Consider the following 144,179-nt stretch of genomic DNA (forward strand, 5'->3'; position numbering starts at 1 on the left):
CCTGAATGAATATTTCGATGATCGTGTGATTGCTTTGGGCTATCCGAAACATACAGGAGGCGGCGTGGATTGGCCTCCCTATTCGCCAGACATGAACCCCTGTGACTTCTTTCTGTGGGGACACTTGAAAGACCAGGTGTACCGCCAGAATCCAGAAACAATTGAACAGCTGAAGCAGTACATCTCATCTGCATGTGAAGCCATTCCGCTAGACACGTTGTCAAAGGTTTCGGGTAATTTCATTCAGAGACTACGCCATATTATTGCTACGCATGGTGGATATGTGGAAAATATCGTACTATAGACTTTCCCAGACCGCAGCGCCATCTGTTGTTGAAAATTGTAACTACTGTAATTTCGAAAGTTTGTCTGCCTGAAAATGTACTGTTGTCCCAAGCATATTGCAACAAACGGTGTATTTCTATCGCTGCTCGTTTAGTTTTTATTGCCGTTTCAAATATACCGGTCATTTTTGAAACACCCTGTATATTGCACCTCGAAAGGGAAAAAGATGTTCTACTACGCAACACGTGATGTATAGTCTTGTATCAGAAGTTCGTTTGGATTTTTGCGGCGACGAACTCGTTTCTTCAGTTTCCTCAAGGTAGTACATCTGTGTGTGGTCGGCCAGCCGTAGGTCGGAGAAGTTTGCGCAACCGTGTTGCGATAATGGCCTAACGACTCATTCTGCTTTTCTTCACTGCTAGGTCTTCGTAGACATTCTACAAGCGCCTATGAATATCTACGATGTTCTGCTTGGAACGTAGCTCATTTACAGTCGCCACTTTGAATGCTAAGAAACATCGTGAAACTGTAGACACTAAAGTTCAAATATTCCAGTATGTCTACAACAAATTCTGCTCCCCCTTTTTCCAATGGAATTTGGCTGAGAAAAAAGTGTGCAAAAAAGTCCCTCGTAATACATATACTATTGAATACACTACTGGCCATTAAAATTGCTACATCAAGAAGAAATGCAGATGATAAACGGATATTCATTGGACAAATATGTTATACTAGAACTGACATGTGATTACATTTTCACGCAATTTGGGTGCATAAAGCCTGAGAAATCAGTACCCTGAACAACCACCTCTGGCCATAATAACGGCCTTCATACGCCTAGGCATTGAGTCACAGAGAGCTTGGATGGCGTGTACAGGTACAGCTGCCCATGCAGCTTCAACACGATACCACAGATCATAAGAGTAGTGACTGGCGTATTTTGACGAACCTGTTGCTCGGCCACCATTGACAAGAGGTTTTCAACTGGTGAATTATCTGGAGAATGTACTGGCCAGGGTAGCAGTCGAACATTTTCTGTATCCAGAAACGCCCTACGGGACCTGCAACATGCGGTCGTGCATTATCCTGCTGAAATATAGGGTTTCGCAGCTATTGAATGAAGGGTAGAGCCACGGGTCGTAACACATCTGAAATGTAACGTCCTCTGTTCAAAGTGCAGTCAATGCGAACAAGAGGTGACAGAGACGTGTAAACAACGGCACCCCATACCATCAGGCCGCGTGATACCCCAGTATGGCGATGACAAATACACGCTTCCAATGTGCGTTCACCGCAATTTTGCCAAACATGGCTGCGACCATCATGATGCTGTAAACAGAACCTGGATTCATCCGAAAAAATGACGTTTTGCCATTCGTGCACCCAGCATCCTCGTTGAGTACATCATCGCAGGCGCTCCAGTCTGTGATGCAGCGTCAAGGGTAACCGCAGCCATGGTCTCCGAGCTGATAGTCCATGCTGCTGCAAACGTCGTCGAACTGTTCGTGCATATGGTTGTTGTCTTGCATACGTCCCCACCTGTTGACTCAGGGATCGAGACGTGGCTGCACGATCCGTTATAGCCATGCGGATAAGATGCCTGTCATCTCGACTGCTAGTGATACGAGGCCGTTGGGATCCAGCACGGCGTTCCATGTTACCCTCCTGAACCCACCGATTCCATATTCTGCTAACAGTCGTTGGATCTCGACCAACGTGAGCAGCAATGTCGGTATACGATAAACCGCAATCGCCATAGACTACAGTCCGACCTTTATCAAAGTCGGAAACGTGATGGTACGCATTTCTCCTCCTTAACCGAGGCTTCACAACAACGTTTCACCAGGCAACGCCGGTCAACTGCTGTTTGTGTATGAGAAATCAGCTGGAAACTTTCCTCATCACACCACGTTGTAGGTGTCGCCACCGGCGCCAACCTTGTGTGAATGCTCTGAAAAGCTAATCATTTGCATGTCACAGCATCTTCTTCCTGTCGGTTAAATTTCGCGTCTGTAGCACGTCATCTTCGTCGTGTAGCAATTTTAATGGCCAGTAGTGTACATAATTGGCAAGAGTTTATGGATTGCAGCTCCTTTATATTTGAACATAATACTTGTTCCAAAGATCATGACCTTGTTCACATTTAGAACTTTACTTTCCCCGGGAGAGTATCGTAAATTCCGAAAAGGCTGCAGCACACGTAAGTGTCTTTTCAAAATGGAATAACAAAATTTACTAAACATCTCGTACAGGGCTCGCAGGGGCTGAAAGCCTCTAGAGTGTTCCAATGTACTACAGACTCCAATAAACCAAGAAAGGTCACACAAGTGATTGTATGGGAACATAAAGAAAACAAAAGACTAATCCGCAAAAGACGTGTAAGATTTTACGCTCATCTCAAAAGCGTCGGTCTTCCTCTGTAGCTGAGTGGTCAGCCTGTCTCACTGCCTTATGGACCATCGGGATTCGATTCCAGGTACTGTTAGGGATTTTTCCTTGGTGGGAGAAATGGAATAGTGTGCATTCAGCGTCACGATGCCAGCTAGGGAGCTTCTTGAGTCACAAATAGCGGCTCCAAGATCCACATAACCAACAACTACAGGGAGAGCGATGTACTGACTTCACACCGCTCCATATCACTTCCACATGACGCCATTGGCCGAGGATGATATGGCGGCCGGTCGGTTGCCATCTGCCCGAGCGAAACCACGGCAGCGGAGCTTTCAGCTTTCCAAAAGAATTAACGAGAATAAGTTTTCCAAGAAGCTCTCTCACTTTTTTCATTCAAACAGCAAAGTCATTATGCCCTGGTTTAGAAATACCAAATAAGATCTCCAGTCCTTACAAATCAAAGCCGAAGACACTTGTCTCAGTGATCTCTTCCGCAAGGAGACAGAAGGTATTGAGAAATGGGCTTCACCGATATATGGTACTCCCTGGATGCAGGAGCGTAGAAGGGCCCCACTGACAAAGAACGAAAGGAATCTGCGATTCAGAGAAATCAGAGTTTACTGCCAAAAGCAACAAGACTTAACTTGGATCTAGTTGGATCCGACGAAAATAATAATAATAATATCAATAAAAATTTTAAAAATTCTGTCGCGAAGTCTACTAGTGTGCTCTTCTTAATACGAAGGGTATCCTGTTAAAATCTGAGACATCATTTAGTTGCAATACGATGAACCCAGACGAATTATAGACAAAGTTGAGCTGAAACATCCAGGAAGTATTCAGACTGACTGTAAATCACTATCTGGAGAAGCATGTGGGCAGTAAGTGGATTGAGGACGGAAAAGACTCACTGTGTTTAAGAACGAAATTCGAAAAATGCTAAGGAAGCAAATACTGTTGCACTCTCGATTAAAAAAAAAAGTAGAATGTAGACAGGCAAAAGGTAGTAGAAATTCGTGTCTCTATCAAAATATCGATACGTGAATCATACAAAAACTTCCACCGCCGTACGTTAACAAAATATCTTTCCGACAACCCGAAAAAATTCTGGTTCTAAGTGAAATCGCTAAGCGAGCCGAAGGCCTCTATTTAATCATTCGTCGACCAACGTGATGTGACATTAAAAGACAGCAAAAGGAAAGATGAAGTTTTAAATTTCGCGTTTGAGAAATCATTCAAGCAGGGGAGCCCGTTCAGACATACCGTCGCTTGAGCATCGCACAGAATCCTTTACGGAGACAGTAATAGGCATTGCTGGTGTAGACAGACAACTGAAAGATTTAAAACAAATAAGCGCAGGTGATTTCTTTATACAAGACGGGTAAAAGAACCAGCACGCTAAATTACAGACCTTTACCCTTGATTTACAACTGAATTCTTGAGCGTAATGTATGTTCGAAAATAAATTTCCCTGAGACCGAAAAGCTCCAGTCCACAAATCAGTACGGGTTTAGGAAAGACCGCTTGCGTGAAACTCAGCTTGCTTTCTCTGACACAATGTTCTGCAAACGATGGATGAAGGGGAACAGGCATATTTCATACTTCAAGATTTCCCGAAAGCGTTTGACGCGATACTACACTGCTGAGTGTTAACGAAGATCTGTGGTTATGGATCAGACTGTTGGTGCCACGAGGGCTTCTGAAGATCCCAATATTTATCCTCAACGGCGTGTCGATCAAAGATATCGTCAATGGTGCTCCATTTAGGACCGCTCGTGTTCTCCACACACATAAAAGACCTGACGGATAGGGTGAGCAACAGTTTGCGACTGTCTGGTGAACGATGGTTTTGACAACTTAATACTTCATAATACGTACATTGCCGGTCGGAGTGGCCATGCGGTTCTAGGCGCTACAGTCTGGAGCCGGGCAACCGCTACGGTCGCAGGTTCGAATCCTGCCTCGGGCATGGATGTGTGTGATGTCCTTAGGTTGGTTAGGTTTAATTAGTTCTAAGTTCTAGGCGACTGATGACCTTCAGAAGTTAAGTCGAATAGTGCTCAGAGCCATTTGAACCAATACGTACATTCTTATTGAAATACCCTGTATGTCCGAACAACCGAGGATTGTTTTTTCTTGTTCATCTACATTAAAGCACATTTTTCTACGTTTAGAGGAAAGATGCCACTCGTCACACCAAATATACCGAGGAGTCCAGAAGAATGTAGCCACTCTTTGACAGTCAATATTAAGGAACAAAATGACACATCGTTATGATTCTTGCAGAGGGGCAGTTTATTTTACGTGTTCGAAGTGACCCCCATTAGCACCCAAACAACGTCGATGCCGCTGAACTGTTGACCGAACCACGACTGTGTTGCCGGTGTGATAGCTGCGCCTCGATGGTTTCTCGTAGTTTGTTCAGTGTAGCTGGCTTCTGTTGATAAATTTCATTTTGCAAGGTGACCCACAGGTAGAAGACAAGAGGTATAAGGTCTGGAGATGGTAGTAGGTAGTCAACAGCTCCTCTTCAACCTATCAATCGTCCAGGTAGATTTTCATCCAGGTAAGCCCTGACGTCTCTGTGGTAGAAAGTCGGAATGCATCTTGTTGCATGTAGAATCTCTCATTTCCAGACATCTCTCGGATGGCAGGTAAAACCGATGTTGGCGATGTACGAAAATATATCTCACCAGTTACTGTACCTTCAAAGAAGAGTGAGCCAATCAAACCACGTGATGTGTAAGTAGGCTGTTTATGTTTTCTAATTGGCAACGTTACGTAGCGCTCTGTATGAAAATCACTGGCTGTGCTGTGTGCAGTCTGTGGCTAGTTTGCATTGTTGTCTGCCATTGTAGTGTTGGGCAGCTAGATGCGAACAGCGCGTAGTGTTGCGCAGTTGGAGGTGAGCCGCCAGCAGTGGTGGATGTGGGGAGAGAGATGGCGGAGTTTTGAAATTTGTAAGACTGGATGTAATGAACTGCTATATATATTATGATATTGTTTGTTCTCTATTAAAATCTTTCATTTGCTAACTATGCCTATCAGTAGTTAGCGCCTTCCGTAGTTTGAATCTTTTATTTAGCTGGCAGTAGTGGCGTTCGCTGTATTGCAGTAGTTCGAGTAACGAAGATTTTTGTGAGGTAAGTGATTTGTGAAAGGTATAGGTTAATGTTAGTCAGGGCCATTCTTTTCTAGGGATTATTGAAAGTCAGATTGCGTTGCGCTAAAAAATATTGTGTGTCAGTAATTTTTCAAAGGGGACGTTTCGGATGATAGACCACAACACAGATCAACATTCGGTAGATTAACACGTTTGTCCACGTGAACGTATTTTCAGGAGTCCAGTAAAAGCAGTTTTGGTGGTTTACAGTACCGTTCAGTGTGAAACGCGCGTCTTCAGACCGGGTAACCACTCCTGCAAACAGTTCATCCTCTCGAAGCATGCCTTCAAACCACTCGCAGTACTCCATCCTTCGATCCGGACCGTCCTCGTTCATAGGGTGCAGCGTTCTTGGAATGTACACTTTCCACCTTGCAACTTTCAGAATTCGACATATGCTTCATCGGCCTACCCGACTGTCAACGTGCACCCTTTGCACCCTGCTTCACAGATTTTTTGGGTGACCTAGTTGAATCTTGCAACAAAGCAGCACTGGAAGCTCGACTTGTTGATGTTTTTGGCCGGCCAGACCTTTCCTTATGCGCATCCTCAACAGTCTCGACTGCCAGCGCCTTGGCTGCCAGCTGTGAAAGCTTTGCAGGACAGCTCGCGCAGAGCAACAGGCGCGCGGTAGGATACAGCGGCGGAGGGCACACAGAGTGCTTCAAATGGTTCAAATGGCTCTGAGCACTATGGGACTTAACATCTGTGGTCATTAGTCCCCTAGAACTTAGAACTACTTAAACCTAACTAACCTAAGGACATCACACACATCCATGCCCGAGGCAGAATTCGAACCTGCGACCGGAGCGGTGACGCGGTTCCAGACTGAAGCGCCTAGAACCGCTCGGCCACAGCGGCCGGCACACAGAGTGCTGACTCGCCCTAGTCGATACCACGCACTTAGTAAACAACGCTTCGCTGCAGTCGCCACTCAGTTTCCTATTCGTCGATTTCCGCCAATGGCAAGCAATAAAGGGAACTCCAGTGGAAAACGCTTATTTCCACAAATGACAGCACGCAATGCAAAGACCAATAAAAAGACACCTAATACCCTTCCTCCTCACCCTCATATCCAATGACAGCACTCCTCCACAGCTTATAAATAACCAAACTACTGCTCATTCAACAGTTAGTGTTAATCCCTGAGGAAGACGTCTTGCAATAGTCGCCGAAACGCCGGAATTTTATAGTTGACAATGCGACCTCAAACACAAAAGAATTTTATTGCCTGTGACAACGACCGCGGAAGCCTACGTTTACATTTAACGGACTGCTGATCTGCGTAGGCCGTGATGGCGCCCGGTAGCAATCCAGATGGGTTCGAAAGGATATCAGGCAAATTTTGCCGCAGAGACATCGGCGTGAATTCACTATAATGCTCCTCAAACCACCGTAGCATTGGTAACGCCACGTAGCGCACTGTATGAAAATCATTGGCTGTGCTGTGTGCAGTCTGTGGCTGGGTGGCATTGCTGTAATATTCGCTATTGCAGTGTTGGGCTGTTGGCTGTTAACAGCGCGTAGCGTTGGGCAGTTGGAGGTGAGCCACCAGCAGTGGTGGATGTGAGGAGAGAGATGGCGGAATTTTGAGAGCGGACGATCTGGACGTGTGTCCATCAGAAAGAGTAAATTTGTAATATTGGATATCATGGACTGTGTATATATATTATGACTTTTGAACACTATTAAGGTAAATACATTGTTTGTTCTCTATCAAAATCTTTCATTTGCTAACTATGCCTATCAGTAGTTAGTGCCTTCAGTAGTTTGAATCTTTAACTGGCAGTAGTGGCGCTCGCTGTATTGCAGTAGTTCGAGTAACGAAGATTTTTTGTGAGGCAAGTGATTTGTGAAACGTATAGCTTAATGTTAGTCAGGGCCATTCTTTTGTAGGCGTTTTTGAAAGTCAGATTGTGTTGCGCTAAAAATATTGTGTGCCCCTTTAGTGAATTCAGTTTTGCTCAGCAGTTTGAAAATCAAATAACGTAAGATGTTTTTCTAAGGGGACGTTTCACATTGATCGACGGTCGAATCCGGATGGTCCTGTGCCCACTGCAAAAGTAATTGGCGATGTCGTTGGGTCAACATGTGGGCACACAGGGGTGGTCTGCTGCGGAACTCCTTGTTCAACAATGTACGATGAACAGTGTGCTCCGAAACACCAGCATTCTGCTCTTTCGACAGAGATGCCACAGACCTCCATCTATCCTACTTCACAGAGCAGACAAACCTCCAAACCCCAGGTTCTGTGGAGATTCGTGGACGTCCAACCATTTAGCGCCTAGTGGTAGTTTCACTGCTTTTTCCATTAGATGCTCACGACAGTAGCACGTGAACATTCGACCAGCTTCGCTGGTTTAGAGACACTCGTTCACAGGCTCTGCGTAATAATAATCTGCCCTTTGTCAGAGTCACTTATCTAGATGATTTCCTCATTTGCAGCCCATATCTTCGCTAGGGTGATCCCACGTCCGTGTCTGCTTCGTGTAGATACTTTTGTGACCTCGTCACGTGCCCGCAACGCCACTAGACGTCACACGCGGCGCCGGAGACCGCACAGTTTAAATCAGTGAGGGCCAGCTTGTTACGCTTGAAACAGTATACTTCGATGTTTGCAGTCATGTTATATTTTAAATTTCAGATGTATCAGTTGCTAGTTCCGAGTAAAGCCTCCGGACTCATACATTCTACACACCAACGTGAATAGTCCTTTCGCTACCACTTCCCCCAATGGTTATAGAAATTCCGATGGAATATTATCTATACCTTCTGCCTTATTTGTTCTTAAGACAAAATGGCAGATATCGAAATAGACGACAGAGGGATAGAGAAACAATTAAAATCGCTCAAAAGAGGAAAGGCCACTGGACCTGATCGCATACCAGTTCGATTTTACGCAGAGTACGCGAAGGAACTTGCCCCCCTTCTTGCAGCGGTGTACCGTAGGTCTCTAGAAGAGCACAGCGTTCCAAAGGATCGGAAAAGGGCACAGGTCATCCCCGTTTTCAAGAAGGGACGTCGAACAGATGTCCAGAACTATCGACCTATATCTCTAACGTCTATCAGTTGTAGAATTTTGGAACACGCATTATGTTCGAGTATAATGATTTTTCTGGAGTCTTGAAATCTACTCTGCAGGAATCAGCATGGGTTTCGAAAAAGACGATCGTGTGAAACCCAGCACGCGCTATTCGTCCACGGGACTCAGAGGGCCATAGACACGGGTTCCCAGGTAGATGCCGTGTTTCTTGACATATGGACTTATCAGACCAATTGTGTGATTGGATTGAAGAGTTCCTAGATAACAGAACGCAGCATGTCATTCTTAATGGAGAGAACTCTTCCGAAGAAAGAGTGATTTTAGGTGTGCCGCAGGGGAGTGTCGTAGGGCCGTTGCTATTCACAATATACATAAATGACCTTGTGGATGCCATCGGAAGTTCACTGAGGATTTTGCGGATAATGCTGTGCTATATCGAGAGGTTGTAACAATGGAAAATTGTACTGAAATGCAGGAGGATCTGCAGCGAATTGACGCATTGTGCAGGGAATAGCAGTTGAATCTCAATGTGCTGCGAATACATAGAAAGAAAGATCCCTTATCATTTAGCTACAATATAGCAGGTCAGCAATTGGAAGCAGTTAATTCTATAAATTATCTGGGAGTACGCATTAGGAGTGATTTAAAATGGAATGATCATATAATGTTGATCGTCGGTAAAGCAGATGCCAGACTGAGATTCATTGGAAGAATCCTAAGGAAATCAATCCGAAAACAAAGGAAGTAGGATACAGTACGCTTGTTCGCCCACTGCTTGAATACTGGGTGGGATCCGTACCAGATAGGGTTGATAGAAGAGATAGAGAAGATCCAACGGAGAGCAGCGCGCTTCGTTACAGGATCGTTTAGTAATCGCGAAAGCGTTACGGAGATGATAGATAAACTCCAGTGGAAGACTCTGCAAGAGAGACGCTCAGTAGCTCGGTACGGGCTTTTGTTGAAGTTTCGAGAACATGCCTTCACCGAGGAGTCAAGCAGTATATTGCTCCCTCCTACGTATATGTCGCGAAGAGACCATGAGGATAAAATCAGAGAGATTAGAGCCCACACAGAGGCATACCGACAATCCTTCTTTCCACGAACAATAAGAGACTGGAATAGAAGGGAGAACCGATAGAGGTACTCAAGATACCCTCCGCCACACACCGTCAGGTGGCTTGCGGAGTATGGATGTAGATGTAGAAGTCCTCCAAAGCTCTTTTAAATTCTGATTCTATTACTGGATCTCCTATCTCTTCTAAAATGACTCCTGTTTCTTCTTCTATCACATCAGACAAATCTTCCCCCTCATGGAGACTTTCAATGTATTCCTTCCACCCATCCTCTCTCTCCTCTGCATTTAACAATGGAATTCCGGTTGCACTCTTAATGTTACCACCCTTGCTTTTAATTTCACCGATGGTCCTATACGCTGAGTCAGTCCTTAAGACGATCATTGCTTTTTCGATTACTTCACATTTCTCATGCAGCCAGTTTGTCTTAGCTTCCCTGCACTTCCTATTTATTTCACTCCTCAGTGACTTGGATTCCTGTATTTCTGAGTTTCCCGGTACACTTTTGTACATCCTCCTTTCACCGATCAACTGAAGTAGTTCTTCTGTTGATCATGGTTTCTTCGCAGATACCTTCTTTGTGCCTACGTTTGTCTTTCCAACTTTTGTGATGGCCCTTTGTAGAGATGTCCATTCTTCTTCAACTATACTGCCTACTGAGTTATTCGTTATTGTCGTATATATTTCCTTAGCGAACTTCAAGCGTACCTCGTCATTCCTCAGAACATCCGTATCCCACTTCTTTGCGTATTGATTCTTCCTCATTAATGTCTTAAAGTTCGGTCTTCATCACTACTGCATTGTGATATGAGTCTACATCTGCTCCTGGCTAAGCCTTCAATCCAATACCTGATTTCGGAATCTCTGTCTGACCATGATGTAATCTAACTGAATTCTTCCCGTATCACGCGGCCTTTGCCAAGTATATCTCCTCCTCTTGTGATTCTTGAACAGAGTATTTGCGATTACTAGCTGAAACGTGTTACAGAACTCAATTAGTCTTTCTCCTCTCTCATTCCTTGTGCCAAGCCGATATTCTCCTGTAACCTTTTCCTCTTCCCCTACAACAGCATTCCAGTCCCCCATAACTATTAGATTTTCATCCCCCTTTGCATACTGTATTACCCTTTCAATACCCTCGTATACCTCATCATCTTCAGCTTCCGACGTCGGCGTTTATACATGAACTGTAGTTGTCGGTGTTGGTTTGCTGTCGATTCTCATAAGAAAAGACCTTTCACTCAACTGTCCACAGTAACACACTTTCTGCCCTACCTTCCTATTCATAACGAATCCTACTCCAGTTATACCACTTTCTGCTGCTATTGATATTACCCTATGCTCATGTGACCAGAAATCCTTGTCTTCTTTCCACTTCACTTCACTGACCCCTACTATATCTAGATTGATTCTTTACATTACCCTTTTCAGATTTTCTAGTTTCCCTACCACGTTCAAGCTTCTGACATTTCACGCCCCGACTAGTAGAACGTTATCGTTTCGTTGATTATTCAATCTTTTTCTCATGGTAACCTCCCCCTTGGCAAACCCCTCCTGGAGATGCGAATGGGGGACCATTCCGGAATCTTTTTGCCAGTGGCGAGATATCATGACACTTCATCAATTGCAAGCCACATGTCCTGTGGATAAACGTTGCGTGTGTTTAATGCAGTGGCTACCATTAGCTTCTGCACCCTCCTGCCGTTGATCATTGCTGATTCTTCCGCCTTTAGGGGCAATTTCCCACCCCTAGGACAAGGGAGTGCCCTGAACATCTATCCGCTCCTCCGCCCTCTTTGACAAGGCCGTTGGCAGAATGAGGCTGACTTCTTACGCCGGAAGTCTTCGGCCTCCAGTGATGATTATTAGCCAAAATTTAAGCAGCGGCGGGATTCTAACCCGGGACTGAATACGCTCAAATGGTTCAAATGACTCTGAGCACTACGCGACTTAACTTCTGAGGTCATCAGTTGCCTAGAACTTACAACTAACCTAACTAACCTAAGGACATCACACACATCCATTCCCCAGGCAGGATTTGAACCTGTGACTGAATAGTTTTTGATTAATAATCAGAGACGCTGCCCCTAGACTCCTAAGAGTGTGAGATAGTGGATGAAAAGCTTTTAGAAAGTATGTTGCTATTAAGGAAATTCTGCCGCTAGAACTACGAAAACTGGTATTTGGTTTCTCAGTCAGAAAACAAAAAATATGTGTAACACCATTTCTGGAAATTCAACCGCTAAGGGGGAAAAAGTGGGCGATAAACAAGTACTAAACGACTACTAAACGATTTTTAAAGCTACATGAGAACTGGGATTTGACTTCTGAATTAGAAATTTCAAAAAAAATCGTGCTTCAACGTTTTTGTATATTTAATCATTAAGGGGCTGCAGTAGAGGATGAAAATTCTTAAGAAAATATTTCGTTTTATTAACAGAAGTTTTAAAGCTAAATTTATGAAAGTTGATATTTCACTTCTCGGTTAGATGTAAAGAAATATTTGTTAGGGGTTGAAAACTGCTATGAAATCATCTCCATGAGAATGCAAAAGGCATGATTAACGAAAACCTTGGACCCCAGCTACCAGAAATGCTTTTTGATCAGAAGTACATTCGGAAAAGAGCAATCTTATATGGCGTAATTGCCATGAAAAGCTTAGCAGGTACTGCAGTTTGTGAACAACATAAAAATTCGATTAAATAAAAACAGAGAAACAAAAAAGTCTCTGCAGGCCGTACAGTCAACGCGAGGGGAGCAACGGGTGGTAAGCTAGTGTAGGGATAAACGTTCTGTAACTCTTCCGTGTCTACTTTCCCAATCATCCGTTCAGCCTAATGGCGAAAGCTACAGTACTCGTACATGTACTTCGTAACACGTTAAACGTCGTACAGATGAGAATTTCACCTTTCCTGCTTATTAATACCATGGACAATTAGCAGTAATACATTGCGCGAGAAAGTTACTCGTATTTACCATAGAATCCACCAGCTAAATATGTAGATCGTATAAATTCGAGCAATGTAAAAACTTGTACAGTAATTCTTTACAAGAGGAAAACGCTAATGGTAGAAGCTTTTATAAGCTCATAAGACGATTCCATTTATCGGGTCCACTTAAAATATTCTGACGGCGGCACCCAGCTGAAAAATAAAAGTAAGGCCATTGTTACTGACTAAATGTCTCTAAATGCATAATTAATATAGCTTGATACAGCTTTCTTTAGTGAGAGACCAAGCGGGAAGAGGTAATGGCACCAGTTTGATGTCCTCAACAGATTTTTTCTTGATTTCGTGCAATAAATTATCTGAATACCGTGGTCGAGAATTATTCCATCAAAGTGCTCCTTTGTCTTAAAAATGTCTCCACACAAAAAACACAACATCAGAATTAATAACGTCAGATTTCAGAAGCTTATCCTCAGAGATTTTGTAAGTGTCGACTTGCAATAAAAAATTTAGAATGCTGACTGTAAAAATGTACAAGTCTTCAGTCATAACTTACGGTAAAGAAATTATCAATGAGAAATTTGCAATTTTACCACTCTATAACATACCATTGTCGGAGCTCCCAGTTATGGACTCGACAGAACACATCACACCTCTTCAAATATTTCTAACTATTGCTCCGAGGTCAAAAGTATTTCTTGTCAAACTCCAAGCTATCGTCCTTGTCGGTGGAGGAAATCTTCATAGTGGTTATGGCTTCCACACAAGTGCGACAAATCTCGTACCCTGGCTCGTCAGCAGTGGTGACCAGTAGTATGTATTGAACCTTCTTAGAAGCTACGTACTTTTCCTAAGGCCTGGTCTATTACTCGTGAAAGGAGAAGAAATGGGAGTCGGTGTGGAAGACATATGGTGCCCAGTGCTAGCGACCTCCAAAGCGACCAGTTAAGGCGGAAATGATAGATGATACTCTTTCGGAATTTCTGAAACGATCCGGGGAAATGCCAGCCAAACGACTAAATAAGTTAGTTTGTAGGATTTGTAAGTCTGGACGTATGCTATCAGACTTTTGGAAAAATACTATCCGCAGAATTCCAAAGATAGCGAGATCAGATAAGTGCGAGAATTATAGCACAGTTAGCTTATCAGCCACTGAACCTAATTTGCTGACAAGAAAATACGACGATCAGTTTGGATTTCGGAAAGATAAAGGGTACAGAAACATATCTTACGTTGTGCTTGAGAATGGAAGCAAGACCAAGAAAAATCGACACTCATTCGTGGCATTTGTTGACCTACAAAAAGCTTTCAACAATGTATAATCATGCAAGATGTTCGAAATTCTCAGATAATAGATGTAAATTAGAGGGAAAGATGGGCAGTACAATATTTGTTAAAAAAATGATTAAATGTCTGTGAAATCGTATGGGACTTAACTGCTGAGGTCATCAGTCCCTAAGCTTACACACGACTTAACCTAAATTATCCGTAGGACAGACACACACACCCATGCCCCAGGGAGGACTCGAACCTCCGCTGGAACCAGCCGCACAGTCCATGACTGCAGCGCCTAAGACCGCTCGGCTAATCCCGCGCGGCAGTACACTATTTGTATAAGAACCCATATAAAATAATAAGAATAGACACCATGAAAGAAGTGCTCGGATTACATAGAGTAGAATACCAGGGGGTATTCTTTCGCCCCTATTGTTAAATGCCGCCGTCGAAGAAGCACTGACGAAAATAAAAGAAAGGTTCAGGAATGAGGTTAAAATTGAAGGAGACAGGACATCAGTCATAAGATTCGCTAATGAGGTTGTGAAATTGAGAAGGAACTGCATTACCTGTTAAACTAAGTGAGGTAACTAAGTGAGGAAAATGAAGGCAATTGGAAATTTTGGAAATTTATGGTAAGGTCTTATGGACCAAACTGCTTAGGTCATCGGTCCCTAAGCTTACACACTAGTTACTCTAACTTAAACTAACTTACGCTGAGAACAACGCACACACCCATGGCCGAGGGAGGACTCGAACCACCGACTGGGGGAGCCGCGCGGACCGCGACAGTGCGCCTCATACCGCGCGGCGACCCCGCGCGGCTATGAAGGCACTCTAAGCACTGAGAGTAAACCGAGGAAAGACGAAAGCATAGCAGATAAGCTTAACATCAAAAACGGGGACCACAAAGTAGATGAAGTTAGGAATTTTACTGTCTTGGAAGGAGAAGAAGTATCTGACATTGTGTCTTTGGTCTACAGCATTGTATCAAACTTAATGACGGACTGCGAGAAAACTGGAAAAAGAGAGAAATGTGGTGCAGAGGAAAGATGTTGAAAATTAGGTGGACTGATAAGATTGGAATCAAGGAGATTCTTCACAGTATCATCAAGGAGAGGAATACGTGGAAAACATTCACAAGGATAAGAGACAGAACGATAGGACACGGGCCAAGACAGCAAGCAGTAACTTCCTTGGTACTTGATGAAGCTGTAGAGAGTAAAAGCTGTAGGGAAAGCCAGAGACTGGAATATATCCAACAAATAATTGATGACGTTGGGTGTAAGTGCTTCACAGAGATGAAGAGGTTGGCGCACTAGAGGAATTCGTGGCGGGCTGCATCAAATCAGTCAGAAGACATATGACCCAAGAATGGGTGTGTGTTGTCTCCAAGGAGTCCATTACGGCGTCTTTCAACAAGATAACGCAAGACCACATGTTGCCTGTGACCACCAGTTGGCCCTCCTTCAGAGTACGCTGTGGTCACGTCCGAATTTCAAGATGACAACAGTTCCATGCATCTGATGTTAATCCCATAATTTTTTTTTCACGTCAAGTTCCGTAGGACCAAATTGAGGAGCAAATCACCAAGGTCATGGAACGTCTCAGTACATGAAATTACAACATAAAAGTAATAACAGATAAAAATAAATGTTTATGAACCCGAAAAAAGTCAGTCCATAAGTTTAAGTAAACGCAATCAACAATACAATAACAATCACCTTCATTTTTCAAGGAACTCCTCGACAGAATAGAAGGAGTGACCCACGAGGAAACTCTTCAGTTTCTATTTGAAAGCGCGTGGATTACTGCTAAGATTTTTGAATTCGAATGGCAGCTTATTGAAAATGGTTACAGCAGTATACTGCACACGTTTTGGCGCAAGAGTTAGGGAAGTCCGATCCAAGTGCAGGTATGATTTCTGCTGAGTATTAACCGAGTGGTAGCTGCTTATTCTTGGGAATAAGTTAATATTGTTAACAAGAAATGACAGTAAGTAATATATATATTGAGAGGCCAATGTCAAAATACCTAGACACGTGAACAGGGGTCGACAAGAGGTTGGTGAACTCACACCACTTATTGCCCGATCCGCCCGCTTCTAAGCCAAAAATATCCTTTTACAATTGGAAAAGTTACCCCAAAATATAGTACCATACGACATAAGCGAATGAAAATAAGCAAAATAGACTAATTTTCGTGTCGAACGCTCACTCACTTCTGATACCGTTCGAATAGTGAAAATGGCAGTATTAAGTCTTTGAACAAGATCCTGAACGTCGGCTTTCCACGGCAGCTTACTATCTGTCTAAACACCTAGAAATTTGAACTGTTCAGTTTCACTAACCATATAACCGTTCTGTGAAATTAAAACTTCAGGTTTTGTTGAATTGTGTGTTAGGAACTGTAAAAACTGAGTCTTACTGTGATTAGCGTTAGTTTATTTTCTACAAGCCATGAACATAGGTCACGAACTGCACTATTTTAAACTCAGCCAATGTTGCACACAACATGCTTCACTACAAAGCTAGTGTTATCAGCAAACAGAAATATTTTAGAGTTATTTGTAATACTACAGGGCATGTCATTTATATAAATAAGCAACAGGAGTGGCCCCAACACTGGCCTTGGGGCACCCCCACTTGACACTACCCCACTCAGACCCACATCAACGATATCAACATTGTGAATAATGACCTTTTGCTGCCTGTTGCTAAAGTAAGAGGTGAACCAATTGTGAGCTACTCCCCGTATTCCGTAATGGTCCAACTTCTGGACCATTATTTTGTGAACAACACAAGCAAATGCCTTAGTTAAATCATAATATACGCCAAGCGTTCGAAACCTTTTGCTTAACCCGTCCAGTACCTCACAGAGAAAAGAGAATATAGCATTTTCAGCTGTTAAACGACTTCTAAATCCGAACTGTACGTTTGATAGCAAATCGAATGATATAAAATCCTTACATACACATCCTTTTAAATAACTTTTGCAAATACTGATGGCACAGAAATAAGTCTAAAATTATCTACTTTATCCCTTTCTCCCTTTTTTTATAAAGCGGCTTTACTACTAAGTACTTCAATCGCTAAGGAAACTGACCATTCCTGAAGTAAAAATTACAAATATGGCTAAATACAGGGCTAACATGTGCAGCACAGTACTTTAATATTCTGCAAGACACTCCATCATAACCATGAGAGTCATTAGTCTTCAGTGATTTAATTACTGACTCAATCTCCTTCTTGTCTGTTATCACGAGTATTTCAGACATCAATCTCGAAAAGGCATTTGCCAAGAAAGTTATACGATTTCCTGTAGAAATTAAATTTTTGTTTAATTCACCAGCAATGCTCAGAAAATGATTGTTAAATACTGTACATCTGGGACAATTTGGGACAGTGGTAGACAGGCAGCAATTAAGCTCTCGAAACTTTGTAAGTCCGCAGGTTATGGCACGGCGGAATAAATTCTCTTCCTAGCCGAACTGGTCTTCTGTAGCTAAGAGACACTGCTACACCTTACCAGTGCGGTGCCTCCTAGGGGAAACTAATTTCGGCGTCCGGTGAGCCAGTGTTGTGTGAGGCGACGAGAGAGAACAGCTCTGCTGTGTTTCGTAATCATAGTTAAGTCCAGTCCCGGGACGAGAGCGGCGGCCTCATGACACACTGGTTGCAGTAATTGAGGACGCAGCCGCTGTGTCGTGCTATTAGACCTGAATTAAGCAGCGGCCATCAGCGTTCTGTCGCTCATTAAAAGTCCACCCGCCTTCGGCCGTGGAAGATTGATTACAGGGAAAACGATTACTGAGTATACTCATGTAGTCGCAGCGCGTCTGTCATGCCACTACACGGGATCGGTTATTTTTCTCTTCGTTGTTTTAGCCATGATAAAGCTTTGCACTGTATATATTGTTTTTTTCCACACTTTTACTAGAGCCACCTTTGCTGGTAATTCCACATTCGCGGGCTGTATATTCAAATGTAGCACTTCGTGAAAAACAACAAAATCTGTTCGACCTGATGAAATGGTTGGCGCAGCAGAGGAATTCGTGGCGGGCCGCATCAAATCAGTAGGAAGACAGATGACCCAAGAATTGCTATGCGCTGTCTCCAAGGAGTCCATTATGGCGTCTTTCAACAAGATAACGGAAGACCACATGTTGGCTGTGACCACCAGCTGGCCGTTCTTCTACACTTTGATGGAGAGTACGATGAACCACGCAGGAATTATCCCAATAAGACGCAAATCGGCAGATGTGACGTGCATGTACAGACAAACGATTACAATTTAAGAAAAACTGCGTTATTTAATCAAGAGAATTGGCTTCACAAAATGTGCAAGTCAATAACGAGTTGGGCCACCTCTGGCCCTTATGAAAGCAATTATTTGGCTTGGCATTAACTGACAGAGTTGTTGAATACCGTCCTGAGGGATACAGTAGTAAATTCTGTCCAATTGGCGCTTCAGACCGTCAAATTCCCGAGCTGGTCGGAGGACCCTGCATAAAATTGTTCAGATGGTTCAAATGACTCTGAGCACTATGCGACTTAACTTATGAGGTCATCAGTCTGCAAATAATGCTCAAGTGTTCCCAATTGGGGAGGGGTCTGACGACCTTGCTGGCCAATGTAGGGTTTGACAAACACGAAGACAACTCTCACCGTGTGCGTGCGGGCGTTATCTTGCTGAAATCTAAGCCCAGGATGGTTTGCCCTGTAGGACAACAAAACAGGACGTAGAATGCGTCGGCTTGTCGCTGTGCTGTCAGGGTGCCGTGGACGACAATGAAAGGAGTGCTGCTATGACACCGCAGACAATCACTCCAGGTTGCTGGGTTGAGTGGCGAGTGACAGCCAGGTAGGTACGGCACCGCTGTTCGGGAATGCTTCTGTCTTCGCTGGTTCAAAATGGTTCAAATGGCTCTGAGCACTACGGGACTTAACTTCTGAGGTCATCAGTCCCCTAGAACTTAGAACTACTTAAACCTAAAATAACCTAAGGACATCACACACGTCCATGCCCGAGGCAGGATTCGAACCTACGACCGCAGCGGTCGCCTGGTGCCAAACTGAAGCGCTTATAACGGCTCGGCCACAACGGCTGGCCTCTTCGCTGGTGATAGGGGCTCAATTCTAAGTGGGATTCACCACACGAGACAATTCTACTCCACTTATTGAGATTCCAGGCCGAAATGTGTGTACGGTGCTGGCAAAATCACTGAAACCTGGTAGTCAAGGAAGGCAGAATTCGGTTACGATTGTGGATGGGGCCGTAATCGGTTACTATTGGTTCCCTTTTGCAATTACACACATTTATTTTGAAACGGTATATCCAGACTCAGCAATAAATAAAGATATCACACGTTATTGATGAATGAATAAACAACTGTGTAATAAATAGTGCTTTCAGTGCATTACAATTTACCAAATGAGCATAAAATACAGACACAGCTAATAATATCTTCAAAACAAGCCAATGTGATCCTAATTAGTAGCCGGCCGTGGTGACCGTGCGGTTCTAGGCGCTTCAGTCAGGAACCACGTGGCTGCTACGGTCGCAGGTTCGAATCCTGCCTCGGACATGGATGTGTGTGATGTCCTTAGGTTAGTTAGGTTTAAGTTGTTCTAAGTCTAGGGGACTGATGACCTCAGATGTTAAGCCCCACAGTGCTCAGAGCCATTTGAACCATTTGATCCCAATTAGAATTTTTTAAGCCAAGTAACTACAGTCACGGGTGAATGCCTTTAATACCAAGAATGTCAATTATAAAAACGTTTAAGAAACATACTGTAAAACAGCAATGCAACAGCAAAAATCAATTTAAAAAGACAGGCAACTGTTAACCAACAGGTGAGACAAAATGATGGTAAATTTGGTATCGCAACCATTTATACCTGCTGTAACGCCAAGAATGGCAATTATATAAAAATTTTTAGAAACTCGAGGTATTGCAATAAATAATACAATGATAAAACACACGGGCGAGTCACAGACGGTACTCCCAGAATCGACTTCTGAGTAGGTGCGGCAATACACTTTCGCGAGCGATGAGATAGGCAGCCAAGAGTTGCATTCACTTCACAAGATGATAACTCAGACTAGTGGCAGTCTAACGAATGTCTCATGATTACCTTTCTGAGGCTACCTGACGTCCAGTAAAACGAATGCAAAGATGTAAAAACACACCAAAGCCAGAACTGGCGGCCTGGGCTTCGTCTGTAGAATACTGTGCTTAGAGCGCCCGGAACGAGAAAGGAATCACTACCGCCAGAGTAGAAGAGTCACCAACCAACCTAAATTAAGAAAGCTGTCAAAACTACACGCCTCACCGGACAGCAGCGGCATGGCGAGGAAACGTACACTGTCGTTACATACACTAAACCCCAGGGTAGGTAACTGGGTCGTTAGCGGCCATGAGGCATGAAAATTACCGCTGGTTGAACTTGATAAATAGTAACAAACTGATCGCAATAAATAATAATTAGAAGTCCGGGAAAGCTAATCAGATCCGCCTTCCCCAAACACACCACTCGCTGCTCTTCGCCACGGAGACACTACGAGCAGCAACACGAACCCGAGTCACTGGAGAATCGCGAGATGTCACAATGGTGGAGGTTCCTCTACTTGAATCCAAATGCGCTCATCTTAAAGCGACGAGGTCGTGCATCCTCGTGACCATAGGCCTTCGATATGGCACTCCATGCGCGCCGCCAGCAGTCCCAGCATGTTCCCGCACTGCACGGACCTGGCTCCTTCTGAGTCCCAAACTGAACTGGCCCACTTACATGACCCGGAAAAACGACGACGTCGCCCCAAAGATAGGGCCACAGTTACTACATATCGATAACCTCCGCTGCTGCCACTAGTGGACAGGTACCACTTGCGAAATCGAGTGGCGCCAGTCAACACGAGAAGAAGACAACAACAGCAACCATGTAAACTAAACGATACCGTCTGGCCTCCAACAGAGCACAGAAACCTACAAATAGCACCAACGTGAACTGCAGCATGGTTCAATTACCTTTGACTCAAAAAGATAATGTAAACGTCGAAACGGAGTAGAGTTGTTCAGTTATGCATGGTTATGGGGAAGACAGAGGGAAAATTAAAGAAAGCTTTCGAGAAAATAGAAGTAACTGAATGAACATCAAAGTCTTAGACGACAAGCCAATACTATGAAAGGAAAAGAGCTCTGGAAGGTGGGAGGAATTTATACAATGACTGTACAAAGTAAACGAACTTTAATATAATATCACAGGAAGGGAAGTAATGATCATGAGATGGGACATGCAACACTGGAAAATATTTTGAACAATTTCTAAGGAACATATTAAAGAATCATAACTTAAAATCAAGTCACTCTACTCCACAGTGTTAAATTCTTTCAGTATCTGTGATATTGTTTTCTATTTTCTTGTTTACAGTAAAGATTGCATCTGAATTTCCTCCTGTTAATATAACTGCATAGGTTTCTGCGGCCAGAGTCAGTTTCCACAAAAGTTTCCTCATTACGGTACCGCGTCATAATGTAAAGAAGTTTACTGGAGAAACCAACGTGCTTCTGGGTTTTCTGGGTCTACTGACCCAAAAGGAGATCACTGTAATCGTTGCTAAAACTTTGGTTTGTCCAGTATAGTTATGAGTCGGTACCATATTTAGAAAAATTTCGTTAACTTCCTCGAGTTAAGACGACTAGATCTCCATAAAATATTAGTTTCTACGGAAAAGGAATATAGACGGCGAAAGAATTACGCTCCAGTCTAGTTGACATCTTGAGAAGACGTGAAAGTGTTTTGGGAAGCCTCTGCTACAAGGCAGCTCGTCTCTAAGAGAACGAGGCAGTCGTTTTTATGAGCTCGGCATCTCTCATGGTGCGTGGTAATTACAGACATACGACGCGTCGTGTTATCCATCATCTTGTACCTAAGAAACGGGGACAGTTGCACTTATAAATCACTCGCTCCGAAGGTAATTAATCGCTAATTACACCTTAATGACGGGTTGTGTGTGACTTTCTTGTCTGGCAGCAAGCGTGAGGAATTGTAAACAGGCTGTCGTCAGTTGAAGCTGTAAGGAAATCTGGTTGTGCGCTCCGATTGTGCTAACTGCTGCTAGGGCAGTTCAAATGCATGCGTTACGTCCAAATTCACTACGGGATAAGGACATGGAGTGAAAACATAGAGGCATTTATCACATTAGGTCCCTGGTGGAATCGCTCAGGGTAGCCCCACAGAAGACAAGATTCGACTTTAATGCTAGGTCTACATGCTTTTGCTAGTGCTGGGTGTTGTGTACACAGCGCGGAGACGCAGCTCGCCGGCACTGTCCAAGGTGGGCCAGATCTCAAATAGTGGCGCTCTGTGCGTTTAGATCTCTAGTGTAGACCTCTCAAGAACTGCTCGCTATAACTCTCAAACAAGAGAAACTATACCTCCCAAAATCTTAAACACGGCTGCGAAACAGCAACTGTGTAAATCTGAACCGGCCGATGTGGCCGTGCGGTTCTAGGTGCTTCAGTCTGGAACCGCGCTGCTGCTACGGTCGCAGGTTCGAATCCTGCCTCGGGCATGGATGTATGTGATGTCCTTAGGTTAATCATATTTAAGTAGCTCTAAGTCTAGGGGACTGATAGACCTCAGAAGCTAAGTCCCACAGTGCTCAGAGCCATTTGAACCATTTTTGTAAATCTGAAGAGGTTGAGAAAATCAGCCAGCCAGCTACACCAACACAGGTTTATTAACCCTTGACCTAGGTTTCGATATTTCTGAAAATATCTTCTTCAGAAGGAGTGAGCCTTGTTACATCACATGATGGTACATCAGATTAGGTGACAAAAGCCGCTGGCATCAGCTAATCTAATGTACCATCATGTGATGTAACAAGGCCCATTCCTTCTGAAGAAGATATTTTCAGATATATCGAAACCTAGGTTAAGGGCCTGTAAACCTTTGTTTTGGAGTTAGCTGGCTGATATTTTCGAACTCTTCAACTACACCTTTATATTCGGGGAAGCTGAGAGTACACGGTGAGTGCCGATCAGTCAAATTCCGTCTAGGATTTGTGCAGTATTTCACAGTTTTCACACTACCACATTTTGGTAATATAGTTTGCCGTACCTATGCACACATGAAATGAACGTACTGGTGAAACAGCGTGTTTCGAACCATAATTTGTGGTCGTGGCATGTTTGGGAGCAAAGAAATCACCAGTTTTACCTCCTTTGTAAACAGCAGGAGCATTAGCCTATTTCGAAAGTTCTAGACTTAAAAAAGCAACGCAGCAAAGAACTTATGAAAACGTTATAGATCAATTACATAGAACTAATCTACGTCTACATCTACATCCATACTCCGCAAGCCACCTGACGGTGTGTGGCGGAGGGTACCTTGAGTACCTCTATCGGTTCTCCCTTCTATTCCAGTCTCGTATTGTTCGTGGAAAGAAGGATTGTCGGTATGCCTCTGTGTGGGCTCTAATCTCTCTGATTTTATCCTCATGGTCTCTTCGCGACATTTACGTAGGAGGGAGCAATATACTGCTTGACTCTTCGGTGAAGGCATGTTCTCGAAACTTCAACAAAAGCCCGTACCGAGTTAATGAGCGTTTCTCTTGCAGAGTCTTCCACTGGAGTTTATCTATCATCTCCGTAACGCTTTCGCGATTACTAAATGATCCTGTAACGAAGCGCGCTGCTCTCCGTTGGATCTTCTCTATCTTTTCTATCAACCCTATCTGGTACGGATCCCACACTGGTGAGCAGTATTCAAGCAGTGGGCGAACAAGTGTACTGTAACGTACTTCCTTTGTTTTCGGATTGCATTTTCTTAGGATTCTTTCAATGAATCTCAACGATCAACTTTATATGATCATTCCATTTTAAATCACTCCTAATGGGTACTCCCAGAAAATTTATGGAATTAACTGCTTCCAATTGCTGACCTGCAATATTGTAGCTAAATGATAAAGGATTTTTCTTTCTATGTATTCGCAGTACATGACACTTGTCTACATTGAGATTCAATTGCCATTTACTGCACCATGCGTCAATTCGCTGCAGATCCTCCTGCATTTCAGTACAATTTTCCATTGTTACAACTTCTCGATATACCACATCATCATCCGCAAAAAACCTCAGTGAACTTCCGATGTCATCCACAAGTAAAGTAAAAAGAAGTGTTCGCACTGACGAATCTCGACCCCATGTTAATATAAATGAGAGAATTACTATGAATGAGAGAATACGTTGTCCCACATTTTTTGGCTCTCTTACCGTCCATTTTAACTCTTCCATTCGCTCTCCTTAGTTGACTTTTCCGTCTAACTTCCGTGCCTTCTGTTGTCTTCGATTAAAGATAATACTTCTCCTGAATGAGGAAAAAAATCAATTGACGTAACTATTTCGTCTCAAGATGCAGCTTCTTTTTCCTTGTTTTTTATTTACATGAAATTTTTTTGTCAATTGTAAATCTAAAAAAAATTCATTCCGGTAAAGTAAAAAAAGTAGTACGGTCCCCTTTCAATTTTTCCTTCTGTTATCCGTTATGTCTCTCTTTATTCGAAAACTGAAATTTAAGCTTCTTTTGAGTTGATGGAGGGTGATACACACTGAAAAAAATCACTTTTTCGAAACCGCTTAATTGTCTCACATTACGAGGCGTAAGTTTGAATTTTAGGTCAAACATGCCTAAAATCTTCCTTTTCAACGGAGTAAAAGTGTGGCGACCTGCTATGTCGCCCTCGAATGTCAAACAGCGAGGTGCCGACACACGTGGAAAAAATGGCAGAGCTCAGAAGTTCACGTGAGGTTTAAGGAGGGTTAATGACGTCACACTGGTACCAAATTGCACCACACTTCTGCCCAACGCCATAGTGGACGTGTCACACGATGAGAAGGTCGTCATACCCTCCCTTACCCAACTTTCACCCCTTCTTTTGACACCTTTACGATGGAGATCATATCCGCAACACACACCGCTGAAAAAAGGGGTTTTCTTACTGGCGACCGAGGAAAACATTTCAGACACACCGCAGCTCGGAAATGACTCAAAATGCTCTCACGAGGTGACTTAAGGGGAGTCCTACCAACCAAAATGACTGAATTTGACTTTTTACTTTCACGCATATTCTGAAAATACGGACATTTGTGCTTAATTTGCTATTTGTTTTACTGAACTATTCGGATATTTACTGTTTTCATAAACGTTTGAAAATAATCCCGCACTGACATTTCTGAGATCGGAGAATTTTGTTCTGCCTCGTTGGTGGAAAGTAAATCCATTGTAACTTGTCAGTTGCAAAACCAGAGTCTATTAATCATCTGCAGAAGAGGATGGGCATGAGACTGCGTAGACTAAAACAGCAATTGGGAAGTACTAAGTTATCAGTCTAAGTTATCAGTCTAAGAATAAGGCGTCGACTGACTGATAAACAAATTGATGAGATTAGACAGTATTATAGCACGGCTACTGGATGTAACAGGAATAATTTAGAAAGTATGAAGAGAGCTGTTCCATTGAGTGGTGTAAATACCTGAATGAAAAATGGGGAGATATATTAGACACTTTCTCACACATCACCATAACAAATGCTGTTGTACTTGCATGAAACCTGTGTTTCAGGTTCTTGCCACGCCAGAGCTGTTGAAGAAATGTCTGAAAGGCAAAACACAAAATGCCAACGAATGTTTTGACAATGTTGTATGATCAAGGACACCAATAAACGATTGAAAGTCACTCTTCGAACGGAGTGTTTTTGACGATGCTCCTACTTTTAATGATGGCTGTTCTGGGAGACTACAGGTTTTGGTGCATCTTGGAATTCAAAAAGATTACAATACCACTAAAGGTGTGACGGACTTGGACCAACTCTGGTCACTCATACTTGTAACTACTATTGTTTGTTGTTGTGGTCTTCAGTCCTGAGACTGGTTTGATGCAGCTCTCCATGCTACTCTATCCTGTGCAAGCTTCTTCATCTCCCAGTACCTACTGCAACCTACATCCTTCTGAATCTGCTTAGTGTACTCATCTCCTGGTCTCCCTCTACGATTTTTGCCCTCCACGCTGCCCTCCAATACCAAATTGGTGATCCCTTGATGCCTCAGGTACTAACCAACGTAAAAACATATGATTTATTACAGGTATAATTATTACTATGCAAATGCTGTAAATACTGTTATAATACTGTTCAGTACTCCGCCAGCAATAGAATTATCTGCACTTACAGTATACCCATTACACCATGTAAAATGCGTATGGTACGTTCTGTCTTATCTACTGTGTACTCCATAATCGTAGAGTGATTCAGGTGGGTCAGATCCCCATAGCTTGTGGACTGGGGGACCATCAGTGTGCTTCGCGGATTCGTTTCCAGACCACTGGTGTTTTCGACTTCGGCAAATGGACTATATCGGAACTCGCTGCAGTCTCAATTTCGACTTGGTCACGGTCATTACCGATGCAATCACACTGAAGCGCCAAAGAAACTGGTATAGAAATGCGTATTCAAATACAGAGATATGTAAACAGGCCGAATACGGCGCTGCGGTCGGCAACACCCGTATAAGACAACAAATGGCTGGCACAGTTGTTACATCGGTTACTGCTGATGCAATGGCAGCTTATCGAGATTTAAGTAAGTTTCAACGTGATGTTACAGTCGGCACACGAACGATGGGACACAGCATCTCCGAGGTGCGACGAAGTGGGGATTTTCCCGTACATCCATTTCACTAGTGTACCGTGAATATCAGGATTTCGGAAAAACATCAAATCTCCGACACCGCTGCTGGAGGAAAAAGATCCTAGAAGAACGGGACCAATGACAACTGAAGAGAATCGTTCAACGTGACAGAAGTGCAACCCTTCCGCAGATTGCTGCACCATCCACAAGTGTCAGCGTGCGAACCATTCTACGAAACAACATCGATCTGGGCTTTCGGAGCCGCTCGCGTATCCTTCATGACTGCACGACACAAAATTTTATGGCTCACCTGTACCCGTCAGCACCGACATTTGACTGTTGATGACTCCACACATGATGACTGGTCGAATGAGTCTCGTTTCAAGTCGTATCGAGCGGACGGACGTGTACGGGTACTGAAATAACCTCATGAATCCATGCATAGCAGAGGACTGTTCAAGCTGGTGGACGCTCTGTAATGGTGTGGGGCGTGTGCAGTTGGAGTGATATGGGATCCCTGATACGTCTAGATACGATTCTGTCAGGTGACACATACGTAAACATCCTGTCTTACCACCTGCACTCGTTCATGTCCATTGTGCATTCCGACGAACGTGGGCAATTCCAGCAGGACAATGCGACGCACCACACGTCCATAAGTGCTGCAGAGTGACTTCAGGAACACTCTTATGAGTTTAAATACTTCTGCTGAGCACCATACTGACCAGACATGAACATTATTGAGCATCTATGAATGCATGGTTTGGTGGCGATTTGAATTAATAAAATTTTCTCGGGCTTCAAGCCGCGTCAGGTGGTTAAAATCCCACGAGCTTTCGACCGAGCTCTCCTCAATCACTGTCAAGCGGTAAGACAGACTTACCTCTTGACAATAACTGAGGAGAGGTCGGTCGAAAGCTCGTGGGATTTTAACCACCAGACGCGAGAGAATTTTAACGCGGCTGGAAGCCGGTGAAAATTTTATTATTATTGAGCATATCTCGCATGCCTGGCAATGTGCTGTTCGGAAGAGCTCTCCATCCCTTACGAATCTATGGGCAGCCCTGCAGGATACATGGTATCAGTTCCCTCCAGTACTACTTCAGACATAAGTCGGGACCATGCCACGTCGTGTTGCGGCACTCCTGCGTGCTCGCGGTGGCCCTACACGATGTTAGGCAGGTGTAAATGTGTCTTTGCTTCTTCAGTCTAAGTTGGAACCGGGGTGAGTGCTAACAAAACTTGTTGCTACTGTGAGTGCTGTGCACGAATGGTACATGGGGCCCATTTGGAAAGTGGTCTATTGGACAAATACACTCCTGGAAATGGAAAAAAGAACACATTGACACCGGTGTGTCAGACCCACCATACTTGCTCCGGACACTGCGAGAGGGCTGTTCAAGCAATGATCACACGCACGGCACAGCGGACACACCAGGAACCGCGGTGATGACCGTCGAATGGCGCTAGCTGCGCAGCATTTGTGCACCGCCGCCGTCAGTGTCAGCCAGTTTGCCGTGGCATACGGAGCTCCATCGCAGTCTTTAACACTGGTAGCATGCCGCGACAACGTGGACGTGAACCGTATGTGCAGTTGACGAACTTTGAGCGAGGGCGTATAGTGGGCATGCGGGAGGCTGGGTGGACGTACCGCCGAATTGCTCAACACGTGGGGCGTGAGGTCTCCACAGTACATCGATGTTGTCGCCAGTGGTCGGCGGAACGTGCACGTGCCCGTCGACCTGGGACCGGACCGCAGCGACGCACGGATGCCCGCCAAGACCGTAGGATCCTACGCAGTGCCGTAGGGGACCGCACCGCCACTTCCCAGCAAATTAGGGACACTGTTGCTCCTGGGGTATCGGCGAGGACCATTCGTAACCGTCACCATGAAGCTGGGCTACAGTCCCGCACACCGTTAGGCCGTCTTCCGCTCACGCCCCAACATCGTGCAGCCCGCCTCCAGTGGTGTCGCGACAGGCGTGAATGGAGGGACGAATGGAGACGTGTCGTCTTCAGCGATGAGAGTCGCTTCTGCCTTGGTGCCAATGATGGTCGTATGCGTGTTTGGCGCCGTGCAGGTGAGCGCCACAATCAGGACTGCATACGACCGAGGCACACAGGGCCAACACCCGGCATCATGGTGTGGGGAGCGATCTCCTACACTGGCCGTACACCACTGGTGATCGTTGAGGGGACACTGAATAGTGCACGGTACATCCAAACCGTCATCGAACCCATCGTTCTACCATTCCTAGACCGGCAAGGGAACGTGCTGTTCCAACAGGACAATGCACGTCCGCATGTATCCCGTGCCACCCAACGTGCTCTAGAAGGTGTAAGTCAACTACCCTGGCCAGCAAGATCTCCGGATCTGTCTCCCATTGAGCATGTTTGGGACTGGATGAAGCGTCGTCTCACGCGGTCTGCACGTCCAGCACGAACGCTGGTCCAACTGAGGCGCCAGGTGGAAATGGCATGGCAAGCCGTTCCACAGGACTACATCCAGCATCTCTACGATCGTCTCCATGGGAGAATAGCAGCCTGCATTGCTGCGAAAGGTGGATATACACTGTACTAGTGCCGACATTGTGCATGCTCTGTTGCCTGTGTCTATGTGCCTGTGGTTCTGTCAGTGTGATCATGTGATGTATCTGACCCCAGGAATGTGTCAATAAAGATTCCCCTTCCTGGGACAATGAATTCACGGTGTTCTTATTTCAATTTCCAGGAGTGTATTTAACTTGGTGCTTGTTATATTAAACTTCTCTAAAATCGTTAAATCACGGGAATTGGTCTTGTAACAGCGTACACAATGGTAAGGAGAGGCGGGCTACAGAGTGGGGCAGTAACTGTCGTCGTAGGGAAGCTGGACAGGAACAGAAGTCATCACCAGTAAACACTTCCGGGCTAAGTTGCCGTGGTCGATCTGTAGAACTTCTTCTCCCTGACGTTTCGTTCTCAACTATGGAGAACATCTTCCGTAGAAGAAGTTCTACAGATCGACCACGGCAACTTAGCCCGGAAGTGTTTACTGATGAAGACGCCGGCCGTGAAAGCCTACATGGAATGAAGGAACAGAAGTGATTGGCGAACACGTAAATACCATAAACAGAAGTTTTATAAAACTTGTAGCTTTCTCCTTGTGTTATAAAGAAACTTTACTAAAGAACAAAGACTAGTAAAGTCCAGCTATTACAAGAAGCAAACATTTGAGTGTCATACTGTGTTAGGCTCCTGCTACTAATGCACGAGCGAACTGTCAAACGCTGGCTGAGACTGACAACTGTGTGAGACTGCGATTGAGACAGCCATGTAGCTGTCGCTAGCCATCCTGTATCGTGGCAGCAGAGGATGCCTGTAATCCCAACTGCTGAAGGTGTGGCTCAGCAGGCAGGCTTCACTGGATCCGCTAGGTCCCTGCACGGCGCTATAGGCATCTGAGAGGAACGTGCATCTATGTTGCCACCTGTGAGATGCTGGTGAGGGCGCTACCGACCTACGATACCACAGAACTGAAAGGAAGTGTTCATATAAGTTTCTAGCCTCTAATTTTAGCAGGTACTAGTATAAGTGGAGCTCCACATGCTTGTTATTGTGCGAAGCATTATCAAAATTATTTTAACAAGCCAGTTAAACTTTTAAACTCTGAGCTAGGTGAGTGTTGTTGTAAGCTGTGGTCTCCTGCACATCATAATCATTAGATGAAGAATTTTTGGTTTGTTCACTAGCGTGCCACCCTTTTTCTAAATTCTGAACCTAGAGCGTGTTGTTAGGATATGAACTGATTTAATTATGTGTATAGGAGGAACTGAAGAACATACACGGAAAAACGGATTACCTCCAAATGTAAGAACTTAGAGATAAGTGCTGCCAACTGTTGTTGGGTACTGGAATTATCAAAATTAACGTTGGTATCACCCCTCAATCTCACTAACCCCTCGTGAGGCAAACTGAGGAAATACATGATTGAGAAGTAGCGGCTCGGGTCTCATAAACTAACGTACTCCTCCCCACCCACCATATTCGCATCCACTGACGCCTGTGGGCTATCGATGACACGGCTGCCGGTCGGTACTGTTAGGCCTTCATGGCCTATTCGGGCGGAGCTATAGTTACCACCCCTAAATGTCACATTAGTATGTAATGGAACACAGAGAATTTCTTGTGTTTCGCTAGGTATATTTCTGTAATGACATAAAAGGGCTAAGCTTCCGCTATCTCCGGTTTCCTTCCAGCGGTAAGAAGTTGAATAGCTTAGTAGCAGGATACCCAGTACCGTGCCATATGATAAACAGACAACAGATAATTAACCGTAACTGGAAAAGATTTGGTGGCTCAGGTGGATTATATTGGAGTTAATAGAAGTGTAAACACGAAATATAATCCTGTGTAACATGAAATATTAATGGCTTTATGAACCTAGTTCAGTATGTTTGAAGTGTTGACTTGACACATTAGCACAGAATACAAATAGTGGATGTTCAGGCGTAACCACAAGTGCCGGAACGAAGAAGAGGAACGCAAGACCAGAGAAGGCGGTGAAACAACGTTGGCCAATGGTGCGCTGATTAGGACCGAACCACGACAGCGGCGCCCCCAAGCTGAAGTGAACATAAGCACCACTCCTGCCTGCCTCGGCCGGACATTTACCCTCAGATCGGCTCAGTAGGCTATACGGACATTAGCGCACAGGTTTGTTGAACCTTGTGTTTAGCCAAGAATATTGTTGAAACTTCCCGGCAGATTAAAACTGTGTGCTGGACCGAGACTCGAACTCGGGACCTTTGCCTTTCGTATCAGCGCACGGTCCGCTCCAGAGTGAAAGTCTCATTCTGGAAACATCCCCCATGTAGAGTCAGTGCACTGAACTGTCCCAAATTTACTGGCGGTGTCGTGGACTGACCTCTGCATTTATCAAATCTGACTCCTGTTCACAGCTATTTGTGGGGGACATTGGAAGACAGTGTCTACCTTGAGGCGTTACCTATAACTGGATGTCTAAAATTCACAGCTACCGTAAATTAAGTCACGAATCCATATTACGGATTTCATCGATGACAACGATGAATTGGAAATGGAAATGCCGTGTGGCTATGGCCTCCCGTCGGGTAGACCGTTCGCCTGGTGCAAGTCTTTCGAGCTGACGCCACTTCGGCGACTTGCGTGTCGATAGCGATGAAATGATGGTGACAACACAACACTCAGCCCCTGAGCGGAGAGAATCTCCGACCCAGTCGGCAATCGAACCCGGGCCGTTAGATATGACATTCCGTCCCGCTGACCACTCAGCTACCAGGGGCGGACAACGACGAATTAAACTGGTGCAAGTCTTTCGAGCTGACGCCACTTCGGCGACTTGCGTGTCGATAGCGATGAAATGATGGTGACAACATGTAACACTACCGCCCTGCTCGGACGTAGGTTAGCTATATAAAGCCTGTACTGTAATAAGTTCACGGGCTTCACCTTATAAACAAGGATTTTAGTACATTAGTTGACCGCGTGTACCTAATAGAAGCAAGATCGGACTTATATTCAGTCAATAACTACAGTGATGCATCAAGTAAATGTAGAGTATAACTGCTCTTTCGCATGGACAAGAAGTACACACAGTAGGTGCTACCTATAATTAACAATTCGGTCGCCAGCCTACTTAGGCAATTAGTGAGTTTTTCCTTGTACAAGTGGGTGCATGTACAAGCATAGTAACACGTAGTAATGATGCGTTATATGGCAAAGTTTGGAACTCGAAAAATCCACTGAACTAAAGTTTTCTCTTTTTGTACTAATTTGGACGAGCTACTTTTACACAACACCACACAGTAATGATTACTACGAACTACATTTTGTATGTTGAGCAGACTGAAATCGGGCATAGATTGCCCTAGCGTCGACAATCTTAAAAGTACACACACAATATCACTATGAATAATGGAAAAACTCTAATACATTTAGGATTAATATAGAATTTAGCTTTGCTAGTCAAATTTGATCAGTACACATCAAGGTTTGAACGAATGAACAAGAGAAGGGGGGGGGCCCTGAAACTGTTATGGTCGTTATACTGAAACTGCTAAGTACTGAAGGCAAATTAACACACAAAATTATCAATCTATGGATAACTACTCTTTTGACTTACTTCTGAATAATTTAACTGTCATTCTTTCTGGCTCAAATTAATTAAATAACATCGCTAACTCAATTCAAAAAAAACTCTTTTGTTCTTTACCAACATTTGCAACAACACACAGAACTTCAGATCCCTTTTATGGCATAGATTAATCGGCTGATAATTTTCATTAACACTAACATTAAACTTTCAGTTTAGGATACTCGGATTGCACAATACGAGGTAAGGATCCTGTCTAGGTCAGTGATCAGGATAAGTCATGGCTAAAGCAATTTTGGTAAAAGTCACATTATTATTGAACCATTAGAAACAGTCTCGACACTGGTCCACACAGATACACTTCTAAAGATGAAATAAATGTTTGACCTGTGCAAGTCGGTGCGGCGGAAGGCGGGCAGCGAGATAGCGGGCAGCACGGCACACATACAAGCACGGCTAAAGCTCACACAACATCGGCACTTTCCATCTTCTTAGCGTCGTAATTTTTCCAATTTTGTGCCTCAGAATATAGCCATGCCAAGTAGTCGTCGGAATCGGTCCATCCGAGGCTCAATGGAATCCACTTTTCCTGGGTAGCCTCCTCGGTACAGTACGTGTACTTCCGACTGTTGCTCGCCTCCGACTGTGTTACTGAGCCCGTTGTGTCGAACCGCGCCAGTGTGCGTTTTCCCGCCTCGCCTGCCTCCACCTTTTCCCGCTCCCCTACAGGTAGGGTATTCACCACAGGTTTTCTACTACACATATCCTAATGCATTACCTACGTATGGACCAAGTGTATAAATTACAATTTCCACATCTTACAATAGTTTTAACATTAAATACACTTTCCTTTGATTACCACATTATTTGAAATCTAACATAAATAATAATATTCGTTTCAAAAGTTGCTCACAGTTTCTTTAACATGACACGAAAAGAATCGAAAAAGAAATTCAACACATTGCTATTATTAATTTATCTAAATTCATAAAGAAAAAAATTATTATACGTATAATTGTCGTTACAAACACAACACTCAGCCCCTGAGCGGAGAGAATCTCCGACCCAGCCGGGAATCGAACCCGGGCCGTTAGATATGACATTCCGTCCCACTGACCACTCAGCTACCAGGGGCGGACAACGACGAATTAAACTGGTGCAAGTCTTTCGAGCTGACGCCACTTCGGCGACTTGCGTGTCGATAGCGATGAAATGATGGTGACAACACAACACTCAGCCCCTGAGCGGAGAGAATCTCCGACCCAGCCGGGAATCGAACCCGGGCCGTTAGATATGACATTCCGTCCCGCTGACCACTCAGCTTCCAGGGGCGGACAGCGACGAATTAAACTGCTTGCAGTCCATTCCAGGGGGCTGGTCCCAGAATTCATACTTGCTAAATGCGCTGCACTGTATGTGTAACGTTATGCGTATGTAGGCTCGTTAATGGGCCAATTAGTGTTAGTACGAGATGAGGTGAATTTACTTGTTCAGCTAAACGCTAGCTGGAGGCTCCAGGGCCGAGGACGCGCCACGGCCAGTCCAGCTGAGCAACCGGTAGGAACCAGCCAAGCACAAAGACGAGTAGCGTGACTGGAAACTGAGAAAATCCCAGGAGACGGGAGCTGGACAGTGGGCGCTCGCTCAGAAGAATCCAGAATGCACCAGAAATGAGGGACTTTGAGACAATCTGAAAGATACCTAGGTTACAACTCTCACAAATTCGACAATTAATCACAGTTGCATATGAAAGGCAATTTCAATAGATCGGCGATCTCATGTAAATGAGGGTCACCCAAAGGCGCAACAGTAATTTCGATACCTTTAAAACTACAGAAGTTAATATTTCACAGCGACTAAGTAATCTCAGCATGAGCCTTTGAATTAATAATTTTTGAATGCTTCATGCGATTTCAACAAACGATAACTAACACTATATAATTGCACTATAGCTATGCTTTGCAACTTGAATACCTCATAGAGTCCATGCAGGATATTTTGGCCAATGCACAGTGACCAGTTTTCGTCCAAAGCGCTGGGAGAGTTCATTCGTTTGTTCAGTAGGGGAGGCCGACATCGTTTGCCACCTCTCGGCCAGTCGACGATGAGAGAATCGAACCATACGCCTGTCCCAAACGATTTTACAGGAACTATTCGGTTCGGTTAAAAAATCTTTTTTGCCCTACTTACATCTTTATATGTCAGGTTCATGATGATGTGCCCATTATTTCGTTAATGGTCATAGTTACTGTGACAGTTAGAGGAAAGTAAGACACTGCGCGAAATCCGAAATGCCGGCGTTGTGGCCGAGCGGTTCTAGGCGCTTCAGTATGGAACCGCGCAACCGCTACGGTCGCAGGTTCGAATCCTGCCTCAGACATGGGTGTGTGTGATGTTCCTACGTTTGTTAGGTTTAAGTAGTTCTAAGCTCTAGGGGAGTGATGACCTCAGATGTTAAGTCCCATAGTGTTCAGAGCCATTTGAACCATTTGAGAACCGAAAAAGTTTGCAATGAGAAATATTGTTCGCTATCATTTTGCATGTATTAGAGAATATTTTGCTGCGTATGAGATTTAGTCAACATATTGAATCTTTCTTTAGACTAGGGTAGAGATCTCTATCCGTCACCAGTCTCGAGAAAATTAAGCGGTGAAGCTAGAGTGAAATACCCACAACATCCCTCATATTACATAACCAGTTTGAGATATCGATATGGGATATTAGCAAATGATATCACACAAAGAGGAGAGTATTTTGTCGTTTGGTTACTATGCGAAACTTCATTATCTACCGTGTTATTCCACTAACTACAGACTTTTTCACTGAAAGGATATAATTTTTAAGAGTCATCGATAGCTGATGAAACGAGAAATGCTATAGGTTTTGGAACAACGTAACTGAAGACATTAAGCGTTTATTTTTGTACCGAGGATATGCTTTTTCATAAGCTACTGACCTAACTTTCCCTCAGTTCCTCACTTAATAAACTTAATAAACCACTGTTTCAGAATTCTCTCGCAGTTGTTTCTGCACAACATGTTAGTGATGTGCGACTGTGTAAGAGACTGTATATTGACAGAAGAGGCTAATTTTAACATGGTATCAAGAGAAGTATGTTGATTTTACTCAAAATTCGCCACTCATGACGCTTTTCTGAAAGTTATAAACTGATACAAGGCAGGTGGAAATAAATCGCTGCAGTTTCAGCAGAATTCCTTTCAGGTACTAATCAAAGCAGTTCTTTCCGAGTGGTCAATATGCAAGTTTGGGAGAGGGGACACGTCACTTAGTATTTATAAAAAATTAGAGTGTTGGCATTTCCCGCTCTCCCCATGTCTGCCTGCCGACCGCACATCTACTGGCCACGTTATTCTGTGCGGACTTTACCTTGTAATACTTGTGTATTTATTTAATGAATACATTTCTATTTCTTCCATATATTTTTAACTATTTATTACAGCTACTAATACAGAATCATTGTGATCTGAGAAGAGGTCAGTCACATGCGTTAGCAGATACCACTACTGTAGGGAGTGCCAAGAGATGATTCTAACGAGCAAACATAAATAATCGCGTAAACAATCTTTAACGACAATTTGTTGCCATTTAATGTGAGTGCAGCTTATTTATTTATAAACAAATTATTATTTATATTTACTGTAAATGATCTGAATGTGGCCAAATGTGTCTTCCTTTTCTTATATTTAAATATTATTGCATTATATTTGCTTAGTTTGGAAAGTGGCCAAGTTGAGTCAAATCATGTCTGTAGAGCTTATGAACGGTGTAGTTTGGCGGGGATGGCCCTCAGGCAATGGAAAGGCAGGCAGTGGCGGGACACAACTGGAATCAAGTGGCTCGGAGACTTTTGGGAGTGAGCCTCTCAGGGGTGCGATTAAGGGCACTTTATGTCCAATTCCTGAAGAACGCAGAGCTTCCGGTGATGTAGTGCGTTTTCCGGACGTATGGGTGATTTATTGTGGGTGGCGGATCGGCGCTTCGATACTGTAACGTTTGAGTGTACTTTTACGTTAGATCTCGACTGAGGAGGACACTTTTACGTTTGTTTTCGAAGAAGGCAGCCATGCCTGAGGTGACGTGAGTTACTCAGTCGAGTAGGTGGTTGATTCTGGGCGGTGAATGGCCGCCACAACACTTAAACTTTCTCCGACTGCATTAAGAAATTGAGAATAGACGTAGTATGAGTTCTTCTCGTTTTGTTGGGGATGTGTTGAATCCTGATCTGTTTTAAACTGACGAATATTTCTTATCTGTGGCTACAATATGGGCTTAGTTATTCGTACATCTTGGATGACAATTTAGATCCAGGATTCTGCTAAAATTTCTCCTAATGCCCTCAACGCAACTTTGCTGCCTTTGGTGAAGTTATTTTCTCTCTGTATTTTAACTGGATATCGTAGGACCACTTTCCGCTTATTTGAGATGTATTTTCTTGAATAAACATTGATCAACATAACTCTCTGTCGTCTACATCAATTACATATGTTAGAGTAGAACCCGTTTTATTAGTTATTCATTTAACTTTTTTTTTAAGTAGCTGCTTACTTCATTAATTCGCAGTTCTATCCAATGCATAGACTATTTGACTGCAGGATCACAGCCACAGATTATTATTAGCAGTGAGGTAGCTGTGCGGCTCGACCCCATGACTACATACAGCCACTCTTTTTAAACAGAGCCGTGCATAACCCAGTTACCTAAGGTGCGAACAGCGTCAAGTAGACTCTCAACTGGTTAGCTCCTTTGGACTGCTGTTTGTAGAGCAATTACTCAGCAGCAGAATAAATCTAGGTAACGTCACACACGTATCAAAACATTCATTCATAGTCTGTAGTTTATTAGAAAATTCACTTCATAGAAACTTCCTGGCAGATTAAAACTGCGTGCTGGACCGAGACTCGAACTCGGGACATTTGCTTTTCGCCGGCAAGTGCTCTACCAACTGAGCTACCCAAGCACACTCCGCTGTAGAGGGAAAATTTCATTCTGGAAACATCCCCCAGGCTGTGGCTAAGCCATGTCTCCACAATATCCTCTCTTACAGGAGTGCTAGTTCTTCAAGGTTCGCAGGAGAGCTCCTGTGAAGTTTGGAAGGTAGGAGACGAGGTACTGGCGGAATTAAAGCTGTGAGGACGGGTCCTGAGTCGTGCTTGGCTAGCTCAGTTGGTAGAGCACTTGCCCGCGAAAGACAAAGGTCCCGAGTTCGAGTCTCGGTCCGGCACACAGTTTTAATCTGACAGGAAGTTTCATATCATCTCACACTCCGCTGTAGAGTGAAAATTTCATTCACAATAACAAGCACCAGCCTTGTTTTTTCACTGTTGTCAACTTAATTTTGTACGCCTTCAGAAAAATAAACTACGTGAACGTCACTTCAGAAATGCCTGTGGCTTCCCTTAAAAATGAATATAGACATTATTCTTCACCCCCTCTTGAGGGATATGAGGTCACAAACCCCAGGTATTTCATACTAGAATACTAATCTGCCTGGCGGCAAGTACCAATTTCATTGTAATAATTTTAACATAAAAGAGGTTGCCATTTTTGTATCAAATCATTGGGAATGTATACAAATGTGGTTCAAATGGCTCTGAGCACTATGGGACTTAACATCTGAGGTCATCAGTCCCCTAGAACTTAGAACTACTTAAACCTAACTAACCTAAGGACATCACACACATCCACGCCCGAGGCAGGATTCGAACCTGGGACCGTAGCGGTCGCGCGGTTCCAGACTGAAGCGCCTAGAACCGCTCGGCCACGGCGGCCGGCTATACAAATGTGTTCTCAACAATATTTCAGTGCTGTTGTTTCTCCTATTCGGTCTGTCACCTTAACAAAATACAACAAGACCAGGAATTTAATCCAGGAAACATTAAGAAATACAAATTCCAAAGTGAAATTCGTGGGAGAGATCTCAGAACCGTTCGAAATCAAGGCAGGAGTGAGACAGCGAGATGGCCTGCCACCCATTTTATTTAACACAGTTTTAAGAAAATAATGCGGACATGGGACAAAGGAGTCAATGTGGTAAAGATGGGGAAACACGAAAATAGAACCATCAACATAAAATGTCCGGACTTTGCCGGTGATATAGCCATCATAACAAATAACAAAAAAAAAACAAAGAAGCCCTAGAGACTCTACATGACATCGCAGCCACAGCAGGACTACAAATTTCGTATGATAAAAACCAGTACATGGACACAAAATCCACAGACAGAAACCCATTGGTAAGAAAGTATGGAAAGACAGCACAAGTAGGAAGTTTCAAACACCTGGGAGAGATTATAAAGAAAACAGGACTAAACTCGACACCCAATGAAGAAAGAGTTGCAAAGCTACAAAAAGCTTACAGACTTACATGGAACCATTAAAACAAAAGAAGTGTTTCCGTTAATGCCGAATTAAGACATTACAAAACAGTAGTCTTACGAGGAGCCTTGTAGGCCTCAGAAACGACAGCAATCAGGGGATGAACGAAAATCAAGGAAATGGAAAAGCAAGAGAGTAAAATTCTGAGATAGGTCTATGGGCCAGTTCAGAGACAGGGGACCTGGATAAAAAGACCGATAAAGAACTGTACAAACAGACAGAGACAGACAACATCAGAAAAATAAGGGCTAAATTCTATGGACACATTTATAGGATGAACGAAAATAGGCTGATCAAGAAGATTTTTAACATAGTGATGAGTAATGCGATGAAAAAAAGGAAATCATGGAAGACCTCAAGAAACTAAATATTTCCACAGAAGAGATAACGAACGGGGAGAAATACAGAGAAAAAAAAGGAAACAGATATTCGTGGAAACATCAAAAGAGAAGAAACCAGGAAAGAAGTGGACAGAAGAGAGGAAGATCAAACACAGCGAATATATGAGAGATTTTTGGGAACAGAAAAGAAAGAGACAAAGAAAAGTGCCATGAAAATTGATTGTGTTTTAACGCTCTCCTAAACAGGGAATTAACGATAATAATGATAATAATAATTATTATTATTATAAATGTAGGTTTTACGAGCTTTACAATGAGTGGAAAATGATGGATAAAGTGTCTCGTCTTAAAGGAACTGTTGTGTTCATTCCGAAATTGTCTTATATTTTTCGAAAGAGCCATCTTTCCAGAGTAATGGAGATTTTAATATTGAGATTAATTCACCTGATCTGTTTCGATTCCAGTTGTATGTCCAAAACATTATCTTTCGTCCTCTGACTTTATTCGAACGAACTTTACTTTTGAAAACTTGGTTTAATTGAATTTTTATATTGCATGACAGATCCTTTTGTCAATGCGTAACACAATGTTGTAACCAAACAAAAGATCAGGTTCTCGAGAAAACTGTCGTGATTTTTAGTTGTTATATATACTCAGTTCATGGTAGCAATATCGGTGGCACAAATGAACAATGAAATTTCTTACAGGAATATTACAGGAATTGAAAAAACGATTTCAGAAGCATTACATTGTATCTTCGAAATCAGCAAGCAATCAGCAACTTTGCGCTAATATTAAAAACATATCTTATGAATATAACAAAATGTAATTTATGAAATAACAGTTTAGATTGGGATCGAAGAGTCTGTTACAATGTGCGTGATCGACTGTGGTTCGGTAATTGATAATCAATTACTTATATTATATCATAACGTGAACTTTGCCACCGCAGTGGGCGAGCTCGAATCGTTGTTCTGTGCGACAATTGAATCCATTTCCGTTGAGGCTCTACAAGGTGCGATTGTAAATTTCATTGTTCATTTGTGCCACTTCCGTACAGCGAGCGATGCACATTTTCAAAAGACTGTGGTGAGTAACTGCAAAGAGTGATTGCTGCTACGAGATGTCAATCGTACAGCATAGTTTGTTAGTAGCTTTTGCAGCTACTATTTCGAAACTTCTGTATAACATTGTTTCAGCTTTCCCAGTAATAACATTGTTTGTTGTATTCTCCTATCGTTCTTTATTTCCTTGTTATGTAATTTTAAAACCAGGGAGCCCTTTGTGTGCCACTGTGTACAAAGCGTGGTTAAAAGCAGTTCTCCAGTAGACACATTGTCCTGGGAATGCGGTTCACAACTTTAACCGCTACGCTAATGTCGTCCCTTTTGTTGTGTACAGCAACCCATAACACTAAATACCCTTCCCTTTTTTCTGGTACCTGTTGAATCATAAATGTGAAACCACCATAACTGCCTCTCCCAAGTGAACAGCATTATATGGACGCGCGATTTCTGATTTTTTTCTCACCCCCGCTACTTACGGCATGACTCATTTATAATTAAACGAGATGTGAAATCTTGCGTCATCCGTAATATCGTAATCACTCGAGAAAGTTGGAGCCATTAAACTTCTGTGCCGGACGAAGGCGGCTTGGGGCTGGAGGTAACAAGTACTTGTTATTCCGGCGGTAAAAGCTTAATTGCTGCTTAGCGAGACCTGCCGCTGCTTTCTTGTACAATCGCAAATGAACGTACCAGGAATTACAATTAGTTCAACGCCTTAATGCGCAAAAGGCTATAAATTTTTTATCGGGAAGCGGCTAATTTATGGTGCTTTACTATGACAGAATCTTCGATTGTAATTTTAATAGAGTGCACAGGGCCTTCATTCGTTAATTTGTTCCCACAGGACAAACGTGTTCCAAGTGGAAGCAGTAAAAAGCGACAAAATTTTGGAGGCTGTCCAGGGATATTTTCTATCTATTTTACTGAAGGCCTAAAACTGTCACGTCATCCCATTTACAGGCGGCCTATTTAACAGCACCCAGCGACAGTAAAAATTTGATTTGCATTATTTCTTATAGCTATTGACTTAATTTAAAATTTTAGATGATGAGGCAATGTACTGAAGTGGATGGGTGCCAGGGGGTGCCAGATGTAGTGGGTGGAGGTCAGGATGGTGCTGTATTAAAACTCGTCCGAGCTCTCCAAATGATTTGTTTGTTTCCACTACAGTGCCGCGTTCACCTCGGTATACATCACAGGGTCCCACAATGCTGAGGCCACCGCCACAGCGACCCAGTGCAACGCACTGCTGTGTGTCGGGCTTGTAGGACCACATCGTCAGGTCTGCACCGCAGCCGGCTCAGTCGTCTTCTTCCCCGTTGACTCAGCACTGCTCCACTGGGAGTCACTGAGCAGATCACTGCGACCTTCCCCACTGGCGTGGCTGAAATCACAGTGACCACATCCATCACCTGAATCTGCGGCCCTCGCTTCGGGGTGCCTCCAGCATGTGTTGGAAGCCAAGACGACTGCCCGCAGTAGCGAGCCATGGAGCGGCCTATTGCTGGCTGGCTGGCTGTGGACCCCACGTTGGTCTCAGGGGGTCGAACCAATGACCTGCCATGGACGGACTGTATAATACAGGAGTGAGGACACTGCTGCTGTGTGTAGCTGGTGGTGTGACACGCCCTGCCGGCCAGGAGAGCTGCCACACTTGAATGCCTTATTAGAAACGTGGTACCTATTTATACTCGGCTGTGCGCCTCTCTTCTGCTAATGCACAACTCCAAGTCATGTATGCACAACATCTGGGTTGTGCCAGTGGGCCCCTTCTGCCTGTAACTTGCGACATGCAAACCATTTTCTTTAGTCTTTTCAGAGGTTCGACAGCCCTGTGGCCTCCATTCTACTTCGCAACTGCTGGTCAGCTTAACTTATTGTCAACAGGACCAAGACAGGCTGTAACTTGTGTGCTCAGGAATGTTGCACCTAATCTAACATTCCTATCATAAACTGTGGTGCCGCTACAGTACTCATTACAAACTATGTGGTTCAGTCACATTAATGTGACCAGCACCTGCGTTCAATGTCAGTATGCAATAACTGCTTAGGGACGGCAGGAGGCAGCACTAGCAGTGGAGGGTACATAAAACGTGTCGGTGGTGGGAGGGTGCGGGATGTGGGAAACGGTGCACTCATGATGCAGAAACCGAGGGATTTATCTGATGTCAAAAGAGGCATGATCACTCGATTTCCAGCCTAGGGTGGAAGAATTTTCGAAACAACTAAATTTATAAACTATTTGCATGCCACAGTTACTTAAGTATACCACGCATGGTAAAATGGCACTCTCCAAAAACAGCGCCTAGGCAACTGTGATGCACCACGGACCGTATAATACAGGAGCGAAGACAGTTACCGAGATGTGAACGGGCGAATAGACGTGCAATCATTGAGCAACTGATCGCCCAGGTGAACCACAGGGCTACCAAAGGTGTCTCCTCAACACTATTCAGCGGACATTGTTGTGCACGGCCTCTGCAGCAGGTGCCTGGTTCACACACCCATGCTGACTGCTGCTCTCTGGCGACTGGAATTTGCACGACAGAATCACAACTGAACGTCCACTGAGAGGCGACAGGTGGCCTTTTCAGATTAATCATGTTTTATGCTCCATTGGGCAGATAGCTGTTGTCGTGAACGGCCCTGTAACGAGCATCAGAAGGGTCCAGGATACAGGAGGGAATGGTTTTGTGGCATTCTCTGGGTGATCTCGTCATTCTGAAAGGCATAGTGGATCAACACAAGTAAACATTTGCCATTGGCGACCGTGTCCACCCCTACATTTAACTTGTTACTTCCTCATCAACATGGCACCTGCCAACAGGATAATGCAGAATGTTACACACCTCATAGCGCTCGTGTGTAGTTCACCTGCTAGGGTGGCCAAAGCGCTAACCCTCTGCTTCCTGGACTCGGGTAGGCGCGCCGGCCCCGGATCAAATCCGCCCGGTGGACTAATGACAGGGGCCAGTGTGCCGGCCAGCCTGAATGTGGTTTTTAGGCGGTTTCCGCATCCCTCTTGGTGAATACCGGGCTGGTCCCCACGTTCCGACTTATTTACATGACTCACAGACCTTTGAAAACGTCCGTACTCTTTCATGGCTTACACTAGATGCCGATAGATGGGGTCCATTTATTACATCCCGGGGGGTACGGGATGGCGACAGGAAGGCCATCTGCCCACCCCTTAACAAACCATAACAGCCAACCCTGCATCGTTGGGATTAATTCTTGTAAAGAGAGAGCGCTCGTGTGTAGTTCGAAGAACCCCAGGATTAGTTTACCGTACTCCCCTGGGCACCAAACTCCCTCAGATTTAAATCTAACCCAGAATTTGTGATAGCATCTCGATTGGGCTGTTCGCGCCATGGATTCTCAATCAAGAAACCTAGCGCCGCTGGCTACGCAACTGGAGTCGCCACAGCTCCACGTCCCTGTCGGTACCTTCCAGAACATAACCGACACTCTTACTATACGTCTTCATCGCAAAAGATGGTTATTCCGTTTTTTTTCTAGGTGGTCACATTAATATCGTGGTCACATTAATATCATTACCTTAAAAGTTTTTAGTCAGAAACCCTGTATATATCTTAAGGCAGGATAACTCATGGGGTGAAAATTACCCAGAATGTGTTCTTCCTGTGTTTGAGAATAACTTAGCGGCTTCCACGAAAATTGATACCTAATTTCGAACATTTCTGAAGACTTTTCTGGTTTACACTCCCCTCTCACCACCTCTTCTCCCCCCCCCCCCCCCCCCTTGTACGCACCACACAAAATTATGGGACGGGAAACGATAATCGCTCACACACTTCCGCTTTTCAGGCATAAAAACTTGAGCATCGGGCATGACGTTTCAATTTATTACTTGTTTACTACTGACTCTATCCACAACAAATTTTGCAAACAATATCAACATATACCTTTTAATGTACCTGTGAAATAATTTCATTTTATGACAGATACTACAGGAGATATAAAGTTAAAAATATTTCTTAATTTACTTATTTAGATCAAAAGTACTTCGGGTGCATTTTCATTTTGCAACATACCCATCACGTCAATTGCAAAATTGGTGCCGTAATATATGCGCGAAGTTAAATTGCAATTTAATGATCTTGCTTTTATAATTTACTTTTCCGTGAACGAGGCTAAAATAAATGGCTTGACAATACGCACTATTTTAGAGAAAGGTCTTACATGAACTTATAAAGGAGTTCTCACTCGTCTGGTTTACAAGTTTTCGTTTTGTGTCTTTAAAAAGGTATGTGAGCGAATAAGCTAAAGCTAATAGAACACCAAAATTAGGATTTGGGTCTTCAGCCACACAGGTTTTAAACGCGCGACGTCAGGTTAACTGATTTGCAAAGTAATCTGGCGTTTGAAGCGGCCTTGTACATGGGATTTTGATCCTTTGGAGAATACTGAGTTAAAAGGCTGAGGGAGTCGCGACGTTACTGGTTTTATTATGAAGGGCCTGCAGTTTCCAGTTGCTCGTTTCATAGTAATTGTGTTTTGTTTGAATTGTTACTCCTCATTTAACTCTGCATCCATGTTTTGTTGTTGTTGTCTTCAGTTCTGAGACTGGTTTAAAGCAGCTCTCCATGCTACTTTATCCTGTGCAAGCTTCTTCTTCTCCCAGTACCCACTGTAACCTACATCCCTGTTTATTGCATTCATCTCTCGGTCTCCCTCTACGATTATTACCCTACACGCTGCCCTCCAATACTAAATTGGTGATCCCTTGATGCCTCAGAATATGCCCTGCCAACCGATCCGTTCTTCTAGTCAAGTTGTGCCACAAATTTATCTTCCCTCCAATTCTATTCAATACCTCCTCATTAGTTACGTGATCTACCCATCTAATCTTCAGCATTCTTCTGTAGCACCACATTTCGAAAGCTTCTATTCTTGTCTAAACTATTTATCGTCCACGTTTCACTTCCATACATGGCTACACTCCACACAAATACTTTCAGAAAAGTCTTTTCAGAAACGTCTTCCTGACACTTAAATCTATGCTCTATGTTTATAAATTTTTCTTTAGAAACGCTTTCCTAGTCATTACCAGTCTACATTTCATATCCTCTCTACTTCGACCATCATCAGTTATTTTGCGCCCCAAATAACAAAACCCATTTATTGCTTTAAGCATCTCATTTCCTAATCTAATTCCCCCAGCATCACCCGATTTAATTTGACTACACTCCATTATCCTCGTTTTGCTTTTGTTGATGTTCATCTATGTCCTCCTTTCAAGACACTGTCCATTCCGTTCAACTGCTCTTCCAGGTCCTTTGCTGTCTCTGACAGAATAACAATGTCATCGGCGAACCTTAAAGGCGGTTAAAGGCGCTACAGTCTAGAACCGCGTGGCCGCTACGGTCGCAGGTTCGAATCCTATCTCGGGCATGGATGTGTGTGATGTCCTTAGGTTAGTTAGGTTTAAGTAGTTCTAAGTTCTAGGGGACTGATGACCTTAGATGTTAAGTCTCATAGTGCTCAGAGCCATTTGACCCATTTTTTGAACCTTAAAGTTTTAATTTCTTCTCCATGGATTTTAATTCCTACTCCAAATTTTTCTATTGTTTCCTTTACTGCTTGCGCCATATACACATTGAATAATATCGGGGATAGGCTACAACCCTGTCTCACTCCCTTCCCAACCACTGCTTCCCTTTCATGTCCCTCGACTCTTGTAACTGCCATCTGGATTCTGTACAAATTGTAAATAGCCTTTCTCTCCCTGTATTTTACCCCTGACATCTTCAGGATTTGAAAGAGTGTATTCCAGTCAACATTGTCAAAAGCTTTCTCTAAGTCTACAAATGCTAGAAACGCAGGTTTGCCTTTCCTTAATCTATTTTCTAAGATACGTCGTAGGGGCAGTATTGCTTTACGTGTTACAACATTTCTGCGGAATTCAAACTGATCTACCCCGAGGTCGGCTTCTACCAGTTTTCCATTCGTCTGTAAAGAATTCGTGTTAGTATTTTGCAGCCGTGACTTATTAAACTGATAGTTCGGGAATTTTCACATGTGTCAACACCTGCTTTATTTGGGATTGGAATTATTATATTCTTCTTGAAGTCTGAGGGTATTTCGCCTGTCTCATACATCTTGCTCACCAGATGGTAGAGTTTTGTTAGGCCTGGCTCTCCCAAGGCTGTCAGTAGTTCTAATGGAATGTTGTCTACTCCCGGGGCCTTGTTTCGACTTACGACTTTCAGTCCTCTGTCAAACTCTTCACGCAGTATTACATCTCCTATTTCATCTTCATCTACAGTCTGTTCCATGTCTATAATATTGTCCTCAAGAACATCGCCATTTTACAGACCCTCTATATACTCCTTCCACCTTTCTGCTTTCCCCTCTTTGCTTAGAACTGGGTTTCCATCTGAGCTATTGTTATTCATACAAGTGACTCTCTTTTCTCCAAAGGTCTCTTTAATTTTCCTGTAGGCAGTATCTATCTTACCCCTAGTGAGATAAGCCTCTACATCCTTACATTTGTCCTCTAGCGATCCCTGTTTAGCTATTTTGCACTTTCTGTCGATCCCATTTTTGAGACGTTTGTACTCCTTTTTCCGCGCTTTTACTGCATTTTTGAATTTTCTCCTTTCATCAATTAAATTCAATATGTCCTCTGTTACCCATGGATTTCTATTAGCCCTCGTCTTTTTACCTACTTGATCATCTGCTACCTTCACTATTTCATCTCTCAAAGCTACCCATTCTTCTTCTACCACATTTCTTTCCCCCATTCTTGTCAATCGTTCCCTAATGCTCTCCCTGAAATTCTGTACAACCTCTGGTTTAGTCAGTTTATCCAGGTCCCATCTAATTAAATTCCCACCTTTTTGCAGTTTCTTCAGTTTTAATCTACAGTTCATAACCAATAGATTGTGGTCAGAGTCGACATCTACCCCTGGAAATGTCTTACAATTTAAAACCTGGTTCCTGACTCTCTATCTTGCCATTATATATCTATCTGATACCTTCTAGTATCTCCAGCCTGCTTCCATGTATACAACCTTCTTTCATGATTCTTGAACCAAGTGTTAGCTACGATTAATTTATGCTGTGTGCAAAATTCTACCAGGCGGCTTCCTCTTTCATTTCTTCCCACCAATCCATATTCACCTACTACATTTCCTTCTCTTCCTTTTCCTACTATGGAATCACGGTCCTCCATGACTACCAAATTTTTGTCTCCTTTCACTATCTGAATAATTTCTTTTATCTCATCATACATTGCATCAATCTCTTCGTCATCTGCAGAGCTAGTTGGCATATAAACTTGCACTACTATGGTAGGCGTGGGGTTCGTATCTATCTTAGCCACAATAATGCGTTCACTATGCTGTTTGTAGTAGCTTACCCGTATTGCTATTTTCCTATTCATCATTAAACCTACTCCTGCATTACCCCTGTGTGATTTTGTATTTATAACCCTGTATTCACCCGACCATAAGTCCTGTTCCTCCTGCCACCGAGCTTCACTAATTCCCACTATATCTAACTTCAACGTATCCACTCCCCTTTTTAAATTTTCTAACCTACCTGCCCTATTAAGGGATCTCACATTCCTCGCTCCGATCTGTAGAACGCCAGTTTTCTTTCTCCTGATAACAAAGTCCTTCTGAGTAGACAGAGCCCGGAGATCCGAATGGGGGACTATTTTACCTCAGAAATATTTTGCCCAAGAGGACGCCATCATCATTTAACCATACAGTAAAGCTGCATGTCCTCTGGAAAAATTACGGCTGTAGTTTCCCCTTGCTTTCAGCCGTTTGCAGTACCAGCACAGCAAGGCCGTTTTAGTTAGTGTTACAAGGCCAGATCAGTCAATCATGCAGACTGTTGCCCCTACAACTACTGAAAAGGCTGCTGCCCCTCTTCAGGAACCACACGTTTGTCTGGCCTCTCAACAGATACCCCTCCGTTGTGGTTGCACCTACGGTACGGCCATCTGTATCGCTGAGGCACGCAAGCCTCCCCACCAACGGCAAGGTCCATGGTTCTTAGGGGTGGGGGGGGGGGGGGGGATGGCGGAGATGGCGGAGGGCCTGCATCCATATAGCACTCAAAATATCTGTAGAATAGTGCAAGTACCGTTTGTATGCACTGTCTTGTTTGTAAACGGACGTGTTCTGTTCACTTACAGTAACTGCTGTTGAGAACAGTAATGCACACGTTATTGTTCATCCTCAAGTCTGCGTTCAGTATTGTTCAGTTTTGTCTCGGGTAGATTTTTCGGTTCTGATATCTGTACATTAACAGTGCTATACACTCACCAGGCAGAACATTATGGCCATCGACCTACTATCGATATAAACTCGTCCAGGCGACAGCAGCGTCACCTGGCGAGGAATGACTGCTACTCGAACACACGCACGTTTCACGATGTGTTAGTGAGCGTGCTGCCAGTATATAAAATTGGAAAGGTGCTCTATGTTTCTGAGTTTGACACAGGGCAGACTGTGATAGCCCAAAGGCTCGGCACGAGAAATTCAGAAACTGTACGACATCTCGGGTGTTCGAGGAATGCTGTGGTGAGTGTCTTCAACACGTGGCGAATGCAAGGTGTGACTACGTGCAGACGTTGCGGGCTTGGGCGGCCACCCCTCATTACAGGTGTCGGAGGTCGTAGGCTGGACAGACTTGTAAAACGGGACAGACGGCGAACTGTGGCGGAACTAACATCTACATCCATACTCCGCAAGCCACCTGACGGGGTGTGGCGGAGGATACTTTGAGTACCTCTATCGGTCCTCCCTTCTATTCCAGTATCGTATTGTTCGTGGAAAGAAAGATTGTCCGTATGCCTCTGTGTGGGCTCTAATCTCTTTGATTTCATCACCATGGTCTCTTCGCGAGATATACGTAGGAGGGAGCAATATACTCCTTGACTCCACGGTAGAGGTATGTCCTCGAAACAAAAGCCCGTACTGAGCTACTGAGTGTCTCTCTAGCAGAGTCTTCCACTGGAGTTTATCCATCATCTCCGTAACGCTTTCGCGATTACTAAACGATCCTGTAACGAAGCGCGCTGCTCTCCGATGGATCTTCTCTATCTCTTCTATCAACCCTATCTGGTACGGATCCCACACTGGTGAGCAGTATTCAAGCAGTGGGCGAACAAGTGTACTAAAACCTACTTCCTTTGTTTTCGGATTGCATTTCCTTGGCATCCGCTTTACCGACGATTAATTTTATATGGTCATTCCACTCCCAGATAATTTATGGAATTAACTGCTTCCAGTTGCTGACCTGCTATATTGTAGCTAAATGATAAAGGATCTTTCTTTCTGTGTATTCGCAGCACATTACACTTGTCTACATTGAGATTCAATCGCCATTCCCTGCACCATGTGTCAATTCGTTACAGATCCTCCTGCATTTCAGTACAATTTTCAATTGTTACAAACTCTCTATATACTACAACATAATCCGCAAAAAGCCTCAGTGAACTTCCGATGTTATCCAGAATATCATTTATGTATATTGTGAATAGCGCTGTCTTGTTGCGCGATATCATTTTTGGAAAATGATAAGATCTGTACACTTCACTCTGAAACTACGTTTCATAAACGCACAAGTTAATAATGTAAGGTAAAAGTACTCAACCACGGGGCACTTCACTGCAAATATTGGATAAATTCACACATTTTGTATTGCTGTTACGTTGTCTGTAAAAACCAAAATTGTTTCCGATCACTTTATGCATGAGGGAGGATGTCGAGGCTTAAAATGAAATATTAAATTATCGGGCCAAACAAACGTACAAATTTAAAATTGTGCACCGTAAATTCTGCTTTTAGCGGATAGTGTGAGTTTTCTGAGATAAAAGGACAAACTAAAACCTAGAACCAGGCAGCAGTTGTTGTCGGGGTAAGGACCAACTGCCCATCATCGTTCAGGAGACTTGACATCATAAACAGTGAAAGGCATGAAGAACTGCCACATCATGCAAGGCGTTTAAATTTGTTACGTCTGTGCTACTACCTCTCTTCTCAATAAATTTTGCAGTCAGTGTCCACTTATGCCTCTAAATGGTTCAAATGGCTCTAAGCATGGGACATAACATCTAACGTCATCAGTCCTCTAGAACTTAGAACTACTTAAACCTAACTAACGTAAAGACATCACACACATCCTTGACCGAGGCAGGATTCGAACCTGCGACCGTAGCAGCATTCCTCTAAATGTAGGTACAAAATTATGTCATAGTTCCACACAAAGTTCGGGAATATGACATCATAAACACTGAGACGCATGAAAACTGCCACATTATGCTTGACAGTTAAATTTATTATTTCGTTGCTAGAAACTCTGTTCGCAACATATTTCGCAGACGGTATCCACATATGCCGCTGATAGTACCTACACAAGTATATTACTGCACGACACGTAGTTCATATGGCGTCATAAACACTGAAAAGCATTAAAATATATCGCATCACCCATAAAGTTTCAGTACATTCATACTTTACCATAAAGACTACTACGGTGGAGGTAACTTAAGGAAATCCCTGACACCTGGCAGTGCTTTTGACAGCTTGCAACTGTTAAGCGCAAACGCATGTAGGCTAAAACAGTAGCCGTCTATAGAGACATGAAGAGATGTTGCCATAGAGACGCTTACAAGACAGCGTTGTAGACACGCGAAGCACTTGCTCCCACGTACAGACATTGTTGGGGATCCTGTCACACCGATTTTATTGCAGAAGTAAAAAAGAAAGTTTCTAATAGAGAATTGCGAAACTGAATGCCCGGGAAACGCCGGCCTGTGAGCTAGTAAATGAATAATTGGCTCGAAAAGTTCTGATTTCGTCCATTATAAATGGTTTTACTTTAAAGCCTGCGCCTGTGGAGACAATGGGTTTCTTTATAAATAAATTTTCTGCTAGCAGTCACGATTTTCTCCTATTCATATTTTACACGACAAGTTGCTGGAAATGATTCCCATTTTCGAGTGTGTTTCCTCTTCGAACTATGCCATCTGTACGTAATGTTTTCGGTTTGTGAGGTTCTGCTTTGTTTTCATGACTTTACTGCAATCTATAAAGAATATACCATTTTAGTTAGCTATCAATTTTCATATGTAATTTGTGGCAATATTTGGAAGAACTTGTACTTGCAGTTTTCTTATCGTCCCTATGTGCGGAGTCTCACACATGTCAAACGTCACACACATCTATCAGTGCAAGGTATATATGGAGAATAACTTACGTAAACAAACAGTTACAAATACGTTTTTAGATGTAGCCGACAGACATAACGCTACAGGTCATCCACAGAGTATGATATACTTTTGTACATAATGTATTCATCTTAACAATATGGATTATAATTTACTTACATCTATTTACAATGGTGCCTATTTCTAAGTGTTACTACGGGGTATTCAAAGGTCTCTCCACAGTGCCGAATGATTGTTAGCCGCGCGTGTCGTATGATTGTTAGCCTGGGTTACTTCCCTTCAAGTGGACTCTCCCAACATTCCACTGTTTCGTTTATCTCAGCCAGCATCAGTAGTATCGTTGGTGTGTGTCGTTACGTTTTGACGTGAACGTTTAAGTTTAGTTTCTTTGTTCGTTTGTTTCGTTTTCGTCACTGTTAAAACGCTAACCACTGAAGAACGTGTGTTTTTAGTCAAACAAGTGTTCAAAGCTGGTGGTAAATACACAGTTTCAGTTCGTCAAACATTTAATTCAGTTTTCCCGGAGACAACAGTCCCATATCGCGATACTGTGCGAGATTTGACTAAGAAATTTCAAAGTACGGGTTCAGTGACAGATGCACCGAGAAGTGGTCGTCCTATCGTTTTGTCTGAGGATAAACTACTCCATATTTCCGATAAAATGTCCATGAGTCCGAACAAGTCAGTAAGAAAACTCGCCCAGGAAATCGATGTTGGTGTCGGAACGGCCCACACGGCTGTAAGGAAAAAATTAGAACTTTTCCCATACAAAGTGACAGTCGTGCAATAACTGAAAAATACTGATCATGGCAAGAGACTGCATTATTGTCAATGGTTCAAAAATTTCGTTCAACAAAATGGAAGGGATATTCTTAATGAAACGCTTTTCACTGATGAGGCGTGGTTTCATTTATCCGGGTACATGAACTCGCAAAATTCTCTTATGTGGAGTATTGCAAATCCATTGCGTATTCACGAGGAACCGCTACATTCTGTGAAAATAGGAGTTTGGATTGCAGTTTCTAGACGTCGGATTGTGGGTCCCTTATTTATCAATGAAACAATACTGCATTGATATTCTGTACCCATTCATAGGAGAACTTGTGTAAAGTGAAATACTGAAAGGTTATGTGGTGTCACCGCCAGGCACCACACTTGCTAGGTGGTAGCCTTTAAATCGGCCGCGGTCCATTAGTATACGCCGGACACGCGTGTCGCCACTGTCAGTAATTGCAGACCGAGCGCCACCATACGGCAGGTCTAGAGAGACGTCCTGGCACTCGCCCCAGTTGTACAGCCGACGTTCATAGCAATGGTTCACTGACAACTACGCTCTCATTTGCCGAGACGATAGTTAGCATGGCCTTCAGCTACATTTGCTACGACCTAGCAAGGCGCCGTATTCAATTGATAATTAATATTATGAAGCATGTACCGTAACGAGAGATGTTCTGCAATTGTGGGTTAAAGTTAAGTATTATATCAACTACGTACTTTATTTGCTACTGTTAATTTCTTTAACTGTTCCAGACCTCACGCCAATCTGCGTGAGCTTAACGCGTGCCTTTCGGCTTCCTCTCATTGTGACTTGGCTGTCTTGTTAAGTCACAACAGGTTATTTTCAACGAGATGGTGCAACCGCCCATAAAGCTTGCGTTTCAGTGTCACTGCTTGCTGATGTTTATGGTGACTGCATAATTTCACAAGGACTTTGGCCTCCACGATCCCCTGATCTAACACCACCTGACTTTCTTCTGGGGTGCAGCGAAAACAACTGTCTATAAAAACCGTCCAAAATCCACCGATGAATTGAAAACTGCAATATCCAATTTCACTGAATCTGTTACAGAACAAATTTTACATCTTGTGTTTAGAAACATGATTAGACGAATTGAATTGTGTATTCAACAACAGAGGGAACACTTTCAACATTGAATGTGAAAATGTGTAAGTAAAAATGAATATTAAATAAATTAATAACTTGTATTTCACTGAGTTTCATTTCGGTATATTCATTGCGGCATACGGCGCGCGTGGCTAACAGTCATACGGCACTCCAGAGAGATTTTTTTAACACCCCGTATTTTCATATAAGTATTTAACATTTTGTCTTCAAATTTTCTGTACTGGGAATATATTTCCAGTTCTTCTAACAAACTCATTTTATGCCCTTTATCTAGTTGGGGGAGAAGATTGACGTTTTCCTCTACCTTTGCCGCCCGGAGTGGCCGAGCGGTTCTAGGCGCGTCTGTCTGAAACCACGCGACCGCTACGGTCGCAGGTTCGAATCCTGCCTCGGACATGGATGTGTGTAATGTCCTTAGGTTAGTTACGTTTAAGTAGTTCTAAGTTCTAGGAGACAGATGACCTCCGATGCTAAGTCCCATAGTGCTCAGAGCCATTTGAATTTGAACCTCTACCTTTCCAAATGGATGTCCTGTATTGTTTATGTATGTGACTACTGCTGATTTGTTCGTACGCTTTGTTGTACTCTGTGTACCTGGTGTTGCAAATTTCGGCCTGCTTGTCCTAGGCAGAGCACGGAGTAGTCCTGGCATGTCACTTCGTACATTCCAAAATCTGAGTATGGGTTACGATTACACTTTATATTATGTATTAATTTTTGTTGTATTTTGTTCGATGTAGAAAACCCAACTTTTACTCTGTGATTTTTTAATATATTTCCAATCTTCTGCGGGATTTTGCCAATGTATGGGATGCTAGATATACATTTGTTTTTGTCTATTCCTTCTGTTACTTTCTCTTCAGGTCTATGCCTGACATAATTTGAATCCTTAAGTGCAGACTTCAAGAAGAATACAATAATTCCAATTCCAAAGAAAGCAGGTGTTGATGTGAAAATTACCGAACTATCAGTTTAATAAGTCACGGCTGCAAAATACTAACACGAATTCTTTACAGACGAACGGGAAAACTGGTAGAAGCCGACCTCGGGGAAGATCAGTTTGGGTTCCGTATAAATGTTGGAACACGTGAGGCAGTACTGACCCTACGACTGATCTTAGAAAATGGATTAAGGAAGGGCGAACCTACGTTTCTAGCATTTGTAGACTTAGAGAAAGCGTTTGACAATGTTGACTGGAATACTCTCTTTCAAATCCTGAATGTGGCATGGGTAAAATACAGGGAGCGAAAGGCTATTTACAATTTGTACAGAAACCAGGTGGCAGTTATAAGAGTCGAGGGGCATGAAAGGGAAGCAGTGGTTGCGAAGGGAGTGAGACAGGGTTACAGCCTATACCCGATGTTATTCAATCTGTATATTGAGCAAGTAGTAAAGTAAACAAAAGAAAAATTCGGAGTAGGAATTAAATTCCATGGAGAAGAAATAAAATCATTGCGGTTCGCCGATGACATTGTAATTCTGTCAGAGACAGCAAAGGACCTGGATGAGTAGCTGAACGGAATGGACAGCGTCTTGAAAGGAGGATATAAAATGAACGACAACAAAAGCAAAACGAGAATAATGGAATGTAGTCGAATTAAGTCGGGTGATGCTGCGGGAATTAGATTAGGAAATGAGACCCTTAAAGTAGTAAATGAGGTTTGCTATTTGGGGAGCAAGGTAACTGATGATGGGTAAAGGCAGAGAGGATATAAAATGTAGACTGTCAATGACAAGGAAATCGTTTCTGAAGAAGAGAAATTTGTTAACATCGAGTGTAGATTCAACTGTCAGGAAGTCGTTTCTGAAAGTATTTGTATGGAGTGTAGCCATGTATGGAAGTGAAACGTGGACGATAAATAGTTTAGGCAGGAAGAGAATAAAAGCTTTCGAAATGTGGTGCTACAGAAGAATGCTGAAGATTAGATGGGTAGATCACATAAATAATGAGGAGGTATTGAATAGGAGATAAGAGAAATTTGTGACACGACTAGAAGAAGGGATCGGTTGCTAGGGCATATTCTGAGGCATCAAGGGATCACCAATTCAGTATTGGAGGGCAGCGTGGAGGGTAAAAATCGTAGAGGGAGACCAAGAAAAGAATACACTAAACGGATTCAGACGGATACAGGTTGCAGTAGGTACTGGGAGATGAAGAGGATAGAGTAGCATGGAGAGCTGCATCAAACCAGTCTCTAGACTGAAGACTACAACAACAATTGTAAACATAGGAAAACTTTGCAGATGTTTGAGAATGCGTTATCTTGACTGATTATGGGTACCGTAGGAGTGTGAGAAGCTTTAATTAGTGGCGATGTAACAGCTGGCCACCTGAAACTTGACCTTCCCATTTGCTACCAGTCACAGAATGATGCGGACGGATGGATCCGTCGAATCCACAGAGGACGGGCAGACTATGGACGAATTGTTATCCAGGCCCGCTTAAAGGGATGCAACACAACAACTAAGCGTGTTACGTGTCCGATACTTCGTCAGATCTTTTACTGATCCATTGCGTGGCAGCTGAGTTTCAGCTGGGCAGAAAGATGAAGTAAGATCGGTGGCTCTTTCTGTGTCATTAGGCCTCGGGGAAAGGATCCTGGGTATTATGCCTCATCAGATCTCTAAAACTGCCAAATGTGGGTGCCCGGGGTAACCCATAATGGCCTCATTTCCTGTGGCTCTACTCATACGAGTCGCCGTCGTTCTCCGCACTTGCAATGTCGCGTCCTTGCACTGGTAGGCGCTCGGCTTCACGGCACACATGGTCGCTCCCGGAGTATCGCGTTGCACGTCTTGCTGTGATGTATGTGAGTGCGTGTGGGTGTCTGCAAACAAATGGCAGCGCTTCACACGACTCTCCGGAGCGCAGAGATACGTATGTGGAGTACAAGTGTGTAGTGCTGAGAATCGTGACGTGGTGTGTGCTGGCGTGTACTGTTTCTCTGTGTCCCTTCCCCTCTCCTCCCCTCCCCTCCCACCCCCCCCACCCCCCCCCACCCCCCACACACACACACACGCAGCCACATACACGCAGCTGTAATTTGGATTATACGTCAATATAAAGGTGGGGTCTATGCTCAGAACTGAAGAGATGGTTCAAGTAATTGAAAAAGTGAATACTCTTCATGGACATCCGTTGCCATCTCTTGTCGGTCCATCTCCATTCTTCTTCTACATTATCCACTAACTCTGCAGTTCTCTATAGGTAGAAATTCAATATGAATAAAAAGATAAAAACGTCTCCATTACCAGATTTGAAATTCCTTGATGCCTCACGACGTATCCTATCAACCGATCCCTTCCTTTCGTCAGATTGTGCTATAAATTTCTTTTCTCTTCCGTATCAGAACATAATTTTCAACATTGTCCTGCAGCACGACGTTTCAAAAGCCCCTATTCTCTTCTTGTCTGAACTGTTGTCGTCCATGTTTACCACCCGTGCAAGGCTACACTCCAGACAAATTTCTTCAGAGAAGACTTCCTGACACTTAAAAACCATTAATTGGCAACCAATGCCGTACAGTCGCAATAAAGCCAAGAGATGTTCAGTTGCCTCTTTTATTAGAACATGTTACGCGTTTCGGGATTACACCCACCTTCAGACATCACAGACTTCAACTCCTTCCTAACTAACCAGGCGTACAGCCTTGACAACTCAAAGAAACTGTCCAATAACATATGACTATAACTGCGACACAAGCAAGAGCTGTCAAGGTTGTACGCCTGGCTGGTTAGGAAGCCAAGTTTGTGATGTCTGAAGGTGGGTGTAATCCCGAAACGCGTAACATGTTCTAATAAAAGAGGCAACTGAACATCTCTTGGCTTTATTGCGATTGTACAGCATTGGTTTGTCAATTATTAACATAAAAATGATCATAGGTCTCAGATGGGATTTTTCGTCCTGTATATCACTTACAATTGTGAAGCTAAGATCTTGTGGATCCTTAGGCTGCGTCATATTTGTTCTATGCGATCGACGAATCGATTTCTCTGCTGGGATAATCGTCAGGATCTTGTGGTGTCCACGGTTGACGTTCATTGAACCCTCTGCCAGGCATTTTATTGTGAATAGCAATCACGTAGATAGATAGATGACTCAACACTGTCAGGGACCAGTGTCCCCTTCTCTTATGAAGGTGGAGTTTTCTCACGCTTAATGCTGGAGAAGAGGCAGTGTTGAGTAAAATTCTTGCCGCTCCCACCAGTGAGATATCGTTATTGAATAGTAAGTGAAGTGTTCCAGCACTTGTGGTGTAGAAGTGTGGTTATTGGCTTAAATTCTTGTGGTTACCATTGGTGGGCCTCATCCCTGGATAGAAAGAGATTTTTCACGCACTTCAAGAGGAGAAGAGGTACAGGCGAAAGTGGAAGGACTGTTAAAGAATATGTTAAGCAACACGAAAGCCACGGGCGCCTAAACCAAAGTCTGAAACCTGCTATACCGGAACTTCAGGGGGACTGTGGCCTTGACACTGTTACCAACGACGTAAGTATGTTGGCTAAGGAAACGCACATTTACACAAGAAAAGTTCGAGAAGTGGTTGAAATTTCTAAGAAAGCATGGAACTTTAGCAGAGAGGACATCTATAAGCTTCCGGCTTTGTGGCTCCCCACCATCAAATAACTGAATACGCGGCCGCGGTGTGCAACCACACAAACAGCTTCCTGGAAGTCATCTTTGCCGACAGTACTATTTTTGATAAACAGTTCCCCTCTCTTGTTATTCCCGTTTCGCTTCTGTCCAATGACGAAAGGCCACCAGTATCAGCAAGAAGAACTTGAAGCAGTAATATAAACACGGGTAACATACAATATGCTCAAGAACCAAGGGGGAACAATAAGGCTGGAAGACCAAGACCGAAATGCTCGGGTTAGTAAGGGTGTAACACAGGGATATAGTCTTTCGCCCTGTTCTTCAATCTATACATCGAAGAAGCAATGGCGGAAATAGAAGAAAGGTTCATTAGCAGGATTAAGATTCAAGCTGAAAGGATAACAGTGATTATATTCGTTGATGACATTGCTATCCTCAGTGGTAGTGAAAAAGAATTAAATTACAGGATCTGTTGAATGGTATGTATAGTCTAATGAGTACGGAATCTGTACTGAGAATGAATCGAAGAAAGACGAAGGTAATGAGAAATACCAGAAATGAGAACAACGAGGAACTTAACATCAGAATTGGTGATCACGAAGTAGACTAAGTTAGGGAATTCTGCAATCCAGGTAGGAAAATAATCCACGACAGACGGAGCAAGGAGAAGAGGCTAGCACTGGCAAAAACGGCATTCGTGGCCGAGAGAAGTCTACAGCTATCAAACATAGGCGTTAATTTCAGGAAAAAATTTCTGAGAGTGGCTGTTTGGACCACAGCACTGTATGGTAGTGAAATATGAACCGTGGAAAAACTAACAGAAGAGAGTCGAAGCATTTTACGTGGTGCGACGGAAGAATGTTGAAAATTACGTGGAGTAAGGTAAGGAACGAGGAGGTTCAACACGGAATTGGCTAAGAAAGGAATATATGGGAAACATTGACCACATTCGGGAGGACGGCAGTTCAAACCCGCGTCCACCCATCCTGTTTTAGGTTTTCCGTGATTTTCCTAAGTCGCTTCAGTCAAATGCCGGGATGATTTCTTTGAAGAGGCACGGCCGACTTCCTTCCCCTTGCCTTTCTAATTCGATGGCTGATATGGCGCCGCTGTTAGGTACCCTATCCCAAACCAACCCATCAACCAACCAACACTGACAAGAAGGACATGTGTTGAGCCTTCAGTGAATAACTTCTACGGTACTGGAGTAAGGAGTTTCCAAACCTTTCCTCTGATGGAACGCTTTGAGAATCGTCGTACTTCCATGGAAACCGTTTTTACTTTGAAAGCTAATAAAATTTTAAAAAACAGGAAAAAACTAGTGATTACTTCAATTAAATGGTAGCTAATAGCACAGAAATCATAATAAAATTTAAAATATACGTAATACTGCCAAAATGTAAGGAAAAAACGTCATGTTTTTAATGTTTTTTCGTGGAAGAGTTATTCATTTTCCTCGAAGCACCAGAGTTCCGCGGAACACAATTTGGGAAACGGTGTAGTAGTTGGTGCTGTAGGGCGGTAAAAACTATACACGAAGATAGAGACTGGAATACATTGACGACGTAAATTGCAATAGCGGGGCCCACTGGTAGTAGGCACAGGAATTTTATCCACAAATCTCACTTCTCCAGCATAAGCGCGGGAAAATCTCCCTTTATAAGAGAAAGCGACAGTGCTCTCTGACAGTGATCAGTCAGTCGTGGACACCACAAGATCCTGAAGAAGATCCCAGCTAAGAGGTCGAAACGGAGATCTTGTAGAAGAAGTATGGTATGTCCCAACAAACAAGAAGATTTTACCTTCAGTGACAGCGAGGACGAAACCCTGCAGACTTTCTTAAATTTATAATAGATGTTAACAATTTTCTCTCTTTCAGAAACATCTTTTTTCTGTTGCTAGTTCTCATTTCACCTTCTCTCTACTTGGTTTAACAACAGTTTTTTGTTAATTTTTTTTTCCATATTGTGAAAGATATCCATTACTTTTAGTATCTCATCTCCTAATCTCATGCCCGCATAATCACCTGTATTTATCTGGACTGAAATTCACTACCGTTGTTTTAGTTTTCTTGAAGTTCATCTTATAATCGCTTTCCAAGTCACGACTAATTCCGTCCAATTGCTCATCCAATTGCAGTGCCGTCTCTGACAAAACTGCAATGACATCGGGACATTGCCAAGTTTTTTTCATTTCTTCTCTCTGAATTTTAATTCCTTTTCCAAATTTTTCCATGGTTTCCTTCACTGCCTGCTCAGTGTACAGGTTGAACAACATCGAGGATAGCCAAGAGCCCTGACTCCCTCCCTCCTCAACTATATCTTCCCTTTCATGCCCTTTCTTACAGCGGCATACGGTTTCTGTAAAAGTTGCAGCTAGCTTTTCGCTCTCTCACATTTTGTACTTGCTGAAACGGTATAGGATGCACGAGGCCAGGAGTGGTAACGTACTGGGCCCAGACTCAGAAGAAAAATTAAACAATTTTATTTCAGTGCCACAAATTTACATCGAGCACAGACTGGTAAGGTGAGCACCTTTGCTGAAACAATACAATTACTGCACTGTAACGCTCCCAAGATCAAAATGTGGTAAGGAGTTATTTAAATGCGCCCAAATCAGATTAGACCACTTACAAATTACTTTGAAGACGCAATTGATACAAAGTAATTCAGAGGCGTCGGTTGGCAAAAATATCGAGTATTTATTTAAATGGGCGCAAAACAGATTACACCAATCAAAATCACCCCCAAAACGTAAGAAGTGCAAGACAGTTCATAGGTGCTAATAAAATATCTGATAGGGTGACACTCAAGTCAATCTTTAAAGAGACACTGATTAAAGCGTCAAACTGGCATTAAAATTTATTTATAACCCCAGGTTCTGAAGTAAACAAGTTAACTTGAGAAGTTTTTAAACTAACGCCAATAATTGTATTAGATGTCTCAATTAACAAATTACTTTACAGGCGCCAGTATAAGGATAACTTGGCCTCAAAAACCTTAAAACAGTATCAGAGACTAAATTAGGCAATGTAATATCAAAAGGTTATTTTAAAAGTCACCACTAATAAGACAGTTTAACATCAAGAGATCTTAAAGGTCAAATTAGCCATTGTAATACCAAAATCTGTTTTACAGTAGGCAATAATTCGAACAAACACTGTACTGTTCGATGAATTTAAACTTAGCACAAACAGACTTCCAGTGACGCAGGTTAAATTACAACCCAGGTTTCATAATGACGAAGAACGGCAAGGCATAGTTCAGAAATTTTGCCCTGCTGGCAGCTGGCAGTTACAATTGACAGCGGTCGCACCCGCTCGTTCCACTCGTTTTAAACAGGTCGAACAGGAACAGGAAAGTTTTAGAGCTCTAAAACCGAAAAAAACGGTAAAATGGCTCTGATCACTATGGGACTTAATATCGGAGGTCATCAGTCCCCAAGAACTTAGACCTACTTAAACCTAACTAACCTAAGGGCATCACACACATCCATGCCCGAGGCAGCATTCGAACCTGCGATCATAGCGGTCGCGTGGTTCCAGACTGAAGCGCCTAGAACCGCTCGGTCACAGAGGCCGGCTTCTAAAACCGAAACAAGTTTTACCACACTTACAGTAGCACTTTAGAAATAATCGCCTAACATTTAAGATAAGTTCTGCGTATTTAATATACCCGAATTGCTCAAACTCAAGCATGAATAAATAGTTACTATATGATCCATTTAGTTGAAGAACGCAGCTTCGACTCATTAAACTGCAGGTTTGGTAATACTCGATAGCCTTCTGAAGAATAGAAAATATTACATTATTCTTCAAGTCAGAGGATATCAAGCATACCAGGTGGAGTAGTTCATCTACATCTGCACATGCATACTCCGGAAGCCACAGTACGATGCGTGGCGGAGGGCACCTTGTGCCACTGTTTGTCGTTTCCTCTCCTGTTCAACTCTCGAGTAGAGTGAGGGAAAAACGACTATTCGTATGCCTCCGTTTGAGCTCTAGTTCTCGTGTCTTCCTTAACTTGCTTCTCTCTTTCTATAAATTGTCATCAAGTTTGTTTCTCATATACAGACTCTCCATGCCTTCATTCCACCCCCTAACCTTCCCTTATTTGCTTAGTAGCGGTTTGCCATATGAGCTATTAATATTCATAAAGATACTCGAAACCTGGTAGTCAAGGGAAGGCAGGATTCGGTTACGATTGTGGATGGGGTCGTAATCAGTCATTATTGGTTGCCCTTTACAGTTACACACAATTTATTTTGTACCAGTAATTCCAGACTCAACAACAAATAAAAATAAAAATACCACACCTCATTAATGAAGGAATAAACAACTGTTTAAATAGTAGTGTTTTCAGTGAGTTACAATTTAGCAAATCACCATTAAATACAGTTACAGCAGATATTCTTTTAAAAGCAAGTGACTGTGATCTGGACAGAAGGCCTTACACAACAGGAATGGCAATAAATTAAGAATTGTTTAAAACTCGCTGCAACTTACAAATTACTGGTATTGAAATATTAAAGGCAAGTCACCACAAACACAGCAGAGGGCATCAGACGCAGGAAATAAGGTTTTAAGGCTTACTGCTAAAATAGAAATACCAAATTAGAATTTTAAGGCAAATGACCACAATCACGGCTGAAGGCCTTACACGCCAGGGACGGCAATAATATAAAAAATTTAGAAGCCTGCTGTAAAACAGCAAATACAACAGTAAGCGTTAATTAAAAAACAAGTAACTGATCACCACACGGGTGAAATAAGATGACAGTGAACTTTGTAGCACAACCCTTAACATCCACTGAACACTACAATGCTAGATTTATTCCAGAAGGCGACCAGAACTATTAAATAGACATATACAACCTTTAATCTAGGCATTACGATGTATTGTAATAAATAGTACAATAATAAAACACAAGAACCAGTACATAAGTTGCTTGAAGAGTGCTGAGGCAGATTATACCCGCAGAAGGCGTGGGCTGAAGGAGAGTTACACTGAATTACTGGCCATCAGACCTCCTTTTAGAATACACATGTCTTACAAGAACCAGAGGGCCACAGACGGTGCTCCAGGAATCGACCTCTGAGAATGTCCGGCAACAAACACTTTCCCGAGCAATGAGATAGAAGACAAGAGTTGCATGCACTTCACAAGATGATAACTCAGACTAGTGGCAGTCTAACTAATGATTAATGATAATCTTGCTGAAGCTACATGACGTCCGAGAAACCAAATGCAACGATGGAACAATACGCCAAAGCCGGAACCGGCGGTCAGCACTACGTCCCCAAAATACTGTGTTTAGAGCGCCCAAAACGAGAAAGGAACCACTACCACCAGAGTAGATGAACCACCAACCGGCCTACAATCAAGAAAGCTGTCAAAACTACACGCCTTACCGGACAGCGGCGGCAAGGCGAGGAAACGTACACAGCCGTTACATACACTAACCCCCAGGGCAGGTAACTGGGGCGTTAGCGGACACCAGGCAAGAATAATTACCGCTGGTTGAACAAATGGTAACAAGTTGAACACAGTAAATAGTAATGAGAAGTACAGGAAAGCTAATCAGATCCACCTTCCCCAAGCACTCCACTCGCTGCTCTTCGCCTCGGCGACACTATGAGCAGCAACACGAACCCAAGTCGCTGGAGAAATCGCGAGATATCACAGTGGTGGAGGTTTCTCTTCTTGGATTGAAATGCACTCGTTTTAAAGCTTGCTGCATCCGGTTTACGACGAGGTCGTGCACCCTCGTGACCACAGCCCTTCCATGCGTGCCGCCAGCGGTCGCGGCGTGTTCTGGCACGGCGCGGACCTGGCTACTTCTGAGTCCCCAACTGAACTGGCCCACTCACACGACCCCGAAAACAACGACGTAGCCCCAAAGATAGGGTAACTGTTACTACGTCCATAATTATTTACTGGATGTTACCAATCACTACCTGCTCTCTTTAGTACCACATCAGTTATTCCTTGATGTCTTGACAGACGTCCTATCATCCTGTCCCCTTCTCCTTATCACCGTTTCCACGTATTCCTTTCCTCGCCAATTCTACGGAGAACCTCCTCCTTCTTTACCTTAACAATCCACCTAATTTTCAACATTTTTCTGTACCACCGCTTCTCAAATGCTTCGATTCACCTCTCTTCCGGTTTGCAAACAGTCTATATTTCACCACCAGACATTGCTGAGCTCCAGACGTATATTCTCAGAAATTTCTTTCTTAAATTAAGGACTGTATTGGATACTACTCTTGGCTATAAATGCCCTTTTCGACAGTGCTATTCTGCTTCTTATGTCCTCCTAGCTCCATCCATCATGGATTATTTTCCTGCTTAGGTAGCAGAATTGTTTTACTCCATCTCCCTCGTGGTTCCCAATTCTGACGTTAGGTGTTGAATCTCCAAAAACAGTAACATGCATATGTTTTATTTCCAACAGAGAAGCCAAATACAAATTTTCACAGATTTAGCTTCAAAAACGCTTGCACAGTGAGTATTTCCATAAAGACTTTCACCCCAGTTTAACCAACACAGGGGTTGAATTTCTAAAGGCAACGAAGCACGTATCCTTTTATTTCTATCCGAGAAGCTAAAATCAAATTTTCGTAGATTTAGCTTCAAAAATGGTTTCATAACAAAGTACAGGATGTTTCAAAATGAATATACGAGTTTTAAAACTATGCAGCATTTATTAGATTCATCTTACAATTGTACATAATGTAGCAAATAAAAGAGCAACTCAAATAGTTTTTTGTACAAGTGTTCAATGTGAGCACTAACCATTACGCACTGAGTCGATAGGTGTGTTCTTGCCCAACCCTGATGAGTGTGTCTTGGAGTAATTGTTGCAACAATGCTGTTTCTAAAGTTAGGTAGATCACCTGGTAGCAGAGGCACATACACAAGACGCTTTATGAACCCCCAAAGGTAAAAACTGCATGGCATCAGACTATGAGTGAACATGGAAGTCATGCTCTATCATCTAGCCCCTTGCAGCCAGCCCAGTGGTCGGGCCTGATGTTGTTTAACGAATTGTGTGTTGAGTTACATCAGTTAGGTGGCGCACTGTCTTGCTGCCAAGTAAAGTTCTGTTGTTCAGCTTCTTCCAGTTGAAGACAAATCCGTGGTTGTAGCACATTAACATAAGAAACACATGCTACAGTTGCTTCACCAAAAAAGGAAGGTCCATTGACTTTCTGCCGGGATATGGCACTCAAAACGATTGAATTTCGGAGAATCTCGTTGCAGCAGTACCGTCTCGAGCCGACGTGCGCACGTTATGTGTGTTCACATTTCCCTTTAGATGAAATGTCGATGCGTCACTGAAGATGGCATGATCCATAAAATATTCATGAGCACCAACATTACATTTTTGCAACTCGACCCCTAAGCTGTAGTCTGTAGGCCTTAGAGTTTGTAACAACCTGCAGGTGATAAGGGTGTACCTGTACAGGTCTTCTTAAAAGTCTCCACACAGATGTCACAGGAAATGCTAATTCACGACTAGCCTTCTGAACTGATTTTTGGGGACTGTCTATGAAATACACACAGTTATTCACCACGTGATTCAACCACTCTAGAGTCGTTCCATACTCTTCCCTTTGTGTACAGGTATAAAAACAAAAATTGTTTTACTTCCTCTTTCATTTCATGTATTATTTACAATTGTAAGTTGAATGTGATAAATGCTACAAAGCTTTAAAACCGGTATAAACATTTTGAAACACCCTGTATTTTCATTAAAAAATGTCGTTCCCCGTTTCATCCACTTAGCTGTTCAGTTTACAGAAACACTGAAACACGTTTCACCAGCTGCGACATAGCCGCGTATATGAACAGTGACCCAATACTGTTAAACGTTTCTTATTCCAGTCTTTGATCACAATATCAATTCTTTTGACGATGACCGGTGTCAGTCAGTAATGACCATCCTCAGATCTTTTCTACACCTTTAAGGCCTTATCACTTTAGGACATGGTGTCGCGTATATGAACACTGATCCAATACTGTCAAACGTTTCTTTTTCCAGTCTTTGATCACAATATCAATTCTTTTGACGATGACCGGTGTCAGTCAGTAATGACCATCCTCAGATCTTTTCTACACCTTTAAGGCCTTATCACTTTAGGACATGGTGTCGCGTATATGAACAGTGATCCAATACTGTCAAACGTTTTTTATTCCAGTCTTTGATCACAATATCAGTTCTTTTGACTATGATCGGTCTCAGTCAGTAATGACCATTCTCAGATCTATTCTACACCATTACGGCCTTATCACTTTAGGGCATGATTTATAAAAGATCTGAGGGTGGTCATTACTGACTGAAACCTTATAATTTTAATTAATATTGTGTTTATAGTGGTTGCTGGTGAGGATGAAAATTAGTTATTAGTATTTTATTAATGGTCTCATTCATAAGCAGCCATATCAGAGTCATCACAGTCGCTCAAGAAAGTTATAATTAAGCTTTACTTGTTTAATCAAGATCGGACGATGACTCTCCTTGTCTGCAGTCTCGATGATTCGAAGTGATCTGCAATCCTGTGTAAATAAAATGTCTTGGTTTTCTTGCGTTGCGTAGTCAGTCGGGAAACCTCAGGTCAAGCGGAAAGTTTGCTTTGATAGAGTTTAATTATCCGATGAAGTAATGGAGCTCTTGGATCTAATAATTGCAGGTTCGTTTCCAATTCATCGGAAGTTCCCTTCTGATTACCAATGAAACGACACCTCCGTGCAAATTTCCAATTAGAGAATACATATGTAATGAAATGCCTTACACACCTTTGATGTAAATGCTCAGTATATATTTTCTTGAGTAGCATACAATATATTTTCAACCTCCTTCTTCCAATAATCTCGATAGCAAAATTACAATTATTCAATGCGGCTATTCGGCACGGAGAAGATATAAGAAGTCCCCTCAACATACCAGAGAGAATATTACAAAGAGTAATTATGCGCTCATGGAATAGTAATAGTACTGTACTACTTTGCGCATCGATTCTGCGAGTATACAGATGGTCAAGTAGGATACGTAATTCACTCATAGAATTGTGCACGGATAATTAGTAGAATATAAAGAGGTATTAAAATCTGTCATCGTCAAAAGAATTGATATGGTGATCAAAGACTGGAATAAAAAACATTTGACTGAAACTCGTTTTTTTTTTTTTATTTGTAACTGAGAAGGCAAGTACCACTGTTCATAGATGTAGCTTTAAAACTACTTTAGTAGTTTTTCAATAATGATAGATGTTCAAAAAGAGCTTTCACCCACACCATCGCGTTAATTTTCCAAAATTCTGAAACACGTATTTTTTTTTATTTCTGACCGAGAAACCAATACCAATTTTCGTAGGTCTAGCTTTAGCCTTAATAGAGACATTAAAAAAAGTTCTTTATTCCCCCTTGCACCCCTTTAATTTTGGAATTAAAAAAAAATCCCTTCTTAAACGACGCCTACAGTATAAGATCCACACCGTCTCCAAATTTCAAGTTTCTATCCTTAGCAGTTTGGACTGGCCGATGATGAGTCACTCATTCAGTCAATCATGACACTGCCGTGTGTAATTTGAAAATCGGTCAAAATCTCGAGTCTTCGCACTGTATGCTTCTAGTCAGCTACTGTCCAGTTTCTGTGTTGTGAAGTACCGTTTCATGCAGTTCCTTTCGTAATTTTCGCTCTGAAACTCGTTCAGAAGTACCTGCATCACTGACAGCATCAGTCCTGTCGGGTTTCTGTGTTGTGAAGTACCGTTTCATGCAGTTCCTTTCGTAATTTCGCTCCGAAACTCGTTCAGAAGTACCTGCATCACTGACAGCATCAGTCCTGTCGGGTTTGAAACCCACTGTTACTGACAAGGCATGAGTCTCCGGTCCCCGTCATTTACCGTCACTTTACGGTCACTGTTCGTACAGAGTCTTGCACGACTGGCTGTGGTACACCATTCCTTGAACACACGTTGGACAGTTCGCGTTGATACACTAAAAAGTCGGGCAACTTCCATCTTGGTGTGGTCACGCACTCATCCATACACGATGGCTCCTTTCTGCCATTCGGACACGTCTCCAGGTCTACCCATTGTACTGTGTTGATTCCCCTCACCCGACTGTTACACACACACCTACGTCAGCGGTGGAGAGTCACGTGGTCATCCACACCGCTTCAAAGCGATCGGTGTAAGAATGTGGTTAATACACAGGACGAAGAAGAAGTACCGCACTTGGCTGTTGTCACGGGACTCCTCAATCAAATTAGGGACAAAAGTGTATCTAGCAGAACCTAGTCCCGCCAGTAGGTTCAACGGAAATGCCAATTTAAGAAAAGAAACTGGGCTCTGGCTACGCTGTAGATGCATGTAACTAGCTCAACAGTATGTAGCATGAAACACGAATTCTCAGCTGTGGTGGAATAGTCCCATTAGCTCAGGCAATGTCGTGGAGAACGGACAAGCAGATTCGCAGAAGCTCTAATCGCGTTCGCGCGCTAAGCTCTTTTTTTCAGTTAAGGGGCTTCGATAAGGTTCAAAATCATGAAATGTTCGATTTTTCCTTTTTTTTCATTTGAAAGCCTACAGACTTTCCCCTTTCAATTTTGCATCACCCCGCCTCCCGGAACTCTTGAAAGTAAACGTTGACTGTGGATATTGTATCACAGACACAGTCCCTTTGACTGTTCAGAGATGTCACTAAATCCACCCAAAGATGTAAACAACCATGCATGAGCAGCGCCTATTACACGCTGGTCAGTTCCAGTCATTCCACGAGGAAGGTAGTTCAACCATGCCTAGACGGTCATAACCCGGTTACATCGCGTCCGCATTGTTATTTTGTGCCAGGAAGGGCTCTCAACAAGGGAAGTGTCCAGGTGCCTCGGAGAGAACCAAAGCGATATTGTTCGGATATGGAGGAGATACAGAGAGACAGGAACTGTCGATGACATGCCTCGCTCAGGCCGCCTAAGGACTGCTACTGCAATGGATGACCGCTACCTACGGATTATGGCTCGGAGGAACCCCGACAGCAACGCCACCGTGTCGAATAATGCTTTTCGTGCAGCCACAGGACCTCGTGTTACGACTCAAACTGTTTGCAGTAGGCTGCATGATGCCCAACTTCACTCCCGACGTTCATGGCGAGGTCCATCATTGCACTCAAGACACCATGCAGCGCGATACGGATGGACCAAACAACATGCCGAGTGGACCGCTCAGGATTGCCAGCACGTTGTCTTTATCGATGAGTGTCATATATGCCTTCAGACAATCGTCGGAGACGTGTTTGGAGGCAACCCGGTCAGGCTGAACGCCTTAGACACACTGTCCAACGAGTGCAGCAAAGTGGAGGTTCGCTGATGTTTTTGGGTGGCATTATGGGGGGCCGACGTACGCCTCTGGTGGTCATGGAAGGCGCCGTAACGGCTGTACGATACGTGAAGCCATCTGTCGACCGATAGTGCAACCATATCGGCAACATATTGGCAAGGCATTCGTCTTCATGGACGACAATTCGCACCTCCATCGTGCTCATCTTGTGAATGACTTCCTTCAGGATAACGACATCGCTCGACTAGAGTGACCAGGATGGTCTCTAGACATGAACCGCATCGAACGCGCCTGGGATGGATTGAAAAGGGCTGTTTATGGACGACATGACCCATCAACCACTCTGAGGGATCTACGCCGAATCACCGTTGAGGGGTGGGACACTCTGGAGCAACAGTGCTTGATAATCTTGTCGATAGTATGTCACGATGAATACAGGCATCATCAATACTAGAGGACGTACTGCACGGTATCAGAGGTACCGGTGTGTACAGCAGTCTGAACCAGCAGCTCTGAAGGTCTGGCTGTATGGTGGTACGACATGCAGTGAGTGGATTTCATGAGCAACAAAAAAGGCGAAAACGACGTTTATGTTGATCTCTATTCCAGTTTTCTGTACACGTTCTGGAATTCTCTCAGTGAAGGTGATGCAAAAAATTTTTTCATGTGTGTATAATTTATTCACTTCAGAAGACCAACTACTTTTAAAATATTTTTGAAATATATTCTACACGGGCGTGAACCACTGTGACGCTGTTAAACTGTCAAATGTACTCAGTTATATACATGCTCAACATGTACATTTAGGTTATGTGAGAGAAAATAAGTGTCACAAAATCAGGGTTGTGGCTAACCAGTGATAGTTCGGCATATAACACTGGCTCGATTGTCGTGTGTTTCATGTTTATTTACTCTTTTGTAATTCTAGTATTCGTAGTGAATTCTGGTCATTGAAGTCTCTGTTTTATTGAAGGCTAAGCATGTGTAAACGTAAATTGACTAGAAATCCTGTGAAGGCTTTTAAGAGTTGGAGAAATATTGAAAAGCCAAAGGTAGGTGTTATTACCGGAAAGAATAAAGACGATAACCAAGTGTGTGAAACTAACCTTGCTGGTGCACCTGTCCATTGCAATGAAAGTGAGGACGTACTTCGCGGAGGACTCTTGGTTCAGTTAAAGCATGAACGTTTAATCGGCAAATCGAATGTGAATAAAATATTTGACATGCCAGTTCTCAACGGAATTTTGCAAACTGTGCAATATGTATCCAGCGTAGTGAAGTCGGTCTAGAGCTCTCTATTAAAAAAATCACATAGGATTTGCCAGTGAAATGAAAATGAATTGTGGTAAGTGTTGATACATGACCACCTTTTGAAACAGAGTCGCAGGAACTCCGTATGAAGAGTCCGGAGCTCTTGGTCTAGCAGCTAGCGTTGTTGCCTCTGGATCACGCGGTTCTGGGTTCCATTCCCGGCCGGGATGGGGATTTTTCTCTGCCCGGAGACTGGGTGTTTGTGTTGTCCTCATCATTTCATCATCATCATCATTCGTGATAGTGGCTAGATTGGACTGCTTAAAAACTGCAGTGTGTAAAATGTGGGACTTTATATGGGCGCTGAGGACCACGCAGTTGAGCGCCCCACAAATCAAATGTCGACATCATTCATATGAAGAAAATGGTAGCAAAATCTGTGGACAACATTAGATTTCTTTATGCCTTGGGTACAATTGGTAAGTGTTCTACTGCAGGTGCAGTTATCTGTGGCATGATGAATCTTCCAAATCCCTCAACCAAGTTTATGAGGAGGAGGAGGAGATTAGTGTTTAACGTCCCGTCGACAACGAGGTCATTAGAGACGGAGCACAAGCTCTGATTAGGGAAGGATGGGGAAGGAAAACAGCCGTGCCCTTTCGAAGGAACCATCCCGGCATTTGCCTGAAGTGATCTAGGGGAATCACGGAAAACCTAAATCAGGATGGCCGGACGCGGGATTGAACCGTCGTCCTCCCGAATGCGAGTCCAGTGTGCTAACCACTGCGCCACCTCGCTCGGTCCAAGTTTACGAACTATAATAGATGTATTGGGTTTAAAGAAGAAGACGCCTGTATATAATCTATGAAGAAAGCTGTGGAAGAGGCAGTAATAGAGAACAGTGGTAATACAGACTTGACTGCAGCATGCGATGGTACCTGGCATAAACGGGGACACGCATCTCTTCATAGTGTAGTACCTGGCACCAGAAGTAGCAGTAATATCTAAATATTGTAAGTGTCCACAAAAAAATAAAGGTACGCTTGAAATAATTGCATAGCTAACTATGGAGCCAGAAGTGGCTGGTGTTGCTAGTATATTTCAACGTTTTATTGCGTGTGATAAAGTGCGACATGTGAATTTCCCTGGTGATGGTGATTCTAAAATGTTCAAACATTTTCAAGAACTGAAACTCTATGGCGATGATGTAGTAGTGCAGAAATGTGAGTGCAGTGGATACGAACAGAAACTAATGGGATCTAGACTTCGGCCACTGAAAGCGTCGTACAAAAAACAACTCTGTAATGGTAAAGGGTTGGATAAGTAAAGGTTAACTGACAGTGTAACTGACAAAATACAGAATTATTATGGAGTACCTATTAGGCAAAACACGTAAAGTGTCGATGAAACGAAGAAGACTGTTTGGGTTTTTTTCATACCTTTTTAACTGATGAAAGTCCCCATCATTACTTGTGTCCCAAAGGAGATAACAGTCGGTGTAAGTAGAACAAGGGATTGCTGATTGGTGAAATGTACACTCATAAACGTAGTGTACCTGACTCAGTAACAGAGGTGATAAAACCTATTTTCAGAGACTTAACAGCACCAGAACTGTTGAAAAAGTGTGTTCGTGGAAAAAACTTAAAAACACAATGAAAATGTAAACAGTGTCGTATGGTCAAGAATCCCCAAGACTGGAATAGAAACACTTCAGTTTGGTGTGGATGATCCTGTTGCTGCTTTCAGTTATGGCAACGATGTAAGGTGTAAAGTATTTCGAAATATGGGAATGAAGATACGTTTCAACATAGTATGGACGATGCTTTCTTTAGACAAGTAACTTCTTCGGGCTGCTGACAAGGCTGTAAATACCTGACAAATACAGGAAAGAGTAAACAGGACGAGGACAAAGAGGAAGCTGGAGGATGAGTTTGTAGAAGACGAAGATAATCCATCCTATTTACCTGGAATGCACTAAAAGAGTTATCCAAACTTCGTCGCTCTATTCTCAAAAGTTTTATTTTACATACAAATTACATGTTTTTTCAGGATCTACCAAACCAATATCCCCCCATGAACCATGGACCTTGCCATTGGTGGGGAGGCTTGCGTGCCTCAGCGATACAGATGGCTGTACCGTAGGTGCAACCACAAAGGAGGGGTATCTGTTGAGAGGCCAGACAAACATGTGGTTCCTGAAGAGGGGCAGCAGCCTTTTCAGTAGTTGCAGGGGCAACAGTCTGGATGATTGACTGATCTGGCCTTGTAACATTAACCAAAACGGCCTTGCTGTGCTGGTACTGCGAACGGCTGAAAGCAAGGGGAAACTACAGCCGTAATTTTTCCCGAGGACATGCAGCTTTACTGTACGATTAAATGATGATGGCGTCCTCTTGGGTAAAATATTCCGGAGGTAAAATAGTCCCCCATTCGGATCTCCGGGCGGGGACTACTCAAGAGGACGTCGTTATCAGGAGAAAGAAAACTGGCATTCTACAGATCGGAGCGTGTAATGTCAGATCCCTTAATCGGGCAGGTAGGTTAGAAAATTGAAAAAGGGAAATGGATAGATTAAAGTTAGATATAGAGGGAATTAGTGAAGTTCGGTGGCAGGAGGAACAAGACTTTTGGTCAGGTGATTACAGGGTTATAAATACAAAATCAAATAGGGGTAATGCAGGAGTAGGTTTAATAATGAATAAAAAAATAGGAGTGCGGATTTGCTACTACAAAAAGCATAGTGAACGCATTATTGTGGCCAAGATAGACACAAAGCCCATGCCTACTACAGTAGTACAAGTTTATATGCCAACTAGCTCTGCAGATGATGAAGAAATTGATGAAATGTACGATGAGATAAAAGAAATTATTCAGGTAGTGAAGGGAGACGAAAATTTAATAGTCATGGGTGACTGGAATTCGTCAGTAGTAAAAGGGAGAGAAGGAAACATAGTAGGTGAATATGGATTGGGGGGAAGAAATGAAAGAGGAAGCCGCCTTGTAGAATTTTGCATAGAGCATAACTTAATCATAGCTAACACTTGGTTCAAGAATCATGAAAGAAGGTTGTATACCTGGAAGAATCCTGGAGATACTAAAAGGTATCAGATAGATTACATAATGGTAAGACAGAGATTTAGGAACCAGGTTTTAAATTGTAAGACATTTCCAGGGGCAGATGTGGATTCTGACCACAATCTATTGGTTATGAAATGCAGATTGAAACTGAAGAAACTGCAAAAAGGCGGGAATTTAAGGAGATGGGACCTGGATAAACTGAAAGAACCAGAGGTTGTACAGAGTTTCAGGGAGAGCATAAGGGAACAATTGACAGGAATGAGGGAAAGAAATACAGTAGAAGAAGAATGGGTAGCTCTGAGGGATGAAGTAGTGAAGGCAGCAGAGGATCAAGTAGGTAAAAAGACTAGGGCTAATAGAAATCCTTGGGTAACATAAGAAATATTGAATTTAATTGATGAAAGGAGAAAATATAAAAATGCAGTAAATGAAGCAGGCAAAAAGGAATACAAACGTCTCAAAAATGAGATCGACAGGAAGTGCAGAATGGCTAAGCAGGGATGGCTAGAGGTCAAATGTAAGGATGTAGAGGCTTGTCTCACTAGGGGTAAGATAGATACTGCCTACAGGAAAATTAAAGAGACCTTTGGAGAGAAGAGAACCACTTGTATGAATATGAAGAGCTCAGATGGAAACCCAGTTCTAAGCAAAGAAGGAAAGGCAGAAAGGTGGAAGGAGTATATAGAGGGTTTATACAAGGGCGATGTACTTGAGGACAATATTATGGAAATGGAAGAGGATGTAGATGAAGATGAAATGGGAGATAAGATACTGCGTGAAGAGTTTGACAGAGCACTGAAAGACCTGAGTCGAAACAAGGCCCCGGGAGTAGACAACATTCCATTAGAACTACTGGTGGCCTTGGGAGAGCCAGTCATGACAAAACTCTACCATCTGGTGAGCAAGATGTATGAGACAGGCGAAATACCCTCAGACTTCAAGAAGAATATAGTAATTCCAACCCAGAGAAAGCAGGTGTTGACAGATGTGAAAATTACCGAACTATCAGTTTAATAAGTCACAGCTGCAAAATACTAACGCGAATTCTTTACAGACGAATGGAAAAACTGGTAGAAGCGGACCTCGAGGAAGATCAGTTTGGATTCCGTAGAAATGTTGGAACACGTGAGGCAATACTAACCTTACGACTTATCTTAGAAGAAAGATTAAGAAAAGGCAAACCTACGTTTCTAGCATTTGTAGACTTAGAGAAAGCTTTTGACAATGTTGACTGGAATACTCTCTTTCACATTCTAAAGGTGGCAGGGGTAAAATACAGGGAGCGAAAGGCTATTTACAATTTGTACAGAAACCAGATGGCAGTTATAAGAGTCGAGGGGCATGAAAGGGAAGCAGTGGTTGGGAAAGGAGTGAGACAGGGTTGTAGCCTCTCCCCAATGTTATTCAATCTGTATATTGAGCAAGCAGTAAAGGTAACAAAAGAAAAATTCGGAGTAGGTATTAAAATCCATGGAGAAGAAATAAAAACTTTGAGGTTCGCTGATGACATTGTAATTCTGTCAGAGAGAGCAAGGGACTTGGAAGAGCAGTTGAACGGAATGGACAGTGTCTTGAAAGGAGGGTATAAGATGAACATCAACAAAAGCAAAACGAGAATAATGGAATGTAGTCGAATTAAATCGGGTGATGCTGAGGGGATTAGATTAGGAAATGAGACACTCAAAGTAGTAAAGGAGTTTTGCTATTTAGGGAGTAAAATAACTGATGATGGTCGAAGTAGAGAGGATATAAAATGTAGACTGGCAATGGCAAGGAAATCGTTTCTGAAGAAGAGAAATTTGTTAACATCAAGTATAGATTTAAGTGTCAGGAAGTCGTTTCTGAAAGTGTTTGTATGGAGTGTAGCCATGTATGGAAGTGAAATATGGACGATAACCAGTTTGGACAAGAAGAGAATAGAAGCTTTCGAAATGTGGTGCTACAGAAGAATGCTGAAGATAAGGTGGGTAGATCACGTAACTAATGAGGAGGTATTGAATAGGATTGGGGAGAAGTTTGTGGCACAACTTGACTAGAAGAAGGGATCGGTTGGTAGGACATGTTTTGAGGCATCAAGGGATCACAAATTTAGCATTGGAGGGCAGCGTGGAGGGTAAAAATCGTAGAGGGAGACCAAGAGATGAATACACTAAGCAAATTCAGAAGGATGTAGGTTGCAGTAGGTACTGTGATATGAAGAAGCTTGCACAGGATAGAGTAGCATGGAGAGCTGCATCAAACCAGTCTCAGGACTGAAGACCACAACAACAACAACAACAACCAAACCAATTTGCTTCAAATTTTCAGATATTACACAGTCGCTTCTACGTAACTTAACACAGCCGTTTTCCAAAAACCTTTACATTGTTGAATTTATAAACAAAAAATGGCACAAAATAGTAGTGAATTTTCACTACAATAGAAAAAATTGATGTCTAACAACTGAATTCAATTTTTTAAAAATCCGTGTGTTAAGTTGTAGCCAATACCCCAATAAATAACCCGTAAAAATTTCAATTTCTTAGCTCAAATACTTTCTGAGAAAACATGTAACATATTAGCGCTCTTTTATCATTGGAAAGATAGGATCTTCCGAAGTTCCTTAAAGCATCAAACTGTATCCAGTTTACACCTCCACAATGCGGTATCTTTAGTATTTCTTTCTGTTACTATTACCTTTATTTAACCATTAAGACATAAAATAAGTTTCTTACAGACGTAAACGACCACTTTGTATCGTCCATGACACAGATAAAGCAAATCGAAAATAATAGTGGTTACAATAACCTCGTCTGTATCCCATCAGGTACAAAAAACACAGTAGGTAGGCTATACTAGATGGCATATTATGCTACGAAAAATAATTCCATTCTGTACTCTTGACGTCCAGGCTTATCTTCATAGAGCCGGTACGTACACGTACAAGCAACGTTCACTTTACAGATGATCAAAGCGACCACCTTGCATTTTCAAACACTTCACCACTCTTTGAATCATTCTTTGCTGGATCGTACACAACACACGTACATCCATCAGTGCCGAAGTGTCATACATGCGAGGTACTAAGAGAACAATATAAGCACCTTCAAGTGTTCGCACAAATAAAAATCTAGTGAACTGAGGCCTGGAAATCGTTGAAGACAGGGCAGTGGGCCTCCAGCACCAATCCATTTCCCTGGAAACGCTCCATTTAAATAGTTACGCACATTCATTCCAGTGTACAACGGTGCACCATCATACTGAAACCATAACTGTCGCCGAACACCAAATGGAACGTGTTTTAATGCATCAGGTGAATTATTACAAAGAAACGTACGATACAGGTGCGCATTCAGGGCCCAAAAGTACTCCTCCCACGATTACAACGTACAGACCTTCACGGTTGACATGTGAGTTGTGTTCCGAACAGTAATGGTTATTATGGAGGATGTAGACCTCCACGAGTGAAGCCGTATTTCTCAGCCCGTATCAGGCTATTCATAAAATGTCCGATATCTTCCAGCTGGTGCGAAAATCATTCACAAAATAGTACTCGAATGCGGTCGTCTGATGCTGAGTTAACGTGTAGTGGTATGGATGCAGTTCTTCAGCGTGCAACACTTAACCAACTAGCCTGTGAGATACCTGGAACTGCCTTGCAATTTCATGTGTGCTTTGCCGAGGTGATTGGTGAACGATTTCAAGAATCGCATCCCCTGCTTCTTTTTTATTAAAAAAAAAGGATCACTACTTTATTTATTGTAATAGAAAGTCAGATCATGTACAACATTTTACGATATTTACAGTTCTATACAAACCATTACCTTTACACCACAAATAAATTGCCTCTGACTCGACCACCTTATGGTGACTGGAATTTGTAATAACAAGATGCACACTAGAAATAGTCCTCGAACGACCTCTATACATTACTTGTGGACGAAGATTGTCGGTTTCCCGAAGACGTTGCTTCAGACTACGAGAAACAATTGGGATCGCATCTTTGAGGGTACCTTGCAGATACGCACGAGCAGCAGCAGGAGCTTGGTTATCAAGTACCAGAAGCATACCGTCTTATCCATCGTTTCTGTAGCCCATCGCCGGCCCTGGTGGTCTCGCGGTTCTAGGCGCTCAGTCCGGAACCGCGAGACTGCTACGGTCGCAGGTTCGAATCCTCCCTCGGGCATGGATGTGTATGATGTCCTTAGGTTTGTTAGGTTTAAGTAGTTCTAAGTTCTAGGGGACTTATGACCACAGCTGTTAAGTCCCATAGTGCTCAGAGCCATTTTTTTGTAGCCCATCGGGAAGCCACCCGACATCCTGCACGAACTTGAGAGGACAAGTTAGGGTCGTGCACTGCGCTGTTACTAGACTACTAGACACATACATGGATCCCACCTTCATGTGGTAGGCTGTTGACGTGTGACGAAATGATATCAAATGGTTCAAATGGCTCTGAGCACTATGCGACTTAACTTCTGAGGTCATCAGTCGCCTAGAACTTAGAACTAATTAAACCTAACTAACCTAAGGACATCACACACATCCACGCCCGAGGCAGGATTCGAACCTGCGACCGTAACGGTCGCTCGGCTCCGGACTGTAGTGCCTAGAACCGCACAGCCACTCGGCTGGCGAAATGATATCCTGTTTATGAATGGCGAGAACAAGAGAACGGACGTCTAAGAAATAAAAAAGGAAACTGACAAGGATTCTAGCTGTAGCTCCATGCTGGATGTGGGTTTTATGTCCCAACGGTCTACTCAATGAGCTACTACAGCTGGTGCGGTAGTGTGGTTTCAGGATGTGGCAGCGTTTCTGGGTCCTCGTCTTCATACATGTGTTTTCAATTTTTGTCTTGAATCTGGATCAGGGATCGCGTGCCGACCTCCAAGTGCGGCATTTTTTCTTCACCCTGTATATACAATTTTTCTCCACTGTAATGATGTTAAGCGTAATGGCGACACCCTGATGCTTAGGCAACTCAACAGACAGAGGTGTGTGGCCGGTTATCCGCTCGCTCTCAAACGGCAGACGAACGCACCCACCAGACTAATTACCTCCCTGAGGCAGAAATGCGACGCACGTTAAGGGAGCGGCAGGCAAAAACGAACGCAATTTCCTGTCAGCGCGAAACAGCTCCATTCATCTAGAGAGAAATCGCCGTAAGCAGCGAGGTTACAGTAACACGTCGCAGCTCGTAGCCGACGCAACATCCGCCCAGACCCCATTCGAGAGGGAGAGAGAGAGGATCTACGTGCCTGCGTTAATGATGATAAGCACGTTGGTGCGGTTAGTTAACTAGGTGACAAACATTTACCGGCTGCCCACCGTAGCGGCTCTGCAGCTTAACGAGGAAACTGCGCTTTCGTGTCTCCATTCGACACGGAGTAAGGTTTTCTGCATGTTGCTATTTTTTTATTTATTATTTATTTATTTATTCTAGTCCACTTTACTGATGATGACAAGGGACCGTTTCGTGCAAAACTACATTTCTATGTATCTTTATAATAATGTAGAAAATATTCCAAAATAGAAGTTTTATTGCCCAGATCACAGTCGATGCGTATCCTGATTACCAGTTTCAGAAAAGATACATTGCCATCTTCAGATCTGTAAGTCTTAACAATATGTTACGAGATTTATAATTATCGTAATTTCGAAGAAACGTCTATTTTAAATTTAGCTCCCCATAGTATCGAAAATATTGACTGAAAAGTAAATTTTGACTATAAACAGTGTATATACCTATGACGATTTCACGTTGTTGCACCTGACGATACGCCTTTACGCATCGAAACTGGTTGTGTTTTAATAAACAACAATGTTAGCAGCTGTTAGCGGAATTCCTCCTAACATCATGCCTTTCAACAGTTACAGATGCCCAGAATATAAAATACTTCTGCTATATTGGTTTTTGAAGCACTCCCCACACTAGCACCAATAATTTGCCCGCGTTCTAATGCACTCAACTTCCACATAATTCACTTACAACTACACAAAACGCTGTTCTGATCGCTACTGACACTTACAGCGTATTGAGGACACTACACAGATGTCGTTCGTGGTCAGGTTTCGCTAGCAGCTGCGTTTATGTTCAAGCATGAATTTCCCTCGGTGTATCAGTATTTTTGTTCATCTTCTGCAAAATTTTCTGCTTGTATGTTTCTGCTTTTGTATGTTTCGAAGAAACGTTACCTGGGTTTTATACACCATCGGACAGGTGAACACCAATGGCACCATGTGTGTCACATTGCCATCTGGCCGTATTATTCGCTCAGTACGAGCGGAAAAAACTACAGCATGCTCTATAAGTTACAATAATTTTGTAAGTTTGTTGTGATGTAAGCAAATCGGCTTACTTTCTATATAGCTTAACAATGTTCTCACGTTACACGTTATAAGGTATGAGACTGAAACCATCTGGTGGTACTCTGCAGTATTATGTAGTTGCTTCCAGCAGTACGGAGCCTGTTGTCAACATACATACATCTAACAGCAGTGGACGTGTTCTGTCTGGTCTATTCGACACCTTGTGTCTTGTTGATGCGGGTATGGATTTTATTTTAGTGTACTGAGTGTGCATGGAAGTGTCTTTTGTGTGAGGAAACACTACTTCAGTCTATGACGGTGGAGTCACAATAAACTTAGTTGGAGCTTTCTTTTACGAAATATTCTGAATTTCGCAGTTTGCCTCCATGTTTTCACTGGCAAAATGCCAGTAGCACAGTGCCTTTGTAATTCCCGTATCCGATGGTATGTAAAACTGAGCTAATATTTCTTTGGAATTACGTATGATCATTACAAAACTTATGACATATTTGTAACACCCACAGATCTGAAAATGACAATGTAACTTTGTTGAAACTAGTAATCAGGATACGCATCAACTGAAATCGGCGCAGTAAAACTTCTATTTTGGAAACTTTTTTACGCTAATTTAGAAATCGCTGTTCTTCTGACAATGTCAGGTATTTACTTTATAATAATATTTCCCTTTTCAATGTTCCATACCTCAGTTTGTAAAAACGGAACCCTTAGGAATAACTTTTCTGTCCGTCGTCTGTCTGTCCGTCCGACTGTTTAAAAACGATTTTCTCGGGACGCTAGACGTGTCAAGTTGTAATTTATCTCACATAGTAAGGTCTGCGGTCGCGTGCGGAGTAAAAATTGAAATTTCTAAGGCCGTGCAATCACAAGATATGGACATTTATATCACATATTTTGATACTCACAAACTGACTTATCAAAACCTGCGGGGTACTTGCCATTGACATAGAATCATGATATTTAGTAATAAGAACGTTTGGCCGACCAGAGTGGCCGTGCGGTTCTAGGCGCTTCAGTCTGGAACCGCGTGACCGCTGCGGTCACAGGTTCGAATCCTGCGTCGGGCATGGATGTGTGTGACGTCCTTAGGTTAGTTAGGTTCAATTAGTTCTAAGTCTAGGGAACTGATGACCTCAGATGTTGAGTGTCATAGTGCTTAGAGTTGTGGCGAATGTGACAGCCACGGCAACAGTCAAACACCTTCTGTGTCAAAGATGGTCAAGCTTTCACCGGCAGCATGTGGTCTTGCATTATTTTGTTGGAAGAAAACGGAAGGGGATACGGAAGATTGGTCACAACCAACGTCTTTAACACAACAGATGCGTGATGGCTGCTACCCAGTATGTGACTGAGATGTGAGCATCTTGCATACTCAATGGCACACACCATCGTCACGCAATGTACACGGCATGAATGATGATCTGAAACGCAATCTGACAATATTCGTTCCTTTCACAGCCATACTTTCAGTGTGATTGTGGCATACATCCTACACACATGCATACGTCCAGTGTGATTATGCCATGCATGTATTTGCTTTGCTACCGATATATTCTGCTTGGCAGGAAACTCTCTGATGGGTCGCTTGGCATCTGTGTAGAGGCTCCCGACAGCTGAGGGCGGTGCGGCATGCCATGTCGGTAAAGAGGCAGGCAGAAACCCGATGAATGAGTATAGAACTTGTGGTTCTGGGTCAAATGGAGTATGTTGCATGATGTATGAAGACAGTACTTGGTGATTGTGACTGTGGTTGATGTGTTTTTTATGGTTGGAGTTCATCATAATGAAAAATGGAAAGGAACGATCTGTATGCACTTTAAAGAACTTTCTTATTTTCGAGATCACGTTCAGAACTATTTTTTACTGACCACTTCCGACAGGTACAACTGTCATCCTCAGATCTGTAACATTATTCATTTACATATATTACATCACCTATGACGGCCGCTGTGGCTGAGAAGTTCTAGGCGCTTCAGTCCGGAACCGCGCTGCTGCTACGGTCGCAGGATCGAATCCTGCCTCGGGCATAGATGTGTGTGATGGCCTTAGGTTAGTCAGGTTTAAGTAGTTCTAAGTCTAGGGGACTGATAACCTCATATGTTAAGTCTCATAGTGCTTAGAGCCATTTGAACCATTTTTGAACGTCACCTATTGTTATTTTTGTTAGACACCACAAACGAGGAAATGCGAAATATACATTTAGATACATTCAGAAACTTTTTTGGTTGTATGTCGTGTTAAATTTTGCATTCATACTCCCGTCATATTAACATTGAAAATGGAGAGTGTAAAATGTGAAATATACAGTCCCCTAAAACGTTAATATACTATGAGTAATGAACGCACAATGTAATATTACGTACAACGAAAAAGGTTTTTGAATGTCTCTACATTGAAGAGTCAAAGAAACTGGTAACCTGCCTAATATCGTGTAGGACCTCAGCGGGGATGCAAAAGTGCACTAAAACGGCGTGGTATAGACTCGACTAACGTCTGAAGTAATTCTGGAGGGAATTCACACCATGAATCCTGCAGGGCTGTCCATAAATCCATAAGAGCACGAGGTAGTGGAGATCTCTTCTTAACTGCACTTTGCAAGCCATCCCAGACACGCTCAATAATGTTCATGTCTGGAGAGTTTGGTGGCCAGCGGAAGTGTTTAAATTCAGAAGAGTGTTTCTGAGGCCACTCTGTAGCAATTCTGGACGTATGGGGTGTCGCACTGTCCTGCTGAAATTTCCGAAGTCCGTCGGAATGCCAAATTGACATGAACGGATGCAGATGATCAGACAGGATGCTTACGTACGTGTCACCTGTCAGACTCGTATCTAGACGTATCAGGAGGGGTCCCATATCACTCCAACTGCACACGCAACACACCGTTATAAAGCCCCCACCACTTTCAACAATCCCCTGCTGACATTCAGTATCCATGAATTCGTGAGTTTGTCCCCATATCCGTACACATCCATCCGATCGATATAATTTCAAAGGAGACTCGTTCGACCAGGCAACATGTTTCCTGTCATCAACAGCCCAATGTCGGTGTTGACAGGCTCAGGCGAGGCGTAAATATTTGTGTCGTTCAGTCATCAAGGTTACACGAATGGACCCATATCGATGATGTTTCGTTGAATGGTTCGCAAGCTAACACTTATTAACTGTACAGCATTAAAAATCTGCAGCAATTTGCGAAAGAGCTGCACGACTGTCAAGCTGAACGATTCTCTTCAGTAGTCGTTGGTCCCATTCTTGCTGGATCTTTTTCCGGTCGCAGTGATGTCGGAGATTTGATGTTTTACCGCATTCCTGATATTCACGGTACACTTGTGAAATGATCTTACGGGAAAATCCCCACTTCATCGCTACCTCGGAGATGCTGTGTCCCTCTCACGTGCGCCGACTGTACCACAACGTTCAAACCCACTTAAATCCTGATAACTTGCCACTGTAGCAGCTGTAAGAGATCTAACAACTGCGCCAAACACTTGTTGTCTTACATAGCCGTTGTCCACCGCAGCGCTGTATTCTGCCTGTTTACATCTCTTTGTATTTGAATACGCATGTTTATACCAGTTTCCTTGGCGCTTCAGTGTAAATTCCTCATTTGTACCGTCTAGCAAAAATAATGGTGCTGTATCTGTAAATGCTTAATGTTACAGATCTGAAGACGACTGTTGTACCAGTCGAAACTGGTCAATATTTTTGAATGCGATCTTGACTGAAAAAAATGTCTTTAAATGTTTCTTTTGGAGCAGAGTTGAATCTAGTAGAATTGTGGCAGCCGTGTCAGAGTGCAGTACGTGTCGTTGTGGTTGCTACTGTTTGAAAGGTGCTGAACACTCAGCCACTTCAACGACAGCATCGTAGCTAACTGTTACTGTTTGGAATTAACGGTGACCTGCTTACTTGGTGAAGTGCTTGTGTGGATTGTAAATCACCACTCTGGTTACGTAGTACCTAATTGATTGACTGCCTATACTGTTAGCTGTTCAAGATTGATCAGCAAGTGGCAGAAACTTTAGTAGTTGTGGTATGCGATTCAAGTGTTTGCTATGGTAACGCGACCTGTCTTGAGTGAACTTTTGCATCAATTTATTAAGCCATTTATCGTCGTCTATTATGTGTTATTTGTTGTATGAATTACCTAATCACGTTTTGTGAATTTCAAGTTGTCACTTGCTCATTTCTGTTGTGTAACGGAACGTGTAATCAGATGTGGCCTTTGGGTGATAACATGCAATGTACAGTTTCATGTTGTCAATTAAAGTATAAGCTTTGGAATTCAAATCTTCAAGGATGATTGGTAAGCTGGAAAGTGGCACACACCATGCATGCACTGAATTCTAATATTGTTTTATCTTACAGCATGAAACTGGACTGTTCTTGCTGTCTATTCTCAACCCTTGTTTATGGAGTTTCCGTCTAGTTGTTCATGCGTTCAGTGAGTAGGAGTTATTTTATTTATTGGTGTGCTCTTGCCGTTGATGGCGGCCACTGTTGATTCAAATTAAGGCATCTTTACTGAATTGTCTTTCAGTTATGTGCTTTTGCTAAACCTGAATTAGGCTCATTGCTATCTTCACGTCTTCCACTGCTTGTTAACATTTCTGTAGATATTGAGTTGTGTCACTGTTGTGGCACTAGTTCGTGTATTCTTTGAGGCAAAGGTTTATGGCCTCGCACTATGTCACTGGAGCCTGGGGCGGTTTTCTCATGTAAATCTTGTTGGTAAAAGCCAAGTACTACGATAGAACAGCTACGAGTAATACCACTATTTGCTACTTTGTCTGTTTAAATAAAAACTTTTTCTGGTGTGACTAGTTCCATCAGCCGAGCTTTAAAGAAATCATGTTACAGTTTATTTTTAAGGAGTAATTTCATCATTTGCTATTTTTTTCCTTTCTTTATTATTTTATGTGGACAGTTATTTAAAAAGTTATTCTACCATTAACTGTTTCTGGTCTGCTCTAAATTCACAATGGAGGATTTGTTTAAAATTTATTCACTTATATATTTTATGTGATCAATTTAGTACTTTTTTTTCTAATGGGTGCTTGATAGCGTGGTAATCACTCGTCCAAACTAATTCATGAATTTTAGAAGATGGTTGAAATCAGTTGTATGTTTGGCAGTTGACAGCTGTAATACTGAATTGATCCACACTGTTGTGTATGTCTTGTAACGTCAATACTAACAAAGTTTTGTTTGGTTAAATTCTAATTCTGATAAAAGCTTCCACAAAATTTTGATATCTCTACCTTGTATAAAGTGGTCTGTTGGATTTTGTAAATGATCTCTGTTAACCCTTTAACTGCTCTGGACGTCTTAACGCCCGCGCCTTTGTACCTGTCCCTGTGTGCTCTGAACGTGTTTACGCCACCCACTAGTCCTTCTACCTGGTACTCTGAACGTGTCTACGCGTAGACACGTTCAAAAATGCTGCAGAGTGGCTCTAGGAACACTCTCCTGAGTTCAAACACTTTCGCTGGCCACAAACTCCCCAGGCATGAATATTATTGAGCATATCTGGGATGCTTTGTAGCGTACTGTTGAGGAGAGATTTATGGACAGCCCTGCAGAATTAATGGCGTCAGTTCCATCCAGCTGTACTTCAGACATTAGTCGAGTCCATGCCACGACGTGTTGCAGCCCATCTGCGTGTTCTCAGGGGAACTATTGGGTAGATTGAGCAGATTCTTTGGCTCTGCTACATCTACATGGATACTCTGCAAATCACATTTAAGTGCCACAATTCTCCATTATTCCAATCTCGTACAATGAGTAGAAAGAACGAACACCTATATCTTTCCGTACGAGCTCTGATTTCCCTTCTTTTATTGTGTTGATCGTGTCTCCCTATGTACGTCGGTGTCAACAAAATACACTCCTGGAAATTGAAATAAGAACACCGTGAATTCATTGTCCCAGGAAGGGGAAACTTTATTCACACATTCCTGGGGTCAGATACATCACATGATCACACTGACAGAACCACAGGCACATAGACACAGGCAACAGAGCATGCACAATGTCGGCACTAGTACAGTGTATATCCACCTTTCGCAGTAATGCAGGCTGCTATTCTCCCACGGAGACGATCGTAGAGATGCTGGATGTAGTCCTGTGGAACGGCTTGCCATGCCATTTCCACCTGGCGCCTCAGTTGGACCAGCGTTCGTGCTGGACGTGCAGACCGCGTGAGACGACGCTTCATCCAGTCCCAAACATGCTCAATGGGGGACAGATCCGGAGATCTTGCTGGCCAGGGTAGTTGACTTACACCTTCTAGAGCACGTTGGGTGGCACGGGATACATGCGGACGTGCATTGTCCTGTTGGAACAGCAAGTTCCCTTGCCGGTCTAGGAATGGTAGAACGATGGGTTCGATGACGGTTTGGATGTACCGTGCACTATTCAGTGTCCCCTCGACGATCACCAGTGGTGTACGGCCAGTGTAGATCGCTCCCCACACCATGATGCCGGGTGTTGGCCCTGTGTGCCTCGGTCGTATGCAGTCCTGATTGTGGCGCTCACCTGCACGGCGCCAAACACGCATACGATCATCATTGGCACCAAGGCAGAAGCGACTCTCATCGCTGAAGACGACACGTCTCCATTCGTCCCTCCATTCACGCCTGTCGCGACACCACTGGAGGCGGGCTGCACGATGTTGGGGCATGAGCGGAAGACGGCCTAACGGTGTGCGGGACCGTAGCACAGCTTCATGGAGACGGTTGCAAATGGTCCTCGCCGATACCCCAGGAGCAACAGTGTCCCTAATTTGCTGGGAAGTGGCGGTGCGGTCCCCTACGGCACTGCGTAGGATCCTACGGTCTCGGCGTGCATCCGTGCGTCGCTGCGGTCCGGTCCCAGGTCGACGGGCACGTGCACCTTCCGCCGACCACTGGCGACAACATCGATGTACTGTGGAGACCTCACGCCCCACGTGTTGAGCAATTCGGCGGTACGTCCACCCGGCCTCCCGCATGCCCACTATACGCCCTCGATCAAAGTCCGTCAACTGCACATACGGTTCACGTCCACGCTGTCGCGGCATGCTACCAGTGTTAAAGACTGCGATGGAGCTCCGTATGCCACGGCAAACTGGCTGACACTGACGGCGGCGGTGCACAAATGCTGCGCAGCTAGCGCCATTCGATGGCCAACACCGCGGTTCCTGGTGTGTCCGCTGTGCCGTGCGTGTGATCATTGCTTGTACAGCCCTCTCGCAGTGTCCGGAGCAAGTATGGTGGGTCTGACATACCGGTGTCAATGTGTTCTTTTTTCCATTTCCAGGAGTGTATTATCGCATTCGAAGGGAAACGTTGGTGGTTGGAATTTCGTGAGAAGATTCCGTCGCAACGAAAAACGCCTTACTTTTAATTATGTCCAGCCCAAAGCCTGTATCATTTCTGTGATTTCGCGATAATACAAAACGTGCTGCCCTTCTTTGAACTTTCTCGATGTACTCCGCCAGTCCTATCTGGTAAGGATCCCACTCCGCGCAACAGTATTCCAAAAGAGGACGGGTAAGCGTAGTGTAGGCAGTCTCCTTCGTAGACCTGTTACATTTTCCAAGTGTCCTGCCAATAAAACACAGTCTTTGGTTAGCCTTCCTCACAACATTTTCTGTGTGTTCCTTCCAATTTAAGTTGTTCGTAATTGTAATTCCTAGGTAAGTTGAATTTTTGGCCTTTAGATTTGACTGATTTATCGTGTAACCGAAGTTTAACGAATTCCTTTTACCACTCATGTGGATCGCCTCACACTTTTCGTTATTTAGGGTCAACTGCTAGCTTTCGCACCATTCAGATATCTTTTCTAAATCGTTTTGCAATTTGTTTTGATCTCCTGATGACTAGTCGATCAATGACAGCATCATCTGCAAACAACCTAAGACGGCTGCTCAGATTGTCTCCCAAATCGTTTATATAGATAAGGAACAGCAAAGGGCCTATAACACTACCTTGAGTAACGCCAGAAACGCTTCCGTTTTAGTCGATTACTTTCCCTGAATTACTACGAACTGTGACCTCCCTGATAGGAAATCACAAATTTAGTCACATAACTGTGACGATATTCCATAAGCACGCAATTTCACTATAATCAACTTGTGTGGTACAGGTTCAAAAGCCTTCCGGAAATCCAGAAATACGGAATCCATCTGAAATCCGTTGTCAATAGCACTCAATACTTCATGCGAATAAAGTGCTAGTTTTGTTCCACAAGGACGGTGCTTTCTAAACCCATGTTGACTGTGTTTCAATAGACCGTTTTCTTCAAGATAATTCATAATGTTCGAATGCAGTATATGTTCCAGAATCCTGCTGCATATCGGTGTTAACGATATGGGCCTGTAACTTAGTGGATTACTCCTACTACCTTTCTTGAAGATTGGTGTGGCCCATGCAACTTTCCAGTCTTTGGGTACGGATCTTTCGTCGAGCAAACGGTTGCTTACGATTGTTAAGCATGAAGCTAATGCATCAGCACACTCTGAAAGGAACCTAATTGGTATACAGTCTGGACCAGAAGACTTGCTTTTATTGATTTAAGTAGCTTCACTACTCCGAGGATATTTACTTCTATGTTACTCATGTTGGCAGCTGTTCTTGATTCGAATTCTGGAACATTTACTTCTTCTTCTTTTGTGAAGGCATTTCAGAAGGCTGTGTTTGGTAACTCTCCTTTGGCAGCACTGTCTTCAATAGTATCTCCATTGCTATGGCGCAGAGAAGGCACTGGTTGTTTCTTGCCGCTAAGATACTTCAGTTACGACCAGAATCTCTTTGGGTTTTCTGCCCGGTTCGAGACAAATGTTTCGTTGTGGAAACCGTTATAAGCATCTCGCATTGAAGTATGCGCTTAATTTCGAGCTTCTGTAAAAGATCGCCAATCCTGGGGATTTTGCGTCTGTTTAAATTTGGCATTTTTGTTTCGTTGTTTCTGCAACAGTGTTCTGACCCGTTTTGTGTACCAAGGAGGATAGGCTCCGTCGTTTTTTGATTTATTTTACATAAATTTCTCAATTGCTGCCGATACTATTTCTTTGAATTCAAGCCACATCTGGTCTACACTTATACCGTTAATTTGGAAGGAGTGGGGATTGCCTCTCAGGAAGGCGTCAAGTGAATTTTTATCTACTTTTTTCAATAGGCATATATTTCGTTTATTTTTGGAGGATTTGGGGGTTACAATATTCAGTCTCGCTACGAAAACCCTGTTTTCACTAATCCCTGAATCAGTTTTGATGTTCGTTAGTAACTCAGGATTATTTGTCGCTAAGAGGTCAAGTGTGTTTTCACAACTATTTACCATTCGCCTGGGCTCATGAAGTAACTGTTCGAAATAATTTTCAGAGAATGCGTTTAGCACAATTTCGGATGATGTTTTATGCGTACCTCCGGAATTAAACACATATTTTCGTCAATATATCGAGGGTAAATTAAAGTCACCACCAACTATTATCGTATGAGTCGGGTACGTATTTGAAATCAAACTCAAGTTTTCTTTGAATCTTTCAGCAACTGTATCATCTGGATTGGGAGGTCGGTAAAAGGATCCAATTATTATTTTATTCCGGTTGACAACAATGGCCTCTGCCCATACTAACTCACGGGAAGTATCTACTTCAATTTCCCGACAAGATAAACTACTTCTAACAGCAATAAACACGCTACCGCCAACCTTGTTTAACCTATCCTTTCGGAACACCGTTAGGTTCTTCGTAAAAATTTCGGTTTAGCTTATCTCCGGATTTAGCCAGCTTTCAGTGCCTATAAAGATTTGAGCATCAGTGGTTTCTATTAGCGGTTGGAGCTCTGGTACTTTCCTCTTGGAGCTCTGGTACTTTCCAATACTCTTCAATATGTGATACCTTGATGAATGTTAGGTGCCAGCAAGTAAACCGCAATAGTTGATAACCTCCGTACGGAGGGAAGGGATCGACGAAATCAATGATAAAGTAGACAATGTGAGAGACTCAGGGTGTGGGCTGAATCCAGCTGCACAATGCAAAAACGAAAATGCAGACATCTGACGAAACACCAGAGAAAATGAGTCTGACGACTCTTAGGAAATACACGGGGTATATGTACAGGGTACTAGGATACAGGTCAGATATTGTCATAATTGGTACCTTAGTATGTACCCACTCCAATGTATTAGCTGTTATTTTCTCTGTTATTTTCTCTGCGTCTAACACTCTTCCCGTGAACACGTTACATATTTAACTAGTTGATGACCGTAACTGCACCACAGTGGAATACGCGTGTCTGTATGGACTAACCATTGAAGTCCCACGCGTCCATTCTTGAATACACCTCACCGCTGAATGGACTACGCCTGCTGTATAGATTAACCACTTAGGTACCATGCGTCCATACTTCAATACCTAATGTGCTGCCCAGGGGGAAACAAGCAGTAATGGGTGACTATCTTGGCGATCAACACACAATTCTATTCCTAACTATATTTAAGAAACACCTGAAACACTTAGTTTTGTCAGCTTCGTAACTTTTCCCCAAAAAGTAGCACAACTGGCCACTTTTCTGCCTGGCAAATACAAAAGCGAGCGACTCGATCTTCCGGTAGTAACGCTTCTTGCTCTATCAATAGTGTCTCTTTCTTTGCCCCTCTCTTCATCCTTTGTCCTCCTATCACAGTACCCTTTCTCTCCATCTCCACACTTTCCCACACGTCCGCTGCTGCCAGTAACACCATTTCAAATCTACCCGTCATCTTCTTTTCAGTAATTAACATAAAATCTGCTTTTCCTTCCTTATATACTACTATAATCCCACACTTATGTTATAGTTATTTCTAAGACTTGTGTACCACGATAAATGCAAGATTTTATATAAAGTTTTTATCGTTTCGTAAACATAACGTAAATCACAAGAGTAAGCCACGATCATTAAAACATTGTTTCGATCTTTAGGACGTGTTACGGAATCGGCATCGTAACTGGCTATGTGAGGGTTAAAGAAAGGGATAGAGAAAATGAAATTCCTTTTGATGGGAAACGGACAGTTTTATTGCATTTTCGGACAAGAGCAAAAGGCAATTACAGTAAATCAATGACTTGGTGTTGTGCTGCGTAATGTTGGCAGCACTGCCGCCGCCTCTGTCTGGTACGCTGGCCGCTAGTGCTGGTTGAGACTGAAGCCGTAGTCGATCCCGTGACCGTAGCCCAGCGCCAGGGCGGGGGCGGGGGGGGCGTAACCCAGTGCCAGGTCCTGACTGTAGATCAGGCTGGGGGCGGCGGGGGCGGCGGCGGACAGCGTCACGGGGGCGGACGACGCCCGCGACAGCAGCGTCGTGTCGTAGCTCACCTGTGGGGGAAGGCACCGTCCAGAATTTCACTGCCATCTTAGTCTCTTGTACCCGAACATTTCCATGGTACTCCTAGAAGAGTGCTATAATAGAAGAGTCATGGAATTTTTGACCTCTGGCATGCTATGATCAAGCAGTTACTCAGAAAGCGTTTGTATGCTGCTGACAATGACTACACAGTCGAAACTGCTGTAGCCATTAAACAATTTATGTGAGCATTAGCTTTTTACTTATGTACACATCTGTTCCTTAAACAGGGCGTGCAAAATAAATAATGCCCAGAAAAACACTGCACAACAAAATTAAAGGATCACTTTTTAGAAAGCCCGTAATTGTCTCCCATTGCGACGCATAAGTTGAAATTTGGTTCAAACGTACCTACAGCCTTCATCTGTAATACGATATTGCAATGCCTATGTTATTCCGAATTACGACGCAAATTACCTTGGGCCGTTACATTACATACACTCCTGGAAATGGAAAAAAGAACACATTGACACCGGTGTGTCAGACCCACCATACTTGCTCCGGACACTGCGAGAGGGCTGTACAAGCAATGATCACACGCACGGCACAGCGGACACACCAGGAACCGCGGTGTTGGCCGTCGAATGGCGCTAGCTGCGCAGCATTTGTGCACCGCCGCCGTCAGTGTCAGCCAGTTTGCCGTGGCATACGGAGCTCCATCGCAGTCTTTAACACTGGTAGCACGCCGCGACAGCGTGGACGTGAACCGTACGTGCAGTTGACGGACTTTGAGCGAGGGCGTATAGTGGACATGCGGGAGGCCGGGTGGACGTACCGCCGAATTGCTCAACACGTGGGGCGTGAGGTCTGCACAGTACATCGATGTTGTCGCCAGTGGTCGGCGGAAGGTGCACGTGCCCGAAGACCTGGCACCAGACCGCAGCGACGCACGGATGCACGCCAAGACCGTAGGATCCTACGCAGTACCGTAGGGGACCGCACCGCCACTTCCCAGCAAATTAGGGACACTGTTGCTCCTGGGGTATCGGCGAGGACCATTCGCAACCGTCTCCATGAAGCTGGGCTACGGTCCCGCACACCGTTAGGCCGTCCTCCGCTCACGCCCCAACATCGTGCAGCCCGCCTCCAGTGGTGTCGCGACAGGCGTGAATGGAGGGACGAATGGAGACGTGTCGTCTTCAGCGATGAGAGTCGCTTCTGCCTTGGTGCCAATGATGGTCGTATGCGTGTTTGGCGCCGTGCAGGTGAGCGCCACAATCAAGACTGCATACGACCGAGGCACACAGGGCCAACACCCGGCATCATGGTGTGGGGAGCGATCTCCTACACTGGCCGTACACCACTGGTGATCGTCGAGGGGACACTGAATAGTGCACGGTACATCCAAACCGTCATCGAACCCATCGTTCTACCATTCGTAGACCGGCAAGGGAACTTGCTGTTCCAACAGGACAATGCACGTCCGCATGTATCCCGTGCCACCCAACGTGCTCTAGAAGGTGTAAGTCAACTACCCTGACCAGCAAGATCTCCGGATCTGTCCCCCATTGAGCATGTTTGGGACTGGATGAAGCGTCGTCTCACGCGGTCTGCACGTCCAGCACGAACGCTGGTCCAACTGAGGCGCCAGGTGGAAATGGCATGGCAAGCCGTTCCACAGGACTACATCCAGCATCTCTACGATCGTCTCCATGGGAGAATAGCAGCCTGCATTGCTGCGAAAGGCGGATATACACTGTACTAGTGCCGACATTGTGCATGCTCTGTTGCCTGTGTCTATGTGCTTGTGGTTCTGTCAGTGTGATCATGTGATGTATCTGACCCCAGGAATGTGTGAATAAAGTTTCCCCTTCCTGGGACAATGAATTCACGGTGTTCTTATTACAATTTCCAGGAGTGTATATCCGCAGCTGCGAATATGAATGACCATCAGTTGTATAATGGAAAGGCGACAATCAAAATTTTTGTCGCATCGAGAGTCGAACCCGGACCGCCGGCTTGGCGCGAGAGATTACCTTACTATTTGGTTGTCCGTGCACTACTTCCAAATGCCTGCGTCTATGACTTGTACTCGTACATCCACTGTGTTTGTTCCCATGCAGGAGAGACATTTTATTTGAAAGTCGTCTGACCGGTGTCGGCGGACCAATACGATATTGCAGTGCCGTGCATGTTCGAAGGTAGTTTGCATCGTAATTCGAAATAACGCAGGAACTGCATTATCGCATTTTTCCACCGACACCGGACAAGCGCCTTTCAAGTGAAATGTCTCCCTTGTACGGAAATCTACAGGTCGTAGACACATGGTTGATGATGTATGGAAGTTTGAGTCGAGCAGTGAGTCGCTCTCGGATAACCAAATGTAAAGGCAGCCGCTTGCGATAAGTGGGAAATCCGCGCACGAGTCTCGGTCCAGCATAAAGTTTCATTGTCGTCATTCCACTACACATATGATAGTCATTCATTTAATTTTCCTCTGTAATAGTGCATAAGCGTCGCGTCTTGCGAAGTCACACTCGGACCGCGCGACGTGCGAAAAAATGGTCGGAGATCGGAAATTCATGTTAGCTGTATGGTGGGTTAAAGATGTCCCGTGGCACCAAATTTCACCAAAATTCTACCCAATGCCACCGTGGACGTAACACACCACGGGAAGGTCGTTATATCCCCTCTTACACACACTACGCCCCTCCTTTTGACGTCAATGCGATGGAGGTCAGAAACACGAGATTTACTTATTGGCGACCGCCCCACTAGCTGAACGGTCAGTGCGTTGGACTGCCACGCACGGGGGCACGGGTTATATTCCCGGCTGGGGTGGGAGATTTTCTCCTCTCAGGGACTGGGTGTTGTGCTGCCGTCATCACCATTTCAGCCCCATTGTCGACGCCCAAGTCATCCAATGTGGTGTCGCACTCAATAAGACTTGCACTTGGCGGCCGAACTTATCGCCCGGGAACTCCCGGCCATTGACGCCATACGATCATTTCCATTTTTTGCTTATTGGTGTCCGTGGAAAACATTTCAAGCACACCGCGGCTCAGAATCGGCGTGAAAAGGCCTCAGTGGATGGCATGATGGTGTCATTGAAACCACCCATTTCCTTGGGGTGTTGATTTCCCAGACATTTCGCGGTCGAAATCGACAGTTCGCAGTGCGATGAGCAAGAGGCGGATATTCTTGACTATCTTTCTCTGTAGACATTGTGAGGCTGAATCGCCATTCAACGTGGTTGCACCCAAGTGTAGTGTAGCGCGACCGCAATTTTCGCCCTCGTATACAGACTGGAACCGCTAGGGATTATTCAAAATCATTCAATGAAATTTAAACGTGATTCAAAGCATGAAACGAATCTTGTATCTTTTCTGGCTTCTTTTCGAGTGATCATGGGAATTGCTACCTTGATATAATAAAACGGTAACGGGTCTCTCTGAGACCTACGCAGTTCTGCTCGGTCTCACTCACACAACTTCGCTGGGCACGTTACAAATATACCTGCCAAAGACTTCGACACCAATACAGACGGGCGGATGCTCCAGCACGTTAAGGTCACTTGCTAGTGAATATGCTTGAAAAATTCGATTTTATTTTCCATCTTAAATCAATATTTAGAGTATTGTGAACAAAATGGTAGCTAAATGAATAGATTTAGACATCGGGAACATCTTTAAAAACAAATTTAAGTATATGTCGGTATGCGGTAACGACCGTGTTTCCACTGCGGTCGGATGTCAAGTGGCGCCATTATCATTTGCGTTGACCTAGAAGCGTGAGAGCGGAAAGAAACAAGGTTCCACAGTGCAACTGAAGAAAAGTAACTGAAAGTGTTTAATTTGTAATTACATACGATAAAAAAACAGCTTTTCCCTGAATTCCTTTAATCCGTTTTTCGGTTTGTATTTCCGCCACTGAGAGCGTTTTTCCCTGGGAAAATTTGATATCACGTACTAAGGTTGGTGGTCGCTTGGCGGTGTCAACGTTTGAAGCTTATAAGTGAAGGCAGTGAGGAGTTAGGGTAATTTATACGTTCGCGATGAGTCTAATTTATGCGATTCTCTCACTGTCACTTGTTTGACCTTGTCCCGTTATAACGAGATCTAGCAAGCGAGAGCTAGCAAGCAGAGAAAGTAGGAGGGCTTGAAGAACAGAGTGGAAGAACAGATGAAATAGTCAAGAGAAGCAAGGAATGGAACACACAAATCAAGAACATACTGCAACTGCAGGGCTTTAAGAACGAGAGGTGAGTAACAGATGAAATGTACCTTTACACTGAATTTCCCAACAATCAAATTTTCTGACTTGTTTATTTTATGCAACAAATACTATTTGAGCTAGAGGTCTGAAATTTTTGTGATATTTCAGGCTACCACTTGGAGAAAAGTAGACTACAGACACCAGGAGGAAAAAATACCCTTATTAATTATATAAAATTTGTTTAATTTTGATTGTCTAATTTATGCATTTATAGTATAAAAACTGTTGATTGAAATCATTTGATTGTAGTCTACTTTTTAAATAACAGTGTCATAAATGTGTACACAAAGTTTTAAGCATCTAGAAAAGTAGTTGATAAGTCTATCGACTTCAAACGTTGAGTGGCAGGAAAATGTTTATATGATAAAGTTTATATCGAAGCTATTTTGATTATTCATATACCAAAATATGTATCCTCAAAACACTTTCATTGTCCTATAATTTGTTTGTATTCAGAGTTCACATCATGTAGTTAGACCCTCATAAACTTTATGAAAATTATCACTGTTTTTCCAGCCATTCACTGGCAAGTTACCTTAAGGTGACGAACAGCACCCCAGGTGTGTCGAAGGGGTTGCCTAACCCTCAGGTGTTAAAGCAGTCACCAGGCTGATTCGCTGTCAGAATTTCAGAAGGTACTTTTCTAACGTGATCTATAAAGTTTCCTCGATGGCACCTAGGGTGTCATCTAACAACGTTCCGCCTACGGTATAAGTGTACAAAGTCACGTTTGCTGCCGAAGGGATGGCGTAGTGGCAGGCGCCGACGCCTGTAACTTCGACACTCGGTAGTGCCGTTGGATTACGTTTCCGTTCACTGTTTCCTATCCTCGACTTATTCCTCAAGACAGCCTCTACAACCCCTCGACATTTGTTGTAACGTTTCTGGAACGCCCAGTATAGGCAAAAGTATAATTAAGAAAAAACTAGTGTTACTTATTTGTAAACAAACCACAACACTCCAAAGCTAGATTCCTGCATCCAAGAACTGAATAGGAACGGATAGCTTGTTAACACTCCAATACACACTACTAATTTGAATGAAAACGGTCGATCTGCTTGTTCTTCCATCGTCCACACTACAGGGTGGTCCATTGATGGTGACCGGGACAAATATCTCACGAAATAAGCGTCAAACGAAGAAACTACAAACAACGAAACTTGTCTAGCTTGAAGGGGCAAACCAGATGGCGCTATGGTTGAGCCGCTAGATGGTGCTGCCATAGGTCAAACGGATATCAACTGCGTTAAATAGGAACCCCCATTTTCTGTTACATATTCGTGTAGTACATAAAGAAATATGAATGTTTTAGTTGGACCACTTTTTTCGCTTTGTGATAGATGGCGCTGTAATAATCACAAACATATGGCTCACAATTTTAGACCACTAGTTGGTAACAGCTAGGTTTTTTAAATTAAAATACAGAAAGTAGGTACTTCTGAACATTTTATTTCGGTTGTCCCAAGGTGATACACGTACCTTTGTGAACTTATCATTTCTGAGAACGCATGCTGTTACAGCGTTATTACCTGTAAATACCACATTAATGCAATAAATGCCCAAAATGATGTCCGTTAACCTCAATGCATTTGGCAATACGTGTAACGACATTCCTCTCAACAGCGAGTAGTTTGCCTTCCGTAATGTTCGCACATGCATTGACAATGCACCGACGCATGTTGTCAGGCGTTGTCGGTGGATCACGATAGCAAACATCCTTCATCTTTCCCCACAGTAAGAAATCCGGGGACGTCAGAACCGGTGAACGTGCGGGCCATGGTATGGTGCTTCGACGACCAATCCTCCTGTCATGAAATTTGGTATTCAATACCGCTTCAACCGCACGCGAGCTATGTGCCGGACATCTGTCACGTTGGAACTACATCGCCAGTCTGTCATTCAGTGAAACATCTTGTAGTAACATCGGTAGACCATTACGTAGGAAACCAGCATACATTGCACCATTTAGATTGCCATCGATGAAATGGGGGCTAATTGTCCTTCCTCCCGAAATGCCGCACCATAGATTAACCCGCCAAGGCCGCTGGTGTTCCACTTGTAACAGCCATCGTGGATTTTCCGTTGCCCAATAGTCCATATTATGCCGGTTTACGTTACCACTGTTGGTGAATGACGCTTCGTCGCTAAATAGAACACGTGCAAAAAATCTGTCATCGTCCCGTAATTTCTCTTGTTCCCAGCGGCAGAACTGTACACGACGTTCAAAGTCGTCGCCATGCAATTCCTGGTGCTTAGAAATATGGTACGGGTGCAATCGATGTTGATGTAGCATTCTCAACACTGACGTTTTTGAGATTCCCGATTCTCGCACAATTTGTCTGCTAATGATGTGCGGATTAGCCGCGACAGCAGCTAAAACACCTAATTGGGCATCATCATTTGTTGCAGGTCGTGGTTGACGTTTCACATGTGGCTGAACACTTCCTGTTTTCTTAAATAAGGTAACTATCCGGCGAACGGTTCGGACACTTGGATGATGTCGTCCAGGATACCGAGCAGCATACATAGCACACGCCCGTTGGGCATTTTGATCACAATACCCATACATCAACACGATATCGACCTTTCCCGCAATTGGTAAACGGTCCATTTTACGACGGGTAATGTATCACGAAGCAAATACCGTCCGTACTGGCGGAATGTTACGTGATACATGTATCACATTGGAACAACCGAAATAAAATGTTCAAACGTACCTATGTTCTGTATTTTAATTTAAAAAACCTACCTGTTACCAACTGTTCGTCTAAAATTGTGATCCATATGTTTGTGACTATTACAGCGCCATCTATCACAAAGCGAGAAAAGTGGTCCAACCAAAACATTCATATTCCTTTACGTACTACACGAGTATATAATAAAAATGGGGGTTCCTATTTAAAAAAACGCATTTGATATCCGTTTGACCTATGGCACCGCCATCTAGCGGGTCAATCATAGCGCCATCTTGTTTCCCCTCCAAGCCAGACGAGTTTCGTTCTTTGTAGTTTTTTCGTTTGATGCCTATTTCGTGAGATACTTGGCCCAGTCACTATCAATGGACCACCTTGTGTAGTGGTGTGACAGATGCTATGGCTAATGTTGGAATTTGGAAGCAGCTCTTGTTTGATACAATACGTTGTCCTATATAATCGACCTACCCCTAAATGGGCACACTCCCGTTGTTAATATTCCTAGACTGCAAATGACATCGAAGTTTTTTTTGGCAGAATCCTGTACCTAATCTCCTCAGTGTTCAGACTACTTCAGATCAGAGATAAAATGAAGCTCCTGACAAATAACATGTCGACAATCTTCGAGAGCTCCAGTTTTAAGTCTGATTTGACACTGAGAAGATTTTACAGCTAAACCACAAATTCCGCAGTTATTTCTACAACTACGCTACTGGCCTTTAAAATTGCTACACCACGAAGATGACGTGCTACAGATGCAAAATTTAACCGACAGGAAGAAGATGCTGTGATATGCAAATGATTAGCTTTGCAGAGCATTCACACAAGATTGGCGCCGGTGACAACACCTACGTGAGGAAAGTCTCCAACCGATTTCTCATACACAAACAGCATTCGACCGGAGTTGCCTGGTGAAACGTTGTTGTGATGCCTCGTGTAAGGAGGAGAAATGCGTACCATCACGTTTCCGACTTTGATAAATGTCGGAGTGTAGCCTATAGCGATTGCGGTTTCTCGTATCGCGACGTTGCTGCTCGCGTTGGTCGAGATCCAATGACTGTTAGCAGAATATGGAATCGGTGGGTTCAGGAAGGTAATACGGAACGCCGTGCTGGATCCCAACGGCCTCGTATCACTAACAGTCGAGATGACAGGCATCTTATCCGCATGGCTGTAACGGATCGTGCAGCCACGTCTCGATCCCCGAGTCAAGAGATGGGGACGTTTGCAAGACAACAACCATCTGCACGAACAGTTCGACGACGTTTGAAGCAGCATGGACTATCAGCTCGGAGACCATGGCTGTGATTACCCTCGATGTTGCATCACAGACATGAGCGCCTGCGATGGTGTACTCGACGACGAACCTGGGTGCAGGAATGGCAAAACGTCATTTTTTCCGATGAATCCAGGTTCTGTTTACAGCATCATGATGGTAGCATCCGTGTTTGGCGACATCGCGGTGAATACACATTGGAAGCGTGTATTCGTCATCGCCATACTGGCGTATCACCCTGCTTGATGGTATGGGGTGCCATTGGTTACACGTCTCGGTCACCCCTTGTTCGCATTGACGGCACTTTGAACAGTGGACGTTACATTTCAGATGTGTTACGACCCGTGGCTCTACCGTTCATTCAATCCCTGCGAAACCCTATATTTCAGCAGGATAATACACGTCCGCATGTTGTAGGTCCTGTATGGGCATTTCTGGATACAGAAAATGTTCGACTGCTGCCCTGGCCAGCACATTCTTCAGATCTCTCACCAACTGGAAACGTCTGGTCAATGGTGGCCAAGGAACTGGCTCGTCACAATACGCCAGTCACTACTCTTGATGAACTGTGGTATCGTGTTGAAGCTGCATGGGCAGCTGTCCCTGTACACGCCATCCAAGCTCTGTTTCACTCAATGGCCAGGCGTATCAAGGCCGTTTTTACGGCCTGAGGTGGTTGTTCTGGGTACTGATTTCTCAGGATCTGTGCACCCAAATTGCGTGAAAATGTAATCACATGTCAGTTATAGTGTAAAATATTTGTCCAATGAATACCGGTTTATCATTTACCATTCTTGTTGGTGTAGCAATTTTAATGACCAGTAGTGTAATTCTCGTTGTGCCACAGGGATCTGGGAACGTACCTGTGAGATGGTGGTGAGAGGTCCGTGAGACACAGCAGGGGTGGCCACCGAGACAGTGGGGGCATGGGCGACGGCAGGGGTGGCCACGGCCACAGACGGCGCGTGCGCTACGGTCGGAGCGGACACACTCAGCGTTGGCGCGTGGGAGATGGAGGGGCTAGAGCTGGTGACCGGAGCGTGGGAGACGGTGATTGTGGGGGCGTGTGAAACGGAGAGTGTGGGGGCGTGGGAGAGGGTGAATGTGGGGGCGTGCGACAGGGTGGGGTCGGCGGCCAGCCCCAGACTGAGCCCCGGGTAGGCTCCGTAGCCCAGACCGAGCAGGCCCCTCTTCTCCGGCTTCTTCTGCTTCTCGGTACAGCTGGCGGCGGCCACAGCCAGGACGACGAAGGCCTGTGGACAGATGACAATGATGATGATGATAGGGTGGTGTGTGCACATGATACCAAGGTCTTTGTCGCACTTGCGAAAATCTTAAGTGACTTGTCTGAACCATTCTTCTTATTATTTTTAGTCGCCAGTCTTCTGACAGCAATAGCTCGCTGTTACGGAGAAATCGTAGTAGCTGACCGCTAGAGTACAGTAGCTAGCCATTTAAGAGCAATAGCAGTCGCCGCTGTTGCAGCGCAGTTCATTGGTGTAAGGTAAACTTCATTATTCTTCATCGCCACGTGCGTACTTAAATTTGTTGTCTGAGATGTCAATATGAATTTGTTTCAATCCTTTTGTAATTTGACAGAACTAATTAAGTCAGACTTGTAATGTTAAATTTTTTATGTAATGGTTTGCACAAATGTTTTCAACAATGTTTTTGATGACATAAAAAAAACAAGTGTAACCTTCCCGTATACAAAAATTTCCTGTACCAAAACTGACTGAGAATTGAATTTGATAAATTTTGGACGTAAGCAGCGCTACGTCATGGCCCTGGTGAAATCAACCTGAATACACTGAAAGATTCTTACGTCATAATGGAGTCGCCAGATAATGCTGTCTGTATATCTGCTCCTAAATGGCGCAGCTTAGTGGAATGGTAGCCTATCTACTACGACTGAACAACATTTGTCTGAGACTTGCATTATTAGAAAAAAACCGACTTTGCTTGTTGACACAGCTGCATAGCTGGTCCTCTGATTATTAAACAACACATGACTATGATACCAGAAAATTTGTAAAACATTTTAATTCAAGTAAATGACTGGTAAAAAATTATGTTCTGAAAAACCTTATTATTGAAAACATTCCTGCAAACCATTACATAAAAGATTGAACATTACAGGTCTGACTTAATTAGCGCTGACAAATCACAAGAGGATTGAAACAAATTCATATTGACATCTCAGACAACAAATTCAAGTACGCACACAGCGATGCAGAATAATGAAGTTGACCTTGTACTACATGGCAATGAACTGCGCTGCACCAGCGGCGACTGCTGTTGCTCTTACACGGCTAGCAACTGTACCGTAGCGGTGAGCTACTACGACTTCTACGTAACAGCGAGCTATTGCGAGCGCTCCATAACAACGAACTATTGCAACTGCTCTGTGGGAGCGAGCGATTATTACTGATGCCAACACTGCTCTGACCTGCGATTCTATTGCAGCAGAGATGTTTTATATCGCAGGCAGCGCGTGAGCAATACATCGAATTTACATTTGCTCCAGTGGGGTGGTGAACAGCAAACCTCTTATATAATGAACCCCTTACAATGGTGTATTGAAACTTTGAATAAAACCACAAAACTTTCAGAAAAAAACATGTGTCTAATTACTTGCTGAACCCCGCTCGTGCTAGATACGTTCAGTTATCTGGGCGTTAAGGCGACTGATGAGGATCGAAGTGGAGAGGATATAAAATGTAGACAGGCAACAACAAGAAAGTCATTTCTTAAGTTAGGAATTTGTTAACATCTAATATAAATTTAAGCGTTAGGAAGCCGTTTCCAACGGCTTTTGTTGGAGTAGCTTGTACGGAGATGAAATGTGGCCGACAGTCAGTCCAGACAAGAAGAGTGTAGAAGCTTTTGAAATGTGGTTCTGTAGGCGAATACTGAAGATTAGATGTGCATATCAAATAACGAATGTGGAGGTACAGAATCGAACTGGGAAAAAAGAAATTTGTAGTACATCTTGACAAAAAGAAGGAATCGTTTGATAGGAAACATCCTGAGACATTCACGCATGGGCAGTTTAATCGAGAGAGGTGTGGGCTGTAAAAATTGTATAGTGAACACCAGGCATAAAAAGAGGCAGCAGCTTCATATGGTTATAAGTTTCTGTAGTCATTCACAGACAGACCGAAGTGAAGAGCTACGCCATTTCAATCACTGGGCTGAAGATTTCAACAGCGGCAACATCTGTATATTTTGATCTACTATCACTGTATTTCTAACATTTTAATAAAATGTAGGTCTTAACCGCACATGATGATCAAGTACGAGTAGCTGTCTATCCTCCAGTATTTGCTAATAATGTACACTGTTTTTGAAACGTAATGAATATGTCGACCACAATTTTCACCTTTTTTTCGACAGAAAATAAAATGAACCCACTGACAATAGTAAAAAGCCGCCGAACCACGTCTGTGTACGAAAAGAGAAACTATTTGCTTTCCAACACGGGTTACAATAATTTTCATTTGCAGTTGATACACACTTTTTAGACCATAAACGATTGTAGAATGATGTTGGTTCTACTCTGCTTCAGCTCTTTGATGCAGCAACGGGTCATGAACATTTATGAATGAAAACTGTCTCGGTTACAGAATTGTTTCAATGTTGACCGCACCAACTTGAATGCCTGACTCGGCATATCTAGGTATATTCGCTCTGCTTTTGCAACCGACACAGTTTCTACTAAAAAGAAAGCGAGTATAGGACATAAAATCGTTCCCCGGCCACAATACTAAGCTACGACGCTAGGGCTATTCTCTTCCCCAGAGTACTCACCACGACTTTCATGTTGCTCCGTGTGATCTGCGTAGTCAGACGTCACCAACTGGCATTTTTTCGTCGGCCGATATATATATACATAGGTGGTGGTGGTGACACACACACACACACACACACACACACTCACACACACACACACACACACACACACGAGTATAAGTGACACTCCGTCCCCTCTCAGTCGCAATGGCTGGGGTGAAAGGCGGCAGACCAAATCTGCCGCTTCCAGAAGCTCTGGCAGGACATATTGGGTTACCCGCGTCTCGCGCGAATGAGACGTGCACGCAGTTACGTCACGATTTGATGTCGCAAGGAGCTCTATTGAATTACAGGCAGTGTTTGGAGTGATCGAATGACTTTTCTCTATCACCTTCCACAACGAAAGCTAACAATACCAACAAACAGATACGTTAAATGAGAGTCGCACCACGTCGTTTCAAAACTGGAAAAAGTTCAAAATTCTGATGAAAATTGTTGAAAGCTATAACGAGAGACAGATAAGATACAATAAGTGTAAGAATCAAGAAAGGGACAATAAGAATGAAATTACATTGACGCCTCCAGGCGTGAACATAGGTCAACGGGGACAGTTGAAAATGTGTGCCCCGACCGGGACTCGAACCCAGGATCTCCTGCTTATATGGTAGACGCTCTATCCGTTTTTTTATCTCATTTTGTTTTAATTGTTCGGAATTTGTTTGAGGTTCTTCGTAGATCCGAACACGCTGAGCTACCGTGCCGGCTATCCATCTGAGCCACCGAGGTCACACAGTGCGACTGCAAGGACTTACCTCTGGTACCCCTCCAGTGAGACCCACATTCGCAACTTATTGTCCCGCACTATTTTCATAGCTCCCCTGCCCATTATACTCATTACTCGAGGCTTTACTATCGATTCCCGTAAGAGTTCGGGCACTGTTTATGCATCTGCACAGAAGATGGTCAAATGGCCTGTGAGCCGTAACTATCCTTCGCGAAGTGTGAATGCTTTGTTTTGTTTAAGTGTAACCCACCACGAATTCTTCTCCTGTGCCAAACTCTTCATCTCAACTAACAATTGCAACCAGCGTCCTCAATTATTTGTTGGATGTAGTCCAATCTGTGTCTTCCCCCATAGTTTTGTCCTCTACAGCCCCCTGTAGTACCGTGGAAGTTATCCACTGATGCCTGAACAATGTCCAATATCCTGTCTCTTCTCCTGCAGTGTCTCCCATGCATTCCTTCCTCACCAAATCTCTGGAGAGCCTCCTCATACTTTATCTTATCAGTCTACCTAGTTTTCAACATCCTACTGTATCACTACATTCGATTCTTTTCTATTCTGAGTTTCTCACAGACCATGTTTCCCTATCATATGATGCTGTGCTCGAACATACGTTCTCAGAGACCTCTTCCTCCAATTAAGGCCCATATCTGATACTTGTAGACGTCGCTTGGCCAGGATTGCCCTTTTTGCTAATGCCTGTCTGCGTTTTATGTCCCCTTTGCTCCGCCTGTCACGGGTTATTTTGCAGTCTAGGTAGCCAAATTCCTTACCTTCATCTGTATCGTTATGTCCGCCCCTATAGCTGAGTGGTCAGCGTGACGGATTGCCGTGCTACGGGCCCGGGTTCGATTCCCAGCTGGGTCGGAGATTTTCTTCGCTCAGGGACTCGGCGTTGTGCTGTCTACATTTCATCCCCATCCGGCGCGCAGGTCATCCAATGTGGCGTCGAATGTAATAAGACCTGCACCAAGGCGGCCGGACCTGCCTCGCAAGGGGCCTCCCGGTCAATGATGCCAAACACTCATTTCCATTGTACCATTATAACCAATTTGGCTGTTAAGTTTCTCGCCTTTCTCATGTCTGCTACTTTTCAACACTTTCGGTTTTATTCGATTTACTCTCAACCCATATTCTCTGCTCATTAGACAGGTCATTCCATTCAGCAAATCATGTAATTCTCCTTCACTTTCACTGAAGATTGCAATGTTATCAGCGAATTTTATCATCTGATATTCTTTCATCTCGAATTTGAATGCTACTCTTGAAATTTTCTTTTACTTCCGTCACTGTGTCTTCGATATGCAGATTGAAGATAGAGGCTGAAGGCTTATATCGTTTTTAATCCAAGCACTTCTTTCCAGGTCTTCCCTCTTGGTTCTTGTATATACACGGGTTGTTCGGAAAGTAAGGAACGATCGGTTGCGAAATGGAAAGCACAGTGAAAATCAAAACTGTTCTCTTTGCACATTTAGCTTCAACTTCCAGGTACTTCTCTACATAGTCGCCGCTCGGACTTAGACATTTTTCGGAGCGTTATACCAAATTTCCAACACCGTCGTCAAAGAAGGCAGCCACCTGTGCTTTCCGATAATTCTCTACCCTGGTCTATAGCGCGTAACCTGCGCCCAAGTGTTGTCTTCGTATCCAGCGATTCATGAGGACAAGCCAATTAGAGCTGTGTTGTGGGTGATCGAACACTTCCCATCGAAAAGGCTGCAGGAGTGTCTTCACTGCCCCTGCTGAGTGCGGCTGAGAATTGCCATGAATAAGTGCGTGGCAGTTGTGTTAGGTGGGCTGCATTCATTAAGGCGAAGTCTCTCAGTGGGCCCTCCCACTTGGAGGGAGACACTGTTGTTCTGGGTACCTTTACTCGTTCACAGTGCGCCCACAACTGAAAAGAGCCCCTTGATGCGATCGACGGGCATACTAGAGACATGGCCCAAAACGTCTGTGAAAAGCCTCCTCCGATTTTCACAGTGGTTTCCATTTCGCGACCGATCGTTCCTCACTTTCCGAATAGCCGTTGTATTTTCATTCATCCGTCGTTACCTCCAGCATACTCTTATCTTACAGAATTTCGAACATCTTGTACGATTTGATACAATCGTATGAGGGTGTTTTGAGTGTTTTTCAGTCTTGCTTCCATTATCAACCCAAGTGACAGAACTTCGTCTCTCGTGCCTATACCTTTTCTAAAGCGAAACTGATCGCCGTCCAACATATCTTCTATTTTCTTTTCCATTCTACTGTATACTATTCTTGTGTACCGTCCCCTTTGAAAAAATTGATGAATTACTGTGCTGATAAACCTCTTACATTATTTGCTTTTCAAACTGCTGAGCAAAACTGAACGTACTCAGACATTACTCTCTTTACTTATTCTGATCATCACTAAACTGACACACAATATTTTAGCGCAAAGCAATCTGACTTTCAAAAATCCCTACAAAAGAATGGCCCTGACTGACAATAACCTATACCTTTCATGAATCACTTACCTCACAAAAATCTTCGTTACTCGAACTACTGCAATACAGCGAGCGCCAATACTGCCAGCTAAATAAAAGATTGTAACTACTGAAGTCACTAACTACTGATAAGCATAGTCAGCAAATGAAAAATTTTGATAGAGAACAAACAATGTATTTACCTTAATAGTGTTCAAAAGTCATTATATATACACTCCTGGAAATGGAAAAAAGAACACATTGACACCGGTGTGTCAGACCCACCATACTTGCTCCGGACACTGCGAGAGGGCTGTACAAGCAATGATCACACGCACGGCACAGCGGGCACACCAGGAACCGCGGTGTTGGCCGTCGAATGGCGCTAGCTGCGCAGCATTTGTGCACCGCCGCCGTCAGTGTCAGCCAGTTTGCCGTGGCATACGGAGCTCCATCGCAGTCTTTAACACTGGTAGCATGCCGCGACAGCGTGGACGTGAACCGTATGTGCAGTTGACGGACTTTGAGCGAGGGCGTATAGTGGGCATGCGGGAGGCCGGGTGGACGTACCGCCGAATTGCTCAACACGTGGGGCGTGAGGTCTCCACAGTACATCGATGTTGTCGCCAGTGGTCGGCGGAAGGTGCACGTGCCCGTCGACCTGGGACCGGACCGCAGCGACGCAAGGATGCACGCCATGACCGTAGGATCCTACGCAGTGCCGTAGGGGACCGCACCGCCACATCCCAGCAAATTAGGGACACTGTTGCTCCTGGGGTATCGGCGAGGACCATTCGCAACCGTCTCCATGAAGCTGGGCTACGGTCCCGCACACCGTTAGGCCGTCTTCCGCTCACGCCCCAACATCGTGCAGCCCGCCTCCAGTGGTGTCGCGACAGGCGTGAATGGAGGGACGAATGGAGACGTGTCGTCTTCAGCGATGAGAGTCGCTTCTGCCTTGGTGCCAATGATGGTCGTATGCGTGTTTGGCGCCGTGCAGGTGAGCGCCACAATCAGGACTGCATACGACCGAGGCACACAGGGCCAACACCCGGCATCATGGTGTGGGGAGCGATCTCCTACACTGGCCGTGAACCACTGGTGATCGTCGAGGGGACACTGAATAGTGCACGGTACATCCAAACCGTCATCGAACCCATCGTTCTACCATTCCTAGACCGACAAGGGAACTTGCTGTTCCAACAGGACAATGCACGTCCGCATGTATCCCGTGCCACCCAACGTGCTCTAGAAGGTGTAAGTCAACTACCCTGGCCAGCAAGATCTCCGGATCTGACCCCCATTGAGCATGTTTGGGACTGGATGAAGCGCCGTCTCACGCGGTCTGCACGTCCAGCGCGAACGCTGGTCCAACTGAGGCGCCAGGTGGAAATGGCATGGCAAGCCGTTCCACAGGACTACATCCAGCATCTCTACGATCGTCTCCATGGGAGAATAGCAGCCTGCATTGCTGCGAAAGGTGGATATACACTGTACTAGTGCCGACATTGTGCATGCTTTGTTGCCTGTGTCTATGTGCCTGTGGTTCTGTCAGTGTGATCATGTGATGTATCTGACCCCAGGAATGTGTCAATAAAGTTTCCCCTTCCTGGGACAATGAATTCACGGTGTTCTTATTTCAATTTCCAGGAGTGTATATATATATATATATATATATATATATATATATATATATATATATATATATATATATATATATATATATATATCAGTTCATGACATCCAGTCTTACAAATTACTGTCTCTGATGGACACACGTCCAGATCATCGGCTTTAAAAACTCCGCCATTTCTCTCGTCGCATCCACCACTGCTGGCGGCTCACCTCCAACTGTGCAATGCTACGCGCTATTAACAGCCAACTGCCCAACACTACAATAGCATATACTCCAACAATGCAAACCAACCACAGCCTTCACTCAGCACAGTCAGTGATTTTCATATGGAGCGCTACATGGCGTTACCAACATAAAAACCTAAACAGCCTACTGACACTTGGATGCTTGAAGTGGTAAGCTGATTGTGCGGTGATTCTCGTACTTGTCGGTTCTTGGAACCTTCGAAATTGTGTGGATGATGTTTTTCCGAAAGTCTGATGGTACATCGCCAGTCTCATGCATTCTGCACACCGACATGGATGGTTGTTTTGTTGCCACTTCCCCCCGATGATTTTATAAATTCCAATGGAATGTTATCTATCCCTTCTGCCTTATTAGACCTTAAGTCCTCCAAATCTCTTTTAAATTCTATTACCAGATCCATACCTGTTCCCAATTGACTCCACTTTCGTCCTCTGTCACACCATCAGACAAGTTCTCTCACTTCAGTGCACTTTTTCGAACTGTCCAACTATCTGCAATTTGGAAATTTGTGTTAATGTCCTGTGGGACCAAACAACTGACGTCATCGCTCCCTAAGCTGACACACTACTTAATCTGACTTAAACTAACTTACGCTAAGGACGACACACACACCCATGCTCGAGGGGGGACTCGAACCTCAGACGGGGGGAGCCGCGCGGACCGTGGCAAGGCGCCCTAGACCGCTCGACCGCTCGGCTGCCCTGCACGGCAAACTATCTGCTCTCTCCTCTGCATGTAACAGTGCAATTCACATTGTACTCTTACTGTTACCGACATTGATTTAATTTTATTGATGCTTGTTTTGATTTTTGCTTATAGTAAGTCACTCCTACCGATAATCATTTCCTTTTCTTCACATTTTTCATGCAGCCATTTCACCTTATCTTCCCTGCATTTACTATTTATTTCATTTCTAAGTGACTTACCTTTCTTTATTCCTGAATTTTCCTGAACATTTTTGTATTTCCTTCTTTCATCGATGAGCTGAAGCATTTCTTCTGCCCCATGGTTTCCTCGCAGTTACCTTCCTTTTGCCTATGTTTTTTCTTTCCAGCTTCTGCGATTGCCGTTTTTGGAGACGTCCATTCCTATTCAATTAATCTACCTATTGAGATATTTAGTATCACACTGTCTACAGTGTTACAGAACTTCAAGTGCGTCTCTTCGTTCCTTAGCACTGCCATATCCGACTTCTTTGCGCACTGTTTCTTCTTGACTACTATCTTAAAATACTAAATTCTACTAAATTCTGATGTGAGACAGTATTTCTTCCTGGGTACGCCTTAGATTTTGGTAGCTCTTGGTAAGCCTGATGTAACCTAACTTGAATCTTTCCATATCTACTCTCCATTTTGCTACATCTCCTCCTCTTGTGATTCTTGAACTGAGTAATCGCTGTTACTAGCTGAAATTGATTGCAGAACTCAGTCTTTCTCCTCTCTCCTACCCACTGTCAAGCCCATATTATTCCGTAACTCGTTCTTCTAGTCCTTCGTCTACAATCCATTCAATCTCCCAAGGCTATTAAAATCTCATCTCCCTTTACGTACTTTATTACCCTTTCAATATTCTGAATGGTAGGCTCCTAATGGTTCCCAAGTTGTGCAGTGACCGTAAACCATAAAATTATCAAATAAGCAGCAACCAGATGCAAAATAATGTTTTCTTTATTTACTTTTGCAAATCGATTTCAACTGATTGACAGCCATCGTCGGTGGTACAAATACAAGAATAAAAATAAAATTAATTAATAACAGTGACTAAATGAATAAATGTACATAAAGCAACGTAAAACCAATTAAATGTATATAGACGCATTAAACCATTTAAAATGCACATACAAATTTACCTTTCAACGTATATGTTCCCTGAGTAGTAACACTGTCTAAAGCACAGTCAAACATAAAGTGATACATAGAGAATTGACTATGACAACGAGAAACCACAAGGCGGCGCTGCAAAGCAAACCCGCCCTCTAAGCGGAAAGATACAGCTAAAATAAAAATAAGAAGAAGAAAAGACACAAAAAGTGCAGTAAAATATAATGATAAAATACTGAAAAATTTACAAAAATAGATACATTGACAAAGATTCTCACATACTTCTTCAATCTCTTCATCTTCTGTTTGCGATGTCAGAATATATACCTGACATATTGTTGCCGGTGCTGATTTGCTGTCGATTCTTATGAGAAGATCAATAAACTTTTCGCAGAACTTACTCTCTACTCTGCCTTCCTATTCATAACGAATCCTACTCTGGTCACACAAATTTCTGCTGCTGTTGATACTACCCTATACATGTCTGATCATAAATCCTTGTTTTCTTTCTATTTCACTTCACTGATTGCCAAATGTATCTACACTGAGCCTCAACATTTTCCCTTTTTCAGATTTTCTAGCTTCCCTACCACGTTGAAACTTCTTACAGTCCACTCCCCTACTCGTAGAACATTACCCTGTCGTTGGTTATTCAATATTTTTTTCATGGTCACCTCTCCCTTGGTAGTCCTCTCCCAGATATTCGAATGGGGAGCCATGAAAGGTAACCGTTCTGTTCAAGCCACATTTTATTTCTTCATTTTCCAGTTGTACAATTTTATATTTCGTCTACAGATATTATGTAGCATTCACTCACTATAGCAGTACTGCAGAACGCACACAGTTGGGAGTGAGATTTCAGTTCCCACGCTGGCTGGAGGAGCCGCTGGACCGCGTGGCGTCGCCGGTGGACGCTGGACTGAGGCGCCGTGACTGGACATGAGAACGCTTTTTACGTCAATAGCGAGGCAGAGAAACCACAGTTATTCTGGCGTGAAACAAGTCAGCATGCTCAATAAACATTAGCTAATCAAATCCGCTTTTTCCAATACAGATATTGGGAGCACATTCTTACAACAATATTATAACGTCAGAAATCGACCAGCTTAATAAAGAAATGGCTAATGTTTAAGATAACGAAAATGTACGAAATGTTACGAAATACAGTAAGTACAAGGCACAGGCTTCGCGCTATAGTAGTCAGTCGCCGATAGGACCGCTTCTGATCTAGCTCTATCGTAAGACCATGCTTCATGAAATTGTTAGTTTTCAGTTAATCGTTATTAATTGTGTCGATATTATCAGTTTATGGTGTTTAGTATGTGGCATCCATTTTGAATGTTATTCCGAATAATATAGCTTCCGGCTTCATCAGTTAGAATCACAGGAAGTAGAACTGCACTTTACAGAGAACCCGATGGTGGTAATAGTGCTTCTGCGAGGGACATGAACTTTGAGAGCTTCTCGGAAAGACAGGGAGCAAGAACTGTACACGATGACTCACTAAGATAGTACAAGGATAAATTGTCTCCATAAAACTCGGATGGAAATGCACGGCCGGTCATACTGCACAAGTCTTAAGGTATCCTCTACGGACTCACTAACCAAACTGAGACTATTCTGGAGGTTTAGTACAAATGGGAGATTCTTGTGACCAGTTGGTTCAAATGGCTCTGAGCACTATGGGACTTAACAATTAAGGTCATCAGTCCCCTAGAACTTAGAACTACTTAAACCTAACGAACCTAAGGACATCACACACATCCATGCCCGAGGCAGGATTCGAACCTGCGACCGTAGCGGTCGCGCGGTTCCAGACTTAAGCGCCTAGAACCGCTCGGCCACACCGGCCGGCTTGTAAACAGTCCGGAGTCTTTTTCAATGAAGGTATGTTCATCATGACATTTTTTTTTGGTTTACAGGAAACATGTCCTGTGGACATACATTATGTTGTTGGGATTTTTTGTGATCTCTCAAAGGCTTTTGATTGTGTAAATCATGGAATACTTCCAGATAAGCTCAAGTATTGTGGTATGAATGGGACAGCGCTCAAATGGTTTAAATCATACCTAACTGGAAGAGTGCAGGAAGTTGAAATAAGCAGTTCATATAATATGCAAAAAAACTGGTGATTTCTCAAACTGGAAAACAATCAAGAATGGGGTGCCACAAGGTTCTATCTTGGGTCCTCTGCTGTTCTTAATATATATTAATGACTTGCCATTCTATATTCACGAAGATGCAAAGCTGGTACTTTTTGCTGATGATACAAGTATAGCTATCACATCCATCAGACAAGAATTAACTGGTGAAATTGTAAACGATGTTTTTCAGAAAATCATTAAGTGGTTCTCTGTAAATGGGCTCTCATTAAACTTTGACAAAACACAGTACGTACAGTTCCACACAGTAAATGGGATGACACCATTAATAAAAACAGACTTCGATCAGAAATCGGTAGCTGAGGTAGAATATGCAAAATTTTTAGGTGTATGCATTGATGAGGGGTTAAATTGGAAAAAACACACTGAATATCAGCTGAAACGTTTGAGTTCAGCTACTTATGATATTAGGGTCATCGCAAATTTTGGCGATATACATCTCAGTAAATTAGCTTACCACACCTATTTTCATTCTCTGCTTTCGTCTGGCATCATAATCTGGGGTAAGTCATCACTGAGTAAAACAGTGTTCATTGCACAAAAGCGTGTAATCAGAATAATTGCTGGAGCTCATCCAAGATCATCCTGCAGACACATATTTAAAGAGCTAGGGATCTTCACTGTAGCCTCACAATATATACATATTCACTTATGAAATTTGTTGTTAACAATACGAAAGAATTCAAAAGTAATAGCACCTGGCTACAACGCTAGGAGAGAGAATGATCTTCAGTACTCAAGATTAAATCTAAGTTTGGCTCAGAAAGGGGTAAATAGTGCTGCCACAAAAGTCTTTGGTCACTTACCTAATAGCATCAAAAGTCTGACAGATAGCCATACAGCATTTAAAAGGAAATTAAAAGAATTTCTTAATGTCAACTCCTTCTACTCATTAGATGAATTTTTGGATACAGCAAGTGGATAATTTCCCAACCCCCACCAGAAAATAATTAAAAATATTGTTATGTTATATTTTGTGTAATGTAATATCTTGTATAGACACGTTTTATTAACCTGACATGTTCCACATCATTACGAAGTGTCGTATTTATGATCTATGGAACATGTACTAATCTAATGTGTCTTTAATGCAGCGGTTTCGATTGCCTTCTATATCCTCATGCCTTTCATTATTGCTGACACTTCCGCCTTTTAGGGTCAGTTTCGCGCCCCAAGACCAAGAGAATGTCCTGAACCGGCTCCTTCGCCATCTTTGACAGGGCCGTTGGCAGGCGAGGGGTGTATCATACCCCGGAGGTCTTCGACCATCATTGCTGATTACTTTTATTGAAAATGTACGTGGGGGCGCGGTTCGAACCCGGGACCGAGACGGTTTTGATTATAAGGCTAAGACTTTACCCAAAGACCACGGTTCTAACCCAACCTCCTGGAATAGCACCAATGGGCGGGCAGAGCTTAAAGTCCCCATCTGACAGACTGATTACCATGAACACGGTCACATCCCCTCACTTTGAGATGCCGCGGAGAGGTTTAAAATTTAACACTAGACATTGGCGCAAAGAATTGTGATGAGGAACTTCATACGATCGCCCCTCCTGTCCCCTCCGCCGTGGAGGCAAAGGGATAACTGTGAGCAGCGCACGTTGCACCCAGTCGGTTACCCATCCAAGTAATGGCCCCACTCGATGGTGTTTAACTGCTGTGAACTGACGGGAACCCGTGTTTCCAACGTGGTACGGACTTTGACAGTACTGCAGTGTTCATACACAGTGGATTTAAGCTGTACCAAAGATATAAGAAAGTAGTTACGATTAGTAGAAAATTTAGAAATATGTGGTAAATTCCATGGGACCAAATTGCTGAGGTCATCGGTCCCTAAGCTTACACACTACTTAATCTAACTTAAACTAACTTCGACTAAGGACAATACACACACCCAAGCCCGAGGCAGGATTCGAACCTGCGACCGTAGCGGTCGCGCGGTTCCAGACTGAAGCGCCTACAAACGCTCGGCCACAGCGGCTGGCAAAAAAAGGACAACGTGAAAGGCAGCATAGGAAAACAGGGGATCCTGGTTACCTGATTAAAGGAAGTCTACCAGTGTCAAACATATTCCTTGATTCGTGGAAGTTGTAGAAGAAGTTTCTGAGAATGTACGTTTGGAGCACAGCATTGTATGGTAGTGAGTCATGGATAGTGAGAGATCCGGAAAATAAGATAGTTGAAGCGATTGAGACGTATTGTTGCAAAAAGGTGTTGCAAATTACGTGAAGTGGTAAGAAATGAGGAGTTTCTGTAGGGAATCGACAAGGAGAGGAAAATGCAGAAAATACTAACAAGAGGAAGGGGCACGAAGGCAGGGTATGTCTTAGACATCAACGGTACTAGAGGCAGCTTTAGAGGGTAAAAACTGTAAGACGAAAACTAAGATTGAAGGACGTAGAGTGCAAGTCCGTCTCTGAGATTCACGTAGGGTCGCAACAAACAAGGTGGAAGACTGATATCACCCAAAAACGGTCATACTTAAAACTTTTGCTGCCTTTGGGAGACCCATCTCATATACGAGGAAAACGAAGACCCACATCCCCATTCGCCAACGACTGCCGATAGTGACACACACTTTCCGGAGGAAAAGACCACAGTGGATCCTTACTTCCTCCACCACACAAAAAGCCATATATTAATGGTAAAGCATTCTGAGTTGTTCGACGTGGTCAAATTTTTCTTTTCAATTTTTAGAGGAAAGAAGTTTCGACTACTCTGCTGCCACCATCTTCAGGACTCTTCTGTTGTCCCCGGGTGGCTGAACACTCGACGGAAGCCAGAAGAATCTTGAAGGATACCGCAGCAGAGTTCTCGAAACTTTCACTATCGAACGTCTGAAGAGCAATATGACAACGCCGAACAACTCCACACGGAGCACACAGACCTACGCAGGCAAGTACAGTTTCCCATTCATTCCACCATAGCAGCCCACTAAAATAAAGATTGTTTTAATTGTGACATTATGGTGTATTTATTTATTCATATATTTATTGCAGGTAACAAGAGAAACCTGCAGCCTCGTTACCTGGCTCAGGTTGTATAGCACAAATTTTAAATTTACAATTCACGCTCTGATTGTTAGATCTGAATGAACTTCATACAGCTACGACAAGACCCCAACACCTGATTCCTTATAACTACGAAGAGCGTTCAACAATCAATTCAACATTTTTTCTTCTCGGCCAGTTCCGGTTGAGAAAGTGCAGACTTTGTTGTGGGACATCGTGGAATATTATCGCTACAATCCCTATAGCTGGCGGTGCTATACCTAACCTTCAAAATCGCACCTTTAACGGAGGTACATTCCAAGCAGAGAGCTGTCATTGAGTTACTTTTTGAGAAAAGCTAGGGCATCGCGGATATTCATAGGCGCCTGCAAAACGTCTGCAGAGACCTGGCAGTGAACAAAAGCACGGTGAGTCGTTGGGTGAAACGCCTGTTATTATCACAACGAGGTCGTGCAAACAGCCAGCACGAGGGAGATCGGACAGTTTTGCGCACACAGCTGTGACTCCCGCAATATTGTAACGCGCGGACACTCTCTTTCGAGGTGACGGCTCATAATCAAACACCTCGCTGCTCAACTGGAGGTCTCTGTTGGCAGTGCTGACATACTTGTTCACCAGCAGGAGCTCTCAAAGATGTGTGCCCAATGGGTTTCCTGCTGCCGATTGCTACCGACCATAAAGAGCAATGAAGGACCGCTTGTCCGGAATTACTTGCTTGTTACGAAGCTGACAGTGATACGTTTTTGTCGAACATCGCCACTGGTGATGAAAGACAGTAATATCCAGTAAAACCGTCACGATCGCAATAGACGCCTGTTTAGAACGGTAACTTGTTTCGGTCTATAATTTATACCATCTACAGAGCGTAAGCCCGCTGTTTACGCCCCACTGACAGAGGGCTCTCTAAAATTTCAGGGAGACCTGGGTTCATCTCTTCGGAACGGAAACAAAAAGCAGTCCACTGAGTGGTGCTACACCACCTCTCCCCCGAAGACAATGTTCAAAGCCGCACCCTCAACCAGTAAGGTAATGTCGACAGTCGTCTGGAACTCAGAAGATGTTTCTCTGTTTGATGTCCTCCCTCAAGGTGCAACTATCAACTGTGAAGTGTATTGGGCTACTCTCAGGAAACAGGAGATAGTACTTCAGCGTGTGCGTAGCCACAAAAATGCACACGAACTTCTCCATCACGTTACGCAAGTTTGCGCTCCCGACAGTAGTTGGCGAAACTTCTTTGGACTGTTGTTCTTCATCCATCCTAAAGCCCGGATCTCGGTACGTGGATGCTGGGGAGGTTATTGATGCAGCAAGACGTTGACTCTGATGATGACCAGCAGTGTTGTACCATGCGGTCATAAAGGTCCTCCTGCTAACTTGATGTCGCATTGAACGGAGACTATGTTGAAAAATAGCGTAGTGTAGACAAAAGAGTGAGGAATTATATGGTGGCCGAACATGCATTCAGAAAAAAAAAGTTTTGCATTATTTACTGAACATCCCTCGTAAATACCATGATTCATAAAACATGAATACAGGGTGAAACTTCCTGGCAGATTAAAGCTGTGCAACGAACTGAGACTCGAACTCGGGACCTTTGCCTCCATAGGCAAGAGCTCTACCAACATTTTTTTTTTTTGCAGGCTCTCTATCCACCTTTTTTTCTTTTTTTTAACGCAATGTCCTAAGCTTTGCTTTTTTTCTTTTTTTAATTTTGTCCTAACCACTTTTTCCTTCTTTAATGTTTTAATTCATTTTTTAAACAAAGACGCTACCTTTTTTTGCGCTCTGTTTCCTCTTCCACGTCACGCGTTGTCCCCTACCACCCATACTACCCCCAAAAAGCTATCTAACCTAAAAACAAAAACAAATCTAGTGCCACCGCCACTTTCACCCTAAAGCTAACTAAGACCGTCGTGCGCCACGACTTCAGGCTCCGCCCACGAACAAAAATTAAATATACCTCTGAACATTTTATGAAAAAAAAGAAAAGTCCATACTTTATTATATTTTATTTGTTGTTCATTTTGTTCTTATGTATTTATTTGTAATTATTTTTTGTTCTGAACCACCCAAGCACGACTCACGATCCGTCCTCACAGCTTCAATTCTTCGTCTCCTACCTTCCAAACTTCACAGAAGCTTTTCTGCGAACCATACAGAACTACCACTCCCGAAAAAAAGATATTCCGGAGACGTGGCTTAGCCACAGCCTGGGGGATGTTTCCAGAATGAGATTTTCACTCTGCAGCGGAGTGTGCGCTGATGTGAAACTTCCTGGCAGAATAAAACTGTGTGCCGGACCGAGACTCGAACTCGGGACCTTTGCCTTTTACGGGCAAGTGAGGACGGATCGTAAGTCGTGCGTGGTAATCTTAATTCGTAGAGCGCTTGCCGCGAAAGGCAAAGGTCACGAGTTCGAGTCTCGGTCCGGCACACAGTTTTAATCTACTAGGAAGTTTCGTATCAGCGCACACTCCGCTGCAGAGTGAAAATCTCATTATGAATACAGAGTGTCCATCAAGTTCCGATATCATTTGTAAAACTGTAATGGAAACTATGAGAGTATCATCGTTTGCCGTAAAACGTTTAGAAGCTCTCAAAATTTATTTATTTGTCTTTTGTATATTTGGTCTGAAGTCAATGAAAAAGGTAACATGACAGGAAAATTTGGAAATTTGTGGTAAGTTCCTACGGGACCAGTCTGCTGAGTCATACACTACCTAATCTAACAACTTACGCTTAGGACAACACACTTACCCATAGACACGTGGCTCACACAACATGAGAAGGCGCAATGAGTCATCTGGTATGCGGCATCCAAATCTGTGTCAACGGTGCTGCGAAATTACCGACGCCAGGCTAGGAAGGAACCAATGGCAAATACAAGCACAAAGAGACCATTCAAAAACTTTATTTACAGACAGTGTCAAAGATCTTCCTCGAAGCTGACTTCCCGCTTTGACCCAAGCATGTGTTGACAGAGTGCAAGCTGTAGCTCAATGCAGGCCAAATAAGTCAACTGGTCGTGCACCTTGCGAGTTCCAGGAAACAAGATCAAGTGTCTATAATGTGTTACACGAAGAATTACGACAAGCGTTCAACAAGTAAACCAACCCTTTTCTCTCTTAAAGTCTGATGGTTTCATCTCCAAAACAGCATGTTATTCTCCATTCATTTGGCTACAAAACCCTATTTTCCAACGTAGTCTCCGTTCAGTGGGACAGCAGTACGCAAGCCTACTGGGACGGCCTTTATGCCCGCATGGTACCAGTTTACTGGTCGGCGTCAGAGCCAATGTCTAACTACATACATAACGTCCCCATCATGCACGTACTGCTTGCCGGCCGCTGTGACCGAGCGGGTCTAGGCCCTTCAGTCTGGAACCTCGCTGCTGCTACGGTCGCAGGTTCGAATCCTGCCTCCGGCATGGATGTGTGTGATGTCCTTGGGTTAGTTAAGTTCAAGTAGTTCTAAGTCTAGGGAACTGATGACATCAGGTGTTAAGTCCCATAGTGCTTAGAGCCATTTGAACCATTTGAACATACTGCTTACCGCGCAGTGCATCCTTCATTGGCCCAAGCAGATGGACTTCGGAAGGGGAGAGATCCGGGCTCCACGGTAAATGAGAAAGAACAGTCCAATGACGTTTCGTCTGCTCCTCTCAGGTACACACACATGAGTGAGGCATTGTGTTGTCATGGAGAAGGAGATGTATGTTTGTGTTCTTGTGACGACGAACACGCTGAATTCTTTTCTTCGATGTCTTGAGGGCAGTGTAATACATTTCAGAGGTTATGGTTGCACCTTGAGGGAGAACATCAAACAGGAGGTTGCAGAAGACTGTAACCATGACTTTGTCGGCTGAGGGTGTGGCTTTGAACTTTTTCTTTGGAGGAGAGGTAGTGTGGCGACGCTCCATGGATTGTTGTTAGGTTTCCGGTCGAAGTGATGAACCCATGTTTCATCTTCTGTGACGAGGTTCGACAAAAAAAATTGCCACGATCAGCCTGCTATAGCGCAAAGCAACGCCGCACACATGGTCCTCTCGTTAGGCTGCGAGGAACCCGAGGCGTCGAAGCTAGGGCGCGATCGCCAATTTGTCTATTAAGGCTTTCTTGTATGAATGTATGTGGGCTCCAGTGTAAGCAGTCAGAACCTTACACGATCTGCAACGGGCGAGCTGTGTCCTGCAGTCGTGCGTTATGACCATATGGCGTGATTGCACCGTCTGAAAGTAGCTGAGAGGCGTTACATTCTCTGGAAATATAAAAATTAATAACTGATCTAGAAATAGCCTGGGGAACTTCGTATTAGGTACATAACCTTCTGTTGTGCAAAGGAACAATCTGTCAAAATCTGAAGTCAATAACTGTCATAATTTGGAAGTTACAAAAAAAAAGTCAGTAAAAAACGTAATTATCCCACACTTAAAAAACTGAATCAATATGTATATATATGTTAATAGTTCACCAACTCTGACTATTTGAAAAGATATGATAACACCTTCAGTGTTTAGATTCAAATTTGGAAAGTTCTCACTTTAGAAAACCTTTCGTAACTTTGCTGTAATACTAACTTTAAGAATTTCAAGTAGATATTTATGTTCTGTGTTAGGGTGAGTGTGAAAGAGAGTACTTGTGTGAGTGTATGTGGGACATTCGCCAATAGGAACTTGCAAGTGTTCCAGCTTTGTATCGTGGGAACGAATCCACCAGTGGTTCCCCTACTAGTGGATGACGGATGTCCAAGCATGTTTGAATATGTAAGAGACAGCCAGAATGTTCGCGACTATATAGTTAAATTCCAGACGTAAAGTACTGCTTACAGTTTATTTCATTTTATTTGTTAAAAAGAGAGTTTTGAGTCGCTTATTTTAATGACGTCAGTGAGCTGAGAGCAGTGGTTGGTTCTTGCTAGATTTTGGCGCGAGCCACGCCCTGAAAGTCAGTTCTGATTGGCCGTAATTCTGTACAGTCAATAAGAAGTGTGACGGTTTTGCCACCTGACGCATGAGATAGAGGTGCTTGTAGAGGCAGAGAGAGAGAAGAAGAAAGTGGTGGACTAGCTTTCGAAGGAGCCGGTCATGCTGAAAGTGTCCCAACGCATTATGGGTAAAATGAAGTGATATTGTGACTTCCACGTTTCGGTATAGAGATAAAGGTAGCTGGTGTTTACCATTATTTATTTGTGAAATTTTAAGCGTCGAGAGATATTTTGTTCTGGAGAAAATCGCGTGTATAAACTTTGAACTAAAAGCGTAGGGGTACTAAGTAAATTTTTTTCCTGAATATTTATGGCGAGCAAAAAGCGTGTATAAACTTTGAACTAAAAGCGTAGGGGTACTAAGTAAATTTTTTTCCTGAATATTTATGGCGAGCAAAAACTTTATTTAAAGACAACAACCGAATGCCGAGTTCAAAAGTAAATAGCAGTTTATTGACTGTGTTACTCTCGTAAATGATTTCGGAATTGGATAGGAAATGTTTTTGTTTGAGTGTGACAAGGACTGTGAACAGGAACTTAAATGATTTGAACACATGTGGGCTGATGATCTTGCTTAATAGCAATAAAAAAATCCTAATGCAAGTTTAAAAGGACCTTTAAACTTATAAATTTGAACAGGAACCCATTTCCGTATTATTCTTTAGAGTTCACAAGACTATTTTCATCTCTTTGTACTTATAGCGCCCTCCAACGTGTAGCTATGAAATCTCAGATTCTTCAACACTGCTTTTCCGAGATCTCTTAAGTAGCTGCAGTCAGGAGTTAGGTGTGCAGATCTGCAGCAGTATCGAGGTAGGTGAACAATTAATGTTGCAGAACCGCCGTCGCTGTGCGAAAGAGCGCGTTACGTCGCAAACCCAACAGAGAAACACGCTTGAGTACCCCAGCTGGTGTACGAGTGTGTCTGCACTAACAGAGTTGGTTGGTTGATTGGTTGATTTCGTGGAAGAGACCAAACAGCGGGGTAATCGTTCTCATTGGACTAGAGAAGGGAGTCGGCCGTGCCCTTTTAAAGGAACCATCACGGCATTTATCTGAACCGATTTAGGGAAATCACGAAAGACTTAAATCAGGATGGCCGGATGCGGGATTGAACCGTCGTCCTCCCTGTAACTGGGTTTTTTCTTTTATGCTAGTCAGGATGAGCATTACTGCAAAGGGCATTTGATTCTAAAGCATTATGTCAGGGTGAAAAACACTAAATAAATTACTTTTTCTCTCTTAACAACATGTGGGCAGGGTGGGTTCTTGCTTGGCTCGGGTATGAGGTCGAATGAAACATCATTCTTACATAAGATAACTTTTATTGAAAGATTTGTACAATGGTTTCCTTACTGGATCGTTCTGGCTAGGAGAACGGCAGCTGTGTCGTTTGCGGAGCCTTCTGCTTTCGTGAGTGGCGGCGTCTGATTACGTCTGGCGGTGTGTATCTCGTGTCGCTGTTTCGCCCAGTTGACTGGAGACGCGCATCGTGAGATGGCCCGTTTAATTACTGAGAGCGAAGTCGTGAATCGGATGGTGATACCGTGGATGTGGCGTCCCGCTGTTTCTCTTCTCTAAGCGGCTGCTTGTATCAGTGTTGTGCGTCGGCCAGCGGAGCGGCGCGGCGTGGGAAGGTCAGTGTCCCAGACTCGAACAACGGACTCCAGCTTGCCAGTCTTGGGCTGTCAGATCTTCATCCCAGCTCACAGGTGACTGCTGATGTGAGGCCGTCTCCTTCCCGTCCTCACGAGTCACCCGGGTACGTAAAAATCAGTCTTCAAATACCTTTTAACTTCTGTCTTCTAGCGCCGAGGCTGCTGCTTGCTAATCCATTACAGCGGCGGACTTGGTGCTTCTGTGTACGATGTAGTCTCTTCCTGCATGACGGTCTTCAGCACCGACTGAACTATACTGGAACTGAACTGAAAACTACTGTCGGGCCCACTGCACTTAGCGTATTTATTTACTTCAGTTCACTGGAGGTGAACGACTTCACGGTCATTGCCTCTTCTGTCACGTTGAAATGCTTCTCAAAGAATCTTCTTAATGTCGGTCATTGGCTCTTGAAATGTAGGCGAGGGCCTTTGATCACATGTGACAATTGAAAAACGCGTGAGCCGGTCATTGCCTCTTCTGTCGCGTTGTAAAGCTTCTTGAAGAATCTTCTTAACGTCGGTCATTGGCTCTTGGAATGTAGGCGAGGGCCTTTGATCACATGTGACAACTGAGAAACACGTCAGCCGGTCGGGTGATGCCCTGACGGCTGAATCGACAGCTTCCGCTTATGTGGGGAGGCCGACGGCTTCTCCTGAACGTGCTGACTTCACGGTCATTGCCTCTTCTGCTCTGCCCGCTGTTTGGCAGTGTGCAACTCTTCTGAACTAAACTAAGTTTTTCATTTATTTTCTAATTCCTACTTCACTTCACATTGATTTCACTAATTTATTTACCTATCTTAAGTACCACTCAACTTCCTGAATGCGAGTCCAGTGCGCTAACCACAGCGCCACCTCGCTCGGACCACTATCAACTGACACGTCCAGTTCAGCAACGAGGCATCTGACTGTGATCCGTCACTTTGAATGAGAGTTTCCTCAAGTCAACATTGCAGGAGCCACAACTGTATGTGGCCGGCCAGCACGCGGGATATACGACAGGGCTGCGCGGCCTTGCACAACTACTCGCCGTGCTTTTGTCCATTGCCAGTTCTCCATTGGCATTGTGCAAACGCCTATGAATAACTGCTGTGCTCTGGATTTCCGCCAAAAGAAACTCAGTGACAGCTCTCTGCTTGGAACGCTACTCCGTTACAGACGCCATTTTGAAGGCTACATACAGCACCGCCACCTATCGGAACTTCTTGAAACTATAGGGGCCTTAAGCGGAAACATCTGACGATGTCTCACAACAAATACCGCATTTCTTTTTTCAACTGAACCTGACCAAGGAGACAAAAAAATATTTGGTTTACTTATCGAGCGTCCCATTTCTGCCTTTTTGCGTACAAGTTGCAAATGGTCCAAGCATTGAAACCAAAAGTTCCTCCTGTGTGTTATGCATTGATGTGTTCCATGCTGGGTCCCACAAACGCTGATAATTACTACCACTAAAAGTGCAAAATCCATGACTCGAAACTAACTGTGACTCACGTTTCAGACGAAGCAGCGTTCCATATTTCTGGACATGTGAATCGCCACAGCATAATAATATGGGGCACCGAACACCCAAACACGCTAGCCAGCCGCTGTGACCGAGCGGTTCTAGCCGCTTCAGTCCGGAACCACAGGGCTGTACGGCCGCAGGTTCGAATCCCGCCTCGGGCATGGATGCATGTGATAGGTTAGTTAGGTTTACGTTGTTCTAGGGGACTGATGACCTCAGATGTAAAGTCCCATAGTGCTTGCAGATATTTGAACCATTTGAAACACGCGAACGCATCCGTGACGAAAAGATGCTCAATTTTAGGTGTAGGCTAATGCACGACAGGGTTATAGCCCCATTTCTCTTATCCGAGAAAACCACAATGGGAAAATTTTAGCTGGACGTACTAGAACAGTAACTGCTACCACAGATCGAAAAGCTGCAGCAGTCCATTAACTTTCAGCATGCTTTTGCACCGTCACATTGCAATTTGAGCCTGTGGAATGTGCTGAATGATACATTTTCGCAGAGGTGGATAGCTCGTAATGGTTTTACCGCATGGTCCCCGCCATCCCCCGATGCCACGCCATTTGACTTCTGCTTCTGTGTAAAGTCAACGATTCCGCGTTCACAACACCAGTGAATGTGATTGCTACCCTTAATCCTATTTCGCTGCAATGTTGACACATACATATGCAGAATCCGAATGTAGCCATGATGTTCTCCGTGCCAGTATTGAAACGCACATTGAAATTTTGGTTCATTAGGAATGAACTGTTAAAGCTGTGATCCGTCTTACAACAATCCACGGTGACTTTTTTTTAAATGATACTGAGACTTCATGTACGCCCTGCATAAACACAATAATATGTAAATAGTTGAATTCTGTATTGATCAGGATACGTAAGCATGCGCTTGTGGGTTAAATTTGGTACACGTAATAATTGTGATTGTTATGTAGTACAGCGAGTAATTAGGAAATTTTTATTAAAAAGTGTGATGGATTATTGTGCGCTCCGTCAGGGAGAAGAAATGGATTATTAATTTGTGGTGACTTCAATGTACATTTCTTAAAGATATATTACAGAAAAAATGAATTGGCCGAGCGGTCCTAGGCGCTTCAGTCTGGAACCGCCCTGCTGCTACTGTCGCATGTTCGAATCCTGCCTCGGGCGTGGATGTGTGCGATTTCCTTAGGTTAGTTAGGTTTAAGTAGTTCTATGTCCAGGGGACTGATGATCTCAGATTTTAAGTCCCATAGTGCTCAGAGCCATTTGAACCAGTTGAAAAATGATTTAGAGGTGTTGTCATCATCTTATAAATCAGTGTCAGCCATAAATTTCACTACCGAGCTGCTCAGATTGTAACAACACCAACGCTATACTATTGTACATATAATAATTTTTTTCTTCTGATTTTCGATAAATTTGTGTAATCGATGTTCTGATTTCATTTCTTTTTTGTTTCAAGCCATTATGTTAAAGAAACTGTAAACAATTTTCGATGTGAATATTAATGTTTATGTCAAATTTCAAGCAATATTATAACAGAATTGAAATGTAAGAAACGTTGAAACTATTGTAAGATGTCAAAGTTGTAATTGTGCGCCTGGTCCAACGTAGAATGCAAAACCTCGGGTGAATACCCTGTCTGTAGGGGAGCGGTAAAAGGTGGATGGCAGGCGAGCGCGGGAAAATACACACGGGCGCTGCACGGCATAACGGGCTCAGCAGTAGTAGTCGGAGTTGGGCATTGATCTGAGCAACACGTTCTGGATCGAGGAGGCTATCCTGGAAGACGAGGTTTCATTGAGCCTCGGATGTGCCGTTTCCGACGCCTATACAGCATGGCAATATTCCATAGGCACTAAACGGAAAAGTATTGCGACGCTAAGAGGAAGCAAAGTGCCGATACATCAAGAGCCATGGCTGTGGTTGTATGTGTGCTCTGTGCCTCGCCATATCGCCGCCTGCCGACCGCCGCATCGATACGAACAGGTAGAAACTGTTAGTACTGTATTCGTGTGGACCAGTGTTACTTTTGTTACATACTGTTTAATAACAACTTAAATTTTACCAGAACTGTCCTATCAGTTAATTATCCTCACAACTTAGACAGGGTTCTTTCCACATGTTGTGCAATCCGAGTGTCCCGAAATGAAGATTTAAAGTTTATTTTAATAATAATTACCTGCAGACCTATCTATGTTAGAATGATGTTTAAAGAACTTTGTTGTTAATGAATATATAGGTAAATAACAAAGGTCTGACGAAGTTGGAAGATAATTTTGAAATTGAATTAGTAATGAAGTTTAATTATTTTGAGGCAGATATAATGGTATTTTAAATGAACAGGAAATAAGATAAAAAGAGTAGTAACTCATATATTGGAAATCTTGAGTGCTTAATGATTCCAATAATCAAAAATTTCAATACAGTGATCATAACAGTTTCAGGCCACCCCCCCCCCCCCCCCCTCTTTCTTATTCATTTGAATTCTGAAGCGTACTGAACTGATTTGACCAGTAAAGTTAAAGCCAATAATACAAAAACCTAAATTTATCAGTATTTTATATTTATCAAAATTGACATTGTGTGTGTGTTTCGAAAGTGCTATTTCTAGGGTAACCTATGCCCGATTTTAATCAGTTCAATAGACACTACGAAGTTTTGTAGTAAACATTATAGTGTAATGTTATGTATTTATGGCTTATCCATATTAGTACCGAAAGTGAAATTAGCAGTTCAGTAGATTCTCTGGTTCTAAAATTTACCATATTATCCAGTGTTATTACGTGTTGTTTTGTATGAAAGTACATCAACTTGTACAGGGAAGAAACTCAGTTAATGCCTAATTAGGCTGGCGACCGTATTATTAACAATTTGGTAGCATCTGCTGTGTTGTTTCTTGTCCGTCCTAACGTGTGGTTGCACTCCGGAATTGCTTGACGTACCATTGTTATTACTGAGTGGGTGTGAGTCTGATTTGCCTCCATTCAGGTACACGCGGTCAAAATCTATACAAAAATCCTTTCTCTTAAGGTGAAGCCCGTCAACTTACCATAGTACAGGCTTTAAAGAGTATCGTGTGCAATAGCGCAGCGTTACAAACCCACGTAGTAATATATTCATACAGCAAGCGGAACTTAAAGAGACTCGTGCCTGTCCTATGGTAAACGGAATGTCAGATCACAATGCACAGTTAGTCACAATACATAACTTAGCTACAGGCACAGTTCAGGAAAACTCAAAGAAGACAGTGAGGCTGATTAGTGTGGAAACTACTGAAGACCTCAAAAAAACCTTATGACGTACTATTAAGACGTTTTAAATGACGCTAGCCTCATTTGGCCATTGTCATGAATTTAGACATTGAAATGAATCAGTGGTAAAAGGTTAAAATTTGTACAGCAACGCGGACTTGAACACGGATCTCCTGCTAAACGCAAGCGGTCACCTCAACCACGTAACGGGTGAGGTGGACGCATTCTGGAGGACGACGATTCAAACTCGCATCCGGCCAACTTGTTTTAGGTTTTCCACTTCAGGAAAATGCCGCGATGGTTCCTTTGAAGGGGCACAGCCGGCTTCCTTTCCCATCCTTCCCCTTTATTTAATCGTATGGTGATTTTATACAATATACAGTTGATATAAGGCAAAAGATTTTATGCAGTATACATATGATATAAGACAAGATTAAACCTTAAAGTCCGTGTTTCTCAGCCAGTTAATTAAGCTGAGTGTGAGAGTGAACAAGTCATCGGGAATTCCAGAATATGAATGAAGAGGACAGCGTTGGACTAAATGTTCAGTTGTCTGCTCTTCTTGATTACATCCACACATTGGTGAAGTGATCCAGCCCCATCTGTACTTGAAGAACCTACAACAACCATGTCCAGTCCTTAGCCTGCCAGAGTGGCCGAGCGGTTCTAGGCGCTACAGTCTGGAACCGCGCGACATTTTCGGTCGCAAGGTTCGAATCCTGCCTCGGGCATGGATGTGTGTGATGTCCTTAGGTTAGTTAGGTTTAAGTAGTTCTAAGTTCTAGGGGACTGATGACCTGAGAAGTTAAGTCCCATAGTGCTCAGAGCCATTTGAACCATTTTTTTCAACTTCCCGTTTATCTAGAATCATAAAATTTGGTAAGAAGAAAGGTTTTGCGATACATGTAAGGGGAAAGAATTCGAAAATAGATAAACTTTAACTACATCACACGAAAAAAAGTTCTCGAAGTCTTGCAATTGTCCTGACCGATATCTTGCCAGCACCGATATCGATGCAGGTTCGAATCCTGCCTCGGGCATGGATGTGTGTGATGTCCTTAGGTTAGTAAGGTTTAAGTAGTTCTGAGTTCTAGGGGACTGATGACCTCAGCAGTTGTCCCATAGTGCTCAGAGCCATTTGAACCATCCAGTCCTTAAACTGTTGAGACGGCACCAAAGTACTGTAGATCAAAACCTTTTGGTTTCTTTGTGGGATCAAGGTGATGGGCTCTTGTTCCCAACGTTTTTTTGACCATTCATGCTTCCAGCTTTCATTTAGATCAAAACCATCCGCTACGAGTTGTCCTGCAGTAACACTTGCTGGTCGTCTTGATCGCAATCGATGCTGTGGCGGATGACGGAATTCCTGTTGCAGTGGTAGAGAGGGTGATGCAGAGATTTTCTTGGCCTCCCTCAGCAGAGCTAGTTTACGCCTTGAGTGAGGTGGAGGGATGTGACTCAGTACAGGTAACCAGTGGCATGGGGTTGATTTGATGGAACCAGTAATGCAGCGCATTGTGTCGTTAAGTTTTGTGCCTACCTTCTTCACGTGTACACTTTCCAACCAGACAGGGCACAGTACTCAGCAGCAGAGTACAAAAGACTGATGCCGGTTAAACGCAGACAGTCAGCAGAGGTTCTCCACGTTGTACCCCTGAGCTTATGTACTATGTTGTTCCTTGCAGCAACTTTATGAGAAAGATTGGTGATGTGCTCTTTGTAGCTCAGGGTTCTATCTAGAGTGATCCCGAAACATTTTGGGAAAGGATTGTACCTCAACGTTTGTTCATTGAGCAGAAATCTTGGTTTGTAGTTCGCAGCACGATTCGCTAGATGGAAACCGTCCTTTTCAGGATCATCCAACTAGAGACGAGATCCTTCCCCTAATCCGATGGAACCGATAGCTTTCGTCCCCTCCCCCAAATCAACCAACCAACCAACTTAACCAGCTCGGCCATCTGAAATGCGTCCCATGTGACCCAAGTTCCCAGCCGCTTACACGCTACTTACATAGCGTCACCTACCCTTTAACCCCACACTCGCCATTTCGCATTCTCGCAAGAGGCTGGGTTTGGTGTACAGCCACACTGAAAGAATGGATCTTTAGTTGTTGCACCTTATATACAGGCTGTAACGGGTGTAGGTGCAGGTATTTCTGTTGGTGACTGAGGACGATGCACTGAACAAAAACACATCAGTATTTACGTCATTTGCAGACTAATAACTACAGCTACACTACTAGAGATTAAAATTGCTACACCAAGAAGAAATGCAGATGATAAATGGGTATTCATTGGACAAATATATTATACTAGAACTGACATGTGATTACATTTTCACGCAATTTGGGTGCATAGATACTGAGAAATCAGTACCCAGAACAACCACCTCTGGACGTAAAAAAGGCCTTGATACGCCTGGGCATTGAGTCAAACACAGCTTGGATGGCGTGTACAGGTACAGCTGCCCATGCAGCTTCAACACGATACCACAGATCATCAAGAGTAGTGACAGGCGTATTGTGACAAGACAGTTGCTCGGCCACCATTGACCAGACGTTTTCAATTGGTGAGAGATCTGAAGAATGTGCTGGCCAGGGTAGCAGTCAAGCATGTTCTGTATCCACAAAGGCCGGTACAGGACCTGAAACATGCGGTCGTGCATTATCCTGCTAGAATGTAGGGTTTTGCAGGGATCGAATGAAGGGTAAAGCTACTGATCGTAATACATCTGAAATGTAACGTTCACTGTTCAAAGGGCCGTCAATGCGAACAAGAGGTGTGACTGATGGCACTCCATACCATCATGCTGGGTGATACGCCAGTATGGCGATGACGAATACACGCTTCCAATGTGCGTTCAACGGGATGTTGCCAAACACGGATGCGACCATCGTGATGCTGTAAACAGAACCTGGATTCCTCCGAAAAATGACGTTTTGCCATTCGTGCACCTAGGTTCGTCGTTGAGTACACCATCGCAGGCGCTCCCGTCTGTGATGCAGCGTCAAGGGGTCAAGGGTAACCGCAGCCATGGTCTCCGAACTGATAGTCCATGCTGCTGCAAACGTCGTCGAACTGTTCGTGCAGATGGTTGTTGTCTTGGAAACGTCCGCATCTGCTGACTCAGGGATCGAGACGTGGCTGCACGATCCGCTACAGCCATGCGGATAAGATGCCTGTCATCTCGACCTGTTAGTGATACGAGGCCGTTGGGATCCAGCACGGCGTTCCGTATTACCCTCCTGAACCCACCGATTCTACATTCTGCTAACATTCATTGGATCTCAACCAACGCGAGCAGCAATGTCGCGATACGAGAATCCGAAATCGCGATAGGCTACAATCCGACCTTTATCAAAGTCGGAAACGTGATGGTACACATTTCTCCTCCTTACACGAGGCATCACAACAACGTTTCACCAGGCAACGCCTGTCAACTGCTGTCTGTGTATGAGAACTCGGTTGGAAACATTCGTCATGTCAGCACGTTGTAGGTGTCGCCACCGGCGCCAACCTTGCGTGTATCCTCTGTAAAGCTAATCATTTGCATGTCACAGCATCTTCTTCGTTTCGGTTAAATTTCGCATCTGTAGCACGTCATCTTCGTGGTGTAGCAATTTTAATGGCTAGTAGTGTAGCCAAATTCGTGGTACCGCCCGCTGCAGCTACGTACATTGAGCAGAACAACGGACTCATGATTCAGCCGTTCTCCTGACCGAGCAGCGCAGGCGCCGGAAAAACCTTGCCCTCGGGTCTGGAGCTCCCGAGTCACGGCCGGCGGTTTCCTTTCAGGAGCCGCACGCCTGGGGCAGCCGGCTACTGCCTTTCTCTCTCTCTCTCAAGTTGCGACATGAAGTCGAGCAAGTTGCCTCTGACCATTATGTAAACTCTCGACGCGTCTTATATCACTGCATTAGCAGATTGCGAAATTCACCAGATTACTTGTTAAAATCTATAAAAATCGGCCAAGTGTAAGTAGGCCTCCCGCTACGGGACTTCCGTACAAACTGAATTATGTATACTTGTGTTGGCTGAAGAGCCAACACCGTTTCACTAGAGGAGGCCGAAATGCACCCGTTTTAGCTCAGGCAGGCTGGCGTGAGGGCGGAAGAACTATACTGACGTGAGGTCTGGAACATGACACGAAATGAGAATTCAGAAAGCGGACGTAATTAGTTTCATACTTAAGATTAGATGCTGAAGATTAGATGGGTAGATCACATAACTAATGAGGAAGTATTGAATAGGATTGGGGAGAAGAGAAGTTTGTGGCACAACTTGACTAGAAGAAGGGATCGGTTGGTAGGACATGTTCTGAGGCATCAAGGGATCACCAAATTAGTACTGGAGGGCAGCGTGGAGGGTAAAAATCGTAGAGGGAGACCAAGAGATGAATACACTAAGCAGATTCAGAAGGATGTAGGTTGCAGTAGGTACGGGGAGATGAAAAAGCTTGCACAGGATAGAGTAGCATGGAGAGCTGCATCAAACCAGTCTCAGGACTGAAGACCACAACAACAACAACTTAACTTTAATCCATTAATGATGAACGTCGCTCTTGACGGTACATGATTCACAATATTATCTGTTCAGATTATAGTAACTGAATATGGCGCCTTGCTAGGTCGTAGCAAATGACGTAGTTAAAGGCTACGCTAAACTGTCGTCTCTGCAAATGAGAGCGTATGTAGTCGGCTGTACAGCTGGAGCGAGTGCTAGGGAGTCTCTCTAGACTAGACCTGCCGTGTGGCGGCGCTCGGTCTGCAATCACTGACAGTGGCGACACGCGGGTCCGAGGTATACAAGCGGACTGCGGCCGATTTAAAGGCTACCACCTAGCAAGTGTGGTGTCTGGCGGTGACACACCATACTCATGCTCAGAAAAGAAAACAACCCACCTTCAACGACTACAGACAGGACGTTCATATTTACAGAATATGTAGATTAATATGTTCTGCAAAAATGATTAGCATTTTAGTCACCTCGGTTCAGTGTGTTTGCCTAGTAGGCACAAGGTCCGCATGGGGCCCCATAAATTGTTCCATGCGTGATGGTATCGACACGCACAAGGCGCGAATGGCGTCCTGTGGTATAGATATCAATGCAACATTCACCTGGTTCAAAAACTCATCTGTGGTGTTTGACATTGGGTCACAGTACTCCACCCGTCATTTCACAGTGTCGCCGGCCGCTGTGACCGAGCGATTCTAGGCGCTTCAGTCCGGAACTGTGCTGCTGCTACGGGCGCAGGTTCGAATCCTGCCTCGGGCATCGATGTGTGTGATGTCCTTAGGTTAGTTATGTTTAAGTACTTCTGAGTCTAGGGGATTGATGACCTCAGATGTTAAGTCCCACAGTGCTTAGTGCCATTTGAACCATTTTCACAGTGTCCCACATAATTTATATTGGTGACAAGTCTGGTGATCTGCTGGACCAGGGCAAAGGACTGACATCCTGTGACACCGAGAAGGCACGTATTCGAGCAGCTATGTGTGGTCTTGCATTGTCCTGCTGAAAAATGGCGTCTGGGATATTGTGCAGAAAGGATATGTATATGGGTTGCAAGATGTCGTTCACGTACGTCACACTGGTCACAGTGCCCTGGACACACACCAACTGTGATTTTGTGGTTTTACCCAATGTCACCCCACACCATAAGGCGTGCAGTTGGCGCTCTACGTCGTTTGATGTCACTATGACACCGCTCCCCCTATCTGTGGCGAACCAAACTGCGGCCATCATTTTCAAATGGTTCAAATAGCTCTGAGGTCTATGGGACTTAACATCTGAGGTCATCAGTCCCCTAAAAGAAAACTAACTAATCTAAGGACATAAAACACATCCATGCCCGAGGCAGGATTCGAACATGCGACCGTAGTGGTCGCGCGGTTCCAAACTGAAGCGTCTAGAACGCTCGGCCACACCGGCCGGCCATCATTTTCAAACAGAGTACCTGGGTTCGTCAAAAAACATTATCGGACGCCATTCCTGTCCCCAGTGACGTTTAGCATGTTTCCGCACATTTATCAAACGTAGGCGGAGAATTGGACAACGCGCACTTTAGCCAAGCCGTAACACGTGGGTACGGGCTATAACCCCAGATAGTTTACGATGTGTTACACTGCTCCACAGTTGCGCCAGATTCGAGGAAACGCATATCTGTCCTTCATGCAATTCGGATAAGGTGTCGATCTCCTCGGGAGGGGGGGGGGGGGAGGGGAGGGTCTGGGTGGTGCGACCTGACCCATCTACGCTCTTCGTTGAACCATTCTGCACACACCTGTTGCACTACTGAAACACTTCGCCCCACATGAGCAGCAATTTCCCGAATGCATGCATCACTTTCTCCCATACCAAGTATGCGCCTTCATCCAAACTCGCTGGTTTGTCGTTACGGTTATCGCATACTTCTGCGAGGCATCCGGCACATCTGCTCAAGTGACTCGGATCCGTTACCTCCGGTTGATAGTGACAACGAGAGCCTCAGGCACATTTTACCGGTAGGTGGTTTTGAGCCGCGATATCCACGTTGACCTTGAACCCGTGGACCGACGTGTTTCAAATGCTCATCATTTCTGCAGAACATATTAATGTACATGTCCTGTGAATGTGAACGTCCTATCTCCAGTCGTTACAAGTGATGTTTTCTGAACATGTGTGTGTATAGGTAGTTCATGCATCCCTGGAGTCGGGAGTCTCGGCTGTTTTTGCCTGTTATCGATATCGATACTGGCAAGGTATCGGTCCCGGTAATTCCAAGACTTCGAGAACTTCTTTCGTGTGATATAGTTCCAGACTGTCTATTTTCGAAATCTTTCCCCTTGCATGTACCGACAAGGCTTCCTTCTTGCCAAACTTCATGATTCTAGATAAACGGAAGTACCCTATAGGTTTTTATGAGTGAGTTGGCGAGACTGAAAATATGTGACATGAATAGCCGTACCTTTTGATTGCATGGACTTTTACGCCACCTTGCGTCCTTAGACTTTAGTATATAAAATAAATTTCAACTTGATACGTCTACCCGTTCGTGAGAATAACAAGTCTTAACGAATAGACAGACACACGGACAGACAGACGAATAGACGGAAAACAAAGTAATTCTACAAGGGTTCCATTATTACCGATTTAGGTCCAAAACTCGAATAATATTTCTTGTTGCGTTTAAGGCGTAGCCCATTATCAGAATATCTGACAGATGATACATAACTAAATCATTATCCGGAAAGAGGGTCCACAGTTCTATGTGCCCTTCCTCAGGAAATGGTTTAAAATTAATGAGCGTGTTATGTAGAACATTCTACCAAGGTTTCGCTTCACTATCTCAGTGTCTGATGTTAGGGCAACTACACTATTTGATCTACAGTATCCGGGGAACTCCAAAAACATACGTTTTTCATATTAGGTGCGTAGTGCTGCCACCTACTGCCAGGTACTCCATATCAGTGACCTCGGTAGTCATTAGACATCGTGAGACAGCAGAATGTGGCGCTCCGCGGGGCTCACGGACTTCGAACGTGGTCAGGTGATTGGGTGTCACTTGTGTCATACGTCTGTACTCGAGATTTCCACACTCCTAAACATCCCTAGGTCCATTGTTTCCGATGTGATAATGAAGTGGAAACGTGAAGGGACACGTACAGAACAAAAGCGGACAGGCCGATCTCGTGTTGTTGACTGACAGACACTTCCGACAATTGAAGAGGGTCGTAATGTGTAATAGGCAGCCATCTATCCACATCATCACACAGGAATTCCAAACTGCAACAGGATCCACTTCAAGTACTATGACAGTTATGCGTGAGGTGCGAAAACTTGGATTTCATGGTCGAGCGACTGGTCATAAGCCACACATCATGCCGGTAAATGGCAAACGACCCCTCGCCTGGAGTAAGGAGTGTAAACATTGGCCAACTGCACAGTGGGAAAAAATGTGGCGATCCGATGGCAGGGTGTGCGTATGGCTAATGCCCTGTAATGGACTGGCCTGCACAGGGTCCTGACGTGAATCCTATAGAATACCTTAGGTATGTTTTGTAACACCAACTTGGTGCCAGGTCTCACCTACCGACAGCGATACCTCTCCTCATCTGCCAGCGTGTGTAGTCCCAACAGTACAATTCGGAGGCGGTGGTGCTAAGGTGTGGTCGTGTTGTTCATGGAGGGGGCTTGCAGCCCTTGTTGCTTTGCGCAGCACTATCACAGCATAGGCCTACACTGATGTTTTAAGAACCTTCTTGCGTCCCACTGTTGAAGACCAATTCAGGGTTGTCGATTGCATCTTTCAACACGAACGATCACCTGTTCATAATGCACGGCTTGTGGTGGAGTGGTTACACGACAATAAGATCCCTGTAATGGACTGGACTGCACAGAGTCCTGACCTGAATCGTACAGAACACCTTTGGGATGTTTCGGAACGCCGACTTCGTGCCAGGCCTCACCGACCGACATCGATACCTCTCCTCAGTGCAACACTCCGTGAAGAATGGGGTGCCATTCCCCAAAAAAACTTTCAACAACTAATTGAACGTATGCTTGCGAGAGTGGAAGCTGTCATCAAGGCTAAGGGTGGGCTAACACCATATTGTATTCCAGCATTACCTATGGAGCTCGCCACGAACTTGTAACTCATTTTCAGCCAGGTGTCCGGATACTTTTGATCACATAGCGTATTTCTTCATACGTCTGCGCTCAGCACTTCACATTCAGTTTAACGTAGCAGTTTAACGTCTGCAATTTGGCTTACTTGGAGCACAGGCAATTGGTTCGGTACTAGGCTCACTAACGTACAAAGATCCATATGCATCATTCCGACTTTGGAAACAGAAACATAGTGGAGTATTGCAAGACCTGAGAGTATCAACAGTGCCGTTTAATCGAGTGAAGGTGGAAAAAGAAAAAGATGCAGGTTATTTATTTATGTACATGGATGATGCAAGTATTTCGTGGTTACACACTATACCTGAAGGTAGTCACCATCTTGTCGAAGCGTTATTTAGAAAATAGACATCCAAGCAGGACAGAAAGAAGAAGATTAAAAAGAGAAAGAGAAGGACCTTCAGTAACTAGTAACTATACCAGAGAAACTGTCCGGATAATGTGTGAAAACAGTGGTATTTTACGTGTATAGTTGTATTTTATTATCTATTTATTTAATTTATATACCTCCCTGAAGGTTCCTTTATCGTAGATATTATTAAGAATAATATTATTGTTACTATATATATATATATATATATATATATATATATATATATATATAGAGAGAGAGAGAGAGAGAGAGAGAGAGAGAGAGAGAGAGAGAGAGAGAGAGTTAAAAATGTTTGAAGAAAGAAATGCTCACTAATTGTGACCTACAATCACTAGTTTATGGCAAAAACACCTACAAATTTTTATCAGAAATATTATTTTTCACATTAAAATCTTAGATATTATGGAAAGAAAGGAGTAGGACGTAAATTTTTTTTTTTTTAAATTCAATTTTTCAAAAATGTGCCTGTTTTGTAGCGCACATCTTCCTGAATAGTTTGATGTATAAAACATATGTAGTTGAGAGATTATAAGGAACTTTATTTGGCCTTAACTGTACCAAGATGCAGCGCCACACCCCTTCGCACAGCATTCTTCCGTCATACATCACAGGAATTCTCTACCAATTGCTCCAACTGCTGTAATGGAAGCCATCAAACCGATATTCAGGGACCTTGCAAATGAAATCTTATTCAAGAAATGGCCTTAATGGCGGCACCCAAAACCGAAATGAATGTTTTAACGAATGAGAACGGGAAAGATAGCCAAAAACCATATTCGTGGGAAGAAATGCACTTGCTATTGGTGTTTATGATGCAGTTTCATGTTCTAATCTTTGTGTGCAAAGCAGTAAATATGTGTTAGAGAAAATGGGAATTAAGCCCGGAGTAAACTGTATAAAAGCTTCGTATGTAATAGACAGAGAGCGTGCAGTGAAAACAGATAAATCATTTTTGGAGGTGGTATAATCAAGAAGAGTGCAACATGGGAATGTAAAAAGAAGAAAACTGATTCATAAAATGAAGAAGAACCTGCTTATGGTGCTGGACAGTTCTAAAAGAATGCCAACGGCAATTTCCCGCAAAGAACAAATTTCTGTACTTAGGGACATGTAACATCAAAAATAAATATCCTATTACTTTCAAAATTGGCGTGTTTAATGAACACAAACTCCTTAATGCAAAACTTCAGAATATTCCAGATCTATTAAAACTGCGGTAAAAATTGAGATAATTAACTACAAAATTTGAATTTTTGCTAAACACGAAGTTTAAAATGTAACACCTTCTTCATTTTTTCGTAAATTATACAAATTCTAGAGTTTCATACACCTGTAAGTATGGTTTGAATCTGTTTTGCTTATGAAGAAAATTGTACCTACAGCAACAGCTGCAGGCAATAATAAGTGAAAAAATGATGAAATTTCAAATTTTAAAAAAATTTAATTTGTTATGTTTCTGAACTTCCACTGCTACGAGTGTGAATCCAGAATCCTATTACAATATACTTGCGTATTAGAATCAGGTTGTTATTCAAATGTGTTAAAGTTAAGTATATGTTAAAGTTAGGTATATGCCAAAAGTAAGCATTTAATCTGTCGTATCTCAAATATCCATTTCCTCGTATTAGCCTTTCTTCTGGAAAATACCTCAAGTGCCATGAAAGTTCAAGCACAAAGTACTTTTTTTTTAAAGAATGCACCGCCACTTGACTGAACGTTACTGTATTTTTTTTCTGTAGGATCTGGATTTCGGCTTTTACGTCATCATCGAGTACAACGCTGGAAGTTCTTAGACCATTAACATGTCGTATCTGGTGAAGACAGCCCGAAACTGGCTGACATTACCAGATTTGACGTGTTAATGGTCTAACAACTCTCAACAAATTTCACACGAAAGCTTATTATTTGTCTGTCATTCCTGTGGACTAATAAAAGAGAAATTAAGTTGTGGCAAAAGCAATAAATTAAAAACTTAGCAATTCATTCATTTTTTGCTACAAAAATAGAGTATAAATGATCTGCTGTTTGTCTCTTCACACGAAAAATAGAGCTCTACAACCTAAGTTTCGACCCTTTAGCACTGACTATTCATGCGATTTTTGAGCAGAAATACAAACAATTAGAGTCAGTAATGCAATACTGGTGGATTTTTTGAAGTGTTCAACCCCTCATTACTTTTCGAGAAAAGCAGTGGTGGACAGACTTTTTTTTTATTCACATATTTTATTTGATATCTTGTGTCAATGCATCATGAAACGTATTACATAAAAGTACGAAGGAATCTTAGAATTTTCAATTTTTGTACGGCGTCTACGTTTATTGCTGAAATAATAGCAACAAAATCGAAAATTCATTGCTTCAGAAATCGGTATTTTTGGAGGTTTTAATGCTCACAAGGGAACCTCCCCATCGCACCCCCCTCAGATTTAATTATAAGTTGGCACAGTGGATAGGCCTTGAAAAACTGAACACAGATCAATCGAGAAAACAGGAAGAAGTTATGTGGAACTATCAAAAAAAAAAAAAAAAGGCAAAATATATAAACTGAGTAGTCCATGTGCAACATAAGCAATACAAGGTTAATGTTAGATTGAGAGTACCGCGGTCCCGTGGTTAGCGTGAACAGCGCGGAACGAGAGGTCCTTAGTTCAAGTCTTCCCTTGAGTAAAAATTTTACTTTCTTTATTTTCGCAAAGTTATGATCTGTCCGTTCGTTCACTGACGTCTCTGTTCACTGTAATAAGTGTAGTGTCTGTGTTGTGCGACTGCACCGCAAAACCGTGCGATTAGTAGACGAAAGGACGTGCCTCTCTAATGGGAACCGAAAACATTTGATCGCAAGGTCATAGGTCAACCGATTCCTCCACAGGAAAACACGTCTGATATATTCTATACGACACTGGTGACGGCATGTGCGTCACATGGCAGGAATATGTTGTCGACCCACCTAACTTGTACACTTGGCGAATGGGTAAAAAGATTCTTCTACCTCGCCCGATTTAGGTTTTCTTGTCGATGTGATAATCACTCGCAAAAAAGTGATTGCATCGGACGGACGGATGGACGGACATATAATAATTGTCTGAAAATAAAAAATTAAAACTTTTCACTCGAGGGAAGACTTGAACGAAAGGCCTTTCGTTCCGCAGCTGCTCACGATAACCACGGGACCACAGCGCTCCAGAGCTTACATTCCCCTTGATATTGCCTATCTTCTCATGGACTACTCAGTTTGCTTATTTTTTTCATAGTTCCATACAACTTCTTCCTGTTTTCTCGATTGATCTGTGTTCAGTTTTTCAAGGCCTATCCACTGTGCCAACTTATAACTAAATCTGATGGGGGTGCGATGGGGAGGTTCCCTCGTCAGGTTGAAATATAACCGGAAACGGGTTACCGCCATCCCTACTTTAGGGTGAGTAGAAATCGATCCTTTCTTGAATTCTCCAGAAAGTTTGTTGACGGAGCCTCGATCTCACATCTGTTTGCACAGCATCATCATTTTGTGGTACACAAATAAATAACATTAAAGAGGAATATGACTACCATGTTCTGACAAGCACCGACGGAAAATTCAGTAAATGTCTTAAATACATTTACATAATTTTGCCACTTTATAAATCAAATTCGTCAAAGGAAACCAAGAAACATTTTATTACCGGAATAAAAAACGTATTTAAGCCCTGATGTAGCATATATGGCGCATGGCCTAATATTCTGCTGAAAGACACATATCTTTTGAACTGAGCACCATTATTTTTCTCGCAATGACATACTGACCATCAATATAAACTTCTCATTTACACAATCTAAGCTCAGGAGTGGGAAGAATATAGCGAAGTGCGGGACGTTTATAAAACGTCCTCAAGACTTTGAAAAACAAGGTACGCACTTCAATATCGTCTTGCTCATCGAACAGTTTGTTTGGTTCCTTCAAGTGATGGGCAAACATTACAGTGTGCTCCAACAGGTTAAGAACTCGACTCTTTGGTGGCTACGGGTATTATTTTAACATTTTGTTACCCATTTTGTGTGTTATGCCTATCATGGTTTATGTGTGCACTGAACGTAGTATCATTTGTGCCTACTCATCGCTCAAATCGATTATGGAAACTGGGCATTGTCTGTCTTCGGTAAAATTAACCACGCTCTGCACATTTTATTTTATATCCTCCTACTCTGCTGAATAGCGAGCACTGACGATAAGCAAAACCTCGCCGACCCCCATACTTTGAACAGTTGAACTTACGCGATACAACAGAGTAAATATTTTTTTCGTGCATCTATGTATAGCATCATACTTTCAGAAAGATGTCATCCCAGGTAGTAAGTGCAGATAGGCACAAAAACCGTCGCACAATCAGCTCGACGCCTCAGGTGTCCAAGCTGTTGACAAGAAAAATCTACAGAATAATGGATGATGATGATGACGTATGGTTTGTGGGGCGCTCAACTGTGGGGTCATCAGCACCCGTACAAAGCCCCAAGTTTTGCACAGTCCAGTCGAACCACTAATGATGATGATGATGATGATGATGACGATGAAATGATGAGGACAATACAACACCCAGTCCTCGGGCAGAGAAAATCCTCAACCCGGCCAGGAATCGAAGCCAGGACCACGTGATCCAGAGGCACCAATGCTAGCCACTAGACCACGAGCTGCGGACGGAAGAATGCAAAATTGAGGATCTGTTAGATGATGATTAGACTGCGTTAGGAAAGTTAAATGCACCAGAGACGCTGTTATCACTCCGCGTTTGATAATGAAAGCAAGACTCGAGAGGAACCAAGATACGCTCACATGATTTGTCCATGTAAAAAAAGCATTCGACGACGTGAAATGGTACAAGGTGCTCGATATTCTGAGAAATATGGAGTGAGCTACTGAGACGGGTGATACACCACATGTACAACAATCAGGAGGGATCAACAATACTGGAAGACCAACAACAAAGTGCACGAATTTGTCCATCTAGGAAAAGCATTCGACGATGTGAAATGATACAAGGTGTTCGAAATTCTGAGAAATACGGAAGTAAGCTACTGGGAGAGATGGACTATACACCACATGTGCAACAATCCAGAGGGACCAATAATGCTGGAAGACTAAGAACAATGTGCTCGAATTAGAAAAAGCGTGCAAGACGAGTATGCAGTATTTCGCCCCTGTTGTTCAATCCAGGGTTCGTTGGAAAATATTTTTCCACACACGCAATTTATCATTTGTCGCCCCCTTCTCTCCTACCTTACCTATCGTACATTTTCACCCGGGTCAGTTTTCCCCGCTAATTATGATACGCACCGCACCACATACAAATCTAGCACATGGGCGTCCCAAGAGGTAGCAGCTATTGATTGTGACACGTCGTGTATAGAAATCTTGTAGCTGTGGCGCCTCTGTTTGGGCCTTAACTGGTCCTGGTTCAACATATAAGAGTACACTGGGGAAGCAATGACGCAAATAAAGGAAAAGTTCAAGATTACGATTAAAATTGAACGTGAACGTCGTCTTCGGTAAGATTCATTGATGTCTTTTCTACCCTACATCGCTATCCTCAGTCTAGGCGAAGAATTTCAGGATCTGTTGAATGGAAGAAACAATCTAATCAGTACAGAATACTGATTGAGGGTAAATCGATGAAAGACGAAAGTAATAAGCAGTAGCTGAAATGAGAACAGCAAGAAACTTAACATCAGAATTGATGACCACGAAGCAGACGAAGTTACGGAGTTCTCCTATCTTGGATGCAAAATAACCTATGATGGATGGAGCAAGGATTACATAAAAAGCAGACTAGCACTGTCAAAATGGGCGTTCCTGGCATAGAGAAGTCTGCGTTTGTCATACATAGGTCTTGATCTGAGGAAGAAATTTCTGAGAATCTGCGTTTGGAGCGCAGAAGTGTGTGGTAGTGAATGGTGAACGGTGGGAAAACCGGAACAGAAGAGAAGCGCTTGAGATGTGGTGCTACAGACGAATGTTGAAAATGTGGTTGACTGATAGGATAAGAAATGAGGCGGCTGTCGGCAGAGTCGGCGATGAAACGAGCATTTGGAAAACACCAACAACTAGAAGGGACAGGACGATGGGGCAATGTATTATGGCATCAATGAATAACGCCCACGGTACCAGAGACAGCTGTAGAGGGCAGAAGCTGTAGTGGAAGACAGAGACTGAAATACATTTAGCAAACAGTTGAGAACAGAACGCTGAGATGAAGAGGTTGGTGCAGAACAGTAATGCATGGCGAGCCACATCAAACCAGCTATATCCAGTGATATATGAAGGGCTTATTTCAATAGTGGTACAAGTCCATTTTTATTCACTTTGAGATAAAGTGTCCTAAAGTTAAACGAGCGCTGAGAAATCTGCAGTTGAGATACCAGAAATATTCAAGCATATGGCTTCTTGCTAGAGATGAACCTTTCTTTCTGTTTGTTTGGTTCATTAATTTCAGAAGCGTTATAGGAAGCACTATTGAAATAAGCCCTTCATATGTGGATATTGTCTGCAAAATGTATCGCCCATAGCGTTAATAGCAAAGAAATAGTAGATTCAAACATCATGCTTAATGTCGATGTTTTGCTGCAAGAACAGTGGTAAGCGATAAGCAGTTGCCTGCCGAAGTGGCCGTGCGGTTCTAGGCGCTGCAGTCTGGAACCGCGAAACCACTACGGTCGCAAGTTCGAATCCCACCTCGGGCATGGATGTGTGTGATGTCCTTAGGTTAGTTAGGTTTAACTAGTTCTAAGTTCTAGGGGACTAATGACATCAGAAGTTGAGTCCCATACTGCTCAGAGCCACTTCATAAGCAGTTTTTCCTTCCGTCGTTCGTTTTGAGGGAGGGGTCATGGCATTGAGAAGAAGTTTCTAAAACCTTTTGGAATCAAGTGTAAAGGTTGTTGACAGTCGCTACGTCCTCTCATTCTCATCTAGTGAACTGATACAATCTGTAATTTGCGTGCTGCGAGGTATGGTGTTCCACGACATATACTCAGTTCCTAACTTTAATACTTGACATATTGTGTTTTAATGAGCAAGTTAAGGTGGTATTTTAAATTTTTAAATCTACGTCTACATCTACATCCATACTCCGCAATCCACCTGACGGTGTGTGGCGGATGGTACTTTGAGTACCTGTATAGGTTCTCCCTTCTATTCCAGTCTCGTATTGTTCGTGGAAAGAAAGATTGTCGGTATGCCTCTGTGTGGGCTCTAATCTCTCTGATTTTATCCTCATGGTCTCTTCGCGAGGTATACGTAGGAGGGAGCAATATACTGCTTCACTCCTCGGTGAACTTATGTTCTCGAAACTTCAATAAAAGCCCGTACCGAGCTACTGAGCGTCTCTCCTGCAGAGTCTTCCACTGGAGTTTATCTATCATCTCCGTAACGCTCTCGCGATTACTAAATGTCGTGTAACGTAGTGCGCTGCTCTCCGTTGGATCTTCTCTACCTCTTCTGTCAACCCTATCTAGTACGTATCCCACACTGCTGAGCACTATTCAAGCAGTGGGCGAACAAGTGTTCTGTAACCTACTACCTTTGTTTTAGAATTGCATTTCCTTAGGAGTCTTCCAATGAATCTCAGTCTGGCATCTGCTTTACCAACGATTAATTTTATATGGTCATTCCATTTTAAATCACTTCTAGTGCCTACTCCCAGATAATTTATGGAATCAACTGTTTACAATTGCTGACCGGCTGTATTGTAACTAAATGATAAAGGATCTTTCTTTCTTTGTATTCGCAGTACGTTACACTTGTCTACATTGAGATTCAATTGCCATTCCAAGCACCATGCGTCAATTCGTTGCAGATCC

At 43.5% G+C, this 144,179-nt stretch overlaps 1 protein-coding gene across 1 annotated transcript; it reads right to left on the bottom strand.

Annotated features, from left to right (window-relative positions):
• Positions 1-13,071: 13,071 nt before the first annotated feature.
• On the bottom strand, positions 13,072-101,324 carry LOC124716838 (cuticle protein 16.5-like). The gene is made up of 2 exons (XM_047243391.1): positions 100,887-101,324; positions 13,072-13,098 (listed from the first exon to the last, which is right to left on the bottom strand). Exons 1-2 carry the CDS (start codon positions 101,322-101,324, stop codon positions 13,072-13,074), a joined length of 465 nt encoding a protein of 154 aa, XP_047099347.1.
• Between the last annotated feature and the right edge of the window lie 42,855 nt (positions 101,325-144,179).

The sequence above is a fragment of the Schistocerca piceifrons genome, chromosome 9 (assembly GCF_021461385.2).
Source record: "Schistocerca piceifrons isolate TAMUIC-IGC-003096 chromosome 9, iqSchPice1.1, whole genome shotgun sequence".
NCBI lineage: Eukaryota > Metazoa > Arthropoda > Insecta > Orthoptera > Acrididae > Schistocerca > Schistocerca piceifrons.

Coding starts and splice junctions, on each gene's coding strand:
- LOC124716838 (XM_047243391.1), bottom strand. CDS start 101,324: ATGTGCACACACCACCCTATCATCATCATCATTGTCATCTGTCCACAG. Junction 13,099..100,886: donor CTCTCACCACCATCTCACAG/GTACGTTCCCAG, acceptor TTTATTTTTCAG/CTGGGTGCCGCCGTCAGAAT.